A 144,179-nucleotide genomic window follows, 5' to 3' on the forward strand; every position below is an offset into this window, starting at 1 on the left:
AGTTGCATAAGCTTGCTGCTGTAACTCTGGAGAGCGACTGTTCTCTGTACAGATGCACTATGAGTGTTCGGTTAGAGGCTGAGTGGGGGCTGCCCTGAGGAAGCCGCTGGGCTGAGCAGATTTTGACTGTGAAAAACAAAGTTTCGGTTCCCGTTGCCAACCGACATTCAGAAAACAGACTTGTACAGTGTTGACATAAAACCTGAAATTACATCTAGATTGGAGTGGAAAATCAGAGAGTTCAAGGCCGAGTGAAGACCTCGCCTCTTCAGGAAGTCCCAATCCCCAGGTGGAAACTTTGCTCCATTCTGACGGAGCAAACCTCTAAACCACGCGTTTCTCAAAACAACAAGCTTCCTTTCACTCAGTTCCATAAAACGATTCGAGTCGTCCCCTTTGCCCAGAGAGATTGATCTTCTGCCTTGTGCAGCACAATCAGTATACATAGTATTACATAAAGATTACACGCCATTCGGCCCACCTGGTCTAGGCCGGTGTTTATCATCCACACGAGCCTCCTCTCACCCTTCTTTGTCTCACCCTGTCAGCTGCAGAACATAAGAAATAGGAGCAGGAGTCAGCCATTTGGCCCCTCGAGCCGGCTCCGCCATTTAATACGACCCCAACTCCACCATCCCGCACTGTCCCCATGTCCCTTAATTCATTTACTCCCCAAAATCAATCGCCCTGTATTGAATACACTCACCCACTGAGCCTCCACGGCCCTCTGGGGCAGAGAATTCTAAACATCCACGACACGTTGAGTGAATAATTTTCTCCTCATCTCAGTCCTAAATGGCCGACCCTTATTCTAAGACTGTGTGACCCCCTGGTTCGAGACTCCCCAGCCCGGGGGAAACATCTTCTCAGCATCAACCCTTAATAATTTTATATGTTTCAATGAGATCACCTCTCATTCTTCCAAACTCTAGGGAATATAAGAACATAAGAAATAGGACCAGGAGTCGGCCATTTGGCCCCTCGAGCTTGCTCCGCCATTTAATAAGATCATGGCTGATCTGATCTTTGGTTCAGCTCCACTTCCCTGCCCGCTCCCCATCACCCTTTGCTCCCTTATCGCTCAAAAATCTGTCGATCTCCGCCTTAAATATATTCAATGACCCAGCCTCCACAGCTCTCTGGGGCAGAGAATTCCACAGACTTACAACCTTCTGAGAGAAGAAATTCCTCCTCATATCAGTTTTAAATGGGCAGCCCCTTATTCTGAGACTATGTCCCCTAGTTTTAGTTCCCCCTATGAGTGGAAACATCCTCTTTGCATCCACCTTGTCAAGCCCCCTCATTATCATATAAGTTTCGATAAGATCACCTCTCATTCTTCTGAATTCCAATGTGTATACGCCCAACCTACTCAACCTATCCTCATAAGTCAACACCCTCGTCGCCGGAATCAACCTCGTGAACCTTTTCTGCATAGCCTCCAATGCAAATATATCCTTCCTTAAATACGGAGACCAAAACCGCACGCAGTACTCCAGGTGTGGCCTCACCAATACCCTGTACAGTTGTAGCAGGACTTCTCTGCTTTTATACTCTATCCCCCTTGCAATAATGGCCAACATTCCATTTGCATGCCTGATTAATTGCTGTACCTGCACACTAACTTTTTGTTAGCCCTAGTCTACTCAACCTCTCCTCATAGGACAATCCCCCCATCCCAGGAATCAGTCTGGTGAACCTTCGTTGCACTCTCTCTATGTCGAATATATCCTTCCTTAGGTAAGGAGACCAAAACTGTACACAATACTCCAGGTGTGGTCTCACCAGGGCCCTATATAATTGCAGTAAGATGTCTTTACTCTTATACTCAAATCCTCTTGTAATAAAGGCCGACATACCATTTGCTTTCTTAATTGCTTGCTGTACCTGCATGTTAACTTTCAATGATTGGTGTACAAGGGCACCCAGGTCCCTCTGAACACCAACATTTCCCAATCTCTCACCATTTAAAACATATTTTTCGTTTTTATGTTTTTTCTTATCATACCCTTGTATGTTTTTCAAAATCGAAATTCCCCTTAATTGATTTAAGCTATTCACCTCAAATAATCCATATTGTTTTACATCCTAACCACGCTCTGATTAGAGAAGTTCCTCCTCAATTCCTCAACTCATATATTAGTGCTCATCTTATATTTATGGCCCCCCAGTTTTGGTCTCCTCTCAAGAACCATACAACCATGGAAATTTACAGCAGGGAAGGAGGCCATTTCAGCCCATCGTGTCCGCACCGGCCGACCAAGAGCCATCCAGCCTATTCCCACTTTCCAGCTCTCAGTCCATAGCCCTGTAGGTTACGGCACTTCAAGGTGCACACCCAAATGTGGTGAGAGTTTCTGTCTCTAGCACCCTTTCAGGCAGTGAGTTCCAGACCCCAATCAAGGCATTTCCCCTCAAATCCCCTCTAAACCTCCCCCCAATTACTTTAAATATGCCCTCTGGTTGTTAACTTCTCTGCCAAGGGAAACAGTTCCATCCTATCCACTCTATCCAGGCCCCTCATAATTTTATACACCTCAACCACGCCTCCCCTCAGCCTCCTCTGTTCCAAAGAAAACAAACCCAGCCTATCCAATCTTTCCTCATCGCTAAAATTCTCCAGTCCGGGCAACATCTCCTCTACATCTTTTCCAGTGCAATCACATCTTTCCTATAATGCAGTGACCAGAACTGCACACACTACTCCAGCTGCAGCCTAACAGTTCAAGCATAACCTCCCCGCTCTTGTATTCTATGCCTCGACTATTAAAGGCAAGTATTCCATATGCCTTCTTAACCACCTTATCTATCTGGCCTGCTACCTTCAGGGATCTGTGGACCTGCACTCCAAGGTCCCTCTGTTCCTCTACACTTTTCAGTATCCTACCATTTAATGTGTATTCCCTTACCTTGTTAGCCCTCCCCAAATGCATTACCTCACACTTCTCCGGATTGAACACATGTGCAAACATCTTCTCTACCTCTACCCTATTGACCTCTACAACATTTTGAAGACATCTATCAGGTCACATCTCAGCCTTCCCTTTACCCCAGACTGTTCTTTACTGATGGTTATAACCTCTCACTTCTGGTACCATTATTGTAAATCTATTTTGCTCGGTGCGTCTGTCCTCCCAGGAGATTTGTAGGATCTTGCGGAGACATCGTTGGTGGTATTTCTCTAGCGATTTGAGGTGTCTGCTGTATATGGTCCATGTCTCTGAGCCATACAGGAGGGCAGGTATTACTACAGCCCTGTAGACCATGAGCTTGGTGGTAGACAACCATAGCGATGTAGAGAGATACTGATAGAGTTGCAGATACAGATAGAAATACAGATGGAACTGGATAGATATAGAGATAGAAATACAGATATAGGAGATAGAGCCATAATTTGAGGTTTAGATAGAGGTAAAGAAAGCGATAGATGGGAATAAATAGAGATGAAGATAGAGATAGATTCTGAGCTAGAAACAGCAATGGTATTTAGTTATGGAAGGTGATGATAGAGATGGAGATCGAGATAGAGGGAGTAATGTGGTTATGGGGTAGAGGTAGAGTTAGGGAGAGACTAAAGTGGGAAAATTGATAGAAAAGAAGATGGGAATGTAGACGGATGTAGAGAGTTAGAGAGAGAAATACTGAGACAGATAGCGATGGATAGATAAAGCGATAGAGAGGGACATAGATAGGGATCGAGATAGACGAGATAGTAGACAGAGAAATAGAAATATAGTTGCAGAGGTAGGTATATAGATGGAAATAGATAGCGATAAGTATATAGATGGGCATAGATATAGTGACGGAGATAGAGATAGAGACAGGGATAGAGACAGCAATTGAGATAATGGAAGACATTTAGATAAGGAAGGAGCTCGAGGTGGAGTTACAGGTAGAGACACACAACCAGATTGTGACCATCTGTTGGGATATGCCCAGCATTGTCTGGGGGATCTGCTGACCTATGTCAACACTCCTCCTGGACAAATGTACCGTGTTCCCGCTGAGATCTGCCGATCATGGAGCTATCCTGCTGCATCGAACCAACCTTCGCGGGGTGGACGCCGGCATGGAGACACTTGGGGTGCCCTGCGGCAAAGTGCTTGGGCCCGCTACCTCCGCGGTGGAGGAGGACATGGCCGCAGGAGAACTAAATGTCATCGGTGTGTTGGATCTTGAGGTTGTTATTGCAGGCTTCTCCAACTCCTCACTGTCCTCAGTGGAGAGGACAACCTGCAGCTCCACGGGCGATATTCGGGGCTCCTCACCACCAGAAGGACGATTCACCGCCAACGCCGTCGATGGATCTACACCTTACCTCGGTGCTGTTGCCTGTGACTGTGCTCTTGGCTGAGCTACAAAACATAAATGTGGTAATTAGAGGAGAAGGGGGTGCTAGGGTCACAGGGTAATTCAAACGCTACACACAGCTTATGCACGAGAACAGCACTACCGCTATTAAAATAATCACTGACATCACATTTAATGAACATAACCAAATTCTGCATTACAATGATTTTCATGAGGCCATCATTAATTACATAACACTTTCATCACGAGAAGAAGCTTGCAGGGGACATTAAGGCGGATTGCAAAAGTTTCTATAGGTATGTAAAGAGAAAAAGGTTAGTAAAGACAAACGTAGGTCCCCTGCAGTCAGAATCAGGGGAAGTCATAATGGGGAACAAAGAAATGGCAGACCAATTGAACAAGTACTTTGGTTCGGTATTCACTAAGGAGGACACCAACAACCTTCCGGATATAAAAGGGGTCAGAGGGTCTAGTAAGGAGGAGTAACTGAGGGAAATCTTTATTAGTCGGGAAATTGTGTTGGGGAAATTGATGGGATTGAAGGCCGATAAATCCCCAGGGCCTGATGGACTGCATCCCAGAGTACTTAAGATGGTGGCCTTGGAAATAGCGGATGCATTGACAGTCATTTTCCAACATTCCATTGACTCTGGATCAGTTCCTATCGAGTGGAGGGTAGCCAATGTAAACCCACTTTTTAAAAAAGGAGGGAGAGAGAAAACAGGGAATTATAGACCGGTCAGCCTGACCTCAGTAGTTGGTAAAATGATGGAATCAATTATTAAGGATGTCATAGCAGTGCATTTGGAAAATGATGACATGATAGGTCCAAGTCAGCATGGATTTGTGAAAGGGAAATCATGCTTGACAAACCTTCTGGAATTTTTTGAGGATGTTTCCAGTAAAGTGGACAAGGGAGAACCAGTTGATGTGGTATATTTGGACTTTCAGAAGGCTTTCGACAAGGTCCCACACAAGAGATTAATGTGCAAAGTTAAAGCACATGGGATTGGGGGTAGTGTGCTGACGTGGATTGAGAACTGGTTGTCAGACAGGAAGCAAAGTGTAGGAGTAAATGGGGACTTTTCAGAATGGCAGGCAGTGACTAGTGGGGTACCGCAAGGTTCTGTGCTGGTGCCCCAGCTGTTTACATTGTACATTAATGATTTAGACGAGGGGATTAAATGTAGTATCTCCAAATTTGCGGATGACACTAAGTTGGGTGGCAGTGTGAGCTGCGAGGAGGATGCTATTAGGCTGCAAGTGACTTGGATAGGTTAGGTGAGTGGGCAAATGCATGGCAGATGAAGTATAATGTGGATAAATGTGAGGTTATCCACTTTGGTGGTAAAAACAGAGAGACAGACTATTATCTGAATGGTGACAGATTAGGAAAAGGGGAGGTGCAACGAGACCTGGGTGTCATGGTACATCAGTCATTGAAGGTTGGCATGCAGGTACAGCAGGCGGTTAAGAAAGCAAATGGCATGTTGGCCTTCATAGCGAGGGGATTTCAGTACAGGGGCAGGGAGGTGTTGCTACAGTTGTACAGGGCCTTGGTGAGGCCACACCTGGAGTATTGTGTACAGTTTTGGTCTCCTAACTTGAGGAAGGACATTCTTGCTATTGAGGGAGTGCAGTCACCGGACTGATTCCCGGGATGGTGGGACTGACCTATTAAGAAAGACTGGATCAACTGGGCTTGTATTCACTGGAGTTCAGAAGAATGAGAGGGGACCTCATAGAAACGTTTAAAATTCTGACGGGTTTAGACAGGTTAGATGCAGGAAGAATGTTCCCAATGTTGGGGAAGTCCAGAACCAGTGGTCACAATCTAAGGATAAGGGGTAAGCCATTTAGGACCAAGATGAGGAGAACCTTCTTCACCCAGAGAGTGGTGAACCTGTGGAATTCTCTACCACAGAAAGTAGTTGAGGCCAATTCACTAAATATATTCAAAAGGGAGTTAGATGAAGTCCTTACTACTCGGGGGATCAAGGGGTATGGCGAGAAAGCAGGAATGGGGTACTGAAGTTGCATGTTCAGCCATGAACTCATTGAATGGTGGTGCAGGCTAGAAGGGCTGAATGGCCTACTCCTGCATCTATTTTCTATGTTTCTATCAATCATCTATCATATATTGTACAGATTTGAGTGGGTGTGGCATCTATTGACTTTACATCACGCTATGGTGTACACTTTATTCACGTGGCATAACATCAGGTTTTGCTGTTGCACGCGTGGCCGACTGGGTGTGGATCCCCACTAGTTCCAGCGCCCGCTCCTCAATGTCCGTCAGCTCACACATCACAGGTGGGCCACCACCCGTGCACCGCTGCTCGGACCTATTCTTCGAAAGCTTCTTCTGCAAAAAGTAACACCAGCACGACATGGCATAAGATCATTGCATAAGATCATTGCTAGGTACTGTCACAGATACTGATACAACACATAACTGGCAGATGTTATAATTATTATTATCATCATTATTAACCTAAACACGTACACCGTAAACGTAGGATTTGAGCAAAACATTACCGTTCTAACTGCAATACATCGGATCTGAATTTATTTACTCATTGCACTTACAATTCCAATTATATAAATATATAATAAATGTAAATAAATGTATTACTTACTCTGCCGGAGCTGACAAGGTCGTTCCAGCGCTTGCGGCACTGGTTGCCCTTGCGCACCTCATGCACCACCGACCAGACCACCTCAGCGATCTTGGCAGAAAGCTTCTGGTAAACCTTCAGGGTGGCCTTCCCATGCCACCCCAGGTCAATTGACCTCAATGCGATTCCACCTCCTGCAGGAGGGCAGCATTCGCCTCGTTCAAGAATCTCCTCTCTCTTTTTTGACCTCCCATCACCAATTCCTCTTCAACCTCATTGCCCTCACCAGCCTCCTCCAACTCCACATCATGATTTCTCGCCTCCTCCATGCCTTCCATGTTTAAAAAATTTTTGTGACAGATATTTCTGTCTCACAGAACTAAATAGTGTTATTTTTAATGAATAAAAATCCTTCCAAACTCCCACAAACACCGACACAACAAACCCACACACGCTTTCTCTTCCTCTCTGCTCTCTCTCCTCTTCTGCGCATGTATTGATGACCCCTGACCTCCTAAAACACAGGAAAAGACCGTTGCTATGGTGTTGCCATGGACGCCGACATTTTACGACTGAAGAAAAAAAAAATACCACTAACGCCCATTTCACATCGCTCCCGCTAATGCCTATTTTATAAAGTGGAAACTAGGGAATTTGAAAATGGGTGATAATCCAGCGATCTCAAAACCCATAATAAACGCCAACACTGGAAATAATGCCCATTTTTGGGCAATCTGCACAATAACGGAAAGTCTAGCCCATAGAGATAGAGACAGAGATAGAGATAGAGATAGTGATAGTGAGAGAGATAGAGGTTGAGATACAGACAGAGATAGTGATAGAGATAGGAAGAGATAGATAGGGATAGAGATAGAGATAGAGATAGACATAGAGCTAGAGATAGAGACAGAGATAGTGATAGTGATTATGGGCTCAATGTTGGCCAGGAGTTGCTCCGGTTTTTTTTGGAGTAACTTGGTTTTTCTGGCATAACTTAAAAATTTCCATTTTCCACAATCAATTTACACCAGTGTAAGTGAGTTAGTTACGATTTTTTTAGTTTAGTTTTTTTTCTCTCAAAAGGGGGCGTTATCAGCCACCTACGCCAGTTCTGCCCAGTTAGGCAACTTTGGCCAACTAATAGTTACTCCAAATTTACTTAGGCCAGCATATGTGGCCACTTTAGAAAACCCTTGCGGAGAGTTAAACAAATCGACGCAGGTAGGTACATTGGAGGCCACTTGGCCAGGGCTAGGGGCAGGCAAGAGAATGGATAGTGCTCCTGCCTGGATGATTTCCATCAGTTCTCCTGCCCGCCAGCCCCTAGCCCTGGCCAAGTGGCCTCCCGGTGCAATATCTAAATTAAAGTGATTAAAGCTTCAAACCGATGCATTTACCAAAGTAGAGTTAAGGCTTTTCAACGTGAGTATCTAAAGAAACATGCTCCTTAAACTGACAGTATAACCTGTTAATGCACACACAGCTCCCCAATAAGCAATGTATTTTCCAATTTAAGTCCATAAATAGGCATTTTCCAACCAAATGGAACTAAGTAGTCCGTGCAATTGCCACTCCACAGCCCTACTCACAACATTTGGCCGACATTGGATCCCACACAGCGGCTGCAGCAAGACAGGGAGAGGCCGGGGGCTGCGCATGTGCAGACGTCCCGGCACTGGTTTTGGCGCAGGACGCTGGCTTCACCCCCGACTCGACTGGCCATGGTGCACAACCACAGGGAGGAGGCCGGACAGCGGCCAGAGTGGGAAGGAGATTTTTCGGCACACTTCTGAACGGAGAAAAGTGGCACATCTCTGGTAAGTGCGCCGAAAAACGGGCTGGGCCAAAATTGAGCCCAGTGATAGTGATAGAGCTAAATATAGTGACCGAGATAGAGATAGAGAAGTGATAGAGCTGGAGATAGAGATAGAGATAGAAATATAGCGATTGGGATAGAGATAGTGACAGGAATAGGGATAGAGATATTGATAGGGATTGAGATAGATATAGTGGTAGGATAGAGATAGCAATAGAGCTAGAGATAAAGAAAATCATAGTGATAGAGATATGGATCAAAATAGGGATATAGAAAGGGATAGAGATAAAGATAGGGAGAGAGATAGATAGAGATAGAGATAGCAAAAGCAATTGAGATAGGGATAGAGAAAGAGATAGAGATAGAGATGGAGATAGAGATAATGTTGGGATGGGGGAACAGATAGAGATATTGGTAGAGATAGATAAAGACAGAGATAGCGATATAGGTAGAGACAGAAACAGAGTTAGAGATAGGGATATAGGGCTAGAACCTCCACTTTTTTTGCCTGCTTAATGCCCACTTAATGTCCATTTTACCACTGAAATAACGTCTAACGCCCAGATATCGGCCATTTTGACACAAAATGGAAACTGACGGGCTTTTTTAGGAGACTTATCGGCGAGCGTTATTTTCCCAATGGGCTTAACCCCGGGGAAAAATATTACCGCCCGGCCACTTTGTGGGGGTGGAATCAGCAGCATGGCCGAATTCAGCGCGCATAATATCGACCAGCGTTACTTCCCGCACGGAATTAACGCCGAGATTCAATATTAACGCCCACGCATTGTTTTTTGTCGTAAAGAGCATATTTACCCAAACTAGCGACCATAGAGATCGCCCATCGTCAATTTCACCACCTCGCACACATATCGCCCACAATACCGCTCGCTCAAAAAAACACCCACAAAACGTGGAACTAACCGGAACGAACGCCAGCGGTGTGGCTGGCATTTCTTAAATCCCACCCTTATGTGAGGACCTGATATCAGAAAGATTTGCCTGAAAGACGCTGATGTGAGTGACAACGCTGACACACTGCTGTGTGTGTGCAGCTCAGACATCAATGGTGCCCATCACCTTGGTGCCAGTTAAAGTTTACGTTGATTGGTGTTAAGTTGTATTTAACCCTTTCACAGTAAGGAATCACCAGTGTGTAATGGTCCAGCTATCTGAGACAATACGCAACAAGGTTATGTTCAATAACAAAAGTTTAATACCAACATTGGTCTGAAATCATAAGTGTACACTGTAGGTAACCTCTTGGTGTCCTCACTCTAGGAGCTGCAATAAAGGACTAAGGTCACTACAGTTCAAGTACTATATCCTTACCTCGTGGAGTCATTATTAGAGTCCTTGCATATACTACAACTGGTGACGAGGTTACGAATTTCCATGCACAATATGTCTAACCTAAGCAACTTCCAACAATTCGCTGATCGAGAAGATTGGGATGCCTTAGTGGAAAGGCTAGAACACTTTTTCATCGTGAACATTCTGGCTGGGGACTCACAGACCTCGCTGGCGGACAAGCGCAGAGCCAACCTGCTCGGCAATTGTGGGCCCAATGTCCACGGCCTCATCAGGGACCTGCTAGCCCCAGCGAAGACGACAACCAAGACCTATGCGGAGCTCGTAACTTTAATACAAGACCAACTCAAACCCAAAGAGAGCATCCTCACAGCCAGACACCGGTTCTACACCCACCGGTGGCCCGAAGGCCAAGAAATTGCTAAATATGCTGCAGATCTGAGAAGATTGGCTGCACCGTGTGATTTTGGTGACCACCTCACTGAAGCACTACGGGACATCTTCGTTATTGAAATTGGCCACGAGGGCCTCCTCCATAAACTGCTCTCTGAGGACACTACGGTCACCCTGCAGAAGGCAATCAAAGTGAGCCAGGCGTTCATGATTTCGGTCTGAGTCTCCAAACGGATGATGACTCACACCCAGGACTCTAACCCAATGAGTACCGTGAACCGAATGGCGACTTTCAGAGGCAAGACCGCTGCCCCGAATCCCGCAACCCTGAGTCCGCTACATGGGACCAACTGGCTAGCCCCATGCTGGCACTGTGGAGGGAACCACAGGGCACACCAGTGCCGATACAAAGACTATACCTGCAAAGGCTGCAACACTAAAGGTCACCTTCAGCAAACGTGTAGAAGAAGTTTTACTCACCGAGTCGCTGAAGTTCCCGGGCTCCAGCACTGATGAAGATGAAGCTGCTCAGCCCCTGGAAGAGGAGTACAGAATATATACCTGCTCCACCGAGAGTTTCCTGTGGAAAGTGGAAGTAGAAATCAACGGGGTGCCAGTCTCGATGGAGATCGACACAGGGGCGAGTCAGTCGTTGATGAATAGACGGCCTTTAAGAAACTCTGGGACATTCCCGCCAAATGACCCAAAATGTCCCTAATCCAGACAAAGCTGCTCACCTACACAAAAGGCACCATCCCAGTCATTGGCAGCGTGGACATCCAGGTGTCCCATGGTGGTGCGATGTACAAGCTCCCCTTGTGGATCATTGGCGGTGATGGTCTAACGCTGCTGGGAAGAAGGTGGATGAAGCAAGTCCAAATCTGTCAGAGCGATGAAGGTCTCCGGGCCCCAGCGGTTGACATCCTATGCGGCCCCAAACTTGGATCCATCGCAGCACCTGAAAATCCTACTGTCCGACTCGACTGCGCGGCGACGACTCAGACTGCACAACTCAACAGCGAGATGATCCAACCTGAACAACCAGACCTCACCTTCCGGGCTCCAAAGGCAGGACTCCGAGGGAAGAACATCGGCGCAGAAGGTAGATTCCCAGCCTCCGTGGCAGAACCTGGGGAGAAAAGGATCACCACAGCCTACCCCCTGGAGAGAGAGAAGATGGCGCCCGCACCACGAGGCGAAGCACCTGGAATCAAGATCGTTGTGACCAGACCACGAGGGGCAGCGTTGAGGGAGCAACACGTGTTACTGAGCGGTGAACCGGATTAGGTAAAGATTACAAGGCCCTCTTAAAGGAGACCGACACGCCAAAACAATTAAAGGGACAGTTCCACTCTTGGCACAGTGATGCAGGTGATATTAAAGATAAAAGTGTAATTAATGAATGCAGGTATATAAATGTACTGTTGAATGGTGATACAGGCACTGCTAATGGGAGAAATGTAACGAATGCTTCAAAAAGTAATGTATGTCCTGTAACACCTGACCACTGAATGTACCTTCACAATGTATTCACTATACCTGTACCACTAGAGGGTGCTACTGGTAGAGTCGTAAGGGTCACCTGCACACTGCAGGTAACTAAGTATAAAAGGGAGCTCACCTCTTGATGCCCTCACTCTAGGAGCTGCAATAAAGAACTAGGGTCACTATCGGTTCAAGTACTATACCCTCAGCATGTTGAGAGGCGTGAGTTCCGGGGTCGGCGAGAGGCCTATAAAGTCCCAACGCGGCGGCAGTCAGGAGCAGCGTCGAGGAGGTGCATGGAGAGGCCTATAAAAGTCGTACTTGTGCAGCGACAGGGAGAAGGCAAAAAAGAAGTAGAAAGAAACAGAAAGGTGACGTCACAGCCAAGGGGGTAAGTGATTGGCTGGTGATTGGTGAGTAGTTTTTCTTTTTTCTCTTCTATAACAATGAGTAAACTTTAGCATTGTTGTTGCTTATCTAAGGGTTAAGTCATGGCAGGACAGCTCGGTCACGTGTTATGCTCCTTCTGTACCATGTGGGAACTCGGGGACGACACCAGTGTTCCTGACGACTACGTGTGCGGGAAGTGTATCCGCCTCCAGCTCCTGACGGACCGCGTTGCGGAGTTGGAGCTGAGGGTGGATTCACTTTGGAGCATCCACGATGCTGAGAATGACGTGAGTAGCACGTGCAGCGAGTTGGTCGTACCGCAGGTAAAGGGTTCACAGCCAGATAGGGAATGAAAGACCAGCAGGAAGAGCAGTGCAAGGAAGGTAGTGCAGGGGTCCCCTGTGGTCATCCCCCTGCAAAACAGATACACTGCTTTGGGTACTGTTGGGGGGGATGACTCATCAGGGGAGGGCAGCAGCAGCCAAGTTCATGGCACCGTGGCTGGCTCTGCTGCACAGGAGGGCAGGAAAAAGAGTGGGAGAGCGATAGTGATAGGGGATTCAATTGTCAGGGGAATAGATAGGTGTTTCTGCGGCCGTAACCGAGACTCCAGGATGGTATGTTGCCTCCCTGGTGCAAAGGTCAAGGATGTCTCCGAGCGGGTGCAGGACATTCTAAAAAGGGAGGGAGAACAGCCAGTTGTCGTGGTGCACATTGGTACCAACGATATAGGTAAAAAAAGGATGAGGTCCTACGAAACGAATTTAAGGAGCTAGAAGCTAAATTAAAAAGTAGGACCTCAAAAGTAGTAATCTCGGGATTGCTACCAGTGCCACGTGCTAGTCAGAGTAGGAATCGCAGGATAGCGCAGATGAATACATGGCTTGAGCAGTGGTGCAGCAGGGAGGGATTCAAATTCCTGGGGCATTGGAACCGGTTCTGGGGGAGGTGGGACCAGTACAAACCGGACGGTCTGCACCTGGGCAGGTCCGGAACCAATGTCCTAGGGGGAGTGTTTGCTCGTGCTGTTGGGGAGGCGTTAAACTAATATGGCAGGGGGATGGGAACCAATGCAGGGAGACAGAGGGAAACAAAAAGGACACAAAAGCAAAGGACAGAAAGGAGATGAGTAAAAGTGGAGGGCAGAGAAACCCAAGGCAAAGAACAAAAAGGGCCACTGTACAGCAAAATTCTAAAAGGACAAAGGGTGTTAAAAAAACAAGCCTGAAGGCTTTGTGTCTTAATGCAAGGAGTATCCGTAATAAGGTGGATGAATTAACTGTGCAAATAGATGTTAACAAATATAATGTGATTGGGATTACAGAGACGTGGCTCCAGGATGATCAGGGCTGGGAACTCAACATCCAGGGGTATTCAACATTCAGGAAGGATAGAATAAAAGGAAAAGGAGGTGGGGTAGCATTGCTTGTTAAGGAGGAGATTAATGCAATAGTTAGGAAGGACATTAGCTTGGATGATGTGGAATCCATATGGGTAGAGTTGCAGAACACCAAAGGGCAAAAAACATTAGTGGGAGTTGTGTACAGACCTCCAAACAGTAGTAGTGATGTTGGGGAGGGCATCAAACAGGAAATTAGGGGTGCATGCAATAAAGGTGCAGCAGTTATAATGGGTGACTTTAATATGCACATAGATTGGGCTAACCAAACTGGAAGCAATACGGTGGAGGATTTCCTGGAGTGCATAAGGAATGGTTTTCTAGACCAATATGTCGAGGAACCAACTAGGGGGGAGGCCATCTTAGACTGGGTGTTGTGTAATGAGAGAGGATTAATTAGCAATCTCGTTGTGCGAGGCCCCTTGGGGAAGAGTGACCATAATATGGTGGAATTCTGCATTAGGATGGAGAATGAAACAGTTAATTCAGAGACCATGGTCCAGAACTTAAAGAAGGCTAACTTTGAAGGTATGAGGCGTGAATTGGCTTGGATAGATTGGCGAATGATACTTAAGGAGTTGACTGTGGATGGGCAATGGCAGACATTTAGAGACCGCACGGATGAACTACAACAATTGGACATTCCTGTCTGGCGTAAAAATAAAAAAGGGAAGGTGGCTCAACCGTGGCTATCAAGGGAAATCAGGGATAGTATTAAAGCCAAGGAAGTGGCATACAAATTGGCCAGAAATAGCAGTGAACCCGGGGACTGGGAGAAATTTAGAACTCAGCAGAGGAGGACAAAGAGTTTGATTAGGGCAGGGAAAATGGAGTACGAGAAGAAGCTTGCAGGGAACATTAAGACGGATTGCAAAAGTTTCTATAGATATGTAAAGAGAAAAAGGTTAGTAAAGACAAAAGTAGGTCCCCTGCAGTCAGAATCAGGGGAAGTCATAACGGGGAACAAAGAAATGGCGGACCAATTGAACAAGTACTTTGGTTCGGTATTCACTAAGGAGGACACAAACAACCTTCCGGATATAAAAGGGGTCAGAGGGTCTAGTAAGGAGGAGGAACTGAGGGAAATCCTTATTAGTCGGGAAATTGTGTTCGGGAAATTGATGGGATTGAAGGCCGATAAATCCCCAGGGCCTGATGGACTGCATCCCAGAGTACTTAAGGAGGTGGCCTTGGAAATAGCGGATGCATTGACAGTCATTTTCCAACATTCCATTGACTCTGGATCAGTTCCTATCGAGTGGAGGGTAGCCAATGTAAACCCACTTTTTAAAAAAGGAGGGAGAGAGAAAATAGGGAATTATAGACCGGTCAGCCTGACATCGGTAGTGGGTAAAATGATGGAATCAATTATTAAGGATGTCATAGCAGCGCATTTGGAAAGAGGTGACATGATAGGTCCAAGTCAGCATGGATTTGCGAAAGGGAAATCATGCTTGACAAATCTTCTGGAATTTTTTGAGGATGTTTCCAGTAGAGTGGACAAGGGAGAACCAGTTGATGTGGTATATTTGGACTTTCAGAAGGCTTTCGACAAGGTCCCACACAAGAGATTAATGTGCAAAGTTAAAGCACATGGGATTGGGGGTAGTGTGCTGACATGGATTGAGAACTGGTTGTCAGACAGGAAGCAAAGAGTAGGAGTAAATGGGTACTTTTCAGAATGGCAGGCAGTGACTAGTGGGGTACCGCAAGGTTCTGTGCTGGGGCCCCAGCTGTTTACACTGTACATTAATGATTTAGACAAGGGGATTAAATGTAGTATCTCCAAATTTGCGGATGACACTAAGTTGGGTGGCAGTGTGAGCTGCGAGGAGGATGCTATGAGGCTGCAGAGCGACTTGGATAGGTTAGGTGAGTGGGCAAATGCATGGCAGATGAAGTATAATGTGGATAAATGTGAGGTTATCCACTTTGGTGGTAAAAACAGAGAGACAGACTATTATCTGAATGGTGACAGATTAGGAAAAGGGAAGGTGCAACGAGACCTGGGTGTCATGGTACATCAGTCATTGAAGGTTGGCATGCAGGTACAGCAGACGGTTAAGAAAGCAAATGGCATGTTGGCCTTCATAGCGAGGGGATTTGAGTACAGGGGCAGGGAGGTGTTGCTACAGTTGTACAGGGCCTTGGTGAGGCCATACCTGGAGTATTGTGTACAGTTTTGGTCTCCTAACCTGAGGAAGGACATTCTTGCTATTGAGGGAGTGCAGCGAAGGTTCACCAGACTGATTCCCGGGATGGCAGGACTGACCTATCAAGAAAGACTGGATCAACTGGGCTTGTATTCACTGGAGTTCAGAAGAATGAGAGGGGACCTCATAGAAACGTTTAAAATTCTGACGGGTTTAGACAGGTTGGATGCAGGAAGAATGTTCCCAATGTTGGGGAAGTCCAGAACCAGGACTGATAAGGGGTAAGCCATTTAGGACCGAGATGAGGAGAACCTTCTTCACCCAGAGAGTGGTGAACCTGTGGAATTCTCTACCACAGAAAGTTGTTGAGGCCAATTCACTAAATATATTCAAAAAGGAGTTAGATGAAGTCTTTACTACTAGGGGGATCAAGGGGTATGGCGAGAAAGCAGGAATGGGGTACTGAAGTGGCATGAACTCATTGAATGGCGGTGCAGGCTAGAAGGGCTGAATGGCCTACTCCTGCACCTATTTTCTATGTTTCTATGTTACCTCGTGGAATCATTATTAGAGGGCTTGCATATACTACAATAAGTATCACTGCCAATAACACCCAACCCCTGCCCAAACCCCACTTTTTCCACCATTGACATAAATCGCATGTTCAACATGTCCAGCAACACAGAATACAAAGGCAAAGCAGGAGCATGGTCCCCAGCCCCCATACCTTGCAACAAATTGCATACACTGAGATGGAGATCTAACACAGCCATCACCTGCGCACATGCACCTCACTTTCCTTCCCCCCTCTCCTTCTCCCCACCTCTACCCCTTCACCTCCTCGCTCCACGGCGCCTGGCCGAGGAGCTCCTCAGGTGGTGCCTCATTGGGGGGGATGAAGGCAGATGCATTGTTGGACGGGTACGGGAGTGGGGGTGCCGAGGGAGCAACATTCTCTGATGCAGAAGCAGGATCGGTCCTTGCTCTCATCTGTCGTTCGCAGTGGTGGTGCGGAACCTAGGGGTGGAGTGCCGCGCTCTGGGACCACTGGGAGGCCTGTGGCAGCAGTGTTCCTGGCTATCACATCCAGGGACTCCGCCATGAGCGGAATGTACTCGGTCATGGTGGCCAGCTGTCGGGATATGCCCCCCTAATGCTTTGATGAGCTGGTCACCAATGTCGACAGTCCTCCTGGACATCATCCAAAAACACGGCATCAGTCTCCACATGTACGCTGACGACACCCAGCTCTACCTCACCATCACTTCTCCCGACCCCTCCACGGTCTCTAAATTGTCAGATTGCTTGTCCAACATCCAGTTCTGGATGAGCAGAAAATTTCTCCAATTGAATATTGGGAAGACGGAAGCCATTGTTTTCGGTCCCCGCCACTAACTCCGTTCCCTGGTCACTGACTCCATCCCTCTCCCCAACTTCTGTCTGAGGCTGAACCAGACTGTTCTTAACCTTGGTGTCATATTTGACCCTGAAATGAGCTTCCGACCACATATCAGCAGCATAACTAAGAACGTCTATTTCCACCTCCGTAACATCGCCCGTCTCCACCCTTGCCTCAGCTCATCCGCTGCTGAAATCCTCATCCATGCCTTTGTTACCTCTAGATTTGACTATTCCAATGCACTCCTGGCTGGCCTCCCACATTCTACCCTACGTAATCTAAAGATGATCCAAAACTCGGCTGCCCATGTCCTAACTCATACCAAGTCCCGCTCACCCATCATCATCATCATAGGCAGTCCCTCAGAATCGAGGAAGATTTGCTTCCACTCTTAAAATGAGTTCTTAGGTGGCTGAACAGTCCAATATGAGAACCACAGATTCTGTCACAGGTGGGACAGATAGTCGTTGAGGGAAGGGGTGGGTGGGACAGGTTTGCCGCACGCTCTTTCCGCTGCCTGCGCTTGATTTCTGCATGCTCTCGGCGATGAGACTTGAGGTGCTCAGCGCCCTCCCGGATGCACTTCCTCCACTTAGGGCGGACTTTGGCCAGGGACTCCCAGGTGTCAGTGGGGATGTCGCACTATTTCAGGGAGGCTTTGAGGGTGTCCTTGTAACATTTGCTCTGCCCGCCTTTGGCTCATTTGCCGTGAAGGAGTTCTGAGTAGAGCACTTGCTTTGGGCAGGCAGAACAATGTGGCCTGCCCAGCGGAGCTGGTCGAGTGTGGCCAGTGTTTCAATGCTGGGGATGTTGGCCTGGTCGAGGACGCTAATGTTGGTGCATCTGTCCTCCCAGGGGATTTGTAGGATCTTGCGGAAACATCATTGGTGGTATTTCTCCAGTGACTTCAGGTGTCTACTGTACATGGTCCATGTCTCTGAGCCATACAGGAGGGCGGGTATTACTACAGCCCTGTAGACCAGGAGCTTGGTGTCATATTTGAGAACCTGGTCTTCAAACACTCTTTTCCTCAGGCAGCCGAAGGCTGCACTGACGCAGTGGAGGCTCACCCATCACCCCCTGTGCTCGCTGAACTACATCGGCTCCTGGCTAAGCAACGCCTCGATTTCAAAATTCTCATCCTTGTTTTCATATCCCTCCATGGCCTCGCCCCTCACTATCTCTGTAATCTCCTCCAGCTCCACAACCCCCCGAGATGTCTGCGCTCCTCTAATTCTGTCCTCAAGAGCATCCCCGATTATAATCGCTCAACCATTGGTGGCCGTGCCTTCAGCTGCCTGGGCCCCAAGCCCTGGAACTCCCTCCCTAAACCTCTCCGCCTCTCTACCTCTCTCTCCTCCTTCAAGACGCTCCTTAAAACCTACCTCTTTGACCAAGCCTTTGGTCACCTGATGCATCTCGGTGTCTTTTTATCTGATAACACTCCTGTGAAGCACTTTGGGACGTTTCACTGCGTTAAAGGCGCTATATAAATGCGAGTTGTTGTTGCCCCTGTTGAATGGCACAAGTATACTCGCAGCATCAACACAATAGGAGGCACTACACGCTGAGGGGCTTTAGAGCGAGGGTGTGGTGTGTTCCAGAAGTGAAGCAAACAGCTGACATCCAGGTACACTTGGGCAAGAAAGTTTTCTCAACTACTTGGGTGTGACGATCCCTTAATATTATCACCGTGCCGAAACACTCGGCACAGTGTTTGTCGTGCCAACTGTTTGCCGTTCCTGTTTATCTGGCAGGGCATTAATTGCCATCTGTTGTGTTTCATGTAAAACGTCTTGGTGTTTACTACTACCGCCAGAGCTGTGGCCTATGCCAGCACGCATTGGGTGACAATCTCCTTCCTTCCTGCAACAACAGACACAAAATGCATGTTTTGTGAGCAGGCCATAAATACTTAGGTAAGGGTATAGGCGTCAGTGTCGGTGAGTAGCTTGGTGCCAAACAATGCGTTCAGAGCACATTGTACTCATGTAATAATTATGTGTAGATTTAGTACTGCACTCACAAACACTTGATTCCAGTGGATATAAGGTGTCAGCATGAATTCTGTCTGCTGCTGTCTGCTACAGGTCCTCAATTTAAAATCATGGGTCACTTACTTTTTTTTCCATGTAAAAGGTTACAATTTTTATTGTTCCCACACATGGTTTCACTTGAGAATTTATTAGGGACTGACTGATTAAGCCACCCACATTACACTCAAGTACCAGTCTTTTTTTACTTCCTCTATATCTTTGCTCCTAGGACAGAAAGCAGATGAACCCATCCCCACCCCGCGAGAAATTTGTTTAGGGCGTGCTGATTGTCGTGTCAGCCGTCGCTCAGTAACATTCAGTCAGAAGGTTGTGGATTCAGTTCCCACTCCAGGGACTTGAGCACATAAATCTAGCCCGACAGTCCAGTGCTGTGCTGAGGGAGTGCCGCACTGTCAGAGGGGCAGTACTGAGGGAGCGCCGCACTGTCGGAGGGGCAGTACTGAGGGAGTGCTGCACTGTCGGAGGGGCAGTACTGAGGGAGCACCGCACTGTCGGAGGGGCAGTACTGAGGGAGTGCCGCACTGTCGGAGGGGCAGTACTGAGGGAGCACCGCACTGTCAGAGGGGCAGTACTGAGGGAGTGCCGCACTGTCGGAGGGGCAGTACTGAGGGAGTGCTGCACTGTCGGAGGGGCAGTACTGAGGGAGTGCTGCACTGTCGGAGGGGCAGTACTGAGGGAGCACCGCACTGTCGGAGGGGCAGTACTGAGGGAGCGCCGCACTGTCGGAGGGGCAGTACTGAGGGAGCACTGCACTGTCGGAGGGGCAGTACTGAGGGAGCGCCGCACTGTCGGAGGGGCAGTACTGAGGGAGCGTTGCACTGTCGGAGTTGCCGACTTTCGGATGAGATGTCAAACCGAAGCCCCACCTGCCCTCTCAGGTGGGTGTAAAAGATCCTAAGGCACTATTTTGAAGAGCAGGGAAGTTTTCCCAGTGTCTTAGCCAATATTTATCCCTAAATCAACATCACTAAAAAAGCAGTTTATCTGGTCATTATCACATTATATAATCATAGAACGGTTACAGCACAGAAGGAGGCCATTCGGCCCTTCGAGCCCGTGCCAGCTCTCTGCAAGAGCCCTTCAGCCAGTCCCACTCCCCCGCCCTTTCCCCGTAGTCAGGCAAATCTTTGCCCTTCAGGCACTTATCCAATTCCCTCTTGAAAGCCACGATTGAGTCTGCCTCCACCACCCTCTCAGGCAGCGCATTCCAGATCCTAACCACTCGCTGCATAAAAACATTTTTTCTTACATCGCCTTTGGTTCTTTTGCCAATCGCCTTAAATCCATGCCCTCTGGTTCTCCACCCTTCCGCCAAAGGGAACAGTTTCTCTCTCTCTACTCTGTCCAGACCCCTCATGATTTTGAACACCTCGATCAAATCTCCTCTCAACCTTCTCTGCTCTAAGGAGAACAACCCCAGCTTCTCCAGTCTGTCCACATAACTGAAGTCCTTCATCCCTGGAACCATTCTTGTAAATCTTTTCTGCCCCCTCTTTAAGGTCTTCACATCCTTCCTAAAGTGCGGTGCCCAGAATCGGCCCAGTTGAGGCCGAACCAGTATTTTATACAGGATCAAAATTTCCACACTTGTACTCTATACCTCTGTTTATGAAGCCCAGGATTCCATAAGCCTTTTTAACTGCTTTGTCAATCTGCCCTGCCCCCTTCAACAATTTGTGCACACATACCGCCCCCCCGCCAGGTGTCTCTGTTCGTGCACCGCCTTCAGGATTGTACCCTTTAGTTTATATTGCCTCTCCTCATTCTTTCTACTAAACTGTATCACTTCACACTTTCCTGCATTAAATTTCATCTGCCACGTGTCCACCCATTCCACCAGCCTATCTCTATCCTCTTGAAATCTATCCCTCTCAGTTATGTCCCGAGCAAACTAATGTGATTGAGTACTGTAGACGTGAGTAAGTGTGTTCTTAGTCTCTGTATTCTAACTCCAGAGTGTTGGTACAGCATGGGTGGCCTGCTTATATACAGTGCTCCCACGGGATGCTGGGATCCCTTGGGACTCCAACAGATACGCCCTCTGGTGGCAGTAGAATGCAGGTTACATAGAGTTGCATACATAACATCACTCTCTCCCAAAGTCAATAGTACACTTATTTACAGGGTGAGACGATCTGGGGCTTTTCGCTCCCTAGTCGATCATCTTGGTACAAATGCAGGTGCAGGTGAGTTGGTTGGTTCTTCGCTGGGCAGCTGTGTAGCTGGCCTTGCTGGGCTGCTGGGGATGATGAGTTAAGCTTCGTGGTCAACTGTGATGTCGGTTGCCACTTGTGTGTGTATCGGAGAGTCGAAGTTGGTAGTGTCCTCTTCGGGTTGCTTGTGGCTGCTTGTGAATCACAGTTTGGTTTGGTCCAAATGCTTTCTGCAAGTTAGTCCATTTGCGAGTTTGACCTGAAACACCCTACTCCCTTCTTTGGCTATGACAGTGCCAGCAAGCCATTTGGGACCATGTCCATAGTTGAGTACAAATACAGGGTCATTGACTTCAATATCACGTGACAAATTTGTGCGATCATGGTACATGCTTTGTTGATGCCGCCTGCCCTCAACATGATCATGGAGATCAAGGTGGATGAGAGAGAGCCTTGTTTTGAGCGCCCTTTTCATGAGCAGCTCGACAGGGGGATCCCCAGTGAGCGAGTGGGGTCTGGTGCGGTAGCTGAGCTGGACTCGGGACAGGCGGGTCTGCTGGGAGCCTTCTGACACGCATTTCAAGCTTTGCTTGACGGTTTGGACTGCCCGTTCTGTCTGGCCGTTGGATGCGGGCTTGAAAGGGGCAGATGTGACGTGCTTGATCCCATTGCGGGTCATGAATTCCTTCAAGTGTTGGTGAAGCACGGCCCGTTGTCGCTGACAAGGACATCAGGCAGGCCGTGCGTGGCAAACATGGCTTGTAGGCTTTTGATGATGGCAGTGGACGTGCTTACAGACATTATTACACATTCAATCCACTTTGAATAAGCATTCACAACAAGCAAGAACATTTTGCCTAGAAACGGGCCAGCAAAGTCAACGTGGATCCTAGACCACGGTTTGGAGGGCCATGACCACAAACAGCGGTGCCTCCGTGGGTGCAATGTTTAGTTGAGAGCAAGTGTTGCATTGGCGCACGTAAGACTCCAAATCTGAGTCGATGCCGGGCCACAACAAATTAACGTTTGATGGCAGACTCTGGGTCATCTGAGGTCATGTAGCTACCAGCGTGTACGTTCTGCCATATGCATTCCTGCCTGAAAATGACGTTATTTTCTGTACAGTACTTGACGAAACCTCTTTATGCTGTGAGATTTGTTTGGTGTTATCGCTGGTGGAGATAAATGCCTGGGTTATCATTATGGCTTTGCTCAGGTTCGGTGTTTCAACAGTCAATAGTTTGCGAAGGATAACCTCATGGCCAATGCCAAGCACAAAAAAGTCTCTTAGCATTTGCTCAAGGAATCCATCGAATTCGCAATGTTCTGCAAGGTGCCTTAGTTTGGCGACGTAGCTCGCCACTTCCTGGACTTCAGACCGTTGACATGTGTAAAATCGGTAGCTCACCATCAGAACGCTCCCGAACCAACGTACACAGTTCTTCATATGATTTGGTTGTTGGGTTTACCGGTGCAAGGAGATTCTTCATGAGGCCATAGGTTGTTGCCCCGCAGACGGTGCGGAGGATCGCCCTTCGTTTGGCAGCGTTCACACTCCCTTCTAGCTCGTTGGCCACGAAGTATTGGTCGAGTCGCTCCACGAAGGCCTCCCAATCGTCCCCTTCTGAGAATTTATCCAGGATATCAACAGTTCTCTGCATTTTCGCATGATGGTTCGTTATCTCGTCACCAGTTATTATGTCCCGAGCAAAGTAATGTGATTGAGTACTGTAGACGTGAGTAAATGTGTCCTTAGTCTCTGTATTCTAACTCCAGAGTGTTGGTACAGCATGGGAGGCCTGCTTATATACAGTGCTCCCAAGGGATGCTGGGATCCCTTGGGACTCCAACAGATATGCCCTCTGGTGGCGGTAGAATGCTGGTTACATACGGTTGCATACATTACACTCCCCTCCTCACTGTTCACTACACTTCTAAGTTTTGTGTCATCTGTAAATTTTGAAATTGTGCCCTGTACACCCAAGTCCAAGTCATTAATATATATCAAGAAAAGCAGTGGTCCCAGTACCGCCCCCTGGAGAACACCACTGTATACCTTCCTCCAGTCCGAAAAACAACCGTTCAGCACTACTCTCTGTTTCCTGTCACTGAGCCAATTCCAAATCCAGGCTGCCACTGTCCCTTTTATTCCATGGGCTTCAACTTTACTGACAAGCCTATTATGTGGCACTTTATCAAACACCTTTTGGAAATCCATGTACACCACGTCAACTGCATTGCCCTCATCAACTCTCTCTGGTACCTCATCAAAAAACTCAATTAAGTTGGTTAAACACCATTTGCCTTTAACAAATCCATGCTGGCTTTCCTTAATTAATCCACACTTGTCCAAGTGACTGTTAATTTTGTCCCTGATCACTGTTTCCAAAAATTTCCCCATGACCCAGGTTAAACTGACTGGCCCATAGTTGCTGGGTTTATCTTTACACCCTTTTTGAACAATGGTGTAACATTTGCAATTCTCCAGCCCTCTGGCACCACCCCGGTATCTATGGAGGATTGGAATATTATGGCCAGTACCTCCGCAATTTCCTCCCGCAATTCCCTCAGCATCCAAGGATGCATCTCATCTGCTCCTGGTGATTTATCTATTTTAAGTACAGACAGTTTTTCGAATACTTATTCTCTATCAATTTTTATCCTATCAAGTGTCTCCACTATCTCCTCCTTCACTATGTCTGTGATATATTCTTTACGACATCATAAACACACGCATACAGCTCTACAGAAATGTGTCACATGATCCTTTTATTATATACATCAGTAGTTGCATTATCACAGTAGTCCACCAGGGGGAGAAATACTCCACTAGGGGGAGCTCTATATTACTATGTCTATGGCAGCATCTGCTACGTCCTTACTATAGAGTATAAATGCACATGAGGCCCATACTTGAGAGAAGGTCACTCTGTGACCAGTTACCTTTATTACAAAGACCTCAAGTGATGAAGGTGGGTGGAGCTTCCCCTTTTATACCTGAAAGTACAGGTTAGGAGTGTCTCCCACAAGTTCACCACCTGTGGTAGATCAGTTTATACATGGGTTACAATGACAGTTGAATACATGACATCACCTCCCCCCCAGGTTGGGATCACAGGTTGAGTCTCTCTGGTGGTTTACGCTCCCTTGTAGAGCGCCTGAGTTGGGGCTCTGGTTGTTGGGCGCTGACCTGAGTGTCTGCTGTTTGCGGTGCCTCAGGCCTGTCCGGACTGCCCACAGTGACTCGGCTCTCCTCCCTTTGGTTCCTGTGTTCGGTCACCTGTGGTGGAGTGAATTCTACATTGTGTTCTTCCTCTGCTTCTTCTATGGGGTTGCTGAACCTCCTTTTTGTTTGATCCACATGTTTGCGGCAGATTTGTCCATTGGTAAGTTTAACTACCAAAACCCTATTCCCCTATTTGGCAATCACAGTGCCTGCAAGCCATTTGGGCCCTGCAGCTTAATTAAGGACAAAAACAGGGTCATTGACTTCAATTCATCGCGCCCTCGCATTCCTGTCATGGTAGTCACATTGTGACTGACGCCTGCTCTCAACAATTTCTTTCATAGTAGGGTGTATAAGGGATAACCTGGTTTTGAGTGTCCTTTTCATTAGCAGCTCTGCAGGTGGAACCCCTGTGAGTGAGTGTGGTCGGGATCTATTGGCCAACAGGAGGCATGATAAGCGGCTTTGTAGGGAGCCCCCTTGGATTCTGAGCATCCCCTGTTTGACTATCTGCACTGCTCGTTCCGCCTGGCCGTTTGAGGCCGGCTTGAACGGTGCCGTTCTGACATGGTTGATTCCATTGCCTGCCATGAAGTCCTGGAATTCAGTGCTTGTGAAGCACGGGCCATTGTCGCTGATCAAGATGTCCGGTAGACCGTGGGTGGTGAACATTGCCCGTAGACTTTCTACCGTGGCAGAGGATGTGCTTGAATTTAAAATGGCACACTCAATCCATTTGGAGTAGGCGTCTACAACAACGAAAAAAATGTTCCCATGAAAGGACCTGCGTAGTCCACATGGATGCGTGACCATGGCTTGGCGGGCCAGGACCAGGGGCTAAGGGGGGCTTCCCTGGGTGCGTTGCCCAGCTGAGCACACGTGTTGCACCTACAAACACAAAGCTCCAGGTCTGCATCCATCCCTGGCCACCAAACGTGTGAACTGGCAATTGCCTTCATCATGACAATGCCCGGGTGCTCATTGTGAAGTTCTCTGATAAACACCTCTCTGCCCTTCTGGGGCATGACTACTCGGTTTCCCCACAGTAGGCAATCAGCCTGAATCGAGAGTTCATCCTTGCGCCTATGAAACGGTTTAAATTCCTCAGGGCATGCCCCGTACGTGGCTGCCCAGTCCCCATTCAGGACACGTTTCTTAACTAAAGACAGTAGCGGGTCTTTATTTGTCCAGACTTTAATCTGACAGGCTGTCACAGATGCCTTCCCTCAGCAGCCGGTCCAATTCGCCTTCTATCTTTTCCTGCATCACGTACGGCACCACTCTGGCCTTGTGGTGTACTGGTCTGGCGTCCGGGTTTATGTGAATCACTGCCTTGGCCCGCATGAAAGTGCCAATGCCGGGTTGAAATAATGAGTCAAATTTGTCCAGGACCTGTGAGCATGATACTCGCTCCACAGAAAAAATTGCATTGACATCGCCCCATTTCCAGTTCATGACAGCCAGCCAACTCTTCCCCAGTAGTGCGGGATCGTCCCCCGGGACAATCCAGAGTGGCAACCTGTTCTCCGAATCTTTGTGGGTTACGATTACCGTGGCGCTGCCTAGCACCGGAATGATCTCCTTTGTATATGTCTGTAGCAGTGCGTAAATCGGCAATAATTTTGGCCTCCTGGCCTTGGACACCCACAACCTTTCGAACTGTTTGATACTCATCAGGGACTGGGTGGCCCCTGTGTCTAGCTCCATTAATACTGGGATGCCATTGAGGAGCACTTCCATCATTATCGGTGGCGTCCTGGTATATGAACTGTATATGTGTTCCACATGAACACGCTGAACTTCAGCTTCCAGCGATTTCCCCCAGTATTCATTTGGCCTCGTAGGACTTACATCGGGCATTTCCTCCTTGTACATCAACCTGGCTACAGGCTTCCTGCACATACGTGCCAAGTGACCGCTGACGTTGCAGATTCTGATGGCCCCATTACTGGCCGCATTGTCCATTGCGATGGCATGAATCGCCGTTCAGCTAGCCATTGTCTCTGTTGAATTCCCCCTTTGGGTTCAACTACATGCTGGTGCATGTCCGATTGCCCTTGTCTGCCTAGAAAACTGTGTGCCGTGTTAACAATGTTGACTACCTGGTCGTTTTCCGCATTTGAGCCAAGATTTTTGTCATACATTATTCTGGTCTCTTCCTCCCCTGAGATAAATGTCTGGGCTATCAGAGCCGCCGCTTCCAAGGTCAAGTCTTTGGTCTCAATCAGTTTCCTGAAAACCCCAGTGTGGCCGATGCCCTCAATAAAAAAGTCTCGCAGCATCTCCGCTCTGCATGCATCTGTGAACTTACATAGGCTCGCCAGTTGCCGGAGATCTGCCATGAAGTCAGGAACGCTTTGTCCTTCTCGCCACCGGTGCGTGTAAAACCGGTGTCTCGCCATGTGCATGCTGCTCGCCAGTTTAAATTGTTCCCTGATCAACTTACTGAGCTCTTCGAACGTCTTGTCCGCCGGCTTCTCTGGCACTAGAAGGTCCTTCATCAGAGAGTACGTTCTGGATCCACAAACTGTCAAGATATGAGCCCTGCGCTTGTCGGCCGAATCCTGTCCCAACCATTCCTTAGTGACGAAATTTGCTGTAGTCTCTCAATAAAGTTGCCCCAATCATCACCAACACAGTAACTCTCTTCTGTGCTGTTAGTGACCATGCTCGCGTGGTTTAAATCCCAGTTTCTCGTCACCAATGATATGTCCTTACTATACAGTATAAATGCACACGAGGCCCATACTTGAGAGAAGGTCACTCTGTGACCAGTTACCTTTATTACCAAGACCTCAAGTGATGAAGGTGGGTAGAGCTTCCCCTTTTATACCTGAAAGTACAGGCTAGGAGTGTCTCCCACAAGTTCACCTCCCTGTGGTCAATGTTCTCAAGGTGTACAACTTAGGTCAGTTTATACATGGGTTACAATGGCAGTTGAATACATGACAGTATCCTCTTCCTTGGTGAAGACAGATGCAAAGTACTCATTGAGTACCTCAGCCATACCCTCTGCTTCCATGCGCAGGTCTCCTTTTTGGTCCCTAATCGGCGCCACCCCCTCCTCTTACTATTTATCATCATCATCATCGGCGGTCCCTCGAACGAGGATGACTTGCTTCCACGAGTTCACAGGTGTTTCGATGAAGGACCCGATGTTCCAGTCCTGAACTCCAGTTGAAGGGGTGGAAGATGCTTGTACGTGGATTTTTTTAACGTGGGGTGGTCGTTGCACACCAGCCACCACACGGGCTCGACAGAGCTAGGTCTTGGTCCAGTGGCAAGGGTTAACCAGGACTACTGAAGACCAGCTCTGCTGCACGAGCCTAGTGCGCACTCATATCGCAGTGTGGGCTGGCCCGTGCTGCCCCGGGCCCTCGGCTCTTCTGGGCCCCGTACCCTCATCTGTCCCACCTCCGCCATGATCTCTCGTTGCTCCTCCGCCATAAACATTCACCGCATCTCACCACGAACACTCGCCGCACATCCGCCCTGACCTCCTCTGTACCTGGGTCCTGCTGATGTTCCTGCCCACACTCCAAAACGGCGACCAGGGTTTTGATGAAGTCATCCAGTCGCCCATCTCAAAATCGTCGCACACTTGGAGCAGCTCGCGCTGGAGCTTGTAGTGGTACACTGCTCCAGCTCTTTTATAGCCCGACCTGCGGAGCTGTTCTCTCGCAGGATGCCTATAGAAGACTTTTGGATTCCCTTTTATGTTAGTTGCCATTCTATTCTCTTTCCCTCTCTTTGCCCCTCTTATTTTCTGTTTCACTTCCCCTCTGGCCTTTCTATATATAGCCTGATTCTCGGCTGTATTTGCAACCTGACATCTCTCATACGCACTCTTCGGCTTCTTCGTATTCTCTATCTGTTTCGTCATCCAGGGAGCTCTGACTTTAATTGCCCTACCTTTCCTCCTAGTGGGAATGTACCTCAACTGTACCCAAACTATTTCCTCTTTAAAGGCAGCCCATTGTTCCACTACAGTTTTGCCTGCCAATCTTTGATTCCAATTTACCCAGGCCAGATCCATTCTCAACAAACTGAAATTGGCCTTCCCCCAGTTAAAAACTTTTACTCTAGATTGCTCCCTGTCCTTTTCCATAGCTAATCTAGACCTTATGATACTATGATCACTGTTACCTAAATGTTCCCCTACTGACACTTGCTCCACCTGACCCACCTCATTCCCCAGAACCAGATCCAACAATGCCTCCTTCCTCGTCGGGCTGGAAACATACTGATCTAGAAAGTTCTCCTGAACACACTTCAGAAATTCTTCCCCCTCTCTGCCCTTTACACTATTACTATCCCAGTCTATATTGGGATAGTTGAAGTCCCCAATTAACACTACTATAGTTCTTGCACCACTCTGTAATTTCTTTCCCACTTTTTGGTGATTTATAGAATACACCTGGTGTAATGGCACCTCTAATATTTCTTAACTCTAGCCATATAGATTCTATCCATGACCCCTCCAGGACATTCTCCCTCTCCAGCACTGTAACATTCTCCTTAACCAACACTGCCACACCACCTCCTATATTTCCTTCCCTATCTTTCCTGAACCTCTTATAATCAGGAATATTTAATACTCCATCCTGCCCTTTTTTTGAGCCAGGTCTCAGTTATTGCCATAATATGATATTCCCATCTGGCTATTTGTGCCTGCAGCTCACTTACCTTGCTTAATATGCTTTGAGCATTCACATACTGTATATACTGTAAACCCATCTTGTGTTCTGTCTTAGTCTGACCCCACCTAAAATCTCACTATTTCTTACTCTAGTGCTCTCTGCCTCTCCCAATCCTTTGTACACCTTGTTTCTCCATTCTAATGCTGTATCCTGGCGCCCATCCCCCTGTCAAATTAGTTTCAACCCTTCCCATCAGCACTAGCAAACCTCCCTGCGAGGATATTGGTTCTGGTGTAACCGTTCCGGCCTGTACAGGTCCCAGAACCCAGTCCCAATGCCTCAGGAATCTGAAGCCCCCCTCCTGCACCATCTCTCTAGCCATGCATTCATTTGCTCTATCCTCCTATTTCTGTACTCGCTCGCATGTGGCACCGGGAGTAATCCAGAGATTGCTACCTTGAGGCCCTGTTTTTTAATCTTTTTCCTAGCTCCCTAAAATCTGCCTGCAGGACCTCATCCCTCTTTCTACTATTTCGTTGGACCATGACCTCTAGCTGTTCACCCCCCACTCCCCACTCCTCAGAATATTCTGCAGTCGCTCAGTGACATCCTTGACCCCGGCACCAGGGAGGCAACATGCCATCCAGGAGTCACGTCTGTGGCCGCAGAAACACCTGTCTGCTCCCCTAACTATTGAATCCCCTACCACTATTGCTTTCCCATTCTTCCTCCTCCCCTCCCCTGTACAGCTGAGCCACCCGTAGTGCTGTGGACTTGGCTCTGGCTGTACTCCCCAGAGGAACCATCGCCCTCACCAGTACTCAGATAAGAAAACTGGTTGGAGAGGGAGATGCACCCAGGGGACTCCTACACTACCTGCCTGGTCCTCCTCTTCTGTCTGGCGGTCACCCATTCCCTCCCTGCCTGCACACTCTTAAGCTGCGGAGTGACCACCTCCTGAAACGTGCTATCCACGAAGTTCTCAGCCTTGCGGATGCACCGCAGTGTCACCAGTTGCTGCTCAAACTCTGAAACCCGGAGCTCGAGCTCCTCCAGCCGACAACACTTCCTGCACATGTGTTTGTCCAGGACACGGGAAGCAGCCTGGAGTTCCCACATGGATGTGCATTTCACAGGACTGAGCTGCCATGCCATGCCTTTACTTACTAGACTATTAACTGGAAACCCTTACCAGCTGCTCATCTATCAGTTCCTTCCCTACCTGTGACGTCACTTTAGTTGTTTTGTAGTTGTTGCTTTTGTTGTTGTTTATCTGGAGGTACCCTGCCTCCTCACTGCCACTGCACTGCTCTGGTCTGGTCTGGTCTGTACTCTCGCCTGTTCTCCTGCTCGCTTTATCCCCTGCCTCCTCACTGCTCCAGCCAGGCTTTATAAAGAGACGGGACCAATCACACAGGCTCTATCGCACCACTGATCCCACTCCCCTCGCTGCTCATTGCTGTTTGTGGGAGCTTGCTGAGTACCAATTGGTTGCTGCGTGTCCTACATTACAAGTGATTACACTTCAAAAAATACTTGATTGGTTATAAAGAGCTTTGGGACATCCTTATGAAAGGCGCTATATAAATGCAAGTCTTTCTTTTGCGGTTTGAAACTTCCTAACTACAGGACTTCGCTCACAGAGCTTTTGCAGGACTTGTTCGGGAGTAACTGGGACCACTGGTTTCTAGCTTCGGTTGTAGGGGCTGCTCGTCTGAGATTGAGGCTGAGTGGGGACAGAGTGAAGGGGGTTCTATTCTCGATCTAACCAGAGAGGTGACCACATAGGGATGTACTGTTAAGGAAATGGGGAAATCTAAGAATATTAATTCCAATTAAGTTGTGGGGACTAGGACACAGGTTCAAATTTAGTAAAAGGTAATTTCAGGACTGATAACAGGAAATGTTTCTTTCACTGAAAGAGTGATCAATGTATGGAATAGACGTCCCATTGGATTTCACCTCCATCCCTGCCACAGGTAATCTGCTGCTGAAATCATCATCCTTGTCTTAATTACCTCGAGACTTGAATATACCAATGCTCTCCTGGCTGGCCTCCCATCTTCCACCCTCCATAAACTAGAGGTGACCAAAACTTGGCTGCCCATGTCCTAACTCGCACCAAGTCCCACTCACCCATCACCCACTGTGCTCGCTGACCTACATTCGCTCCCGGTCCAACAACGCCTCGATTTTAAAATTCTCATCCTTGTTTACAAATCCCTCAAAGGCCTCGCTCATTCCTAACTTCCTTCTGCCCTACACCCTACGAGATATCTGCGCTCCTCCAATACTGGCCTCGTGTACATATCTGAATTTAATCGCTCCACCATTGGCAGTCGTGCCTTCAGCTGCCAGAGCCCTGAGCTCTGGAATTCCCTCCCTAAATTTCTCCGTATCAAAGCCCTCCCACATCAGTTATGGCACAGGTTGGAAGCAGGGTATTGCTCCTTCTGCACTGTCAAACACATCCTACTTTAAGATACATCTTAAAACCTATCTCTTTGACCAAGCTTTTGGTCATGTGTCCTAAGATATCCTTAAGTGGCTCGGTGTCACATTTTGTTTAATAACTGTAATAGAGCTCCCCTAGTGGCCTACTGTGGTAATGCAACTACTGATGTAAATAATAAAAGGGTCATGTGGCAAAGCCACATGATGACAGTTTGTGTTGGAGTCATCTTGTGTAGTGTGTTTGTTAGTGATGTCATAAGAATATATCACATTGGCAAACGATGATAGGATTTCTGGTTGCCATAGCTGAAATTTTTATTGGTGGATAATGCTGCCTCTAGACAGAGACACTTTGAGAGATTCTTTGTTTTGCAGAACAGCTAAAAATCCGTGGCAAATTACAAGTACACATGTCTGAACTGTCAGGGTCCAGATGGTCGTACCTATGGGAATAATAGGGCGTTTGGGTGAGTTCCATCATTACTGAGAGACTTTTGTAGCATATGTGGAGTGGCTAGAAATGTTTTTCATCGCAAATAGTATCGGCGAAGTTCCCGACAACGCAAACCATAACCGAGTGGTTTTAGAAAGAAAATGGGCGATTTTATTGATTGAAGCAGGCCCCGAGGTGATTGAAACCCTAAAAAATATGCTTGTTCCCATCAAACTGAAGGACTCAAGCTGATGGAGTTAACAGCACTTCAGTCCTGAGCCCCTGGAAATTGCCGAACTTTAGCGTTTTGGAATACAAAATCAACTACGAGAGTATCAGTGAGTGCTACCCATTCACTGTCATTTCGGAAACTTTCAGGTCCGAGCATTGCGTGACCACTTAGTTTCTGGGATGAAAAATAATGCGATCAGAAGAAATTGTTGCCAACTCCTAACTTGACTTTTGTCAGACAGCTTTGTTGATGGATATGGCCAACCAATATTCCTGAGAATTTCATGCCATTTCCAGTCGTCAGACAACCGAGGTGAATTGCCTGCAGGTTAAAAGTAAAAGGCAGTTGGGCCCCAAGGTCTCAGCAACTGGCAACGATAACAGAGCATTGAAGTCGTGCTGTCAGTGCCTGGGACAACACATTGCTCAAAGTTGTCCATATATGAAGGCAGACTGTTTTATCTGCAGGAAAACTGGGCATCTTGCGAAGGCATGCCGACTGAAGAGTAAACTAACTTGCAATGCTATAAGTAGAAATCGCCAGAGACAACATAGCATGGAAGAAAAACAACAGGATGAGGCGGTTTTAGAGCTACACATCATTAGGAGCATGAGGATATCTAACAATGATTTTTGAAGTTTCGTCATCCAAGTAGACATTGCAGGAACCAGGATACCCATGGAAATCGACACTGGTGCATCCGTGAGTGTAGTACCGGAATCACAAGTTGAGTGATTTTCTGATAGAGAAATCGAAGATAGAGCTGAGAGGCTACTCAGGAGAGCAAATCCCTGTTGTAGAACATATCACCATACTGGTGAAATACAAGGATCAGTTTCAGAGCTTGCCTTGCAAAGTAGTGGCAGGAACAGGCCTGTCTTGATAGGTAGAAATTGGTTGGTATCATTGCAGCTGGATTGGAGTGAGATTTTTCGTGTGGAAATGAAATTTGCATCGAAAGAGGATGTCATCAAGCAGTATCCAAAGATGTTCTGCAAAACAGTCAGTACAATCCAAGACTTCAAGGTGAGTGTCAGAGTGTAGAAGGACGCAAGACCAGTTTATTGCAAGCCATGCCCCGTACCATAAGCACTCAAGGAGAAAGTTGTGCAATAACTCAAAACTCTAGAAATTAAGAACATTAGTTCTAAGGTAGAAGTGTTCTATTTTTCATACATTGATGAACTGCCAGTCACAGCTGAAGAGATTGGTAGAGCAACCAAACGTGACCCAATTATGTCAAAGGTGTATGATTACATAGCAAATGGCTGGCCAAACCAGGTATAATTGACAACGGATAAAGATTGTATCATGTGGGGTGCAAGAGTGGTTATTCCAAATAAATTCAGGTTCAAATTGTTAGGAGATCTTCGTTGGACCACAAACTAGCACATTTTCTGATTACTTATCATAATATTCCTCATACAACTATTGGTAGAACACTAGCAGAGTTGTTTCGCAAACAACAGCCATGAACCAGATTCTCGTTGTTAAAGCCAAACTTGGCACAGTCTGTAGAAGAGAAACAATTAAGACAGAAAGAGAATCATGATAGAGGTAGAGTAAAAGAGAGAAGTGTGATATTGAATCAGAAGGTGAGAGTGAAGAACCATCACCATAAATGGTTAAAGTGGTTACTAGGAAGAGTGGTGATATGTGGCTCTCACACATATTTGGTCAAGATGTTTGATCATGGACAGGTTAGGTTTGTTCACATTGATCATGTTTTACCTACAGATGTGGAAGGAGTTGAAAGTTGGAATGATTCGATTATTTCTGATGAGTCAGATAGTCTTATTACAAGTAAAGTATCAGTAGCAAATCCTACATCAGATGTACTAGAAACAAGACCAAGAGAAAGTTGGAATTTAAGTCTGAATCCAAGTCAAGCAAACAGTCTGAAGTTGTAGAGAGTCCAAATGTAAATCAAGGGCATCCCTTGGAGGAAAACTTTCCTCAGGATCAGCCCAGAATGAGTCTAAGTTCGACATCAAGTTTGCAAAGTTCTGTTCAAGTGTGAAGGTATCCTCTTCAAAACATGGAAAAATAAGTCCATATCTTTTGTTGTGTATAACCATGCAAGTTATGTATAATGATTATTTTGTTATGATTACTTCTTCAATAAGGAGGGAGATGTATAATAGAGCTCCCATTAGTGGACTACTGATCCACCTAGTGGCCCACTGTGGTAATGCAATTACTGCTGTAAATAATAAAAGCAATGTCACATGATGACAGTTGGAGCCACCTTGTAGGGTGTTTTTATTAGTGATGTTGTAAGAATATATCACAATAACGCTCCTGTGAAGCATCTTGGAATGTTGTACTGCATGAAAGGTGCTATATATAAATGCAGGTTGATGTTGTATGTTGCAAGAGTGGGATGTTGGGATCTTTCTGGATGGAGGAATTAAAATGGACCGAACAGTCTGCCTCATTCATACTAATCTTGCGGTCTTGTACCTTACTTGACCTGGTGGGTGCTTGATGCTGACCCTGGGTGCCCATTATGACAAAGTGCTCCATTTGCCCAACACCAACATCACTCGACAGTGAGCACAAAACTCACTGGTACGTCAGTCCACAAATAGAGGATGTGTGTCGGGGAGGGTCACTGCAGGCATGATTTGAGCGATACATTGCGCATTGTGTGGTGTGTCGTTCACCAGCTACTGAAGATGGACTGTAAGCTCCATACCACTGGTGGCCAGAGTCCCATCAAGAATGTGCTGTGTTATTTAAAGAAAGAAAGAACTTGCATTTGTATCACATTTTTCACGACTTCAGGACGTCCCACAGTCAATGAAGTACTTTTTGAAGTGTAATCACTGTTGTAATGTAGGAAACGGCAGCAGCCAATTTGCACACGGTAAACTCTCACAAACAGCAATGTGATAATGACCAGATAATCTGTTTGTAAGTCTCGGCTGAGGGATAACTATTGGCCAGGACACCGGGGATAACTCCCATGCTCTTCTTTGAAATAGTGCCATGGGTTCTTTTACGTCCACCTGAGAGAGCAGACGGGGCCTCGGTTTAACATCTCATCCGAAAGACGGCACCTCCAACAGTGCAGCACTCCCTCAGCACTGCACTGGGAGTGTCAGCCTGAATTTGTGTGCTCAACTCTCTGGAGTGGGACTTGTACCCACAACCTTCTGACTCAGAGGCGAGAGAGAGTGTTACCCACTGAGCCACAGCTAACAATCAGGTTTTTGCCTAGTACGCTCTGCGGTCACAGAAGATGTGTTATGGTGTGCTGTAGGGCCTTGAGCTGTCTGCTCATTCCTCCAAAGAAAGACATATGCGCTCTTAATGGACAACAATACCCGCAGTTACGGGGGAACTGGATAGATTCCAAGCCTGCTGATGTCAGAGGTTTATCACCCTGCATCTCACTGCAATCTGCCAACACATCCATAACCTCAACTAATGGCGTGATATAGCCTGCACTTTCTGTGAGGCTGCCACTATTTAATTTGATCACAAAATGTGTTTGAAATGGAAATGTGCCTGGACATGCGATGAGAAGTGTTTCGAGAGTCCGGCACAGGTTTGCCTGTGGGTTGTACTGAAAATATCAGCTCGGCTAGATACAAGGAGAGCGATTATAGTCCACCGGGAGTCACGTTGCCAACCCTCTGGGACTGTCCAGGAGGTCCTTGGGATTAACAATTCCCACCAACCCTGAGACAAAAATCAAAGGAAGATTGTGTGGGCTTTTAAAAAAAAATTCTTTGAACATCTTTGGTTCAAACGAACACCTAAAAACAGATGATCTGATCATTATCACATTGCTGTTTGTGGGAGCTTGCTGTGCACAAATTAGCTGCCACGTTTCTTACATTACAACAGTGACTACACTTCAAAAACTACTTCATTGGCTGTGAAGCATTTGGGACATCCTGAGGTTGTGAAAGGCGCTATAGAAATGCAGGTCTTTCTTTTTTTGATAAATATTGGCAATGGGCAGGGGGGAGAGTCAAGAATATGCCCATCCGTCTGTTCACTTTCCGAATTGGTGTGGGAAGGTGGAATTAGCAAGGATGGACATGTTGGAGGATCAATGGCACGAGTGCGGCGGTGGGGGCGGGGCAATTGGAGGTGAGAGGTCATGTGATGAACCCTCTTGGGATATGTCCAACCAGAGTTGCATTCTAACACATAGTTTAAATATTAGAGGGGCAGATCAATATTCCTGGTTACAGGATTTTTAGACAAGATAGAGGGGGGGTAAAAAGGGGGGCGGGGTTGTGGTACTGATTGAAGAAACTATTAGAGCGGTGAGGATGGATGATATGTTCGAGGGATCATCAAATGAGGCCATATGGGTTGAGTTGAAAAATAAAAAAGGGGCGATCACATTGCTGGGCGTGTATTATAGACCCCCAAACAGTGAGAGGGAGATAGAGGAGCAAATACGTAGACAAATTGCTGTGCAGTCTAAAACTCATAGGGTAGTAATAGTCGGGGATTTTAACTATCCAAATATTGATTGGGACAAATTTAGTGTGAAGGGTATAGAGGGTTCGTAATTCTTGAAATACATTCAAGAGAATTTTTTTAGTCAGTATGTAGCAAGCCCAACACGAGAGGGGGCGGTTCTGGATTTAGTTTTGGGGAATGAAGCTGGGCAGGTTGAAGGGGTATTAGTGGGAGAGCACTTGGGTGCCAGTGACCATAATTCAGTCAGATTCAAGTTGGTTATGGATAAGGACAAGAATAGGCCTGGAATAAAAGTTCCGAATTGGGGAAAAGCTAATTTTGCTAAGTTAAGGAGTGATTTGGCCACAGTGGACTGGAAACAGCTACTTGTGGGTAAATCAGTGTCGGAACAGTGGGAGGCATTCAAGGAGGAGATCCGGAAGGCTCAGGCCAAACATGTGCCCTTAAAGAAAAAGGCTGGGAAAAATAATTCTAGAGCCCCCTGGATGTCTAGGGACTTACAGGGAAGGATAAAGAAAAAAAGGGACACTTATGTCATATACCAACAGCTAAATACTTTAGAATCTTTAGAGGAATATAGAAAGTTAAAAGGCAAAATTAAAAAGGATATTAGGAATACTAAGAGAGAGCATGAGAAATTCTTGGCCAGTAAAATTAAGGAAAACCCTTAGGGAATATTAAGGCGGATTGCAAAAGTTTCTATAGGTATGTAAAGAGAAAAAGGTTAGTAAAGACAAATGTAGGTCCCCTGCAGTCAGAATCAGGGGAAGTCATAACGGGGAACAAAGAAATGGCAGACCAATTGAACAAGTACTTTGGTTCAGTATTCACTAAGGAGGACACAAACAACCTTCCGGATATAAAAGGGGTCAGAGGGTCTAGTAGGGAGGAGGAACTGAGGGAAATCTTTAATAGTCGGGAAATTGTGTTGGGGAAATTGATGGGATTGAAGGCCGATAAATCCCCAGGGCCTGATGGACTGCATCCCAGAGTACTTAAGGAGGTGGCCTTGGAAATAGCGGATGCATTGACAGTCATTTTCCAACATTCCATTGACTCTGGATCAGTTCCTATCGACTGGAGGGTAGCCAATGTAACCCCACTTTTTAAAAAAGGAGGGAGAGAGAAAACAGGGAATTATAGACCGGTCAGCCTGACCTCAGTAGTGGGTAAAGTGATGGAATCAATTATTAAGGATGTCATAGCAGCGCATTTGGAAAATGGTGACATGATAGGTCCAAGTCAGCATGGATTTGTGAAGGGGAAATCATGTTTGACAAATCTTCTGGAATTTTTTGAGGATGTTTCCAGTAAAGTGGACAAAGAAGAATCAGTTGATGTGGTATATTTGGACTTTCAGAAGGCTTTCGACAAGGTCCCACACAAGAGATTAATGTGCAAAGTTAAAGCACATGGGATTGGGGGTAGTGTGCTGACGTGGATTGAGAACTGGTTGTCAGACAGGAAGCAAAGAGTAGGAGTAAATGGGTACTTTTCATAATGGCAGGCAGTGACTAGTGGGGTACCGCAAGGTTCTGTGCTGGGGCCCCAGCTGTTTACACTGTACATTAATGATTTAGACGAGGGGATTAAATGTAGTATCTCCAAATTTGCGGATGACACTAAGTTGGGTGGCAGTGTGAGCTGCGAGGAGGATGCTATGAGGCTGCAGAGTGACTTGAATATGTTAGGTGAGTGGGCAAATGCATGGCAGATGAAGTATAATGTGGATAAATGTGAGGTTATCCACTTTGGTGGTAAAAACAGAGAGACAGACTATTATCTGAATGGTGACAGATTAGGAAAAGGGAAGGTGCAACGAGACCTGGGTGTCATGGTACATCAGTCATTGAAGGTTGGCATGCAGGTACAGCAGGCGGTTAAGAAAGCAAATGGCATGTTGGCCTTCATAGCGAGGGGATTTGAGTACAGGGGCAGGGAGGTGTTGCTACAGTTGTACAGGGCCTTGGTGAGGCCACACCTGGAGTATTGTGTACAATTTTGGTCTCCTAACTTGAGGAAGGACATTCTTGCTATTGAGGAGTGCAGCGAAGATTCACCAGACTGATTCCCGGGATGGCAGGACTGACCTATCAAGAAAGACTGGATCAACTGGGCTTGTATTCACTGGAGTTCAGAAGAATGAGAGGGGACCTCATAGAAATGTTTAAAATCCTGATGGGTTTCGACAGGTTAGATGCAGGAAGAACGTTCCCAATGTTGGGGAAGTCCAGAACCAGGGGTCACAGTCTAAGGATAAGGGGTAAGCCATTTAGGACCGAGATGAGGAGAGACTTCTTCACCCAGAGAGTGGTGAACCTGTGGAATTCTCTGCCAATTCACCAAATATATTCAAAAGGGAGTTAGATGAAGTCCTTACTACTCGGGCGATCAAGGGGTATGGCGAGAAAGCAGGAAGTGGGTACTGAAGTTTCATGTTCAGCCATGAACTCATTGAATGGCGGTGCAGGCTAGAAGGGCTGAATGGCCTACTCCTGCACCTATTTTCTATGTTTCTATGTTTCTATGTTCTATAAATATATTAAGAGTTAGAGGGTAACTAAAGAAAGGGTTTGGCCAATTAGAGACCATAAAGATAATCTTTGTGTGGAGGCGGAAGATGTTGGTAGGGTTCTTAACGAAAACTTTGCATCTGTTTTCACAAAGGAAAGGGGCAATGCAGATACTGCTATTGAGGAGAAGTGTGACATTCTGGATAAAATAAATATAGTGAGAGAGGAAGTAGTAAGGGGTTTAGCAGCTTTGAAAGTAGATAAGTCCCCAGGCCCGGATGGAATGCATCCCAGGCTGTTGAGTGAAGTAAAAGAGGAAATAGCAGAGGCTTTGACCATCATTTTCCAGTCCTCTTTGGATTTGGGCATGGTGCCGGAGGATTGGAGGACTGCTAATGTAGTACCCTTGTTTAAGAAGGGAGAAAGGGATAGGCCGTGTAATTACAGGCCTGTCAGCCTAACCTCAGTGGTGGGAAAATTATTGGACAAAATCCTGAAAGACAGAATAAATCTGCATTTGGATAGGCAAGGATTAATTCGGGACAGTCAGCACAGATTTGTTAAGGGAAGATCGTGTTTGACTAACCTGATTGAATTTTTTGAGGAGATAACCAAGAGGGTCGATGAGGGTAGTGCGTACGATGTAGTATGTATGAACTTTAGCAAAGCATTTGCTAAGGTCCCACATGGTAGACTGGTCATGAAGGTTAAAGCCCATGGGATACAGGGCAAAGTGGCAAATTGGATCCAAAATTGTTTCGGTGTTAGGAAGCAAAGGGTAATGATTGATGGGTGTTTTTGTGACTGGAAGGATGTTTCCAGTGAGGTTCCGCAGGGCTCAGTACTGGGTCCCTTGCTTTTTGGGGTATATATCACTGATTTAGATTTGAATATAGGGAGTATGATTAAGAAGTTTGCAGATGACACTAAAATTGGCTATGTGGTTGATAATGAAGAGGAAAGTCATGGACTGCAGGAAGATATCAATCTACTGGTCAGGTGGGCAGAGCAGTGGCAAATGGAATTTAATTCAGAGAAGTGTGAGGTAATGCACTTTGGGAGGGCTAATAAGGAAAAGTATACACATTAAATGGTAGGCCACTTAATAGTGTAGATGAACAAAGGGACCTTGGAGTGCTTGTCCACAGAACTCTTTTTTGGGAGAAAATTAAAACATTAAATCATTAAATCGTGTCCCCCCGATCTGGGGGGCGCACCAAACATTTCCAAGGCCCTTTTTTTGTGTTTTTTTTGTGTTTTTTTTGTGTTTTTTTAAAGTTTTTTTTGGGCATTAAAATCTTATTTTTTTCCTCCAAGTGCCCCCTATAAAAGGGGAGGGGGACACTAAAAACACCGGCAATTAAAACAAATTAAACTTTAAAACATAAAATCAAATTAAAATTTGGTTGCCGGGGGTGACCATGCACTCCAGTCCCTCCGGCGCCCACCTCTCGCGGAAGGCCGCGAGCGTACCGGTGGACACCGCGTGCTCCATCTCCAAGGACACCCTGGCGCGGATGTACGCGCGGAAGAGAGGCAGGCAGTCAGGCTGAACGACCCCCTCGACCGCCCGCTGCCTGGACCGGCTGATGGCACCCTTAGCCGTGCCCAGGAGCAGTCCTACGAGGAGGCCCTCGGACCTACCCGCTCCCCTCCGCACAGGGTGCCCAAAGATCAGGAGTGTGGGACTGAAGTGCAGCCAGAATTTCAGGAGCAGCCCTTTTAAATAATAAAACAGGGGCTGCAACCTCGTGCATTCGGTAAAAACATGGAACACGGACTCTTCCAGACCGCAGAAATTGCAGGCGGCCTGGGAGCCCGGGAACCGGCTTAAAAATTTATTGCACGGGACTGCTCCGTGCACCACCCTCCAGGCTAAGTCCCCGATAAATACTGGGAGGACTCCCGCGTAGAGTGCACTCCATCGGGGACCCCCGCCTCCTCCGGACGGCAAGATGGTACGCCATGGCGTGTCCGGACGGCAGGCGAGGATGGCAAAGTTGAGAGTGTGCAGGAGCAGCCCGTACAGGAAACCCCTCCGCGTGGAACTGAAAGGCACGGAGGGGATTTCCTCGAGGCGGCTCAAGTTGTGAGGGAGGTTCCGGGGTTTGGCGCCGATGAGGAATTCCATCCGGACGGGGGTCAGTTCGGACGGGATCTCCCCACATGCTTGAGCCTCCTCGATGCACCTAACGGAGTCAGGGCCCAGAGCTGTTTTTAGCGACTCGATGGCATCGGCCGCGCGGCGGACGTTGGCGGAATTTAAGCGCTGCGCCAGCGTGTCTGGCGCCATCCAGCCCGCTCCTCCGCCATCGAGCAGGTCCCTGACCCTGGTCACCTCACCAGCCACAGCCCTCTCGTCCAACCGCCACCTAAAACCTCGGTCGTGGAGGTACGGATTCCCGAGCAGCGGCTCCTGCAGGACAGCCGCCACTCCAGCCGGTGGAGAGCTGCGCTTGGTGGAGACTTTGTTCCAGACCCTGGTGAGTTCCTTGTAAAAGACAGGCAGCTCCTGGAAGGCGGTCCTGACGCCCCCCAAGCTCACAAACAGGAGTTGCGTGTCGTAGTTGAGGCCGTGCTGCTGGCGGAAGAAATACGTCGCCAGAGCACGCCACCTAGGAGGGGGCTCGACGTAAAGGTATCTCTGCAGGGTCTGAAGACGGAAAGTCGCGAGCTGGGTGCTGACGCACACCAACAACTGACCGCCCTCCCCAAGCGGGAGACTCAAGACCGCGGCAGAGACCCAGTGCTTCCTGTTGTTCCAGAAGAAGTCCACCAGCTTCTTCTGTATCTTGGTGACAAACGCAGGGGGAGGGGTCAAAGTGACCAGCCGGTACCACAACATGGCGGCCACCAGCTGCTTTATGACTAGCGCTCGACCCCTGTAGGACAGCACTCGGAGCAGTCCTGTCCAGCGCCCTAGGCGAGCGGCGACCTTGGCCTCCAGCTCTTGCCAGTTCGCCGGCCAGGCTCCCGCGTCGGGGCTAAGGTAGACTCCCAGATAGAGGAGATGGGTCGTGCTCCAGGCAAAAGGCCCGATCTCCTCCGGCAGGGAGTCCACCCGCCACTGACCCACCAGGAGTCCGGAACATTTCTCCCAGTTGATCCTGGCAGAGGATGCGGCCGAGTAAATCTCCTGGCACTCACGTATCCTCCGCAGGTCAGCGGGATCCTCTACCGCGAGGAGCACGTCATCGGCGTAAGCCGAGAGGACGACCTCCACGCCCGGCCCTTGCAGAGCCAGTCCTGTCAACCTCGTCCGCAGGAGGCGCAGGAAAGGCTCCACGCAGATGGCATATAACTGGCCGGACATGGGGCATCCCTGGCGCACCCCTCTCCTAAAGCGAAGGGGCGCCGTCAAGGACCCGTTAACCTTTATCAGACACTCCGCGGCGGCGTACAAAAGTCGGATCCGGGCGACGAAATGCGTCCCGAACCCGAAAGCGCGCAGAGTTCCGAACAGATAGTCGTGATCCACCCTGTCGAACGCCTTCTCTTGTTCGAGGGATAGGAAGGCGACCGACAGACCAGCCTCCTGGGAATGATGGATGAGGTCCCGGACCAGATGGATGTTATCGTGGATTGTCCGGCCCGGGACCGTGTAGGACTGGTCGGGGTGGATCATGTGGTCCAGCACGGCGCCAAGGCGAGCAGACATCGCCCTGGTGAAGATTTTGTAGTCCGTGCTGAGGAAGGAGACCGGGCGCCAGTTCTTAAGGAGGCAGAGATCGCCCTTCTTAGGCAGCAGGACGATGACTGCCCTGCGCCAAGAGAGGGGCATCTCCCCGGTCGCCAGACTTTCTCCCAGGACCCGCGCGTAGTCGACCCCAGGACGTCCCAGAACACCCTGTGGAACTCCACGGTCAGCCCGTCCAGTCCCGGGGCTTTTCCCCTCGAGAGCCGGTCGAGGGCGCTGGTCAGCTCCGCCAAGCTTAGCGGAGCTTCCAGATTTTCGGCACCCTCCGGGCCGACCTTCGGCAGGTCCTCCCACAAAACTCTACGCGCTTCCTCGCTGGACGGCTCCGGAGAGAACAGAGCCCCGTAATATTCATGGACCCTGTTGTTGACGCCCTCCAGATCCGAGACGAGAGAGCCGTCGTCGGCCAGCAGCGTCAAGAGCTACTTATGGACACTCTGTCTTTTTTCCAGCGAGTAGAAGAAGGGGGAGCCGCGGTCCAGATCCCGCAGGAATCGGATCCGCGACCTCACGAACGCGCCTCGGGACCCGACGAGCTGCAGGTCCTTCAGCGCGGCCTTCTTCGCTTCGTACACCGTCCGCAGGGCCGGGTCCTGGACGACTTGACCGAGACGGGACTCCAGGTTGAGCACCTCTTTTTCTAGGCGCCCGACCCTGGCCGCCCGCCTCTTGGTCGACCCCCTCGCGTACTCTTGACAGAAGACGCGGATGTGAGCCTTGCCCACGTCCCACCATAGCCTCAAGGAGGGGAAGCCCCCCTGCTTCCTTCTCCAGTCGGACCAGAATCGACGGAACGAGTCCTGGAACCGCACGTCCTCCAGCAGCTGGTTGTTAAAATGCCAGTACGCGGACCCCGTCCTCGCGCGGAGCGAAGCGAGCTCCGCCCACACCAGGTGGTGGTCCAAACACGGCACCGGCCGCATGGAGGCCGCCGGGACGCAGGAAACATATGCCCGAGACACGTAAAGGCGGTCGACTCTGGACCATCCAACTCCAGGCCTCACCCAAGTAAAGGCGCTGGAGTCGGGGTGGAGATTTCGCCAGACGTCCACCAAGTCGAAGGACCCGACCAGGTCCCTCAACTTCTCCATTGCCGTCATGCACTGCGGGGCACCGGAGCGGTCCCTCGCCTCGAGGGTGCAGTTAAAATCCCCCCCCGAGGACAATGCAGTCGCCGACGTTGACGGAGCCAAGAAGAGCGGACACCTCTTTGAAGAAGCGTGTTTGCTGCGGGCCGGGCTGAGGGGCGTACACGTTCACGAGATGGAGCGGCACGTCCCCCAGGCGAACCGTGACGTGCAGCAAGCGGCCTGGCACGGGCTCCTCGACCCCCAAGATCTCCGGCTGAAAATGCGGGGCCAACAAGATGGCCACCCCACAAGAAGTGGTAGTGAGGTGGCTCATGCGGACCTCTCCTTGCCATTCCAGGAGCCACGTGGCTTCGTCTCCCAGAACGGTGTGGGTTTCTTGCAGGAAGCACACCGCATATTTCCCCTCCCGCAGGAGCGAAAGATTGTTAAATCTACGGTGTGCCCCTCTGCCGCCGTTGATGTTGAGGCTGGCTATGGTTATCTTCATGGCAAAAGCATAGTGCAACCTCTACCTAACCTATTGTGGGGGAGGGAGTGGAGTCGTTTGTTGACCTCCACTCCTTCAGCAGCCCAGCGAGGAACCCTTTGAGCCGGCGCAGCTCAAGGCCTTGCGCCTTTGATAAGGGCCCGCCCGCGGCCATGGTTTTAGCGGCGGCGCGGACGGACGCGACGAGCAGCCCCGGCTCGGACCATCTTTCCCGGGCCAGATGGGCTCGGTTGCGGCGACCCTGGCTCTGGGCCAAAAAGTCCCGGAGTTCCTTTACAGGAATGAGGGGGGACTCAGCGGCGGGCACGAGGAGATCCACCGCCTCACTGGCGATGGACTCGAGATCTTCTCCCGAGTCCCCCACCGAGTCCCCATCCCCCTCCGGGAGGTCGCCGCCAGCAGCCGGCCCGTCGACCGCACGAGGTACGGCAAACGGCCCGGCCGCTCCATCCGACCCTGGCTCTGCCCCTGTAAATGTAGATTCTTTTCTCTCAATCTGGTTCAGTGAAATTACTGAGTCGAATACCGATTGTGCTTTCAACAAAGCAGTCTTTATTCACCGGCCGGCGAGACTTATCAGACAGAAGGTATACTCTCTCGATAGAGCGTACACACTTCCAACGGATAAGCGAAGTTACATCGTAAAGCGACAACAGTTATATATTTTTGAAAATAGATAACAAGATACAATTAGATTGACATTCTAATTCAGCTTATCCCTTCTGATTCTCCCTTTTCTTTGTCCACTCATTAGTCAATATCTATATGGGCTGTTTCTACGAAAGCTCAGGCATTGCCTCTAAATGTTACAACTTTACTGGCGTGACTTACTAACTGAAACCTTGCAATTCTGCTAATTGTGCTGATGTTGTATTTTCATATATCCATTTCATGTTACAATTTATATTGGCAGGATTAGTAGCTTAAAACCTTGAGAAAGCCTGTTAATTGTGCTGATGTTGTATTATTTGCAATCTGACATTCTTTTAGTTATTTTTCCATGGCTTATACATTTCCATATATCCCGTTCACATATCCACACCCCGATCCCACCCCCAGGATCGTCGGCAGAGGAGTCCCCACTGGGCTCTTTTAAAAGTGGTGCTGGGTCAGGAAGCGACAGCAGAAGGGGTTCCTCCTCCACCCCAGGAACTGGGGAACACGGAGAGACCTGGCCAAAGTAATGTCCCAGGTCCTCCAAGTACCCCAGCTCCAAAGTAGGGGGCGAGGGTTGTTGTTCTTCCCCCTCCCCGCCGCCACCCCCCGGCCCAGCGTGTACAGAATCATTAAAATTGTTCATATTTTCTGTTTCTTCCGGGCCGCGCGACTCCCGGGGGAAGTTGGTTACTAGCTGGGCAGGCTCAGGTTCGGCCTTTTCGGCCCCGCCCGCCTCAGTCCCCGTGACGCTCGACCCGGCGGCTATGCATTCCTCCGCCGGCCCCACGCCAGGCAGATCCTCCACGCCATCCCCAGGAGGCAGAGGCTGGGCAGCCTCGACTGTCTCACCCTCCCCGGGGACAGATTCCTCCTGTCTACGGCGCAGTTTGGGGGCGTTGGTGGGGGACGCGGGACACACGGCGGGCACCGACTCCTCCGCGGAGGGATGTTGTTCCCCCTCCGCCTCATTGGAGCGGCGCCTCCTTTTGTTCCTGGGGGTGCGCGGAGGCAGGGAGACCTCCATGTCTGCCGAGGCCTCCCGCTCCACTCCCCCCTTTTTCTTATCTTGCCCGCGCCCGAACCCCTCTGTGATATTGGTCAAGGGCTCGGGCACGGGCTCAGGGCACCCCGCGCTCGCCGGTGACGGGGTTGGGCTGAGCGCGGTAAACAAATTGTCTGGCGCACTGAGGGGACCCGCCTCAAGATGTTTCGCCTTCCTCCGCGCCTTCCTTCCGATCGGACGCTCTCCCTCCCCCCGCCGGAGGCCGTGAAAACAAAGGCCCCCGACGATGCCCGCGCACCCACAGCTCCCGGCACACGGACGCAACTAGGGGGAGGGGTGGCGGCGGCGCCAGCCTTGGCCGCCCTCGGTGGTTTGGCGAGCTTGGAGACGGGGCAGTTCTTGCGAACGTGCCCCACCTCCCTGCAGGCATGGCACCGCACCCCGTCCGACGTCCAGAAGACGCAGTAGGCAGTCCCCTCGTGCACCACATTAAATGACCTTCCGTCGTCTCCTCCCGCGCCAGCCGGACAAAGAGCTGGCGGCGGAAGGAGAACACGTGGCGCAGGCTGCTCTCCCTGAGGCCGAGCGGTATGGGGTTGATCCCTGACTTTACCTCCCCCAGTTAGTGTAGGTGAGGGAGGAGGAGCTCAGCGGGAACAAAGGGCGGGACATTAGAAAGGATGACCCTCGAGAGGGTCCACCGGCAGGAACGTCCCGCCCACCGTGAGCCCCTTTTCAAGGGCCAGGGACACCGCCCACTCCGACCCCAGGAAGAATACAGCCTTCCCAGACATCATGGAGGCTGCGACAATGGCCGAGGGGCCGACTACCCCAGCCATCGCCCGCACGCACTCCTCAATGCTCATTGTGGGGTGAATGTAGCTCTTGACCCCGTGTTTCTTTGTTATTAGTCTGAACAGTGGCAGGTCAGCAGGAGGCGCAGGAGGCGCCGTGGATGTGGACGCCGCCTGCGCATATGTCCTTGCTGGCCCTGCCACCGGCGTGGATGGGGTCGCCATCACGGGGTCCCTTTAAGGGCCATACCCACCCCAAAGTCACAGGCCTTAATGGTCTTAAATGGCCTCGGTGGTGTTTGAACAGAGGGAGCTCTAAAAGAGGCACACCTCTCCCCTAGTTGACAATTGGGGAGGGGCCTTGCTCCCTCTGCTCAGTTGTCTTATTTCCAAATTAGGAGGAAAGGGCTCTCAGAGAGAGAGGGGAGAGACAGAGAGAGAGAGAAAAAAATCAAAGAGCAAGTTATGATTTAAATAGAGAAAAATTGCAAAGTGCTACAGTACAGCGGGACCTAGGGGTCCTGGTGCATGAAACACAAAAGGTTAGTATGCAGGTATAGCAAATGATCAGGAAGGCCAATGGAATCTTGGCCTTTATTGCAAAGGGGATGGAGTATAAAAGCAGGGAAGTCTTGGTACAGTTATACAGGGTATTGGTGAGGCCACACCTGGAATACTGCATACAATTTGGTTTCCATATTTAAGAAAGAATATACTTGCTTTGGAGGCAGTTCAGAGAAGGTTCACTAGCTTGATTCCAGAGATGAGGGGGTTGACTTCTGTGGAAAGGTTGAGTAGGTTGGGCCTCTACTCATTGGAATTCAGAAGAATGAAAGGTGATCTTATCGAAACATATAAGATTATGAGAGGGCTTGACAAGGTGGATTCAGAGAGGGTGTTTCCACTGATGGGGGAGACTAGAATGAGGTGGCATAATCTTAGAATAAGGGGCCGCCCATTTAAAACTGAGATGAGGAAGAATTTCTTCTCTCAGAGGGTTGTAAATCTGTGGAATACGCTGCCCAGAGAGCTGTGGAGGCTGGGCCATTGAATAAATTTAAGGCGAAGATAGACAGTTTCTTAAATGATAAAGGAATAAGGGGTTATGGGGAGTGGACGGGGAAGTGGAGCTGAGTCCATGATTGGATCAGCCATGATCGTATTGAATGGCGGAGCATGCTCGAGAGGCTGTATGGCCCAATTCTGTTCCTGTTTGTTATGTTCTTATGTTCTTATGAGAGAGGAATGCTGGCCAAGAGAACTGCCTGCTCTTCAATTAAAGTCACGGGGCCGAAATTGCCCACCGCGCGAAATGAGTCGCATCTACTGTTTTCGATGTGTTCTGGCGGCCCCAATACACGGGGAGGGCTAAACCGTTGAAATTGAGCACTTCGGGGGTTTCCTGAAGTGGGGCACAAGTGGCCTCATCGTGGGGGCGGGGCTTAGTGACCGACGCTGCAAGGCATCAACGCCGCGCTGATGATGTCATCGCGCTGGTGCATCGCAATGTCCCTCCCCTGCCGCTGCGAGCTCTGCAGCCACTTTAGGTTTTGGCCGGGCGAGCGATTGTAACGTCAGCAAAAGCTGTTGGGGGCACCGACCGACGGGGAGACAATTCTGGGAAAGGGGCAATTTCCCGAGGGGGACCCCGCCGGTCGGTAAAGGGCCGGCACGTGCACGCCACGGAGGGAAAATGGGCAAAGCCGTCCCCTGCACCATTCCGACCCTGAGGAGGGGGAATTTTCAAAATGGCGGCCCCTCCACAGAGACTCGGCGGCGATTCCGCGCCGTCCGGTGACCGCCGCTTTCAGGCAGCCAGGGGCCTTACAGAAAGGGGCAATTTCAGCCCCATGAGGTCTTCAATACCCACCTGTACCTCCGGGATAGGCAGGTATGTGTCTCGGATTGACATCATCAAAAACACAGCACTGCAAGGGAGAGTGGGCCGCAGGTACGGGCTGCAATCTGGGAATGGGCCGTGAGCTCAGAGGCGGGAGTGAACCAACCAGGCTGACCCATCAGGAAACAGGCAGGCAGATAGATACTTGCGATCAACATCCGAGAGACCATTCTCTGATTTAGCTCAGTGAACTTAACCTAATTATAGTCTTTGGGTTCATTTTAACCTATCTACCCCCACACCCCTGGCAGCATAAAATCAACTGTGATGTAAAAGGGGTGCCCTCCCAAACCCTCCCAATCCCTCCCAAACCCGCCAAAAATCTCCGACACTCCCAAACTCTCCCAAACCCGCCAATCCCCCCCAATCCCACCCAAACCCTCCCAATCCTGCCCAAACTTGGCTAATCCCACCCAATGGGTTTGGTTAAAATTACATTTATTTTGATGAATAAATTCTAATGTAAACCTCTACAACAACAACAGCAACGTGCATTTATATAGTGCCTTTAATGTAGTAAAACATCCCAAGGTGTTTCACAGAAGCATTATTAAAAAAATTGCCTGAGGGCTACATAAGGAGATATTAGGACAGGTGTACAAAAGCTTGGTGATGGGTGAGCGGGACTTGGTGCGAGTTAGGACACAGGGCAGCAAGAACAGCGGGGTGATGGGTGAGCAGGACTCGGTGTGAGTTAGGATACGGGGCACAGGAGGTGATGGGTGAGCAGGACTCGGTGCGAGTTAGGACATGGTCAGCAAGCACAGGGGGTGATGGGTGAGCGGGTCTCGGTGCAAGTTATGACATGGTCAGCAAGCACAGGGGTTGATGGGTGAGCGGGTCTCGGTGCGAGTTAGGACACGGGCAGCGAGCACAGGGGGTGATGGGTGAGCAGGACTGGGTGCGAGTTAGGACACGGGCAGCGAGCACAGGGAGTGATGGGTAAGCGGGACTTGGTGCGAGTTAGGACACGGGGCAGTGAGCACAGGGAGTGATGGGTGAGCAGGACTGGGTGCGAGTTAGGACACGGGCAGCGAGCACAGGGGGCTAATGGGTGAGCGGGACATGATGCGAGTTAGGATACAGGCAGTGAGCACAGGGGGTGATAGGTGAGCAGGACTCGGTGCGAGTTAGGACATGGGCAGCGAGCACAGGGGGTGATGGCTGAGCGGGACTCGGTGCGAGTTAGGACACAGGGCAGTGAGCATAGCGTGTGATGGGTGAGCAGGACATGATGCGATTTAGGACACAGGGCAGCGAGCACAGGGGGTGATGGGTGAGCGGGACTCGGTGTGAGTTAGGATCCGGGGCACAGGAGGTGATGGGTGAGCGGGACTTGGTGCGAGTTAGGAAACGGGGCAGTGAGCACAGGGGGTGATGGGTGACGGGATTCGGTGCGAGTTAGGACACGGGGCAGTGAGCACAGGGGGTGATGGGTGAGCGCGACTCGATGCGAGTTAGGACACGGGGCACAGGAGGTGATGGGGGAGCGGGGCTCGGTGCGAGTTAGGACATGGGGCAGTGAGCACAGGGGGTGATGGGTGAGTGGGACTGGGTGCGAGTTAGGACACGGGGCAGTGAGCACAGGGGGTGATGGGTGAGCGGGACTCAGTGCGAGTTAGGACACGGGGCAGTGAGCACAGCGGGTGATGGGTGAGCGGGACTGGGTGCGAGTTAGGACACGGGGCAGTGAGCACAGCGGGTGATGGGTGAGCGGGACTGGGTGCGAGTTAGGACACGGGGCAGTGAGCACAGGGGGTGATGGGTGAGCGGGACGGTGCGAGTTAGGACACGGGTCAGTGAGCACAGTGGGTGTTGGGTGAGCGGGACTCGGTGTGAGTTAGGACACAGGTCAGTGAGCACAGGGAGTGATGGGTGAGCGGGACTCGGTGTGAGTTAGGACACGGGTCAGTGAGCACAGGGGGTGTTGGGTGAGCAGCACTCGGTGCGAGTTAGGACACGGGGCAGTGAGCACAGGGGGTGATGGGTGAGCGGGACAGGGCGCGAGTTAGGACACGGGGCAGTGAGCACAGGGGGTGATGGGTGAGCGGGACTCGGTGCGAGTTAGGACACGGGCAGTGAGCACAGGGGGTGATGGGTGAGCGGGACTCGGTGCGAGTTAGGACACGGGCAGTGAGCACAGGGGGTGACGGGTGAGCGGGACTGGGCGCGAGTTAGGACACGGGGCAGTGAGCACAGGGGGTGATGGGTGAGCGGGACTCGGTGCGAGTTAGGACACGGGCAGTGAGCACAGGGGGTGATGGGTGAGCGGGACTCGGTGCGAGTTAGGACACGGGCAGTGAGCACAGGGGGTGATGGGTGAGCGGGACTTGGTGCAAGTTAAGACACGGTCAGTGAGCACAGGGGGCTGATGGGTGAGCGGGACTCGGCGCGAGTTAGGACACGGGGCAGTGAGCACAGGGGGCTGATGGGTGAGCAGGACTGGGTGCGAGTTAGGACACGGGGCAGTGAACACAGGGGGTGATGGGTGAGCAGGACTGGGCGCGAGTTAGGACACGGGGCAGTGAGCACAGGGGGCTGATGGGTGAGCAGGACTGGGTGCGAGTTAGGACACGGGGCAGTGAACACAGGGGGTGATGGGTGAGCGGGACTCGGTGCGAGTTCGTACACGGGGCAGTGAGCACAGGGGGTGATGGGTGAGCGGGACTCGGTGTGAGTTAGCATACGGGGCACAGGAGGTGATGGGTGAGTGGGACTTGGTGCGAGTTAGGACACGGGGCAGTGAGCATAGGGGGTGATGGGTGACGGGATTCGGTGCGAGTTAGGACACGGGGCAGTGAGCACAGGGGGCTGATGGGTGAGCAGGACTGGGTGCGAGTTAGGACACAGGGCAGCGAGCACAGGGGGTGATGGGTGAGCGGGACTGGGTGCGAGTTAGGTCACGGGGCAGTGAGCACAGGGGGTGATGGGTGAGCGGGACACATTGCGAGTTAGGACACGGGGGCAGTGAGCACAGGAGGTGATGGGTGAACAGGACTGGGTGCGAGTTAGGACATGGGGCAGTGAGCACAGTGGGTGATGGGTGAGCGGGACTCGTTGTGAGTTAGGACACGGGCAGCGAGCACAGGGGGCTGATGGGTGAGCAGGACTAGGTGCGAGTTAGGACACGGGGCAGTGAGCATAGGGGATGATGGGTGAGTGGGACTCAGTGCGAGTTAGGACACGGGGCGGTGAGCAGAGCGGGTGATGGGTGAGCGGGACTCGGTGTGAGTTAGGACACGCAGCAGTGAGCACAGCGGGTGATGGGTGAGCGGGACTCGGTGCGAGTTAGGACACGGGCAGTGAGCACGGGGGTGATGGGTGAGCGGGACTGGGCGCGAGTTAGGACACGGGGCAGTGAGCACAAGGGGTGATGGGTGAGCGGGACTCGGTGCGAGTTAGGACACGGGCAGTGAGCACAGGGGGTGATGGGTGAGCGGGACTCGGTGCGAGTTAGGACACAGGGCAGTGAGCACAGGGGGTGATGGGTGAGCGGGACTTGGTGCAAGTTAAGACACGGTCAGTGAGCACAGGGGGCTGATGGGTGAGCGGGACTCGGCGCGAGTTAGGACACGGGGCAGTGAGCACAGGGGGCTGATGGGTGAGCAGGACTGGGTGCGAGTTAGGACACGGGGCAGTGAACACAGGGGGTGATGGGTGAGCAGGACTGGGCGCGAGTTAGGACACGGGGCAGTGAGCACAGGGGGTGATGGGTGAGCGGGACTAGGTGCGAGTTAGGACAAGCAGCAGTGAGCACAGCGGGTGATGGGTGAGCGGGACCCGGTGCGAGTTAGGACACGGGTCAGTGAGCACAGTGGGTGTTGGGTGAGCGGGACTCGGTGTGAGTTAGGACACAGGTCAGTGAGCACAGGGAGTGATGGGTGAGCGGGACTCGGTGCGAGTTAGGACACGGGTCAGTGAGCACAGAGGGTGTTGGGTGAGCGGCACTCGGTGCGAGTTAGGACACGGGGCAGTGAACACAGGGGGTGATGGGTGAGCGGGACTGGGCGCGAGTTAGGACACGGGGCAGTGAGCACAGCGGGTGTTGGGTGAGCGGGACGCGGTGTGAGTTCGTACACGGGGCAGTGAGCACAGGGGGTGATGGGTGAGCGGGACTGGGTGCGAGTTAGGACACGGGGGCAGCGAGCACAGGGGGTGATGGGTGAGCGGGACTGGGTGCGAGTTAGGACACGGGGGCAGCGAGCACAGGGGGTGATGGGTGAGCGGGACTGGGCGTGAGTTAGGACACGGGGCAGTGAGCACAGGGGGTGAGGGGTGAGCGGGACTGGGTACGAGTTAGGACACGGGGCAGTGAGCACAGGGGGTGATGGGTGAGCGGGACTCGGTGTGAGTTAGGACACGGGGCAGTGAGCACAGCGGGTGATGGGTGAGCGGGACTCGGTGTGAGTTAGGACAAGCAGCAGTGAGCACAGGGGGTGATGGGTGAGCGGGACTGGGTGCGAGTTAGGACACGGGGCAGTGAGCACAGTGGGTGATGGGTGAGCGGGACTCGGTGTGAGTTAGGACAAGCAGCAGTGAGCACAGGGGGTGATGGGTGAGCAGGACTGGGTGCGAGTTAGGACACGGGGCAGTGAGCACAGCGGGTGATGGGTGAGCGGGACTCGGTGCGAGTTAGGACACGTGGCAGTAGAGTTTTGGGTGAGCACAAGTTTACGGAGGGTAGTGGTGGGAGGCTGGCCGGGAGAGCGTTGGAATATAAATTGGCCAGCATTGAGAGAGAAAATGGAATCTATCTAAGTGAATCGCACATCTGTGTCCCACCACAGCGTTTGTATCTGTACAATTAGCCTTTTAAAACTTTTTATTAGTCTCACTAATGGGGCAGTAAAGACATTTTACTGCTGTTGAGTACCTTGAAGGGCTGGCCTTCCATGACATCAGACTGTTTGATTGCGCTCCTTGTAGGAGCTCTAAATGTTCACAGTCCCAGGGGCCTGCCTCAGATTAATAGGCCAGCTGAACAGTCCCAGTATTACAGCTTCACACCAGGGCCACTCCTCTCAAAAGAAATAATTGCATTTCTATAGTGCCTTTCATGACCACTTGACAGCCCACTGCGCATTGTCCAGATCATCTGTTTTGGTGATGTTGATTGAGGGATAAATATTGACCAGGACACCGGGGATAACTCCCCTGTTCTTCTTCAAACAACCTTTCGGATATAAAAGGGGTCAGAAGGTCTAGTAAGAAGGAGGAACTGAGCGAAATCCTTATTAGTCGGGAAATTGTGTTGGGGAAATTGATGGGACTGAAGGCCGATAAATCCCCAGGGCCTGATGGTCTGCATCCCAGAGTACTTAAGGAGGTGGCCTTGGAAATGGCGGATGCATTGACAGTCATATTCCAACATTCCATAGACGCTGGATCAGTTCCTATCGAGTGGAGGGTAGCCAATGTAACCCCACTTTTTAAAAAAGGAGGGAAAAAAAAAACAGGGAATTATAGACCGGTCAGCCTGACATCGGTAGTGGGTAAAATGATGGAATCAATTATTAAGGATGTCATAGCAGCGTATTTGGATAGAGGTGACATGATAGGTCCAAGTCAGCATGGATTTGTGAAAGGGAAATCATGCTTGACAAATCTTCTGGAATTTTTTTGAGGATGTTTCCAGTAGAGTGGACAAGGGAGAACCAGTTGATGTGGTATATTTGGACTTTCAGAAGGCTTTCGACAAGGTCCCACACAAGAGATTAATGTGCAAAGTTAAAGCACATGGGATTGGGGGTAGTGTGCTGACGTGGATTGAGAACTGGTTGTCAGACAGGAAGCAAAGAGTAGGAGTAAATGGGTACTTTTCAGAGTAGCAGGCAGTGACTAGTGGAGTACCGCAAGGTTCTGTGCTGGGGCCCCAGCTGTTTACATTGTACATTAATGACTTAGACGGGGGGATTAACTGTAGTATCTCCAAATTTGCGGATGACACTAAGTTGGGTGGCAGTGTGAGCTGCGAGGAGTATGCTATGAGGCTGCAGAGTGACTTGGATAGGTTAGGTGAGTGGGAAAATGCATGGCAGATGAAGTATAATGTGGATAAATGTGAGGTTATCCACTTTGGTGGTAAAAACAGAGAGACAGACTATTATCTGAATGGTGACAGATTAGGAAAAGGGAAGGTGCAATGAGGCCTGGGTGTCATGGTACATCAGTCATTGAAGGTTGGCATGCAGGTACAGCAGGCGATTAAGAAAACAAATGGCATGTTGGCCTTCATAGCGAGGGGATTTGAGTACAGGGGCAGGGAGGTGTTACTACAGTTGTACAGGGCCTTGGTGAGGCCACACCTGGAGTATTGTGTACAGTTTTGGTCTCCTAACTTGAGGAAGGACATTCTTGTTATTGAGGGAGTGCAGCGAAGGTTCACCAGACTGATTCCCGGGATGGCGGGACTGACCTATCAAGAAAGACTGGATCAACTGGGCTTGTATTCACTGGAGTTCAGAAGAATGAGAGGGGATCCCAGAGAAACGTTTAAAATTCTGACGGGTTTAGACAGGTTAGATGCAGGAAGAATGATCCCAATGTTGGGGAAGTCCAGAACCAGGGGTCACAGTCTAAGGATAAGGGGAAAGCCATTTAGGACCGAGATGAGGAGAAACTTCTTCACCCAGAGAGTGGTGAACCTGTGGAATTCTCTACCACAGAAAGTTGTTGAGGCCAATTCACTAAATATATTCAAAAAGGAGTTAGATGTAGTCCTTACTACTAGGGGGATCAAGGGGTATGGCGAGAAAGCAGGAATCGGGTACTGAAGTTGCATGTTCAGCCATGAACTCATTGAATGGCGGTGCAGGCTCGAAGGGCCGAATGGCCTACTCCTGCACCAATTTTCTATGTTTCTATGTTTCTTCAAAATAGTGCGGTGGGATCTTTTACACCCACCTGAGAGAGCAGACGGACCTCGGTCTCATCCAAAAGACAGCACCTCTGGCAGTGCAGCACTCCCTCAGCACTGCACTGGGAGTGTCAGCATAGATTATGTGCACAAGTTCTTGGAGTGGGACTTGAATCCACAACCTTCCGACTCAGAAGTGAGTGTGCTACCCACTAAGGCACATAATGGCACAACGCTCAATACTACATAAGTAACAAAAGGGTATGTTTTTACCATAATCACTGCTGCTCCAAACATCTCTGTCCCAATCCTGACCTCCCCTCACCCTGATCTTTCTTCCTGGCTGTATCCACCTGAGAGAGCAGACGGGGTTCGGTTTAACATCTCATCCAAAAAACAGCACCTCTGACAGTGCGGCACTCCCTCAGCATTGCACTGGAGTTATTTTTATTGTGGTCAAGCCTCTAGAGTGGGACTTGAACCCACAACCTTCTGCCCCAGAGACAAGAGTGCTACCCACTGAGCCACAGCTGACACTAACACTAATAGCCAAAGCCCACATTTTACATATGAGTACCTAGCCCCCATATGGCCTCACACTTAATCTGCAGAGTATTTCAATTCTGTGGTTTTATTTAATATATTTCGGTCAAAATAAAACTTCTTCCCTTCAGTTTGGGAGGATGAGTGGTGAGCAAAACGACGAGATGATTTGACAGGATAGATAACGAGAAACAATGGGCCCAAGTTTCCGCCCTCTGGAAAAACGGCACATCTCGATAAGGTGCGCTGACTTTCTTGAAAAACTTACCTTGTGATTCTCCGGTGTCCTCGGGACGTCTCCGTGCTCGGCGTGGCGGAGCCAGGTCCCAGCGCATAACCAGTGCCGAGACCTCTGCACATGCGTGCTAGAGTGTGCGCGCATGTGCAGCAGCTCCAGGCCCCCGAGGCTGCGTGGGAGGGGCCCGACCCTAGCCCTGGCTGAATGGGCTCACCGGGCGAAGATGGGACAGGACCTCCCTCCCGTTCAGCCTTCCCCCCCAATCTCTTCTCTGCCCCCCCCCCCCCGCTCTTCTCCCCCACCTCTCCTCCCTCCCTGTCATCGGCGGGCCCCACCCGAAGTATCGGCGGTGGCGGCAGCCTGGCCCAGCCCGTTCAGCCTCTCCTCCCCTCCCTCTTCTCCTCCCCCTCCCCTCCCCCCTCTTCTTCCCCCCCTCCCTCCTTCCATGTCGTCGGCGGGCCCCGCCCGGCATCTCACTGGGGCAGGCCCCACCCGAAGTGTCATTGGCAGCAGCCCGGCCCGGCTTGTTCAGCCTCTCCCCCTCCTCTCTCCCCCTCCCTCCTTCCCTCCTCTCTCTCCTCCCCCTCCTCTCTCCCCCTCCCTCTCCCCCTCTTCTCTCCCCCTCCCTCGCTCCCTCCTCTCTCCCCCTCCCTCCCTCTCTCCATCCCTCTCTCCCTCCTCCCTCTCCCTCCCTCCATCCTCTCTCACTCCCTCCCTCCCTCCTCTCTCACTCCCTTCCCCCTCCTCTCCCTCCCTCCCACTCCTCTCCCTCCCTCCCTCCCTCCTCTCTCTCTCTCTCTCCCTCCCTCCTCTCCCTCCCACCTCCTCTCCCTCCCTCCCTCCCTCCTCGCCCCTCTCCCTCCCCTCCTCTCCTCTCCCTTCCTCCCCCCTCCCTCCCCCCTCTCCTCTCCCCTTCTCTCCCCTCCCTCTCCCCTCCTCACCCCTTCCCCCTCTCTCTCCCTCTCTGCCCCCACCCCTCACTGTCAGAAACACAGAGACACTGACAGAGACAGAGAGAGAGACACTATGGGGGGCCCTGTCCCAGCACACTGTTGGAGGGCTCCCAATGCTGCAGTAGGTGAGTAGAAATAATTTGTTATTTATTGATTGATTTTTTATTATTTTTTTTACATTTTATTTTTTAATTTTTTTTGATTGATTTATTGGTTGATTTATTGATTGATTTATCATTTATTATTGATGATGGCTCTTTATTTGTAAAAGTGAAGTGTTTAATGTTTGTAAACTTTCCTCCCCCGCCGCTACCTCTCGTTCCCTACGCCTGATTTACAAGTGTAGACAAGGTTTTTCTGAGCGTACAAAAATCTACACTTACTTCAGTCTAAGTTAGTATGGAGTAAGTTTTCGCTGCTTAAACTTGCAAAACAGGCGTAAGTGGCTGGACACGCCCCCTTTTGAAAAAAAAAACTGTTCTAAAATGAAACTGTTCTAACTGACTAGAACTGGAGCAAACTAAATGCCGAGAATTGCAATTTTTAAGATGATCCATTCTAAACTTTTTTGCTCCAAAAAAATAGGAGCAACTCAGGCCGAAACTTGAGCCCAATGTCCTCTGGTGGGAGAGTCCAGAACAAACGGGACACAGACCTAACATTAGAGCTAGGCCGTTCAGGAGTGAAATCAGGAGGCACTTTCTCACATAAAGGGCAGTTGGGAATCTGGAACTCTCTCCTCCAGCCCCCTCCCCTCCCCCCACCCCCAAACAAAAAGGCAGGGGGTCAATTGGAGCTTTCAAGATGGAGATTGATAGATTGTTTTTAGATAAGTGTTATGTTCAGAATAACTCCACAAGACTGTATACTATAAGCTCAAACTGTTGTGACCTTGGTCTCTTTAATGTAACTCCAGAGTGAGGAAGCAGCATGGTAGACTGCCTTTTATACCTGCTTGCCCGGGGTGTGCAGATGACCCCTGGGTCTCCCACAGGTGCACCCCCTGGTGGCAAGTCTTACACACTAGTAAGGTCATAACATCACTCCCCCCCAAAGTCTTAGAAACAAGTTATTTACAAGTTGAGGCGATCCGGGGCTTTACGTTCCCGGGTTGATCGCCTGAGTTGAAGTCCTGGCCTGGGTGAGTTGGTCGGACCATTGCTGCACTGCGGTGTGGCTGGTCTGACTGTCGGGCATGGTGGGTTCATCCTTGTGATTGACCACGAGGTCGATTGCTGGTTGGGTGTGTGTGGGTGGATCATTGATGGTAATGTCCTCTTCAAACTGTTCTTGGTTGTCAGTGAACCGCAGTTTGGTCTGATCCAAGTGGTTTTTGCACGTCTGTCCATTCAAAAGTTTGAAAACAAACACTCTATTCCCCTCCTTGGCTAACACAGTGCCAGCAACCCATAATTAAGAACAAACACAGGGTCATTAACCTCAATGTCATGTGATACAGCCGCGCGATCGTGGTACATGTTATGCTGGTGACGCCGGGTTTCTACATGATCATTGAGATCCGGGTGGACTAAGGAGAGCCTGGTTTTGAGTGCTCTCTTCATTAGCCATTCTGCAGGGGGAACACCAGTAAGCGAGTGGGGTCGCGTGTGATAGCTGAGCAGAATCCGAGAAAACCGGGTCTGCAGGGAACCGTCCGTCACGCGTTTCAAGCCCTGCATGATGGTTTGGACTGCCCGTTCCACTTGACCATTGGATGCAGGCTTAAACGGGGCAGACCTGACATGCTTGATGCCATTGGATCTGGTCCTGTGTAACGAGACAGGAAAAATAAACGATCTCCTCGTAAAAGATCCTCTCGGAATGAGTGATCACAATATGGTTGAATTTGTAATACAGATTGAGGATGAGGAAGTTGTGTCAGAAACGAGAATACTATGCTTAAACAAAGGGGACTACAGTGGGATGAGGGCAGAGTTGGCCAAAGTAGACTGGAAACAAGGACTAAATGGTGGCACAATTGAGGAACAGTGGAGGACTTTTAAGGAGCTCTTTCATAATGCGCAACAAAAATATATTCCAGTGAAAAAGAAGGACGGCAAGAGAAGAGATAACCAGCCGTGGATAACCAAGGAAATAAAGGAAAGTATCAAATCAAAGACCAATGCGTATAAGGTGGCCAAGGTTAGTGGGAAACTAGAGGATTGGGAAGATTTTAAGCAACAGCAAAGAATGACTAAAAAAGCAATAAAGAAAGGGAAGATAGATTATGAAGGTAAACTTGCGCAAAACATAAAAACAGATAGTAAAAGCTTTTACAAATATATAAAACGGAAAAGAGTGACTAAAGTAAATGTTGGTCCCTTAGAAGATGAAAAGGGGGATTTAATAATGGAAAATGTGGAAATGGCTGAGACCTTAAACAATTATTTTGCTTCCGTCTTCACAGTGGAAGACACAAAAACCATGCCAAAAATTGCTGGTCATAGGAATGTGGGAAGGGAGGACCTTGAGACAATCACTATCACTAGGGAGGTAGTGCTGGACAGACTAATGGGATTGAAGGGAGACAAGTCCCCTGGTCCTGATGAAATGCATCCCAGAGTATTAAAAGAGATGGCGGAAGTTATAGCAGATGCATTTGTTATAATCTACCAAAATTCTCTGGACTCTGGGGAGGTACCAGCGGATTGGAGAGCAGCTAATGTAACGCCTCTGTTTAAAAAAGGGGGCAGGCAAAAGGCAGGTAACTATAGGCCGGTTAGTTTAACATCTGTAGTGGGGAAAATGCTTGAAACTATCATTAAGGAAGAAATAGCGGGACATCTGGATAGGAATAGTGCAATCAAGCAGACGCAGCATGGATTCATGAAAGGGAAATCATGTTTAACTAACTTACTGGAATTCTTTGAGGATATAACGAGCATGGTGGATAGAGGTGTACCGATGGATGTGGTGTATTTAGATTTCCAAAAGGCATTCGATAAGGTGCCACACAAAAGGTTACTGCAGAAGATAAAGGTACACGGAGTCAGAGGAAATGTATTAGCATGGATAGAGAATTGGCTGGCGAACAGAAAGCAGAGAGTCGGGATAAATGGGTCCTTTTCCGGTTGGAAATCAGTGGTTAGTGGTGTGCCACAGGGATCAATGCTGGGACCACAACTGTTTACAATATACATAGATGACCTAGAGGAGGGGACAGAGTGTAGTGTAACAAAATTTGCAGATGACACTAAGATTAGTGGAAAAGCGGGTTGTGTAGAGGACTCAGAGAGGCTACAAGGAGATTTGGATAGGTTAAGCGAATGGGCTAAGGTTTGGCAGATGGAATACAATGTCGGAAAGTGTGAGGTCATCCACCTTGGGGAAAAAAAACAGTAAAAGGGAATATTATTTGAATGGGGAGAAATTACAACATGCTGTGGTGCAGAGGGACCTGGGGGTCCTTGTGCATGAATCCCAAAAGGTTAGTTTGCAGGTGCAGCAGGTAATCAGGAAGGCAAATGGAATGTTGGCCTTCATTGCGAAAGGGATGGAGTATAAAAGCAGGGAGGTGTTGCTACAACTGTATAAGGTATTGGTAAGGCCGCACCTGGAGTACTGCGTGCAGTTTTGGTCACCTTACTTAAGGAAGGATATACTAGCTTTGGAAGGGGTACAGAGACGATTCACTAGGCTGATTCCAGAAATGAGGGGGTTAACTTATGATGATAGATTGAGTAGACTGGGTCTTTACTCCTTGGAGTTCAGAAGGATGAGGGGTGATCTTATAGAAACATTTAAAATCATGAAAGGGATAGACAAGATAGAGGCAGAGAGGTTGTTTCCATTGGTGGGGGAGACTAGAACTAGGGGGCACAGCCTCAAAATACGGGGGAGCCAATTTAAAACCGAGTTGAGAAAGAATTTCTTCTCCCAGAGGGTTGTGAATCTGTGGAATTCTCTGCCCAAGGAAGCAATTGAGGCTAGCTCATTGAATGTTTTCAAGTCAAAGATAGATAGATTTTTAACCAATAAGGGAATTAAGGGTTACGGGGAGAGGGCGGGTAAGTGGAGCTGAGTCCACGACCAGATCAGCCATGATCTTATTGAATGGCGGAGCAGGCTCGAGGGGCTAGATGGCCTACTCCTGTTCCTAATTCTTATGTTCTTATGTTCTTATGTGATCATGAACTCGTTGAATTCCGAGCTGGTGAAACATGGTCCATTGTCACTAACAAGGACGGCAGGCAAACCATGGGTGGCGAACATGGCCCTGAGGCTTTCAGTGGTGGCAGTGGACGTACATAATGACATTATTATACATTCAATCCATTTAGAGTAAGCGTCCATTGCTACTCGGAACATATTTCCTAGAAAAGGGCCAGCGAAATCTATGTGGACCCTGGACCACGGTTTGGAGGGCCATGACCACAGGCTCAGTGGGGCCTCCCTTGGTGCATTGCTCAACTGTGAGCAAGTGTTACATTTGTGTACACATGACTCCAATTCCGAGTCAATGCCGGGCCACCAAACGTGCGACCTGGCGATAGCCGTCATCATGACTATGCCTGGGTGGGTACTGTGTAGGTCACGTATAAACGTTTCCCTGCCTTTTTTTGGCAAAACTACACGATTCCCCCATAGGAGGCAATCCGAATGGATGGACATTTCATCTTTGCATCAGTGGAACGTCATTTCCCCGGGAACCACCGACCAGCTCCCATTGAGGACAAAGCTTTTTACTAGTGATAGCACAGGGTCCTGGCTAGTCCAGGTCCTGATCTGGCGAGCCGTGACAAATGACCCCTTGCTCTCAAAAGCATCCATTACAAGAAACAAGTCTGCGGGTTGCGCCATTTCCACCCCGGTGGGCAATGGTAGCCGACTGAGGGCATCAGCACAGTTCTCAGTGCCTGGTCTGTGGTGGATTATATAGTCATACGCAGATAACATCTTTGGATGTGGGACGAAGCACTGGTGTTAATACCTTTGCTTCCTGAGCACAGCTAAATGAATGGCTTGTGGTCGGTTTCGAGCTCGAACCGGAGTCCAAATAGGTACTAGTGCATTTTCTTAACCCCGTATACACATGCTAATGCTTCTTTCTCAACCATGCTGTAGGCTCTTTCAGCCTTAGATAAGCTTCTGGACGCATATACAACCTGTTATGTATATATGTTAATGTATGTACTGGAACACAAGACAACTGAATGTACCTCCACACTACATACACCATACATGTACCACTAGAGCGTGGTACTTCTGGAGACCTAAGGGTCACCTGCACACTGCAGGTAACCCAGTATAAAAGGGAGCTCATCTCTTGGTGTCCTCACTCTAGGAGCTGCAATAAATGGACTACAGTCTATACAGTTCAAATGCCATACCCCTGCCACGTGGAGTCATTATTAGAGTGCTTGCATATACTACACAACCGGTGGCAGTTTGTCTGACACATTGGCTAAGATGCATCACAAGCTAGTACTAAATGTTTACACAGGTCATACAATACAAGCTGTAAAGTCCTTACACAATATCACAAATCCACACGAGGCACATTCTATGGACAAGGTCACTCTGTGACCTGCACCTTTATTCACAGGACCAAGAAGTGATGATCCTGTGTGGGACCTCCCTTTTTATATACCTGGATGACCAGGTGAGGAGTGTCTCCCACAAGTTCACCCTCTGTGGTCAAGGTGTGCATTTCTCAAGTATATTCAGTATTGCAGTGTTGTTACATGAAGGTTACATACATGACACAAGTAACTTGTTAGAACATAGCAGGGTTTCTGGCCTTGTTAAAGGCTGTCTCTTGAGATTTACCCCAAACCAAGTCGTCATCCTTGCGTAGCAATAAATGCAAAGGTTCCAGCAAAGTGCTCAACCCCAGTAGAAAGTTACCAAAATAGTTGAGGAGTCCCAGGAACGAACGCAGCTCCGTCACATTCTGTGGTCTGGGTGCATTCTTGATGGCCTCCGATGGTATCCGCCACAATCTTTCTTCCCAGAAATTCAACCTCTGGTGCCAGGGAAACACACTTGGAGCATTTCAGCCTGAGTCCCACTCTGTCCAGTCGCTTTAGAACCTCTTCCAGATTGTGCAAGTGTTCGGTAGTGTTGCGGCCAGTGATCAAGATGTCGTCTTGAAACACCGCGGTGCGCGGAACCAATTTCAGCAGACGCTCCATGTTCCTCTGGAAGATGGCTGCAGCCGAGCGAATCCCAAAGGGGCATCTGTGGTATATAAACAGTCCTTTGTGCGTGTTGATGCACATCAATTTTTTCGAAGGTTCAGCCAGCTCCTGTGTCATATAAGCAGAGGTTAGATCCAGCTTGGTAAACGATTTCCCCCCTGCTAGTGTTGCGAACAGGTCATCCGCTTTGGGTAGTGGGTACTAGTCCTGTAACGAGACTCCGTTGATCGTTACCTTGTAGTCCCCGCAGATTCTGACCATCCCATCGCTTTTCAACACTGGAACAATTGGACTGGCGCACTCGTTGAACTCGACTGGCGATATGATTCTCTCTCGTTGAAGTCTGTCCAGCTCGATCTCGACTTTCTCTCGCATCATATACGGGACTGCTCAGGCCTTGTGATGAACGGGCCGTGCCCCAGGAACAAGATGGATCTGCACTTTGGCGCCTGTGAAGTTGCTGATGCCTGGCTCGAATAACGACAGGAATTTGTTTAGCACCTGGACGCACGAGGCGTCATCCACCGAAGATAGCGCTTCAATGTCGTCCCAGTTCCATCGGATCTTTCCTAGTCAGCTTCTGCCGAACAGCATTGGGCCATCACCTGGTACAATCCATAGAGATAAATCATGCACAGTTCCATTGTACGATACCTTCATTGCCGCACTGCCGATGACTGGTATGAGTTCTTTGGTGTAAGTGCGCAGCTTTGTGTGAAGCGGGCTTAGTTTTAGCATTTGTGCCTTGTTGCCCCACAGTTTCGCAAAAGCCTTCTGGCTCATAATTGACTGACTCACACCTGTGTCCAACTCCATGGAAACTGGAATGCCGTTTAATTTGACTTTTAACATCATTATCGGAGGGCTTTTGGTGGTGAAGGTGTGTACCCCATACACTTCCTCTTCAGCCTTGGGTTGAGTTGCCTCTCTTACTCGTTCAGCGTGATCTGCGCCGGATCGGTCATCTTCTGCCGACTCTGCCACGTGGTGAGTCGCAGCACGTTTGCACATTCGCTGGAGGTGCCCCATTGTTCCACAGCCCTTACACACATAGTGCTTGAATCAACATTGATGGGCTTGATGATTGCTCCCGCAGGGCAAACATGGTGTTAATGGATTCGCATTCACGCCCCACGGCAGACTCTGAGTCACCCTAGGTCTGGCCTCTGCAGGCGTGTAGGCCCTGCCATATACAGTTCTGCCTGCTGAAGGCATTATTTTATGCACAGTACTTGCCGGTGAGCTTCGATGCTGCAAAGATATCTGTTTAGTGTTATCGTTCATGGATATGAAAGCCTGGGCTATCGTGATGGCCTTGCTCAGCTCTGGGGATTCGGCAGACAGCAGTTTGTGAAGAATGACCTCGTGGCCGATTCCAAGCATGAAAAAGTCCTGCAACACTTCCCCCAAAAATCCAGCAAACACGCAGGGTCCGGCAAGGCGTCTTAGGTCGGCGGCATAGCTTGCCACGTCCTGGCCCTCGGAGCGATGGTGCGTATAAAAGTGATACCTGGCCATTAAGATGCTCTCCTTCGGCTTGAGGTGTTCCCGAACCAGCATGTACAACTCTTCATATGTCTATTGGTTTCGTCGGTGCTAGCAGATCTTTGATGAGGCCATATATCGTGAACCCACAAACGGTGAGGAGAATCGCCCTGCGCTTGACCGCGGTTTCTTCCTTTTCCAGCTCGTTGGCCACGATGCTCAAGAAAGCTTCCCAATCATCTCCCTCAACAAATCTCTCAAGAATACCAACGGCAGCCATAACTGCGTGAAAGTTTGTGATCTGTTACTCGTCGCCAATTGTTATGTTCAGAATAACTCCACAATACTCTATACTGTAAGCTCAGACTGTTGTGACCTTGGTCTCTTTAATATAACTCAAGAGTGAGGAAGCAACATTGTAGACTGCCTTTTATACCTGCTTGTCCAGGGTGTGCAGGTGACCCTTGGGTCTCCCACAGGTGCGCCCCCTGGTGGCAAGTCTTACACATTGGTAATATTTACATACATAACACGATGAGCATCAAGAGATATGGAGTAAATGGAGTTTAGATGCAGATCAGCCACGATCGAATTGAATGGTGGAAGAGACTCAAGGGGCTGAATGGCCTCCTTGTGTTCATACATTCTGAAGTCTTTGAATATGTTTTTAGTCAATTTTCGCCCCTTCTCTCCCCAAGACATTGCCTACGGCTGTAGCATAATGGCTGCTCTCCAGTGTCTCATGGAATTGGCCATTCTTCATCCGCATGCTGAGCAGCGGGAGGCTATTCAACCATGTAAGGCATCACAACAACAACAAAAACAACAACTTGCATTTATATAGCTCTTTTTAACAAAGAAAAACATCCCAAGGTGCTTCACAGGAGCGCTATCAGATAAAATGTGACACCAGGCAGATTTGAATACTTTTCTCATCCAATGTCCATACGCAAGGAACAGTAGGGGCCTCTGGATAGTGTGAAGCAGCAGCCTGGATAATTCCCCCTCCCAGGTTCATTATTTACTCTGGCTGACTCTGTCCGGAGGCCAGAAATCCAGCCTCAAATCCTGTTCAACAACAACAACTTGTATTTATATAGCACCGTTAGCGAAGTAAAACATCCCAAGGTGCTTCACAGGAGAGTAATCAGACACCGAGCCACAGAAGGAGATAATAGGGCGGGCGACCAAAAGCTTGGTCAGAGAGGTGTCTTTAAGCAGCGTCTTAAAGGAGGAGAGAGAGCTAGAGAGGTGGAGAGGTTTAGGGAAGGTATTCCAGAGCGTAGGGCCCAGGCAGCTGAAGGCATGGCCACCAATGATGGGGCTATTAAAATCGGGGATACGCAAGAGGCCAGAATTGGAGGAGCGCAGAGATCTTGGGGGGTTGTGGGGCTGGAGGAGATTAAAGAGATAGGAAGGGGCGAAGCCACAGAGGGACTTGAAAACAAGGATGAGAATTTTGAAATGGAGGGGCTGCCAGAGTGGAACTAACAAATATTAACCCGGGACTCTAAATGTGCCTCCTTTGGATTGCAGTCACTATATCCTTGTATAATTTATCAAGAGCTAAAATCTATTTCTGGGTAATAGTTAGCTGTGTGCGTGTGTTTTACTTTAAACTTTCAGGACATTTAACAGACTCCCATGAGCTACATAAAATAGATGAGACAGTAAATAAATGAATGTGTGTCATGGAGTAGAACTGTGCATTGGCAGTGCTCCATTACCCGAAGCCATTGTCAGTGAGAGGACGGGTAGGAATCAAGGAGCTGCAATGTTTCCAGCCCCATATATCAATGTGCGGAGTTTTGTGTGGTGTTAAAACCTAGTATTCCCATTCATCAAAACTGCCAGGGGGAAAGCAAAATCTATATTAGCTTCTAACTTTCAGCTTCTGCCCTGAGACTAGTAAATGAGATATCAAAATGTAACGGTAAGGACACACTACTGATGTTTCGTGAATACAAAGAATTGTGGGCCATGGATTGCCTTTAATTCACTGTGTATGTTAACTAACATTGTAATCCTGATGAAACGTTTGATTAATTTGTGATTGATGCCCTCTGCTTTCCGATGGAGATTCATACCAAGGAAGCAGTTACTGCACAAAGCATGAATACAATCAGGGCAATACTTTCAGGTTGGCTTCCAATCTACAGTTACGATGTTCTCCAAACCTCTCGCTCTCCCTCTCCACCTCACTCTGCCCCTCCATCTCCCCCTCCCTCTCCCTCCAATCCTATAATAGGAGCAGGAGTCGGCCATTTGGCCCATCGAGCTTGCCCTGCCAATTAATACGATCATGGCTGATCTGATCATGGACTCAGATCCACTTCCCTGCACACTCCCCATAACCCCTATCCCCTTATCATTTACGAAACTGTCTATTTCTGTCTTAAATTTATTTAATGTCCCAGCTTCCACAGCTCTCTGAGGCAGCGAATTCCACAGATTTACAACCCTCTGAGAGAAGAAATTTCTTCTCATCTCAGTTTTAAATGGGCGGCCCCTTATTCTAAGATTATGCCCCCTAGTTCTAGTCTTCCCTCTCAGTGGAAACATCCTCTCTGCATCCACCTTCTCAAGACCCCTCATAAGCTTATACATTTCGATAAGATCACCTCTCATTCTTCTGAATTCCAAGGAGTAAAGGCCCAACCTACTCAATCTTTCCTCATAAGTCAACCCCCTCATCCCCGGGATCAACCGAGTGAACCTTCTCTGAACTGCCTCCAAAGCAAGTGTATCCTTTTGTAAATATGGAAACCAAAACTGCACGCAAGATTCCATTGGCCTTCCTGATCACTTGCTGTACCTGCATACTAACCTTTTGTGTTTCATGCACAAGTACCCCCAGGTCCCGCTGTACTGCAGCACTTTGCAATCTTTCTCCATTTAAATAATAACTTGCTCTTTGATTTTTTTCTGCCAAAGTACATGACCTTACATTTTCCAACATTATACTCCATCTGCCAAATTCTTGCCCACTCACTGAGCCTGTCTATGTCCTCCTGCAGCCTCTATGTCCTCCTCACACATTGCCCTTCCTCCCATCTTTGTATCATCAGCAAACTTGGCTACGTTACACACAGTCCCCTCTTCCAAGCCGTTACTATAGATTGTAAATAGTTGGGGTCCCAGTACTGATCCCTGCAGCACCTCATTAGTTACTGGTTGCCAACCAGAGAATGAACCATTTATCCCTACTCTCTGTTCTCTGTTAGTTAGCCAATCCTCTATCCATGCTAATAAATGAGCCCCAACCCCGTGAACTTTTATCTTGTGCAGTAACCTTTTATGTGGCACCTTGTCAAATGTCTTCTGAATGTCCAAATACACCACATCCACTGGTTCCCCTTTATCCACCCTGTTCGTTACATCCTCAAAGAATTCCAGCAAATTTGTCAAACATGACTTCCCCTTCATAAATCCATGCTGACTTTGCCTGACCAAATTTTGCTTTTCCAAATGTCCTGTTACTGCTTCTTTCATAATGGACTCCAACATTTTCCCAACCACAGATGTTAGGCTAACTGGTCTATAGTTTCCTGCTTTTTGTCTGCCTCCTTTTTTGATTAGGGGCATTACATTTGCAGTTTTCCAATCTGCTGGGATCTCCCCAGAATCCAGGGAATTTTGGTAAATTACAACCAATGCATCCACAATCCCTGCCGCTACTTCTCTTAAGACCCTAGGATGCAAGCCATCAGGTCCAGGGGATTTATCTGCCTTTAGTCCCATTATCTTACTGAGTACCACCTCCTTAGTGATTGTGATTGTGTTAAGTTCCTGTCCCCCTATAGCCCCTAGACTATCCACTGTTGGAATATTGTTAGTGTCCTCTACCGTAAAGACTGATACAAAATATTTGTTCAGAGTTTCTGCCATCTCCATGTTCCCCATTACTAATTCCCCGGTCTCGTCCTTTAAGGGACCAACATTTACTTTAGCCACTCTTTTCCTTTTTATATACCTATAGAAACTCTTGCTATCTGTTTTTATATTTTGTGCTAATTTACTTTCATAGTTTATCTTCCCTTTCTTAATCATTTTTTAAGTCATTCTTTGCTGGTTTTTAAAAGCTCTCACCCTCCCTCTCCCTCCAATCCACTCCCCCTCCCTCTCCCCCTCCCTTTCCCTTCAACCCTCTCCCCCTCCCCCTCCCCCTCATTCTGCCCCTCCCTATCCTCCTCCCTCTCGCCCGCCCTCTCCCTCTCCCTCCAACCCTCTCCCTCCCTCCAACCCTCTCCCTCTCCATCTAACCCTCCCACTCTCCCCCTCTCCCTCCCTCCAACCCTCTCGCCCACACTCTCCCCCTCCCTCCCACCAACCCTTTCCTTCTCCATCTCCCCCTCCCTCTCTCCCCCATCCCTCTCCCTCCCTCCAACTCACTTGCCCACCCTCTCCCCTCCCTCTCGCAATCCCCCTCCCTTTCGCTCACGCTCTCCCCCTCCCTCTCCCTCTCCCACAGCCTTCGCTCTCCCCATCCCTCTCCCCTCACTCTTCCTCCCTCTCCCCCCATCTCTCCCTCTCCCCTCGCTCTCCCTCCCTCTTCCCCTCCCTCTCCCTCCCCCATCTCTCCCTCTCCCCCTCCCTCTCCTCTCCCTCTCCCCTCGCTCTCCCCCCCCTCTCCTCCTTCCTCTCTCCCTCCCGCCCCCTCCCTCTCCCTTCGTTCTCCCCCTCTCCCTCTCCCCTCACTCTCGCCCTCACTTTCCACTCACTCTCCCTTCCCCTCTCACTCTCCCCCCTCACTCTCCCCCTCTCGCTCTCCCCCTCTCTCTGCCCCTCCCTCTCATTCTCATTCTCCCACTCCCTCCGCCTCTCCCTTTCCTTCTCCATTCACTCTCCCTCCCTCTCCCCTCGCTCTCCCCCTTCCTCTCCCTCTCCCTCTCTCCTGAGGCCCCATCTGCCCTCTCAGGTGGACATAAAAGATTCCATGGCAGGGGAGTTATCCCTGGTGACCTGGCCAATATTGTGGTAATGCAATGTCTCAAAGCGTTTTACAGCCAAAGAGAGAGCACGAAAGAATGTTGGCAAGTAAAATTAGGGAAAACCCAAAGATGTTTTATAAATACATTAAGCGCAAGAGGATAACTAGAGAAAGTGTGGGGTCTATTAGAGACCATAAAAGAAATCTGTGCGCGGAGGCAGAAGACGTGAGTATGATTCTTAATGAATACTTTGCGTCTGTTTGCACAAAAGAGAGGGGCGATGCAGACACTGCTATCGGGGAGGAGGAGTGTGGAATATTAGATGAGATAAGCATAGTGAGAGAGGGAGTATTAAGGGGTTTAGCAACTTTGAACATGGATAAATCCCCAGGGCCGGATGAAATGTATCCCAGGCTATTAAAAGTAGCAAAAAAGGAAATAGCAGAGGCTCCGACCATCATTTTCCAATCCTCTCTGGCTACAGGTGCGGTGCCAGAGGGCTGGAGGACTGCTAATGTTCTACCTTTATTTAAAAAGGGAGAAAGGGATAGACCAAGTAATTACAGGCCAGTCAGCCTAACCTCAGTGGTGGGAAAATTATTGGAAAAATCCTGAGGGACAGGATAAATCTTCATTTGGAAAGAGATGGATTAATCAAAGACAGTCAGCACGGATTTGTTAAGGGAGGGCCGTGTCTGACTAACTTGATTGAATTTTTCGAGGAGGTAACAAGGAGGGTCGATGAGGGTAGTGCATTTGATGTAGTGTATAGGGATTTTAGCAAGGCTTTTGATAAGGTTCCACATGGCAGACCGGTCACGAAAGTAAAAGCCCATGGGATCCAGGGCAAAGTGACAAGTTGGATCCAAAATTGGCTGAGGCAGGAAGCAAAGGGTAATGGTTGATGGCTGTTTTTGTGACTGGAAGGCTGTATCCAGTGGGGTTCCGTAGGGCTCAGTACTGGTCCCTTGCTTTTTGTGGTATATATCAATACTTGGACTTGAATGTTGGGGGTATGATTAAGAAGTTTGCAGATGACTCTAAAATAGGCCGTGTGGTTGATAATGAACAAGAAAGCTGCGGACTGCAGGAATATATCAATGTACTGGTCAGGTGGGCAGAACAGGGGCAAATGGAATTTGTTATGTATGTAAACATTATAACGATGTAAGACTTGTCACCAGAGAGCGCACCTGTTGGAGGCCCAAGGGTCACCTGCACACCTCATGCAAGCGAGTATAAAAGATTGTCTGCCATGCTGCTTTGGCACTCTGGAGTTTTTTTAAAGAGACTAAAGTCACATCAGTTTAAGCTTACAGTACTCAGTCTTGTGGAGTTATTCTAAACATAACAATTGGCGACGAGTAACAGATCACGAACTTTCACATGGTTATGGCTGCCATTGGTATTCTTGAGCGATTTGTAAAGGGTGATGATTAGGATGAAGCCTTTGTTGAATGTCTCGACCAGTACTGCGTGGCCAACGAGCTGGATGTGGACGATAAAGCGATCAAGCGCTGAGCGATTCCCCTCACCGTTTGTGGGTCTACAACATACGGCCTCATCAAGCATCTGCTAGCACCGACGAAACCAACAGAAAAGACATATGCAGAGTTGTGTACGCTGGTTCGGGAACACCTCAAGCCGAAGGAGAGCATCTTAATGGCCAGGTATCGCTTCTATACGCACTATCGCTCCGAGGGTCAGGACGTGGCGAGTTATGTCACCGACCTAAGACGCCTTGCGGGACCTTGCAATTTTTCTGGATATTTGGGGGAAATGCTGCAGGAATTTTTCGTGCCACAAGGTCATTCTTCGTAAGCTGCTGTCTGCCGAATCCCCAGACCTGAAAAAGGCCATCACGATAGCCCAGGCTTTCCTGTCCATGAACGATAATACTAAACTGATATCTTCTCTGCATCGAAGCTCACCGGCAAGTACTGTGCGTAAAATAACGCCGTTAGCAGGCAGAACTGTACATGGCAGAGCCTACACGTCTGCAGCTGCAAGACCTAGGATGACTCAGAGTCCACCGTGGGGCGTGAATGCAAATCCATTAACACCATGTTGGCGCTACGGGGGTAATCATAGAGCCTATCAATGTTGATTCAAGCACTATATGTTCAAAGGCTGCGAAACAATGGGGCACCTCCAGCGAATGTGCAAACGTGCTGCGACTCACCATGTGGCAGAGTCGGCAGAAGATGGTCAATCCGAAAAGGATCATGCAGAATGAGTAAGAGAGGCAACTCAACCCAAGGCCGAGGAAGAAGTGTATGGGGTACACACCTTCACCATCAAGAGCCCTCCCATAATGCTAAAAGTCAAATTAAATGGAATTCCAGTTTCCATGGAGTTGGACACGGGGACAAGTCAGTAAATTATGAGCCAGAAGGATTTTGAGAAACTGTGGGGCAACAAGGCACAAAGGCCCAAACTGAGCCTGATTCAGACCAAGCTGTGCACTTACACCAAAGAGCTCATACCAGTCATTGGCAGTGCGGCAGTGAAGGTATCGTACGATGGAGCTGTGCATGACTTATCACTATGGATTGTACCAGGCGATGTTCGGTAGAAGCTGGCTAAGAAAGATTCGATGGAACTGGGATGACGCCAAAGCATTATCTTCAGTGGGTGACGTCTCGTGCACTCAAGTGCTGAGCAAATTTCTGTCGCTGTTTGAACCAGACAACTTCACAGGCGCCATGGTGCAGATCCACCTACTCCCCAATGCAAGGCCCGTTCATCACAAGGCTCGAGCGGTTCCATATATGATGAGGGAGAAAGTCGAGATCGACTTCAACGAGAGGGAATCATATTGCCAGTTGAGTTTAATGAGTGGGCCAGCCCAATTGTTCCGGTGTTAAAAAGCGATGGCACAGTCAGAATCTGCGGAGACTACAAGGTAACGATCAACCGAGTCTCGTTACAGGACCAGTACCCACTTCAAGGCAGATGACCTGTTCACAACGTTAGCAGGGGGGAAGTCGTTCACCAAATTGGACCTAACATCTGCCTACGTGACACAGGAGCTGGCTGAATCTTCGAAAAGATTGACGTGCATCAACACGCACAAAGGACTGTTTATATATCACAGGTGCCCTTTTGGGATTCGCTCGGCTGCTGCCATGGAGACTCTGCTGAAATCGGTTCCGCGCACCGTTGTGTTTCAAGACGACATCCTGATCACCGGTCGTGACACCATCGAACACCTGCACAACCTGGAAGAGGTTCTAAAGCGACTAGACAGAGTGGGACTCAGGCTGAAACGCTCCAAGTGTTTTTTCCTGGCACCAGAGGTCGAATTTTTGGGGAGAATGATTGCGGCGGACAGCATCAGACCCATGGACTCCAAGACGGAGGCCATCAAAAATGCACCCAGACCACAGAATGTGACAGAGCTGCGTTCATTCCTGGGACTCTTCAACTATTTTGGTAACTTTCTACCCGGGTTGAGCACTTTGCTGGAACCATTGCACATATTGCTATGTAAGGGTGACGACTGTAACGTTTAGTGTTAGCTTGTGATGCATCTTCATACGGGGTCGGGTGTGTGTTACAGCAAACCAATGTATCAGGCAAACTGTAATCGGTTGCATATGCATCTAGAAGTCAATCTAAGGTTGAAAGTAATACGTCCTTACTACACAGTATAAATGCACACGAGGCCCAAGCTTGAGAGAAGGTCAGTCTGTGACCTGTCCTTTATTCCTTAGCACTCAAGTGATGAAGGTGGGTGGAGCTTCCCCTTTTATACCTGAAGGTCCAGGTTAGGAGTGTCTCCCACCTTGTGGTCAGTGTTCTCACGGTGTACAACTTAGGTCAGTTTATACATGGGTTACAATGCTGGTTGAATACATGACATCACCTTCCCCCCCAAAGTCTTATTGGGATCACAGGTTGAGTCTCTCTGGTGGTTTACGCTCCCTTGTAGAGCGCCTGAGTTGGGGCTCCGGTTGTTGGGCGCTGGCCTGAGTGTCTGCTGTTTGCAGTGCCTCAGGCCTGTCCGGACTGCCCACAGTGACTGGGCTCTCCTCCTTTTGGTTCCGGTGTTCGGTCACCTGTGGTGGAGTGAACTCTATATCGTGTTCTTCCTCTGCTTCTTCTATGGGGTTGCTGAACCTCCTTTTTGTTTGATCCACATGTTTGCGGCAGATTTGTCCATTGGTAAGTTTAACTACCAGAATCCTATTTCCCTCTTTGGCAACCACAGTGCCTGCGAGCCATTTGGGCCCTGCAGCGTAGTTGAGGACAAAAACAGGATCATTTACATCAATACATCGCGCCCTCGCATTCCTGTCATGGTAGTGATATTGTGACTGGTGCCTGCTCTCGACAATTTCTTTCATGGTGGGGTGTATAAGGGATAATCGGGTTTTGAGCGTCCTTTTCATTAGTAGCTCTGCGGGTGGAACCCCTGCAGGAGACGTGATAAGCGGGTTTGTAGGGAACCCCCTTGGAATCTGAGCATCCCCTGTTTGATTATCTGCACTGCTCGTTCTGCCTGGCCGTTTGAGGCCGGCTTGAACGTTCTAACATGGTTAATTCCATTGCCTGCCATGAAGTCCTGGAATTCAATGCTTGTGAAGCACGGGCCATTGTCGCTGACCAAGATGTCCGGTAGACCGTGGGCGGCGAACATTGCCCGTAGACTTTCTACCGTGGCAGAGGATGTGCTTGAATTTAAAGTGTCACACTCGATCCATTTGGAGTAGGCGTCTACTACAACCAAAAACATTTTCCCCATGAAAGGACCTGCGTAGTCCACATGGATGCGTGACCAAGGCTTGGTGGGCCATGGCCAGGGGCTAAGGGGGCTTCCCTGGGCGCATGGCCCAGCTGGGCACACATGTTGCACCTGCGAACACAAAGTTCCAGATCTGCGTCTATCCCTGGCCACCAAACGTGAGACCTGGCAATTGCCTTCATCGTGACAATGCCCGGGTGCCCATTGTGAAGTTCTCAGATGAACACCTCTCTGCCCATCTGGGGCATGACTACGCGGTTTCCCCACAGTAGGCAATCGGCCTGAATCGAGAGTTCATCCTTGCGCCTGTGAAATGGTTTAAATTTCTCAGGGCATGCCCTGTACGTGGCTGCCCAGTCCCCATTCAGGACACATTTCTTGACTAGAGAAAATAGCGGGTCTCTATTTGTCCAAACTTTAATCTGACGGGCTGTCACGGGTGAGCCTTCGCTTCCGAAATCTTCAACAGCCATGACCATCTCAGCACCATGCTCGGTAGCCCCCTCAGTGGTGGCTAGTGGGAGCCTGCTGAGTGCATCGGCGCAGTTTTCGGTGCCCGGTCTGTGCCAAATTGTGTAGTCATAGGCAGCTAACGTGAGTGCCCACCTCTGTATGCGGGCCGATGCGTTTGCATTTATGGCCTTGTTGTCGGCCAAAAGGGACATTAGGGGTTTGTGATCTGTCTCCAGCTCAAATTTCCTGCCAAACAGGTACTGGTGCATTTTCTTTACCGCATATACACATGCGAGCGCCTCCTTTTCTACCATCCCGTAGCCCCTTTCTGCCTGGGACAGACTCCTGGAGGCATAAGCTACTGGCTGTAACTAACCCTTGGCATTGACATGCTGCAACACACACCCGACACCATAGGACGACGCATCGCACGTTAACACAAGTTTCTTACATGGGTCATATAGCGTTAACAGATTGTTGGAACATAACAAATTGCGTGCTCTATTAAAAGTCCTTTCCTGGCTGTCCCCCCAGACCCATTCGCGACCTTTGCGTAGGAGCACGTGTAGCGGCTCTAGCAGCGTGCTCAATTTGGGAAGAAAGTTACCAAAATAGTTCAGGAGCCCCAGGAATGAACGCAGCTCCGTCGTGTTACGGGGTCTGGGTGCTCTCTGGATCGCTTCCGTCTTGGATGCAGTAGAGCTGCTCCTGTCTGCTGCTACCCTAATCCCCAGGAATTCTACCTCTGGAGCTAGGAAGACGCACTTCGCCTTTTTCAGTCGCAGACCTACCCGGTCCAGTCTGCTTAGCACCTCCTCCAGTTTGTGGAGGTGTTCTTCAGTATCGTAACCCGTAATGAGGATGTCGTCCTGAAAAACCACCATCCCTGGAATCGACTTGAGGAGGCTTTCCATATTTCGTTGGAAGATCGCGGCGGCTGAGCGAATCCCGAACGGACATCTGTTGTACTCAAACAACCCCTTGTGTGTCGTGATGGTGGTCAGCTTCTTCGACTCACTCGCCAGCTCCTGGGTCATGTAAGCTGAGGTCAGGTCCAATTTTGAAAAAAGTTTACCACCGGATAGCGTCACAAAGAGGTCCTCCGCTCTCGGTAGCGGGTACTGGTCTTGGAGTGACACCCGATTGATGGTGGCCTTGTAATCGCCACATATCCTGACCGACCCATCCGCCTTGAGCACCGGCACAATCGGGCTCGCCCAGTCACTGAATTCGACTGGCGAGATGATGCCTTCCCTCAACAGGCGGTCCAATTCGCCTTCTATCTTTTCCCGCATCACGTACGGCACCGCTCTGGCCTTGTGGTGTACTGGTCTGGCGCCCGGGTTTATGTGAATCACTACCTTGGCCCCCATGAAAGTGCCAATGCTGGGTTGAAATAATGAGTCAAATTTGTCCAGGACCTGTGAGCATGATACTCGCTCCACAGAGGAAATTGCATTGACATCGCCCCATTTCCAGTTCATGACAGCAAGCCAACTCCTCCCCAGTAGCGGGACCGTCCCCTGGGACAATCCAGAGTGGCAACCTGTTCTCCGAATCTTTGTGGGTCACGACTACCATGGCGCTGACTAGCACCGGAATGATCTGCTTTGTGTAAGTCCGTAGCTGTGCGTCAATCGGCGATAATTTTGGCCTCCTGGCCTTGGATGCCCACAACTTTTCAAACTGTTTGATACCCATCAGGGACTGGCTGGCACCCGTGTCTAACTCCATTGATACTGGGATGCCATTGAGGAGCACTTTCATCATTATCGGTGGCGTCCTGGTGTATGAACTGTATACGTGCTCCACACGAACTCACTGAACTTCAGCTTCCAGCGATTTCCCCCAGTGTCCATTTCTGCAAATTTCTGCTGGTATTTTGCTCATCTCTGCAAACTCCGGCTGAATGTATGCCTCCACGCCTCCAGCATGAGTTGCGGATTGAAACAAAAGGTCCCTTGCCAGTCGATCGTCCCTGACTGCCCCTGTTATTGCCCTTGAGTGCACCATTTACAGGTTTTGATGGCCCCATTACTGGCCGCATTGTCCCTTGCAATGGCGTGAATCGCTGTTCAGCTTGCCATTGTCTCTGTCGAACTCCCCCTCTGGGTTCGACTACATGTTGGGGCATGCCTGACTGCCCTTGTCTGCCTGGAGAACTGTATGCTGCTTTAACAATGTTGAATCTCTGTCTCAACCATTCCTTAACACAGTACCTCTCGTCTGTTCTGCTAGTGGCCATGCTCGCGTGGTTTAAATCCCAGTTTCTTGTCGCCATTGATACGTTCTTGCTACACAGTATAAATGCACACGAGGCCCATGCTTGAGAGAAGGTCAGTCTGTGACCTGTCCTTTATTCCTTAGCACTCAAGTGATGAATGTGGGTGGAGCTTCCCCTTTTATACCTGAAGGTCCAGGTTAGGAGTGTCTCCCACCTAGTGGTCAGTGTTCTCACGGTGTACAACTTAGGTCAGTTTATACATGGGTTACAATGCTGGTTGAATACATGACAGAAAGAGCCTACAGTGTGGTTGAGAAAGAGGCGTTAGCATGCGTATACGGGGTTAAGAAAATGCACCAATACCTATTTGGACTCCGGTTCGAGCTTGAAACCGACCGCAAACCGCTCATTTCGCTGTTTTCAGGAAGCAAAGGTATAAACACCAATGCTTCGTCCCGCATCCAAAGATGGGCACTAACATTGTCCGCTTATGACTATGTAATCCGCCACAGACCAGGCACGGAGAACTGTGCTGATGCCCTCAGTCGCCTACCATTGCCCACCACCGGGGTGGAAATGGCGCAACCCGCAGACTTGCTTCTGGTCATGGGTGTTTTTGAGAGCTAGTGGTCACCCATCAGATCAGGACCTGGACTAGTCTGGACCCTGTGCTATCACTAGTAAAAGGTTGCGCCCTCAATGGGAGCTGGTCAGTTGCTCCCGGGGAAATGCAAGACGAAATTAAGCCGTTTCACCGACGTAAAGATGAAATGTCCATCCTGTCGGATTGTCTCTTATGGGGTAATCACGTGATTTTGCCAAAAAAAGGCAGGGAAACATTTATATGCGACCTATACAGTACCCATCCAGGCATAGTCATGATGAAGGCTATTGCCATGTTGCACGTTTGGTGGCCCGGCATTGACTCGGATTTGGAGTCATGCATACACCAATGTAGCACTTGCTCACAGTTGAGCAATGCACCATGGGAGGCTCCACTGAGTCTGATGTCATGGCCCTCCAAACCGTGGTCCAGGATCCACGTAGATTTCGCTGGCCCCCTTCTAGGAAAAATGTTCTTAATAATAGTGGACGCTTACTCCAAATGGATTGAATGTGTAATCATGTCATCCTGCATGTCCACTGCCACCATTGAAAGCCTCCGGGCCATGTTCGACACCCATCTCACCAGCTAGGAATTCAACGAGTTTATGACCCGCAATGGCATCAAGCATGTCAGGTCTGCCCCGTTTAAGCCCAATAATCAAGCGGAACGGGCAGTCCAAACCATGAAGCAGAACTTGAAACATGTGACGGATGGTTTCCTGCAGACCCGTTTATCTCGGGTTCTGCTCAGTTACCGGACGCGACCCCACTCACTTACCGAGGTTCCCCCGGTGGAATTGTTAATGAAGAGAGCACTCAAAACCAGGCTCTCCTTAGTCCACCCGGATCTTAATGATCATGGGGAAACCCGGCGTCACCGGCAAAACATGTACCACGATCGCGCCTCTGTATCGCGTGACATTGATGTTAACGACCCTGTGTTTATCCTTAATTATGGTCATGGTCCCAAATGGGTTGCTGGCACTGTCTGGCCAAGGAGGGGAGGAGTGTGTTTATTGTCAAACTATGTAATGGACAAACGTGCAGAAAGCATTTGGATCAGACCAAACTGCGATTCACTGACCAACCAGGAACAACTTGAAGAGGACATCACCATCATCGATCCACCAACACACACCCAACCAGCAATCGACCCCGCCATCAATCAAGAGGATGAACCCACCATTCCCAACAGTCCGGTCAGACCAGCCGCGCTGCAGTGCAGCAATAGCCTGACCAACTCATCCTTGCCAGGGTTCGAACTCAGGCGTTCAACAAGGGAGCAAAGGGCCGCGCACAGCCTCAACTTGTAAATAACGTATCAAAGACTGTGGGGGGAGGAGGGGGGGTGATGTTATGTATGTAGACATTATAACTGTGTAAGATTTGCCACCAGCGGGCGCACCTGTTGGAGGCCCAAGGGTCACGTGAGCTGTGAGGAGGACGCTAAGAGGCTGCAGGGTGACTTGGACAGGTTAGGTGAGTGGGCAAATGCATGGCAGATGCAGTATAATGTGGATAAATGTGACGTTAGCCACTTTGGGGGCAAAAACAGGAAGGCTGAATATTATCTGAATGGTGGCAGATTAGGAAAGGGGGAGGTGCAACGAGACCTGAGTGTCATGGTTCATCAGTCATTGAAAGTTGGCATGCAGGTACAGCAGGCGGTGAAGAAGGCCTTCATAGCTAGGGGATTTGAGTATAGGAGCAGGGAGGTCTTATTGCAGTTGTACAGGGCCTTGGTGAGGCCTCACCTGGAATACTGTGTTCAGTTTTGGTCTCCTAATCTGAGGAAGGATGTTCTTGCTATTGAGGGAGTGCAGCGAAGGTTCACCAGACTGATTCCCGGGATGGCAGGACTGATATATGAGAGACTGAATCAACTGGGCCTTTATACACTGGAGTTTAGAAGTATGAGAGGGATCTCATAGAAACTTATAAGATTCTGACAGGACTGGAGAGGTTAGATGCCGATGATGGGGAAGTCCAGAACCAGGGGACACAGTCTTAGGATAAAGGGTAGGCCATTTAGAACTGAAATGAGGAGAAACTTCTTCGCTCAGAGAGTTGTTAACTTGTGGAATTCCCTACCGCAGAGAGTTGTTGATGCCAGTTCATTGTATATAGTCAAGAGGAGTTAGATACGGCCCTTACGGCTAAAGGGATCAAGGGGTATGGAGAGAAAGCAGGAAAGGGATACTGAGGGAATGATCAGCCATGATCATATTGAATGGCGGTGCAGGCTCGAAGGGCTGAATAGTCTACTCCTGCACCTATTTTCTATATTTCTATGCTGCTTTGGCACTCTGGAGTTTTATTAAAGAGACTAAGGTCACATCAATTTAAGTTTACGGTGCTCAATCTTGTGGAGTTATTCTAAACATAACAGAATTCAATCCAGATAAATGTGAGGTAATGCATTTGGGGATGTCTAATAAGGCAAGGGAATACACATTAAATGGTACAATACTGAAAAGAGGAACAAAGGGACTTTGGAGTGCATGTCCACAGATCCATGAAGGTAGCAGGCCAGGTAGATAAGGTGGTTAAGAAGGCATACGGAATACTTGCCTTTATTCATCATCATCATAGGCAGTCCCTCGGAATTGAAGATGAGTTCTCAGATGACTGTTAAGTCCAATGCGGGAGCTACAGTCTCTGTTGCAGGTTGGACTGACGATGGTTGAAAGTAAGTTGGTTGAATTGCCGATTGGTTGGAATGCTTGGGTTGTCATGCACTCCTTCCACTGTATGCGCTTGGTCTCTGCTTGCTCCTGACAAAGAGACTCTAAATGTTCGACGCCCTCATGGATTATTCTCTTTCCATTTTGAGCGATCTTGCGCCAGTGATTCCCAGGTAGCGCTGAGGAGTCCTTGAAATGTTTCCTCTGCCCACCTGGGGCTCATTTGCCATCTCGAAGCTCCGAGTAGAATGTTTGTTTTGGGAGTCTCATGTCAGGCATGCGGACAATGCGGCCCGTCCAGCGGAGCTGATCGAACGTGGTCAGTGCTTCGATGCTGGGGATATTGGCCTGAGTGAGAACACTGTCATTGGTGCGGCTATCCTGCCAATGGATTGCAGGATCTTCCTGAGGCAGTGCTGGTGGTGCTTCTCCAGTGCTTTGATGTGCTTACTGTACATAGTCCATGTCTGAGAAGCATACAGGAGGGCGAGTAGCACTACTGCTCTGCAGACCATGAGCTTTGTGCCGGTTTTAGGGTTCTGGTCTTCAAACACTCTATTCCTGAGGTGACCAAAGGCTGCACTGGCACACTGAAGGCGGTGTTGGACTTCATCATCGATGTCTGCCCTTGTTGACAGTAGAATCTTGAGGTATGGAAAATGGTCCACATTGTCCAAGGCCTCATCATGGTTCTTGATAATCGGGACGCAGTGCTGTGTGGTGGGGGCAGGTTGATAGAGCACCTTTGTTTTATGGATGTTTAGTGTAAGGCCCATACTCTCGTACGCTTCAGTGAAGGTGCTGATGAGGTTTGGAGTTCGGCCTCCGAGTGTGCGCAGATGCAAGTGTCATCTGCATACTGTAATTCAATGACAGAGGATGGGACAACCTTGGATCTGGACTGGAGGCGACGGAGGTTGAACAATTTCCCATTTGTTCTGTAGATTAGTTCCACTCCAACTGGAAGCTTGCTGAGGAAGATCAAGAAGAGCATTGGTGCGATGACACAGCCCTGCTTCACCCCGGTTCGTACATGAATTGGGTCTGTGGTGGATCCATTGGTCAGGATCACGGATTGCATGTTATCATGGAGCAAGTGGAGGATGGTGAAAAATTTTTGAATTTGAAGAGTACACTCCATAATCCCTCACGGCTGACAGTATCAAAAGCCTTTGTCAGGTCAAAGAAGACCATGTGCAGAGATTGGTGTTGTTCCTGCATTTCTCTTGAATTTGTCACGCGGTGAAGATCTTGTCCATTGTGCCCCTTAGTGGGCGGAATCCACATTGCGACTCTGGGAGGAGCTCTTCAGCCATTAGGAGGATTCTTGCAATAACTTTCCCTGTGGCAGACAACAGCGAAACTCCTCTGTAATTACCGCAATCGGACTTGTCACCTTTCTTGAAGATGGTCACGATCATGGCATCTCTGAGATCCCTTGGCATGCTCTCCTCCTTCCAAATAAGAGAAATTAATTCATGGAATTGCGCCAATAGTGCTTCTTCGCCATGATTTAGTGCTTCGGTGGGGCTTCCATCTGCTCCTGAGGCCTTGTTGTTCTTCAGTTGTTGGGTGGCCTTTTCATAGAAACATAGAAACATAGAAAATAGGTGCAGGAGTAGGCCATTTGGTCCTTCGACCCTGCACCACCATTCAATATGATCATGGCTGATCATTTTTGCAACTTCAGTACCCCATTCCTGCTTTCTCTCCATATCCCTTGATTCCTTTAGCCATAAGGGCCACATCTAACTCCCTTTTGAATACATCCACAGAACTGGCCTCAACAACTTTCTGTGGTAGAGAATTCCACAGGTTCACAATTCTCTGAGTGAAGAAGTTTCTTCTCATCTCGGTCCTAAATGGCTTACCCCTTATCCTTAGACTGTGAACCCTGGTTCTGGACTTCTCCAACATCGGGAACATTCTTCCTACATCTAACCTGTCCAATCCCGTCAGAATTTTATATGTTTCTATGAGATCCCCTCTCATTTTTCTAAACTCCACTGAATATAGACTGATCCAGTCTTTCTTCATATGTCAGTCCTGCCATCCCGGGAATCAGTCTGGTGAACCTTTGCTGCACTCCCTCAATAGCAAGAACGTCCTTCCTCAGATTAGGAGACCAAAACTGAACACAATATTCAAGGTGAGGCCTCACCAAGGCCCTGTACAACTGCAGTAGGACCTACCTGCTCCTATACTCAAATCCTCTCGCTATGAAGGCCAACAAACCATTTGCCTCCTTCACCGCCTGCTGTACCTGCATGCCAACTTTCAATGACTGATATACCATGACACCCAGGTCTCATTGCACTGCCCCTTTTCCTAATCTGTCACCATTCAGATAATATTCTGCCTTCCTGTTTTTACCACCGAAGTGGATAACCTCACATTTATCTACATTATACTGCATCTGCAATGCATTTGCCCACTCAGCTAACCTGTCCAAGTCACTCTGCAGCCTCTTAACATCCTCTTCACAGCTCACCCAGCTTAGTGTCATCTGCAAACTTGGAGATATTACATTCAATTTCTTCATCTAAATCATGAATGTATATTGTAAATAGCTGGGATCCCAGCACTGAGCCCTGCGGTACCCCACCAGTCACTGCCTGCCATTCTGAAAAGGATCTGTTTATTCCTACTCTTTGCTTCCTGTCTGCCAACCGGTTAGCCTGATATCAGTAGTGGGAAAAATGTTGGAATCAATTATTAAAGATGTAATAGCAGCTCTCTATTCACGTCAATACATAACCCCCAATACCATGTGCTTTAATTTTGCACACCAATCTCTTGTATGGGACCTTGTCAAAAGCCTTTTGAAAGTCCAAATACACCACATCCACTGGTTCTCCCTTGTCCACTCGACTAGTTACATCCTCAAAAAATTCCAGAAAATTTGTCAAGCATGATTTCCCTTTCCTAAATCCATGCTGACTTGGACCGATCCGGTCACTGCTTTCCAAAGGCGCTGCTATTACATCTTTAATAATTGATTCCAACATTTTCCCCACTACTGATGTCGGGCTAACCGGTCTATAATTCCCTGTTTTCTCTCTCCCTCCTTTTTTAAAAAGTGATGTTACATTAGCTACCCTCCAGTCCATAGGAACTGATCCAGAGTCTATAGAATGTTGGAAAATGACCAACAATGTATCCACTATTTTTCGGGCCACTTCCTTAAGTACTCTGGGATGCAGACTATCAGGCCCTGGGGATTTATCGGCCTTCAGTCCATCAATTTCCCTAACACAATTTTCCACCTAATAAGGATTTCCTTCAGTTACTCCTTCTCACTAGACCCTCGGTCCCCTAGTATTTCCAGAAGGTTATTTGTGTCTTCCTTAGTGAAGACAGAACTAAAGTATTTCAACCTCATGCCAGGCTGGGGTTGTGCTGAGGTGGTGGTGGGTGGCATGCTGCGGGATGGAGTCGAGGACACTCACGTCGAAGACAGACTCTCGGTTAAGGTGATCTTCAAAGTGTTCCTTCCAGCGAGCACTGACTGCTTCTCTGTATTTGATTAAAACTTCTCCTTTATTAGTTGAGGCATAGAATACAAGAGCAAGGAGGTTATGCTTGAACTGTATAAAACACTGGTTAGGCCGCAGCTGGAGTACTGCGTGCAGTTCTGGTCACCACATTACAAGAAAGATGTGATTGTAGAGGGATTAACAACCAGGGGGCATAGATTTTAAGTAATTCGGGGGAGATATAGACGGGATTTGAGGGGAAATGTCTTCACGCAGAGGGTGGTGGGGGTCTGGAACTCACTGCCTGAAAGGGTGGTAGAGGCAGAAACCCTCACCACATTTTAAAAATACTTGGATGTGCACCTGAAGTGCAGTAACCTGCAGGGCTACCGACCTAGAGGTGCCACATAAAAGGTTACTGCACAAGATAAAAGTTCACGGGGTTGGGGGTAATATATAAGCATGGATAGAGGATTGGCTAACTAACAGAGAACAGAGAGTCAGGATAAATGGTTCATTCTCTGGTTGGCAACCAGTAACTAGTGGGATGCCGCAGGGATCAATGCTGGGACGCCCAACTATTTACAATCTATATTAACGACTTGGAAGAAGGGACCAAGTGTAATGTAGCCAAGTTTGCTGACGATAAAAAGATGGGAGGAAGGGCAATGTGTGAGGAAGACACAAAAAATGTGCAAAAGGACATAGACAGGCTAAGTGAGTGGGCAAAAATTTGGCAAATGGGGTATAATGTTGGAAAGTGTGAGGTCATGCAGTTTGGCAGAAAAAAATCAAAGGTTATTTAAATGGAGAAAGATTGCAAAGTGCTGCAGTACAGCGGGACCTGGGGATACTTGTGCATGAAACACAAAAGGATAGTGTGCAGGTACAGCAAGTGATCAGGAAGGCCAATGGTATCTTGGCCTTTATTGCAAAGGGGATGGAGTATAAAAGCAGGGAAGTCTTGCTACAGCTATACAGGCCCCGCAGGACCGAGGCCGTTCCGGATTTTGCATTTTGCCAGATTTTGGAACGTCTTTCTGACGTCACGAATCCGGAAACAGCCGAGCCCAGGTTCGGGTACTTCCGGATTTCGGAACTTCAGATGAGCTGTTTGGGTTGCCATGTGGGGCCCCACCACCATGGAAGTGTTCGGGCGGGGCTCCGCCGAGGAGATATTTGCACGGGCCCCGCCGAGCAGATGTTCGTGCAGGGCCCCGCTGCTGAGGCCCTGATCAGGCGGGGCCCCGTCGCCGTGGAGTAGTTCCTTGTCTGGCCCGAGGTAGGTGGGGTTGGGCAGCTGAGATAAAGGGGATGAGGGGGGCCAGGGCGAAGTCAGGCCGGAGCGAAGTCGGTTCGCCAAGGCGGGGGGAGTCCGGATATCGGAACATTTTCCGATTTCCGGACGACCCCGCCATGGATTGGTCCGATGTCCAGATTCCGGAACATTCTGGATTCCGGGACTCTGGATTTTGGAGGTCGAACCTGTATAAGGTATTGGTGAGGCCACATTTGGAATACTGTGTGCAGTTTTGGTTTCCATATTTACGAAAGGGTATACTTGCTTTGGAGGCAGTTGAGAGAAGGTTCACTAGGTTGATTCCGGAGATGAGGGGGTTGACTTATGAGGAAAGGTTGAGTAGGTTGGGCCTCTACTCATTGGAATTCAGAAGAATGAGAGGTGATCTTATCGAAACATATAAGATTATGAGGGGGCTTGACAAGGTGGATACAGAGAGGATGTTTCCACTGATGGGGGAGACTAGAACTAGAGGGCATGATCTTAGAATAAGAGACCGCCCATTTAAAACAGAGATGAGGAGAAATTTCTTCGTTGAGTTGTAAATCTGTGGAATTCGCTTCCTCAGAGAGCTGTGGAAGCTGGGACAGTGAATACATTTAAGACAGAAATAGACAGTTTCTTAAACGATAAGGGAATACAGGGTTATGGGGAGCGGGCAGGGAAGTGGAGCTGAGTCCATGATCAGATCAGCCATGATCTTATTGAATGGCGGAGCAGGTTCGAGGGGCCATATGGCCTACTCCTGTTCCTATTTCTTATGTTCTTATGTTCTTATGGAAAATGGGATTAGGCTGGATAGCTCTTGGTCGGCCGGCGCAGACACGGTGGGCCGAAATGGCCTCCTTCCTTGCTGTAAATTTCTATGATTCTATGATTGTACAAGTCCAACTCTCTCTCTCTCCCTCCTACCCTCTCCCTTTCCCCTATCTCCAATTCTCTCCCTCTCACCCTCCCTCCAACTCTCCCTTTCCTTCCAACCGTCTCCCTCTCTCCAAACCTCTCCCCCTCCCTCTCTCCCTCTCCCCTAACCTTCTCACTTTCACCCTCCTTACAATTCTCTCCCTCTCCCCTTCCCTCCCTCTCCTTCTCCCATCTCTCCCCCTTCTCCCTCTGCCCCTCCGTACAATATACAATGACTGTATAATCCAGAGTGTGTTGTGACTGATTCTCTGTACATTGTACAATGAGTGTAACTTCTATATAGACTGTCTCGGTAACTATCTGTGTATAATAATCTCCGTCTGATCAAGACTGTTTGCAATCACATAAATACTTGTCCACAGTGGCCATGCATCACCGTGCTAGCTAAAAGCCAGTGGAATTTAATGTAATTATCCTCTGTCCGGAGATCACATTAGTATTTTGTATTCTGGCCACTAACTTCAACCAATTATGGATTTTCGCCAGAAATCCCACCTGTCAGCCTCTATTCGAATGATTATTCAGAATGAGTCGAATTCACAATGCCGCTGACAATCTGACCATGTTTATAGCATTAGAAGTCTCCGTACATTAGCACTGGCCTGGTAAACACATCAGAGCCACTTGTGTGCTGGTATTTTTACTTTGCATTTATATTGGATAAGTGTTTGTATATTGTGTTTTTGGTTGTCAGCTTCTTGGCGACTATGTCAGCATTTTATGCGCTGTTTGACAGCTTTTATGAGTCAGTAGTGTGCCAGGTATGTAATCTGCTTTGTTCCCATTTATCTAGTCTTTCCCCACAACTAAAGCCTGTCATTCCCGGAGTTAATTTTACCTAATCTGTTCTGCACCCATGGCCTTGACATCCTCCCCCAGGGAAGTTGCCCAGAATGGACGCAGTATTGTAACTGTGACCTAAGTTTATCCTTTTCTCGTCGCTCTTGTACTCCTTGATACTATTTATTGAACCGACGATCCCCAGCGCCATTTCCTCCGTCAATTGTCTTCCCCATTTTGCAGATTTGTGAACCTGCTCCTCTCCCCTTTTACCATTTAAATTTGCTTTTGTCAATAATTGTTTACAACTCTGCTACCAGGTCTCTTCATTCGTAATCCATTTTCAATCTGTCTCCATGGCAACTGAATCCATAATCTACCAAATGCAATTATAAAACCATCATCAGAATCATGATGAAAATTGGCATACAACATGTACAAAGAAATTAAATTCATCAAAGGCAAATTTAAATGACAAATTAAAAAATCAAGTACGTATGAAAGAACCCTGACCTAAAGGTCCTCAAACCAAATGATTAACCTACCATTGCTATTCACACTTGCTGATAGACTCACTGCACGATTCCAGCTTTCCCGTTTTCACTACATGTTGGGTAAACTGGTTTCTTTTGCATAATAGTGTGTGATGCAGATCAGGATTCTCTTCTACATTAACAGGATTCAAACATTACCACATTTATACACCATCATCACACCAGTCAAAGCATGTACAGTTAGTGGTCAGTAACTCTCCTGTATGCTGTGTCCATCTGTGGGTTACAACCCATCTAGCTGGTTCCTTGGGTAGCCAGAGCAGACAGACCTCGGCGTTCCACATCAACGGCCAGGTATTACCAGGTGTCAGGGGCAGTGCCTCTCTCAACTTGCCTCTCTTCTACCTTCTACATAACGTCCTACACATCTTTCGGCTGAAACGTTAAACCGAGGTCCCGCCTGCCCCCTCAGGTGGATGTAAAAGATCCCATGGCGCTATTTCGAAGAAGAGCAGGGGAGTTACCCCGGTGTCCTGGCCAATATTTATCCCTCAATCAACATCACAAAAAAAACAGATTATCTGGTCATTATCACATTGCTGTTTGTGGAAGCGTGCTGTGCGCAAATTGGCTGCCGCGTTTCCCACATTCGAAAAGTGACCACTCCAAAAGTACTTCATTGGCTGTAAAGCGCTTTGGGAAGTCTGGTGGTTGTGAAAGGTGCAAATGTTTCTTTCTTTCTCACACGCTATCCCACTTCCATACATCCTCATTGAGTTGGAATTAGAATTTCATTGGGGCCGAAACTGATGGCCTTACCGCCCACTGCCACCGACTGCCGCCAAGATCCACCGACATTCCTCTGCAGGTTCCGCCCAGTGCAAGTTTCCATGTGGGCGGGAGTGGGCGGGAGGGGAGGGGAGAGCTGCCGGGAAACGCTCGCTGATGTCAGTGGACGGCCAAGTGGCGCAAATGACCGCCCGCCGAGATGCCAGATTGGTGCGGGCCATGAGGAGGCTGGTCTAACCCCCAAGGTAAGTTTAAAAAACTGAAAAAAAAGGTTAGTGAACTTTTTAATAATATTTTTTTCACAGCGATTTATCTTAATGGGTTCCCTTGAAGGTACTCTGGGTAAATTTTTTTTCGAATCATTTTTATTTGAACGTCTTCGACCCTCTGTGGGCTTAACTCCATTCTCGGCGGCAAGAGCCTTGTTTGCCACCGACGCAACTTTTGAATTACTTTTCATCAATTTCCCACCCAAAGTGCCGCCCGGTCTCTCGGCGGCCATCGGCGGGACTTGGGCAGGACTTGGTCTTCACCAAGTTCTGCCCCAAAGTGCCCTACTCCTTCATTCTTTCCCAGAAATGTTAATACACTTCCCTATTTCTCCTACAATGTTCATGTCATGTATGTAACCACAATGTAACACCACTGTATTACTGTATAAACTCAACCTAGATGCACACCTTGACCACAAGGGGTGAACTTGTGGGAGACACTCCTTACCTGATCTCACAGGTATAAAAAGGGAGGTCCCACGCAGAGTCATCACTTGGAGTCCTGTGAATAAAGAGTTAAGGTCACAGAGTGACCTTGTTCCCAGAATGTGCCTCGTGTGGTTTCATGTTGTAGAGTAAGGACTTTACATTGGCGACGAGAAACAGGAATTCATGACCCACGAGAATGGCCACCAGTAGCACAGAGGAATGGTACTGTGTTGGGGAAGACAGGGACAATTTTATCGAGAGGCTTCAGCAAAGCTTCATTACGAAAGAATGGCTGGGGGATGCAGCGGCCGACATGCAAAGGGCTCAACTTTTGACCAGCTGTGGACCAAAGACTTACGCACTCATGAAGTACTTACGAGCACCCGAAAAGCCGGCGGACAAAACCTTTGAAGAACTTAGCAAATTGATCGGGGAGCACTTCAAACCGGCGAGTAGCATACATATGGCCCGACAGAGATTCTACACCCACCAACGTCAGGAAGGACAGAGCATACCGGACTTCGTAGCAGACCTCCGGCGTTTGGCCAGCCTCTGTAAGTTCACAGACGCCTGCAGGGGGGAGATGATAAAGGGACTTCTTTATCGAGGGCATCGGTCATGCGGGGATTTTCCAGAAGTTAATTGAGAACAAGGATTTGACCTTGGAAGCGGCGGCGTTGATGGCTCAAACTTTCATGTCGGGGGAGAAAGAGACAAAAATAATATAGGCGCGCAATTCTGCCTCTGACGCGGCGAGGGATCAAGGAGTCAACATCATCAATGCAACTCAGAGCCCCGCAGGCATGGGCAGTTCGACACCCCCCAGGCAGCAATAGACCCCAGAGTAGGACTTCAACAGAGACAATGGCAGGCTGAACGGACATTCACGCCATCACAAAGGACAATGCGGCCCGGGATGGGGCCATTGACACCCACCAATAGGGTACTTAAGAGCAGTCAAAGGGACAGGCAGCGCGGAATGCCTGGCCATCGCCCCTTTGTTCCCAACAATGGAAACTTCAACTCATGTTGGAGGTGTGGGGGAAAACACTCAGCTAGATCTTGCAGATTTCAACAGTTTGTCTGCAGGAACTGCAATCTCAGTGGCCTCGAATGTGCAGGAAGCCTGCAATCAGACTAATATATGAGGCGGATGGACCAGAAGAGGGTTCTTTGAGGCAGGATGACTTTCGGGGCGAATCGATGGATGCCGAGGTTCAGCGGATCCATGTGGCGAATATTCACAGTTCATACACCAAAACACCACCCATGATGATGAAGGTTTTGTTAAACAGTATCCCAGTACGCATGGAGCTGGACACTGGGGCCAGCCAGTCACTCATGGGCGTTCAGCAATTTAAGAAGCTACGGCCATTTAAAGCCAGTAGACCCAAATTAGCACGTATTGAGACACAATTATGGACTTACACTAAAGAAATCATTCCGGTGCTAGGCAGTGCAATGTTGGCTGTCACACACAATGGGTTAGTGAATCGGCTGCCGCTCTGGGTTGTGCCGGGCAATGGTCCCGCACTGTTGGGAAGGAGCTGGTTAGCTGAGATGAACTGGAAATGGGGGATGTTCACGCAATGTCATCTGTGGAGCGAAGTTCATGCTCACAAGTTCTGCAACAATTCGATTCACTATTCCAACCTGGCATCGGGACTTTCAAAGGCACTAAAGTAGTGATGCACATCACCCTGGACGCCAGGCCAGTGCAGCACAAAGCGAGAGCGGTGCCGTATGTAATGCAGGAAAAGATCAAGAGCGAATTGGACCGGCTGTCCGTTCCTGGAACGATCGTATTCCAGGACGACATCCTCATCACAGGTCGAGACACCAAGGAACACCTCCACAACCTGGAGGAAGTGCTACGCCGAATGGACCGGGTAGGCCTGCGACTCAAAAAGTCTAAATGTGTGTTCTTAGCCCCTGAGGTTGAGTTTCTGGGCAGGAGGGTTGCTGCAGATGGGATTCGGCCCACCGAATCCAAAACAGAGGTGATTCGACGAGCACCCAGGCCCTGCAACACATCGGAGTTGTGTTCATTCCTGGGACTGTTGAACTATTTCGGGAACTTTCTGCTGAACTTGAGCATGTTGTTGGAGCCGTTATACGTGCTCCTGCATAAGGGTTGCGATTGGTTTTGGGGGGACTGTCAGGAACGGGCTTTTGATCGGGCGCGAAAACTACTTTGTTGAAACAAGTTGTTGATCCTGTACGACCGCAGTAAAAAATTGGTTCTGACATGTGATGCATCGTCCTATGGGGTTGGGTGCGTGTTGCAGCAGGGCAATGCTGAGGGTCAACTACAACCTGTGATTTATGCCTCCAGGTCACTCTCTGAAGCAGAACGGGGATATGGCATGGTCGAGAAGGAAGCGCTTGCATATGTCTATGGTGTAAAAAAAATGCATCAGTACCTCTGGTAGGAAGTTTGAATTAGAGACGGACCACAAGCCATTAACATCCCTGTTGTCAGACAGCAAGGCTATCAATGCCAACGCATCAGCTCGCACACAGCAATGGGCTCTCACGCTAGCTGCTTATGACTGCTCCATCCGGCACCAGCCCGGCACTGAAAACTGCGCTGACGCGCTCAGCAGACTTCCACTGGCCACCACTGAGGGGCAGCGGAGCATAGCGCCGAGATGGTCATGGCTGTCGATGCCTTTGACAGTGCAGGCTCCCCCATCACAGCCCGCCAGATCAAAATCTGGACAAACAGAGATCCTATCCCTGATTAAGAAATGTGTCCTGACTGGGGATTGGGCGCCCGCACATGGAGCATGCCCTGAGGAGGTCAGACCGTTCCACAGACGGATGGATGAGCTCTCCATCCAAGCTGACTGCCTACTATGGGCCAGCAGGGTAGTTATGCCCAAGAAGGGCAGGGAGGTATTTATCAGGGAACTCCACAGCGAGCACCCAGGCATTGTGCTTATGAAGGCCATTGCCTGGTCATACGTTTGGTGGCCTGGAATTGATTCAGACCTAGAACACTGTGTTCGCAGGTGCACGACGTGTGCCCAGCTGAGTAATGCCCCCAGGGAGGCCCCGCTCAGCCTGTGACCCTGATCCACCAGGCCATGGTCACGCATTCATGTTGACTACGCGGGCCCATTCATGGGTAAGATGTTCCGTTTGTGGTAGATGCGTACTCGAAATGGATCGAGTGCATCATTCTGAATTCATGCACGTCATCCACTTCCGTGGAAAGCCTACGTGCGATCTTTGCAACCCATGGCTTGCCGGACATCCTGGTTAGTGATAATGGCCCATGTTTCACAAGCCACGAATTCCGAAAGTTTATGTCAGGCAATGGCATCAACCACATCAGGACTGCGCCATTCAAGCCGGCCTCCAATGGCCAGGCGGAACGTGCGGTCCAAATCATTAAGCAAGGCATGCTCAGGATTCGAGGACCCTCCCTACAATGCCGCCTATCGTGCCTCCTGCTGGCCTATAGATCCCGACCGCACTCACTCACGGGGGTCCCGCCCGCAGAGCTACTAATGAAACGGACACTCAAAACACGGTTGTCCCTCATTCACCCAGACCTGACCGACATAGTTGAGGGCAAGCACAAGTCACAAAACGAGTACCATGACCATAATGCGAGGGGGAGATGTATAGAAATAAATGATCCTGCATTCGTCCTCAATCACGCCATGGGGCCCAAATGGCTTGAACATAAGAACATAAGAATTAGGAACAGGAGTAGGCCATCTAGCCCCTCGAGCCTGCTCTGCCATTCAAAAAGATCATGGCTGATCTGGCCGTGGACTCAACTCCACTTACCCGCCCGCTCCCCATAACTCTTAATTCCCTTATTGGTTAAAAATCTATCTATCTGTGATTTGAATACATTCAATGAGCTAGCCTCAACTGCTTCCTTGGGCAGAGAATTCCACAGATTCACAACCCTCGGGGAGAAGAAATTCCTTCTCAACTCGGTTTTAAATTGGCTCCCCATATTTTGAGGCTGTGCCCCCTAGTTCTAGTCTCCCCGACCAGTGGAAACAACCTCTCTGCCTCTATCTTGTCTATCCCTTTCATTATTTTAAATGTTTCTATAAGATCCCCCCTCATCCTTCTGAACTCCAATGAGTAAAGACCCAGTCTACTCAATCTATCATCATAAGGTAACCCCCTCATCTCCGGAATCAGCCTAGTGAATCGTCTCTGTACCCCGTCCAAAGCTAGTATATCCTTCCTTAAGTAAGGTGACCAAAACTGCACGCAGTACTCCAGGTGCGGCCTCACCAATACCCTATACAGTTGCAGCAGGACCTCCCTGCTTTTGTACTCCATCCCTCTCGCAATGAAGGCCAACATTCCATTCGCCTTCCTGATTACCTGCTGCACCTGCAAACTAACTTTTTGGGATTCATGCACAAGGACCCCGAGGTCCCTCTGCACCGCAGCATGTTGTAATTTCTCCCCATTCAAATAATATTCCCTCTTATTGTTTTTTTTTCCAAGGTGGATAACCTCACACTTTCCGACATTATATTCCATCTGCCAAACCTTAGCCCATTCGCTTAACCTATCTAAATCTCTTTGCAGCCTCTCTGTGTCTGCTACACAACCTGCTTTCCCACTAATCTTTGTGTCATCTGCAAATTTTGTTACACTACACTCTGTCCCCTCTTCCAGGTCATCTATGTATATTGTAAACAGTTGTGGTCCCAGCACCGATCCCTGTGGCACACCACTAACCACCGATTTCAAACCTGAAAAGGATCCATTTATCCTGACTCTCTGCTTTCTGTTAGTTAGCCAATTCTCTATCCATGCAAATACATTTCCTCTGACTCCCCGTACCTTTATCTTCTGCAGTAACCTTTGTGGGTACTGTAATTGACAAAGAGAGGAATAGGGTCATTGTGGTAAAACTCAACAATGGTCAGATATGCCATAAGCATCTGGACCAAGTAACAAAAAAAGGTTCAGCATCGACACGGAGGTACCTGAAGAAGACATGAGATGGAGCTCACAACACCGCCAGTGAACGAGCAACAAGAGCAATCAGAAGAATGCACAGTTCCTGCGGTTAGCCCGGGCAGGCCGGAATCACCACAGGTGACAGACACTCACGTCAGTGTCCAACAACCAGAGCCTCAACTGCGGCGCTCCACGAGGGAGCATAGACCACCTGAAAGACTAAACCTATGATCCCAATAAGACTTTGGGGGGGAAGGTGATGTCATGTATGTAACCACAATGTAACATCACTATATTACTGTATGTAACACCACTGTATTACTGTATACACTCAACCTAGATGCACACCTTGACCACAAGGGGTGAACTTGTGGGAGACACTCCTTACCTGATCACACAGGTATAAAAAGGGAGGTCCCACTCAAGGTCATCACTTGGAGTCCTGTGAATAAAGAGTTAAAGTCACAGAGTGACCTTTTTCCCAGAATGTGCCTCGTGTGGTTTCATGCTGTAGAGTAAGGACTTTACAGTTCAGGCTTTTTAAAAGCTAAGCTGAGCATTGACGAATCTCTACTCCCTGATTTACCTGCACTCTTTCCTGTTATCCTTTAGCCTTGCCTTGCCCGTGTCTGACACAATGGGCCTTGGGCCTTTCGCAATTAAAAAGGAAATGGTTCTCTCTCCCTCACATTTAATGTGCTTATCTCATTGTGACCACAGTTGTCCACTCCAGTCCAGTGAGACGCTGACTTCTCCAAGTGAGTCTCTGACACAGATTGATACTGATGGATTAATTGAGTTCTTGCACACGCCTGCTCATTAAAGTGACAAGTGACAATGATGGAGAAGGGAATCTTTTCCTGCTCAATTGGATCTGCAAAGGTCAAATTACATTGAAGCTCCGCTACACCCAACTGATTTAATCCAGCCAAGCTGGCTGGCCATTTCTCAGCTCACATATTGTGACACTGAAGCAAATGCTAACAGTGGATGACTCAAAAAACCCTGAACTAAAAGTACATTTTTTATAAATTCAAAATAGTGATCGGTATTCCCCCATATTTTTATTATTTGATTCTTATTTTAATCTAATCTCTAACTATTTTCCTTAATTTTCTTCTCCCTCCCTCTCAAAAAATAACCAATGAACCCCCTCCCCTTCTGACTGATGCTGGGGGTCCTTGCACAGTGTACCTGGCAATGGGTGGAGTCATGGATCCCCTGATGGTGCAGAGAGTGTCTGCACTGTCTACAATCATAGAATCAGAAATTTACAGCACGGAAGGAGGCCATTTCGGCCCATCGTGTCCGCGCCGGCCGACCAAGAGCTACCAAGCCTAATCCCACTTTCCAGCTCTAGGTCCGTAGCCCTGCAGGTTACGGCACTTCAGGTGCACATCCAGGTACTTTTTAAACATGGTGAGGGTTTCTGCCTCTACCACCCTTTCAGGCAGTGAGTTCCAGACCCCCACCACCCTCTGGGTGAAGAAATTTCCCCTCACATCCACTCTAAACCTCCGACCAATTATTTTCAATCTGTGCCCCCTGGTTGTTAACCTCTCTGCTAAGGGAAATAGGTCCTTCCTATCCACTCTATCTAGATCCCTCATAATTTTATACAGCTCAATCAGGTCCCCCCATCAGCCTCCTCTGTTCCAAAGAAAACAAACCCAGCCTATCCAATCTTTCCTCATAGTTAAAATTCTCCAGTCCAGGCAACATCCTCGTAAATCTCCTCTGTACCCTCTCTAGTGCAATCACATCTTTCTTGTAATGTGGTGACCAGAACTGTACACAGTATTCCAGCTGCAGCCTAACCAGTGTTTTATACAGTTCAAGCATAACCCCCCTGCTCTTGTACTCTATGCCTCGGCTAATAAAGGCAAGTATTCCATATACCTTCTTAACCACCTTATCTACCTGGCCTGCTACCTTCAGGGATCTGTGGACCTGCACTCCAAGATCCCTCTGTTCCTCTACACTTCTCAATGTCCTACTATTTAATGTGTATTCCCTTGCCTTGTTAGCCCTCCCCAAATGCATTACCTCACACTTCTCCATATTACGTTCCATTTGCCCCTGTTCTACCCACCTGACCAGTTCATTGATATCTTCCTGCAGTCCGCAGCTTTCTTCTTCATTATCAACCACACAGCCCATTGTTGTATCATCTGTAAAGCTCTTAATCATACTCCCTACATTCACATCTAAATCATTGATATATACCACAAAAAGCATGGGACCCAGTACTGAGCCCTGTGGAATCCCACTACATACAGCCTTCCAGTCACACAAACACCCATCAACCATTATCCTTTGCTTCCTGCCTCTGAGCCAATTTTGGATCCAACTTGCCACTTTGCCCTGGATCCCATGGGCTTTTACTTTCGTGACCAGTCTGCCATGTGGGACCTTATCAAAAGCCTTGCAAAAATCCATATATACTACATGATACGCACGCCTCTCATTGACCCTCCTGGTTACCTCCGCAAAAAATTAAATCAAGTTTGTCAGACATGATGTTCCCTGAACAAATCCATGCTGACTGGAGGAGGAGACATTTTTAAAAACACAGTTATGAATGCATGACTGGGGGGCAGCGCTGTGTGGCAGGTGGAGGACCTTGGTCTTACGGATGTTTAGCATAAGGCCTATGCTCTCGTACGCCTCAGTAAATACGTCGACTAGGTCCTGGAGTTCAGCCTCTGTATGTGCGCAGACACAGGCATCGTCCGCGTACTGTAGCTCGACGACAGAGGTTGGGGTGGTCTTGGACCTGGCCTGGAGATGGCGAAGGTTGAACAGCTTCCCACTGGTTCTGTAGTTTAGTTCCACTCCAGCGGGGAGCTTGTTGACTGTGAGGTGGAGCCTGGCAGTGAGGAAGATTGAGAAGAGGGTATTGGACTGTTCAGCCACCTAAGGACTAATTTTAAGAGTGGAAGCAAGTCTTCCTCGACTCCGAGGGGCTGTCTATGATGATGACGATGATGATGTGAATGCAAAACGCTGCCTGAAAGGGCGGTGGAAGTAAATTCATTAATAACTTTCAAAAGAGAATTGGATAAATTCTTGAAAAGGAAACATTTCAAGGGCTGTGGGGGAAGAAGGGGCGTGGGACTAATCGGACAGCTCTGTCAGAGAAACGGCACAGGCACGATGGGCCGAATGGCCTCTTTCTGTGCTGTATCATTCGATGATTCATTCTATTAAAATGAGGTCCCATTTAGACATCTTCACAATTGAGTGGATTGTGTTCTTGAGTAAGATTGCATTATATTCATAGAAGATGGACGTGCAGATCGACTAGGGGCTGCCTTGTATTACCAAGTACTTTTAAAGAGATCTATAAAAAGACTTAATTGTACTTTGAGGCTATTCTACCAGCATCACAGTTGATCTATGTCCCATTTTCTGTCCTAGGATCATCCACAATCTTGGCGGCAATGGTTAGTGCCGTGGGAATTTCTCTTTTTGATGTTTTCTTCGGAGGAGGGATAAGGACATCAGCAAGGTCAGACTGTCCCAGAGGCAGACTGCACTGAACCATAAGCACAAATACAGGTCAAAGCACAGAGCATGGCCACCTGGGCACGGGATTGGAGGGTGATGGAAACCAATGGACCCACGCCCGGAACGAGGCAGCTCGCTCAGGGGAGAGCATCGGAAGACATCTTTTTTAATTCGTCCCTGCCATAAACTGTGTGCCCTAGCTCCATCCCTCTCTCTGGTCACAGTCCGAGACTGGACCACACCGTTCACAATCTTGCCGTCTTATTGGACCCTCAGATCAGCTTCCCAGCACATTTCTGCTCCATCACCGATAATGCCTACTCCCACCTCCATAACATCGCCCGTCTCCGCCCCTGCCTCAGCTCATCTGCTGCTGAAACCCTCACCCACGCCTTTGTTACCTCGAGACTCCACTATTCCAATGCTCGCCTCACCATCCTCCCATCTTCCACATTCCAATAAATTTCAGCTCAATCAAAACTCGGCTGCCCGTGTCCCTAACTCGCACTGAGTCCCGCTCACCCATCACCCCCTGTGCTCACTGTTTCATGTCCCTAACTCGCACCGAGTCCCGCTCACCCATCACCCCCTGTGCTCACTGCCCGTGCCCTAACTTGCACTGAATCCCGTTCACCCATCACCCCCTGTGCTCACTGCCCCGTGTCCGAACTCGCAATGTGTCCCGCTCACCCATCACCTCCTGTGCTCACTGCCCCTTGTCCTAACTCGCACCGAGTCCCGCTCATCCATCACCCCCTGTGCTCGCTGACCAGTGTCCTAACTCGCATCAAATTCCGCTCACCCATCACCCCCTGTGCTCGCTGACCCGTGTCCTAACTCGCACCGAGTCCAGCTCACCCATTACCCCTGTGCTCACTGCCCCTTGTCCTAACTCGTACCAAGTCCCGCTCACCATCATCCCCTGTGCTCGCTGACCTACATTGGCTCCTGTTCCGGCAATGCTTCGATTTTAAAATTCTCATCCTTATTTTCAAATCCCTCCATGGCCTCGCCCCTCCCGATCTACGTAACCTCCTCCAGCCCCACCCCGAGATATCCGCGCTCCTCAAATTCTGCCCTCTTGAGCATCCCTGAATTCCATCGCCCCACCATTGGTGGCCGTGGCTTCGGTTGCCTGGGCCCTAAGTTCTGGAACTCCCTGCCTAAACCTCTCCGCCTCTCTCTTCTTCATTAAGGGAGCCCTTAAAACCTACCTCTTTGACCCACCTCTTCTAATATCTCCTTATGTTTCTCGATGTTTGATAAAGTTATATAAATTCAAGTTGTTGTTATATTAAACAAATTCAACTCAAACTACAGGAGGGAAGATTGTATGTTAGCGGTTAGGACATCATAGAAAGAATGAAGTTGAATTTGTTACACATTTTGCAAAGTGCTTCGTGCCAATGAAGTCCGTTTTGAAGTATAGTCGCTGTTGTGATGCAGGAATCACAGCAACCAGTTCATGCACTGCAAGCTCCCACAAACAGCAATGAGATAAATGTCCAATTAAACCATTTTTGATGGTGTTGGTTGAAGGATAAATGTTGTCCAGGACAACGCATCCTGCTCTTCTTCCAGTCGTGTTATGGATCCTCTCCATCTGCCTGAACAAATAGATGGGGTCTCTTTTGAACATTTCATCTGAAAGACCACTGACAGTGCAGTGCTCCCTCAGTACTGCCCCTCCGACAGTGCAGCACTCCCTCAGTACTGCCCCTCCGACAGTGCGGCGCTCCCTCAGTACTGTCCCTCCGACAGTGCAGCACTCCCTCAGCACTGCCCTTCCAACAGTGCGGCGCTCCCTCAGTACTGCCCCTCTGACAATGCAGCGCTCCGTCAGTACTGCTCCTCCGAAAGTGCAGCGCTCCCTCAGTACTGCCCCACCGACAGTGCGGCACTCCCTCAGTACCGCACCCCCGACAGTGCAGGGCTCTCTCAGTACTGCCCCTCCGACAGTGTGGCATTCCCTCAGTACTGCCCCTCCAACAGTGCAGTGCTCCCTCAGTTCCGCCCCTCCGACAGTGCAGGGCTCCCTCAGCACTGCCCCTCCGACAAAGCGGTGCTCCCACAGTACCACCCCTCCGACAGTGCAGCGCTCCCTCAGTACTGCCCCTCCGACAGTGCAGCACTCCCTCTGTATAGTCCCTCCGACAGTGCAGCACTTCCTCTGTACTGCCCCTCCAACAGTGCAATGCTCCCAGAGTACTGCCCCTCTGACAGTACAGCGCTCCCTTAGTACTGCTCCTCTGACAGAGCGGTGCTCCCTCAGTACTGACCCTCTAACAGTGTGGCATTCCCTCAGGACTGCCCCTCCGACAGTGCGGTGCTCCCTCAGTACCGCCCCTCCAAAAGTGCAGGGCTCCCTCAGTACTGCCCCTCCGACAGTGCAGCGCTCTGTCACTACTGCCCCTCCAACAGTGCGGTGCTCCCTCAGTACCGCCCCTCCGACAGTGCAGGGTTCCCTCAGTACTGCCTCTCCGACAAAGCGGCGCTCCCCAGTACTGCCCCTCCGACAGTGTGGCACTCCCTCAGTAATGCCCCTCCGACAGTGCAGCGTTCCCTCAGTACTGCCCCTCCGACAGTGCGACACTCCCTCAGTACTGCCCCTCTGACAGTGCGCCGCTCCCTCAGTACTGCCCCTCCGACAGTGCGGCGATCCCTCAGTACTGCCCCTCTGACAGTGCGCCGCTCCCTCAGTACTGCCCCTCCGACAGTGCGACGCTCCCTCAATACCGCCCCTCCGACAGTGCAGCGCTCCCTCAGTACTGACTCTCCAATACTGTGGCTCTCCCTCAGTACTGCCCTTCTGACAGTGTGGCAGTCTCTCAGTACTGCTCTGGAGCGGCAGCCTATATTTTCGTGCTCAAGTCTCTGGAGTGAGTTTTGAGCCCACGACCGTCTAACCCAGAGATGAGAGTGACACCACTGAGCTGAAGCCAACTGTAAAAGACAAAGACGATGTGGTAGATTTTCCTGGCCCCACACGCTGGCTGCCTGGGATCGCCTGATTGAAACGAATACTAGACTGTGGGGCATGAGGAGCTGCTTAAATTACTGGACGGAATGTAGGGTGGACTCCATCATGTGGGGGTGTCCCGTCCCTCCTGGATTTCCTCTGTACAGTACACACAGGCTCAAGTTTGGTAACGCTCCCGTGAAGCTTGGGATGCTTTACTGCGTAAAAGGTGTGATATAAATGCAAGAAGCTGTTGTAGTTCCGGCTAATTGTCAACATGTTTATTGTGCCATCAGTAATCTTTTGTTGAGTGATGCAGTAAACCATCAGGCACACAGCACATTGTCACCAGTTACATCATGGGCAGCATGAACTGATCAACTTTAACTCCATACAGTTTTCCTGACTAAGTTGGCATTAGCAAACTGCATCTCAAATAAATCTTGTCTGAGCTGGGTCCTGTCAATCTTTCCCATTCAAGCATTTTAATTTGATGTTTTCTCCATGTTGCATTTACTGATGATGTATGTGAGGTGAATTTATTGGTTCACTGAACAACTCATCAGACTGCCACACATCAAGCTGTGTTTCTTTGCTTTACAAGCAATGCTGACTGTTGGCAAATCAGCAGCCCTCTCACTGGGCTGTCTGATATTAGTAACCAACGCATTAACACATTGCTATCTTCAGCTGCAGCGTGACAACAACAACTTACATTAACGTTGTAAAGTCCTTACTCTACAGTATGAAACCACACAAGGCACATTCTGGGGACAAGGTCACTCTGTGACCTTAACTCTTTATTCACAGGACTCCAAAGACGATGGATGCAGTCTTTAGTGGGACCTCCCTTTTTATACCTGTGTGATCAGGTAAGGAGTGTCTCCCACAAGTTCACCCCTAGTGGTCAAGGTGTGCATCTAGGTTGAGTGTATACAGTAATACAGTGGTGTTACATACAGTAATACAGTGATGTTACATTGTGGTTACATACATGACATCACCTTCCCCCCCAAAGTCTTATTGGGATCATAGGTTTAGTCTTTCAGGTGGTCTACGCTCCCTCGTGGAGCGCCGCAGTTGAGGCTCTGGTTGTTGGACACTGACGTGAGTGTCTGTCACCTGTGGTGATTCCGGCCTGTCCGGGCTGACCGCAGGGACTGTGCATTCTTCTGATTGCTCTTGTTGCTCGTTCACTGGCGGTGGTGTGAGCTCCATCTCATGGTCTTCTTCAGGTTCCTCCGTGTCGATGCTGAACCTTTTTTTTACTTGGTCCAGATGCTTACAGCATATCTGACCATTGTTGAGTTTAACCACGATGACCCTATTCCCCTTTTTGTCAATTACAGTGCCCTCAAGCCATTTGGGCCCCATGGCGTGATTGAGGACAAATGCAGGATCATTTATTTCTATACATCTCCCCCTCGCATTATGGTCATGATACTCGTTTTGTGACTTGTGCTTGCCCTCAACTATGTTGGTCAGGACTGGGTGAATGAGGGACAACCGAGTTTTGAGTGTCCGTTTCATTAGTAGCTCTGCGGGCAGGACCCCCGTGAGCGAGTGTGGTCGGGATCTATAGGCCAGCAGGAGGCGCGATAGGCGGCATTGTAGGGAGGGTCCTTGAATCCTGAGCATACCTTGCTTAATGATTTGGACCGCACGTTCCGCCTGGCCATTGGAGGCCGGCTTGAATGGTGCAGTCCTGACGTGGTTGATGCCACTGCCCGACATAAACTCTCGGAATTCGTGGCTTGTGAAACATGGGCCATTATCACTAACCAGGATGTCCGGCAAGCCATGGGTTGCAAAGATCACATGGAGGCTTTCCACGGTGATGGATAACGTGCATGAATTCAGAATGATGCACTCGATCCATTTCGAGTATGCATCTACCACAATAAGGAACATCTTACCCATGAACGGCCCCGCGAGGTCAACATGAATGCGTGACCATGGCCTGGTGGGCCAGGGCCGCGGGCTGAGCGCGGCCTCCCTGGGGGCATTACCCAGCTGGGCACACGTCGTGCACCTGCGAACACAGTGTTCCAGGTCTGAATCAATTCCGGGCCACCAAACGTGTGACCGGGCAATGGCCTTCATAAGCACAATGCCTGGGTGCTCGCTGTGGAGTTCCCTGATGAAGGCCTCCCTGCTCTTCTGGGGCATAACTACCCTGCTGCCCCATAGTAGGCAGTCGGCTTGGATGGAGAGCTCATCCATCCGCCTGTGAAACGGTCTGACCTCCTCAGGGCATGCTCCGTGTGCGGGCGCCCAATCCCCAGTCAGGACACATTTCTTAATCAGGGATAGGATCTCTGTTTGTCCAGATTTTGATCTGGTGGGCTGTGATGGGGGAGCCTGAGCTGTCAAAGGCATCGACAGCCATGACCATCACGGCGCTTTGCTCCATTGCCCCCTCAGTGGTGGCCAGTGGAAGCCTGCTGAGCGCGTCAGCGCAATTTTCAGTGCCGGGCCAGTGAAGGATGGAGTAGTCATAAGCAGCCAGCGTGAGAGCCCATCGCTGTATGCGAGCTGATGCGTTGGCATTGACAGCCTTGCTGTCTGACAGCAGGGATGTTAATGGCTTGTGATCCGTCTCTAATTCAAACTTCCTACCAAAGAGGTACTGATGCATTTTTTTTACACCATAGACATATGCAAGCACTTCCTTCTCGACCATCCCATATCCCCGTTCTGCTTCAGAGAGCGACCTGGAGGCATAAACCACAGGTTGTAGTTGGCCCTCAGCATTGCCCTGCTGCAACACGCACCCAACCCCATAGGACGATGCATCACATGTCAGAACCAATTTCTTACAGGGGTCGTACAGGGTCAACAACTTGTTTCAACAAAGTAGGTTTCGCGTCCGTTCAAAAGCCCGTTCCTGATAGTCCCCCCAAAACCAATCGCAACCCTTACGCAGGAGCACGTGTAGTGGCTCCAAACTCATGGTCAAGTTCGGCAGAAAGTTCCCGAAATAGTTCAACAGTCCCAGGAATGAACGCAACTCCGATGTGTTGCAGGGCCTGGGTGCTCGACGAATCACCTCTGTTTTGGATTTGATGGGCCGAATCCCATCTGCAGCAACCCTCCTGCCCAGAAACTCAACCTCAGGAACACATTTAGACTTCTTGAGTCGCAGGCCTACCCGGTCCATTCGGCGTAGCACCTCCTCCAAATTGTGGAGGTGTTCCTCGGTGTCTCGACCCGTGATGAGGATGTCGTCTTGGAATACAATCGTTCCAGGAATGGATTGAGCACGCTTTCCATGTTTCGTTGAAAAATCGCGGCCGCTGATCGAATGCCAAACGGGCACCTGTTATAAACGAACAGTCCCTTGTGCGTGGTGATGGTGGTCAGTAGTTTAGATTCATCGGCCAGTTCCTGGGTCATATAGGCTGAAGTGAGATCCAACTTGGTGAACAGCTTGCCGCCTGCCAGCGTGGCGAAGAGGTCCTCCGCTCTCGGGAGCGGGTATTGATCTTGTAGGACACCTGATTGATGGTGGCCTTGTAGTCGCCACAGATCCTGACATCCGCTTTTAGGATGGGAACAATGGGGCTCGCCCGGTCGCTGAATTCAACAGGCGAGATGATGCCCTCTCTCAACAGCCGGTCCAATTCGCTCTCGATCTTTTCCCGCATCACATACGGCACCGCTCTCGCTTTGTGGTGCACTGGCCTGGCATCCAGGGTGATGTATATCACTACTTTAGTGCCTTTGAAAGTCCCGATGCCAGGTTGGAATAGTGAATCGAATTGTTGTAGGACTTGTGAGCATGAACTTGGCTCCACAGATGACATTGCGTGAACATCCCCCCATTTTCAGTTCATCTTGGCTAACCAGCTCCTCCCTAATAGTGTGGGACCATTGCCCGGGACAATCCAGAGCAGTAGCCGATTCACTAACCCATTGTGTGTGACAGCCAACATTGCACTGCCTAGCACCGGAATGATTTCTTTAGTGTAAGTCCATAATTGTGTCTCAATACGTGCTAATTTGGGTCTACTGGCTTTAAGTGGCCATAGCTTCTCAAATTGCTGAACGCCCATGAGTGACTTGCTGTCCCCAGTGTCCAGCTCCATGCGTACTGGGATACTGTTTAATAAAACCCTCATCATCATTGGTGGCGTTTTGATGTATGAACTGTGAATATTCACCACATGGACCCGCTGAACTTCGGCATCCATCGATTTGCCCCAAAAGTCATCCTGCCTCAGAGAACCCTCTTCCGGTCCATCCGCCTCATATATTAGTCTGATTGCAGACTTCCTGCACATTCGAGCTAAGTGGCCACTGAGATTGCAGTTCCTGCAGACAAACTGTTGAAATCTGCAAGATCTAGCTGAGTGTTTTCCCCCACACCTCCAGCATGAGTTAAAGTTTCCATTGTTGGGAACAAAGGGACTATGGCCAGGCATTCCGCGCTGCCTGTCCCATTGACTGCTCTTAAGTACCCTATTAGTGGGTGCCAATGGCCCCATCCCAGGCCGCATTGTCCACTGTGATGGCGTGAATGTCCATTCAGCCTGCCATTGCCTCTGTTAAAATCCTACTCTGGGGTCAATTGCTGCCTGGGGCATGTCGGACTGCCCCTGCCTGCCTGCGGAGCTCTGAGTCGCATTAATGATGTTGACTCCCTGATCCATCGCCGCGTTAGAGGCAGAATTGCGCGCGTATATTATTTTCGTTTCTTCCTCTCCCGCCATGAAAGTTTGAGCCATCAATGCCACCACTTCCAAGGTCAAATCCTTGGTCTCAATTAGTTTGTGGAAAATTCCCGCATGACCGATGCCCTCAATAAAGAAGTCCCTTAGCATCCCCCCACTGCAGGCATCTGTGAACTTACAGCGGCTGGCCAAAAGCCGGAGGTCCGCTACGAAGTCCGGTATGCTCTGTCCTTCACGACGTCGGTGGGTGTAGAATGTGTGTCGGGCCATATGTATGCTACTCACCGGTTTGAGATGCTCCCCGATCAATTTGCTAAGTTCTTCAAAGGTTTTGTCCGCCAGCTTTTCGGGTGTTAGTAAGTCCTTCATGAGCGCATAAGTCTTTGGTCCGCAGCTGGTCAAGAGATGAACCCTTCGCTTGGCGGCCGCTGCATCCCCCAGCCATTCTTTCGTAATGAAGCTTTGCAGAAGCCTCTCGACAAAATCGTCCCTGTATTCCCCAACGCAGTACTGTTCCTCTGTGCTACTGGTGGCCATTCTCATCGGTCGTGAATTCCTGTTTCTTGTCGCCAATGTAAAGTCCTTACTCTACAGCATGAATCCACACAAGGCACATTCTGGGGACAATGTCACTCTGTGACCTTAACTCTTTATTCACAGGATTCCAAAGACGATGATCCTGCGTGGGACCTCCCTTTTTATACCTGTGTGATCAGGTAAGGAATGTCTCCCACAAGTTCACCCCTTGTGGTCAAGGTGTGCATCTAGATTGAGAGTATGCAGTAATACAGTGGTATTACATTGTGGTTACATACATGACATCTGTAGTAAAATGTCCCAAGACGCTTCACATGACCATTATCAAACATAATTTGACACCGAACCACGTAGAATCTTCAAATGGTTACAGCACAGAAGGAGGCCATTTGGCCCTTTGAGCCCGTGCCGGCCCGTGAGCACCTCAGCTAATCCCACTCCCCCCGCCCCTTTCCCCAGAGCCCTGCAAATTTCTTTCCTTCAGGTACTTCTCCAATTCCCTTTTGAAAGCCATGATTGAGTCTGCCTCCACCACCCTTTCAGGCAGCACATTCCAGATCCTAATCACTCGCTGCGTAAAAAAGTTTTTCCTTACGTCGCCTTTGGTTATTCCACCAATCACCTTAAATCTGTGTCCTCTGGTTCTCGACCCTTCCCCAATGGGAACAGTTTCTCTCTCTGTCCAAACCCCTCATGATTTTGAACACCTCGATCAAATCTCCTCTCAACCTTCTCTGCTCCAAGGAGAACAACCCCAGCTTCTTCAGTCTATCCATGTAACTGAAGTCCCTCATCCCTGGAACCATTCTCATAAATCTTTTCTGCTCCCTCTCTAAGGCCTTCACATCCTTCCTAAAGTGCGGTGCCCAGAATTGGACACAATACTCTGGTTGAGGCCGAACCATGTTTTATACAGGTTCATAATAACTTCCTTGTTTTTGTACTCTATGTTTCTATGAAGCCCAGGATCCAGTAAGCTTTTTTTAACCATTTTCTCAACCTGCCCTGCCACCTTCAACGATTTGTGCACATATACCCCCCAGGTCTCTCTGTTCATGCACCCCCTTTAGGATTGTACCCTTTAGTTTACATTGCCTCTCCTCATTCTTCGTAACAAAATGTATCACATTTCTGCATTAAATTTCATCTGCCACGTGTCAGCCCATTCCACCAGCCTGTTTATGTCCTCATGAAGTCTATCCCTCTCCTCCTCACTGTTCACTATACTCCCAAGTTTGGTGTCATCTGCAAATTTTGAAATTGTGCCCTGTACACCCAAGTCCAAGTCATTAATATATATCAAGAAAAGTAATGTCAAGGGGCGGTGCTTAGACTCTCGCTTGTTGGAGATAGTCATTGCCTGGCACTTGTGTGGCACGAATATTACTTGCCACCTATCAGCCCAAGTCTGCCATCATCATCCTTCATAGGCAGTTCCTCGTATCGAGGATGACTTGCGTCCACGCCAAAAAAGGATGAGTTCACAGGTGTTTCAATGAAGGACCTAATATTCCAGGTCCTGAACTACATCCTGAAGGGTGGAAGATGCCTGTGCGTGATCTTGCTGCATGCGGGCATGGACTGCTTCATTATCTGAGGAGATGTGAATGGAACTGAACACTGTGCAATCATCAGCGAACATCCCCACTTCTGACCTTATGATGGAGGGAAGGTCATTGATGAAGCAGCTGAATATGGTTGGGCCTAGGACACTGCCCTGAGGAACTCCCAGTACTGACCCTTGGGGAACACCACTATATACCTTCCTCCAGTCCGAAAAACAACTGTTCACCACTACTCTCTGTTTCCTGTCACTCAGCCAATTCCGTATCCATGCTGTCACTGTCCCTTTTATTCCATGGGCTTCAACTTTGCTGGCAAGGCTGTTATGTGGCACTTTATCAAACACCTTTTGGAAATCCATGTACACCACGTCAACCACATTGATCTGATCAAACCTCTGTTACCTCATGAAAAACTCAATCAAGTTACTTAAACATGATTTGCCTTTTTTTTTAATTTGTTTATGGGATGTGAGCGTCACTGGCAAGGCTGTCATTTATTGCCCATCCCTAATTGCCCCTTGAGAAGGTGGTGGTGAGCCGCCTTCTTGAACTGCTGCAGTCCGTGTGGTGAAGGTGCTCCCACAGTGCTGTTTGGGAGGGAGTGCCAGGATTTTGACCCTGTCATGTATCCTACATGGTTACTGCTTATACTATTACAAGGTGTGCCACCAGAGGGCACTGCAGTGGGAGACTTGCAGGTTACCTGTACAGGTGTGCCTGTCCTAGTATAAAAGACAGGCCACCAGGTGTGATCCTCACTCTGGAGTTACAAATAAAGGACTAAGGTCACTACAGTTCAGATACAAAACATTGCCTCATGGAGTCATTATCAGAGCATCTAAAGACATAACAATGGGCGACGAGATTACGGACTTTCACGCGAAAATGGCTAACTTTGGTACGTTGCAGCAGTTCGCCGATGGTGATGATTGGGATGCCTTTGTGGAGAGGCTCGACCATTTCTTCACAGCAAACGACCCGGCAGGCAACAATCCGGCCACACTGGCCGATCAGCGCAGAGCTATCCTGCTAACCAGTTGTGGGCCCACCATCTATGGCCTCGTCAGGGACTTGCTGGCACCAGAGAAGACAATGACCAAGATGTACAAGGAGCTTGTAACACTAATCCATGAGCAACTCAAGCCCAAGGAGAGCATCCTCACAGCCAGACACTGATTTTAAGGCCATGAAATCGCGAAATATGCTGCAGACTTCAGGTGGCTGGCGGCACCGTGTGATTTCAGCGAACACCTCACGAAGCGCTGCGGGATATCTTTGTTATTGGAATCGGCCTTGATGGCCTTCTTCATAAACTACTGTCTGCGGATACCAGTCACTGCAGAAGGCCATCTCCGTGAGCCAGGCATTCATGACCTCGACCTGCGGCTCTAGGCGGATGACTCATCCTCAGGACTCAAACCCGGCAAGTACTGTACATAGAATGGCGCCTTTTAGAGGCTGGACTGTAGAACGTGAATCTTCTCAGGGGAGAGAGAACAGGCCCCCGAGTCCCTTAACTCTGAGTCCGCCGAGGGGAGCTAATCGGTTAGCACCATGCTGGTGTTGTGGAGGGAATCATAGGGCTCACCAGTGCCGTTTTATAGACTGAGTGTAAAGGCTGCAGCACAAAGGGCCACCTCCAGCGAATGCGTAAAAGAAATATGACTCACTATGTTGATGAAGAGTCTGAAGATGGCCAGGAATCCAGTGCGGATTACGAATAGAGAGGCAGCCCAGCCGCACGGGGAGGTATATAGCATGTTTACCTGCACCACCGAGTGTTCCCCGCTGAGGATGGAAGTAGAGATAGATGGCGTTCCAGTCTTCATGGAAGTGGACACGGGGGCGAGCCAGTCAGTAATGAATCAAGAAGTCTTTGAGAGGCTATGGGACAATCAGGCTGAATGACCCAAGTTGGTCCCGGTTCAGGCAAAGCTGTGCGTCTACACTGTCATTGGTAGTGCAGATGTAAAGGTACTCCATGATGGCGCGGTGGACAAGTTACCCCTGTGGATTGTTACTCGGAAGAAGGTGGATGGAAAAGATCCATTGGAGCTGGGAAGATTTCATCCCTCCAGCGATCGACGTCCCCCGCACTCAGAGGCAAAGCAAGCCCTCACCTGAGGTTGGATCCGGCACCAGAGAGCAGACCAGCACAGCACCCGAGGCACAGACCGCTCAGCACGGCCGTGTGGAGATGATCCAGCTGAGACGACCCGAATGCACCTTCCAGGCTCCAGTGGCAGGACTCCGGAGGAAGAAAATCGGATCCAAAGGCGACTTCCCAGGTTTGGTGGCAGAACCCGGGGAGAAGGGGATCACAGCAGTTGACATCGTGGATGGAGGAAAGATGGTGCCCGAACCACGAGGTGAGGCGCTGATGGACGTGGCAGTGCACATGGCACCAAACGGAGAAGAGGATTGGGGTAAAGATAGCAAGGATCTCTTAAAGGAGGCCAGCAACCCACCACACTTAAAGGGACAGTTCCACACTCTCAATCAATGTAAAAGCAACTGTGAGTTAGATGTAAAATGTGTAATTGATGATCTGAGTTGTGTACATGCAATAAGCAAAGAAAAGTTGCGCGATCGCGATCGGAGCTACAGTTTATTCACAATGAGTAATGAAACGTTGTGCGATGTAGGATTTCAACTGCATACAGTCAATGCAGCGGGCAGACACCCATCGGAAGCACACAGGTCCAGCGAGCTACCCGATGCTGTAGCCTGCATCCCTGGGACCAGTGTGATGCACCACGGAGTGTGGCCACAAGCAGCTAAAATAGACAAGCTGCAGAGCAAGCGATCTCAGGAGGGCAACGGCATCGGTATCAATACCCTGCCTGCCCCTGATCGGCTCCACTTCTCATGCACCTGATGGCACCAACCGCCACGAGCCTGAAAGAGCAAACTGCGCTAAGGCGCAGCCCCCAGACCTTATCACCACCAAGGCTACACCCGGGAACGAAGGGTCACCCGCAATGGTTCTCCAAAATGGGACTGGGACCAGCCAGGATCCCAAACCAAATAACACCCAGGCAAGCGAGTCAGCAGTTCCCTGTGCACTGCCAGACGACTGCTCCTCAGGGAACAGCAGCGACCCGGAGTGCAAGGAGAGGTCAGGGAGGTCACAGGCATCTGTGAACCTGCCCGACGCTAGGAGCAATGGCAAAGGCCCCGAGAGCAGGCAACTTGAGCCAACCGGGTTCCCACTGCCAGCACCGGGCACCGCACCACCACCAGCCTGCCTGAACACCATCCAGCAGTTCTGGAACTAGCTTGTCCTCAAGCACCGGTGCTGACACCAGCACTGACTCCAAGTATATTCCAAGTATGTACCTCACCATTCAAATGTACTTACCTCACCACCGTACCACGAATGCAATACTATAAATGCAAACTTTTTTTTGGACTTGAATGTATATGAATGTAATGAGCAACCGGCACAATCTATATATGGGGGGCAGGGGGGGAGAGAATGGAGTGGTCATGGATACACAAACAGAAACCACCAGCATCTCTACTGCCAACAAAACACCACCCACTCCCCCAAGATGGAATGAACCCGCCAATGGTCAACCAGATAGAGCTAAGCCCAGAGCACAGTCAATGCAGAGGCGATTTGCACTAAGGACTTGGGGGAGAGTGATGTCATGTATCCTACATGGTTACTGCTTGTACTATTACAAGGTGTGCCACCAGAGGGCACTGCAGTGGGAGATTTGTAGGTTACCTGTACAGGTGGGCCAGGCCTAGTATAAAAGGTAGGCCACCAGGTGTGATCCTCACTCTGGAGTTACAAATAAAGGACTGAGGTCACTACAGTTCAAGTACAACACTTTGCCTCGTAGAGTCATTATCAGAGCATCTAAAGACATAACAGACCCAGCAACGATGAAGGTACGCTGATATATTTCCAAGTCAGGATGGTGTGTGACATCGCGGAGAACTTGCAGCTGATGCTGTTCTGGTGCATCTGCTGCCCTTGTCCTTCTAGGTGGTAGAGGTTGCAGGTTTGGGAGGTGCTGCCGAAGAAGCCTTGGTGAGTTGCTGCAGTGCATCTTGTAGACGGTACACTTTGCAGCTACGGTGTGCTGGTGGTGGAGGGAGTGAATGTTTAAGGTGGTGGATGGGATGCCAATCAAGCGGGCTGGATGGTGTTGAGCTTCTTGAGTGTTGTTGGAGCTGCACTCACCCAGGCAAGTGGAGAGTATTCCATCACAACCCTGACTTGTATATAGTGGAAAGGCTTTGGGGAGACGGGAGGTCAGACACTTGCCGAGAATACCCAGCCTCTGACCTGCTCTTGTTGCCACAGTATTTATGTGGCTCCCAAAGCAAACGCTCTATTCGGAACTCCTTCACGACAAATGAGCCAAAGGTGGGCAGAGGAAACGTCACAGGTACACCTTCAAAGTCTCCCTGATAAAGTGCAACATTTCCACTGATGGGAGTCCCTGGCCAAAGACCGCCCTAAATGGAGGAAATGAATCTGGGAGGACGCTGAGCACCTCGAGTCTCATCGCTGAGAGCATGCAGAAATCAAGCGCAGGCAGTGGAAAGAGCGTGCGGCAAACCTGTCCCACCCACCCCTTCCCTCAACGACTATCTGTCCCACCTGTGACATGGACTTTAGTTCTCGTGTTAGACTTTTCAGCCACCTAAGGATTCATTTTAAGAGTGGAAGCAAGTCTTCCTCGATTCCGAGGGACTGCCTATGATGATATATGTAGCTACTCCTGTTAAGTTTCTGGTCAATGATGAGCCCCCAGGATGTTGATGGTGGGGGATTCGGTGATGGTAATGCCGTTAAATGTCATGGGACATTGGTTAGACTCTCGCTTGTTGGAGATGATCATTGCCTGGTGCTTGTGTGGCACGAATATTACTCGCCACTTATCAGCCCAAGCCTGAATGTTGTCCAGGTCTTGCTGCATGTGGGCATGGACTGCTCCATTATCTGAGGAGTTGTGAATGGAACTGAACACTGTGCAGTCATTAGCGAACATCCCCACTTCTGACCTTATGATGGAGGGAAGATGAAGCAGCTGTAGATGGTTGGGCCTAGGATACTGCCCTGAGGAACTCCTGCAGTGATGTCCTGGGGCTATGATGATTGACCTCCAACAACCACAACCATCTTCCTTTGTGCTGGGTATGACTCCAGCCAGTGGAGAGTTTTCCCCCTGATTCCCATTGACTTCAGTTTTATTCGGGCTCCTTGATGTCACACTCGGTCAAATGTCAAGGGCAGTCACTCTCACCTCACCTCTGGAATTCAGCTCTTTTGTCCATATTTGGACCAAGGCTGTAATGAGATCTGGGGTTGAGTGGTCCTGGTGGAATCCAAACTGAACATCAGTGAGCAGGTTATTGGTGAGTAAGTGTCGCTTGATAGCACTGTTGACGATACTTTGGTGATTGAGAGTAGACAGATGGGGCGGTAATTGGACGGAAAGTAATTGTCCTGCTTTTTGCGGACAGGACATACCTGGGCAGTTTCCCACATTGTCGGGTAGATGCCAGTGTTGTAGCTGTACTGGAACAGCTTGGCTAGAAGTGCGGCTAGTTCTGGAGCACAAGTCTTCAGCACAACAGCCGGATGTTGTCAGGGGCCATAGCCTTTAACAAATCCGTGATGGCTTTCCTTAATTAAACCATACCTATCCAAGCAACTTAATTTTGTCCCTAATTATCGTTTCCAAAAGCTTCCCCATGACTGAGGTTAAACTGACTGGCCTGTAGTTGCTGGGTTTATCCTTACACCCTTTTTTGAACAAGGGTGTAACATTTGTAATTCTCCAGTCCTCTGGCACCAGCCCCGTATCTAAGGAGGATTGGAAGGTTATGGCCAGTACCTCCACAATTTCCACCTTTACTTCCCTCAGCATCCTAGGATGCATCCCCTCCGGTCCTGGTTGTCATGTATGCAACCAGCATACTACTGTAACCCTGTACAATTGTAACCCTCAGGTAACCACTACATACTGTACATACTTACTAGAAATGCATACCTTGACCACAGGGGGTGTACTTGTGGGAGACACTCCTTACCTGGAGATTCAGGTATATAAGGGGAGGTCCCTCGCTGGGCCAGCACTCCTTGGTCCCGGTAATAAAGGTGAAGGTCACAGAGTGACTGTGTCTGCAGTACGTGCCTCGTGTGATTATGTTTAAGAGTTAAGGACTCAACACCTGGCGACGGGAAATGGGAATCACTGAACCCAGAGAATGGCCACCGGTAGCTCAGAGGAACGTTACTGTGTGGGTGAAGACTGGGACGATTTTGTGGAGAGACTCCAGCAGACCTTTGTCACGAAGGACTGGCTGGGAGAGGATGCGGCTGATAAGCGGAGGGCGCATCTACTAACAAGCTGCGGGACAAAAACGTATGCGCTGATGAAGGACCTGCTCGCACCCCACAAACCGGCCGACAAGTCTTTTGAAGAGCTCAGCCAGCTGATCAGCGAACACTTAAAACCGGCGAGCAGCATACACATGGCCCGGCACCAGTTCTACACACACCAACGTCGGGAAGGGCAAAACATCTTGGACTTCGTGGCAGACTTGCAGCGCTTGGCCAGCCTCTATAAGTTCTCAGACACCTGCAGGGGGGAGATGTTAAGGGATTTTTTCATTGAGGGCATTAGCCATGCCGGGATCTTCAGGAGCTCATCGAGACCAAGGACTTAACTCTAGAAAGGGCAGCATTGATAGCTCAAACTTTCATTGCGGGCAAAGAAGAGACCAAGCTAAGTTACGCGAGTAGTCCTGGGTCCTACGTGGCAACGGACCAAGGAATTAACGTGATAAACGCGGCTCAAGATCTCGCAGTCAGACAAAGGCATTTTGAAACTGCAGCAGTCAGACAAAGGCATTTTGAAACTGCAGCAGTCAGACAAAGGCATTTTGTAACTGCCCAAGCTGAAACCGACTCTAAGGTGGGCCACCGACAGGGACAATGAAGAGGGGAGCGGCAATTCACGCCATCAAGGGGATCATTAACACCCACCATCAGAGTGTTTAGAAACAACCAAGGGAACAATCAGAGAGGAATGCCTGCTAACAGTCCTTTTGTGAACAACGATCTCAGCCAATGCTGGAGATGTGGGGGCAGACATTATGCGAAAAGCTGAAAATTTCAGCAGTTCGTCTGTAGGAATTGTAATGCCTGAGGACATTTGGCTAAGATTTGCAAACAGCCGGTAGCGAGGCTAATCTATGAAACAGAGGAATCAGGCGAGGGGCATGCAGTGCAGGACAATGTCTGGGGTAAAGCCATGGATGCTGAAGTTCAGCGGGTTCATGTGGCTGACGTCCACAGCTCATATACCAAAACGCCACCCATGATGATGAAAGTTTTATTGAATGGCATCCCGGTGCGCATGGAACTGGACACGGGAGCTAGCCAGTCCCTCATGAGTGCACAACAATTTGAGAAACTATGGCCACACAGAGCTAGCAGGCCCAAACTGGAACAAATTAATACGCAGCTACGGGTGTACACCCAAGAGATCATTCCAGTGCTAGGCAGTGCAAACGTGGTGGTAACATACAATGGGTCACAGAACTGGCTGCCACTCTGGATTGTTCCGGGAAATGGCCCTGCGCTTTTGGGAAGGAGCTGGCTAGCTGAGATGAAATGAAAATGGGGGGATGTGCACACCATTTCATCTGTGGAGCGAAGCTCATGCCGACAGGTACTACAAAAATTCAGGTCACTGTTTCAACCCGGTGTCGGAACGTTCAAGGGCACAAAAGTAGTTTTACGCATCACCCCAGATGCCAGACCAGTGCACCACAAAGCCAGAGCGGTGCCGTACGTGATGCGTGAGAAAATTGAAAGTGAACTGGACAGGCTGCTCAGAGAGGGCATAATTTCGCCCGTTGAATTCAGTGACTGGGCAAGTCCCATTGTTCCTGTCCTTAAAGCGGACGGCTCGGTTAGGATCTGCAGTGACTACAAAGCCACCATCAATCGGGTGTCGCTGCAGAACCAATACCCGCTCCCTAGGGCGGAGGACCTTTTTGCCACGTGGGCAGGTGGCAAACTGTTCACTAAATTGGACCTCACTTCAGCCTACATGACTCAGGAACTGGCTGAAGAATCCAAGCTTCTGACCACCTTCACGACGCACAAGGGATTATTCATCTACAACAGGTGTCCTTTTGGCATCCATTCGGCGGCCGCCATCTTTCAGAGGAACATGGAAAGCTTGCTGAAATCAATTCCAGCACAATCGTATTCCAGGACGACATCCTAATAATGGGTCGAGACACCGAGGAACACCTCCACAACCTGGAGGAGGTGCTACGCCAACAGGACCGGGTAGGTCTGCGGCTGAAGAAGGCCAAGTGTGTGTTTTTGGACCCAGAGGTCGAGTTTTTGGGCAGGAGGGTTGCCGCAGACGGGATCCGGCCTACCGAATCCAAAACGGAGGTGATCCGTCGTGAGCCACGGCCCGGCAACTCATCAGAGTTGCGATCGTTCCTGGGACTTTTGAATTATTTCGGGAACTTCCTGCTGAACTTAAGCACATTGTTGGAGCCATTACACATGCTCCTGCATAAGGGTTGTGAATGGTTTTGGGGGGACTGTCAAGAACGGGCTTTCAACAGGGCACGGAACCTGCTTTGTTCTAACAAACTGTTAACGTTGCATGACCCCAGTAAAAAACTAGTTTTAACATGCAATGCATCATCATACGGGGTTGGATGTGTGTTGCAGCAGGGTAATGGAGATGGACAACTCCAACCGGTGGCTTATGCCTCCAGGTCGCTCTCCCAGGCAGAGCGTGGGTACAGCATGGTCGAAAAGGAAGCACTCGCTTGCGTTTATGGTGTGAAAAAAATGCACCAATATCTTTTTGGCAGAGCGTTCGAGTTAGAAACGGACCACAAGCCGTTAACTTCTCTATTGTCCGACAGCAAGGCGGTCAATGCAAATGCGTCAGCTCGCATACAGCGATGGGCTCTCACGCTGGCTGCGTATGACTACACCATACGGCACCAGCCAGGCATCGGAAACTGCGCTGATGCGCTCAGCAGACTTCCCCTGGCCACCACCAAGGGGGCGTCGGAGCAAAGCGCTGAGATGGTCATGGCCGTTGAGGCTTTTGACAGCGCAGGCTCCCCCATCACAGCCCGCCAGATCAAACTCTGGACCAACAGAGACCCCCTCCTATCCATGATAAAGAAATGTGTCTTGACGGGGGATTGGGTGCCCACGCACGGGTCGTGCCCCGAGGAGGTCATACTGTTTCAGAGACGGATGGATGAGCTCTCCATCCAAGCCGACTGCCTGTAGTCATGCACCAGAAGGGGAGGGAAGCATTCATCAGGGAACTCCACAGCGAGCACCCTGGCATCGTGTTAATGAAGGCCATTGCCCGGTCACATGTATGGTGGCTGGGGATTGACTCAGACCTGGAACATTGGGTTCGCAGGTGCACGATGTGTGCCCAGCTGGGCAACGCCCCCAGGAAGGCCCCACTCAGCCTGTGGCCCTGGCCCACCAAGCCTTGGTCACGCATTCATGTGGACTATGCGGGCCCGTTCATGGGAAAAATATTCTTGATAATTGTCGATGCTTACTCGAAATGGATCGAGTGCATCATATTAAACTCGTGCACGACATCCACCACCGTGGAGAGCCTACGCACAGTTTTCGCGACCCACAGCTTACCGGACATTCTGGTCAGCGACAATGGCCCATGTTTCGCCAGCCATGAATTCCAGGAGTTTATGTCGGATAGTGGCATCAAACATGTCCGGACGGCACCGTTCAAGCCGGCTTCCAATGGCCAGGCGGAACGTGCGGTCCAAGTCATAAAGCAAGGCATGCTCCGCATCGAAGGACCCTCTCTGCAGTACTGCCTATCGCGCCTCCTGCTGGCCTATAGGTCCTGGCCGCACTCGCTCATGAACTCCTCATGAAACGCACGCTAAAAATGCGCTGTCTCTCATCCACCCAACCCTGGCAGACATTGTTGAGGGCAAGCACCAGTCCCAAACCAAGTGCCACGATCGTAACTCAAGGGAGAGGTGTATAGAAATGGATGATCCGGTATTTGTACTTAACCATGCATTGGGACCCAAGTGGCTGGAGGGCACCGTAATTGGTAAAGAAGGAAACAGGGTCATAGTGGTCAGACTCAATAATGGGCAGATATGCCACAAACACTTGGACCAAGTAAAGAAAAGGTTGAGCATAGACACTGAGGAACCTGAGGAAGAGCATGAGATGTCAACCATACCACTGCCAGTGGACGAGCAACAAGGACAATCACCAGCATGCACGGTCCCTGCGGCCAGCCCAGACAGGCCGGAATCACCTCAGGTGACAGAAACGCATGCCAAGGCTCAGCCACCAGAGCTCAACTGCGGCGCTCCACGAGAGAGCATCGACCACCTGATAGACTTAACCTTTGAGTCAAAAAGACGTGCGGGGGGAGGTGATGCCATGTATGTAACCAGCATACTACTGTCACCCTGTACAATTGTAACCCTCAGGTAACCACTACATACTACTGTACATACTTACTAGAAATGCACACCTTGACCACTGGGGATGTACTTGTGGGAGACACTCCTTACCTGGAGATTCAGGTATATAAGGGGAGGTCCTTCGCTGGGCCAGCACTCCTTGGTTCCGGTAATAAAGGTGAAGGTCACAGAGTGACTGTGTCTGCAGTACGTGCCTCGTGTGATTATGTTTAAGAGTTAAGGACTCAACACCTGGTGACTTATCTACTTTAAGTACAGACAGCCTTTCTAGTACCTCCTCCTTATCAATTTCTATCCCATCCAGTATTTCCACTACCTCCGCTTTTACTATGTCTATGACAGCATCCTCTTTCTTGGTGAATACAGATACAAAACACTCATTTAGTGCCTCAGCCATATCCTCTGCCTCCATGCGTAGATCTCCATTTTGGACCTTAATTGGCCCCACTCCCCCCTCTTACTACCCATTTATTATTTATATGCCGATAGAAGACTTTTGCATTCCCTTTTATGTTAGCTGCCATTTTATTCTCATACTCTCTCTTTGCCCTTCTTATTTCCTTTTCACTTCCCCTCTGAACTTTTTATATTCCTCATTGGGCCGGAAACGTATGATCAAAAAAGTTTTCCTGAACACACTTCAGAAATTCTTCCCCCTCTCTGCCCTTTACATTATTACTATCCCAATCTATAATACAATAGTCGAAGTCCTCCATTATCACTACTCTATAGTTTCTGCACCTCTCTATAATTTCCCTTCAAATTTGCTCCTCTATATCCTTCCCACCAGTTGGTGGCCTATAGAATACACCTACCAGTGTAATGGCACCTCTATTATTTCTTAACTCTAACCAGATAGATTCTGTCCTTGACCCCTCCAGGACATCCTCCAGTCCTCCACAGAGCCAATGTGAGTCAGCGAGCACAGGGGAGCTGGGTGAGCGGGACTTGGTACGAGTTAGGACACGGGCAGCGAGCACAGGGGAGCTGGGTGAGTGGGACTCGGTACGAGTTAGGACACGGGCAGCGAGCACAGGGGAGCTGGGTGAGCGGGACTTGGTGCGAGTTAGGACACGGGCAGCGAGCAGAGGGGAGCTGGGTGAGTGGGACTTGGTGCGATTTAGGACACGGGCAGCGAGCACAGGGGAGCTGGGTGAGCGGGACTTGGTGCGAGTTAGGACACTGGCAGTAGAGTTTTGGATGACCTCAAGTTTACAGAGGGTTAAACTAGGGAGGCCAGCCAGAAGTGCATTGGGACAGTCAAGCCTAGAGGTTAGAAAGGCATGAATGAGGGTTTCAGCAGCAGATGAGCTGAGTGTGAAGTCAGGCAATGATACGGAGGTGGAAATAGGTGGTCCCAGTTATGGCCTCTACCCATCAGACTAGGAGCAATTGCTGGCCTGCATAATCGGTGTCTTTTTACCCTTCATACTATGGCCAGATCCTCGTACCTGTCTCTCTCCTTCATATTTTCTCTTTCCTTTTTATCCTGACTATTTCTCTACTTGCTTGCTATCCTTTCCAAGACCTGCCTCCCTCGCCTGTGCCTTTGTCTCTGGTTTCGAAGGTCACTACTGCACACGATGGACTGCTCAAACTGACAGCCGATTCCACAGCAGAGCACCAGTGGGCTGCTAAGATGTCTCGCTGCCAAGGTAATGTCAGAATGAAAAACCTTCTGATTCCTCTTCCTTTATAACAATAACCACATTATTCTACTCTGGTGTAGTGCCAGAGGACTGCCGGTTAACTCACGTGATACCGATATTTAAGGAGGGGCTACAACATGTCCAGGGAATTATAGACCAGTCAGCTTAACATCGGTGATAGGAAAAACAATGGAATCCCTACTAAAGGAGAAAATAGAAGAACATCTAGAAACCAAAAATATAATACTGAATAGTCAGCATGGATTTCAAAAGGGAAAGTCTTGCTTGACCAACCTCATTGAATTTTTTGAAGATGTAACAGAGAGAGTAGACAAGGGTAATGCAGTAGATGTAATTTATCTAGATTTTCAAAAGGCCTTCGATAAGGTAGCCCACAACAGACTGATGAACAAGGTCAGAGAATGTGGAGTCAGGGGACAAGTAACAGAATGGATAGCTAGCTGGCTTCAAGACAGAAAGCAGAGAGTCGGGGCAAAGAGTAGCTATTCACAGTGGCAGAAGGTGGGTAGTCGTGTTCCACAAGGATCAGTGCTGGGACTGCTGTTGTTCACAATTTATATTAACAATTTAGACTTTGGAATCAAAAACACAAGTTCTAAATTTGCGGATGACACCAAATTGGGGGGATAGTCAATACTGAGGAGGACTGCAACACATTACAGGAGGACATTAATAAACTTGTAGAATGGGCTAATAATTGGCAAATGAAGTTCAACACAGATAAATGTGAGGTATTACATTTTGGTAGGAAGAATAGGGAGGTCACTTATTACTGAGAGGGTGAGAGTCTGGGTGGGGTAGAGGAACAAAGGGATCTCGGATACAAATACACAAATCACTAAACGTTGCGACACGGGTTAGCAAGGCCATAAAAAGCAAACCAAGCATGAGGGTTTATTTCTAGAGGGATAGAGTTGAAAAGTAGGGAAGTTATGCTAAACCTGTATTGAACCTTGGTTAGGCCACACTTGGAGTACTGACATCAACATCATAGGCAGTCCCTCGGAATCATGGAAGACTTGCTTCCACTCTTAACATGAGTCCTTAGGTGGCTGAACAGTCCAATACGAGAGCCATAGTCCCTGTCATAGGTGGAGCAGATAATCGTTGAGGGAAAGGGTGGGTGGGGAGTCTGGTTTGTCGCACGTTCCTTCCGCTGCCTGCGCTTGGTTTCTGCATGCTCTCGGCGACGAGACTCGAGGTGCTCAGCATCCTCCTGGTTGCACTTCCTCCACTTAGGGCGGTCTTTGACCAGGGACTCCCAGGTGTCAGTGGAGTACGTATAGGTGGTACAATAGCATAGTGATTATGTTGCTGGTCTAGTAATCCAGAGGCCTGAATCAATAATCCAAAGATGTGAGTTCAAATCTCACCAGTTAATTAAATTAAATAAATTTGGAATTAAAAAGCTAGTATCAGTAATGGAGACCATGAAACAACTGGATTGTCAGGAAAAACCCAACTGGTTCACTATTGTCACTTTGGAAGGAAATCTGCCGCCCTTACCCAGTCTGGCCGATATGTGACTCCAGACCCACAGCAATGTGGTTGACTCTTAAATGCCCTCTGGAATGGCCCAGCGAGCCACTCAGTTGTACTAAACTTCTACGACAAATTCAGCACAGTGGGAGCACCTTCACCACACTGACTGCAGCGGTTCAAGAAGGCGGCTCACCACCACCTTCTCAAGGAGCAATTAGGGATGGGCAATAAATGCCGGCATTTCCAGTGACGCCCACATCCCAAAAACAAAAATTCTGGTCGCCATATAAAAAAGATATAGAGGCACTGGAGAGGGTGCAGAGAAGATTTACAAGGATGATACCAGAAATGCGAGGGTATACATATCAGGAAAGGATGAACAGGCTGGGTCTCTATTCTCTTCAAAAGAGAAGGCTGAGGGGTGACTTTGAAAGTTTGAAAGGTTTTGATCGAGTGGATACAGAGAGAATATTTCCACTTGCGGGGAAGAGCATAACTAGAGGCCTTCAATATAAGATAGTCACCAAGAAATCCAATGGGGAATTCAGTGCAAAGTTCTTTACCCAGAGAGCGGTGAGAATGTGGAACTCACTGCCACAGGGAAGGGTTGAAGCGAATAGTATCGATGCGTTTAAGGGGAGGCTGGACAAGCATATGAGGGAGAAGGGAATAGAGGGTTATGCTGATAGATTTAGATGGGGAAAGACGGGAGGAGGCTCGAGTGGAGCATAAACGCCGGCATGGACTGGTTGGGCCAAATGGCCTGTTTCTGTGCCGTATATCCTATGTAATCCTATGTTCGATCATGGACCAGAAATTGCACAGAGAGGCCATTGGTCAGCTGTAGGTGTCCTGGAGGCTCCGTGAATTAAAGTTCAATCTCCTGGACACTGCTGACGAGCAACTCAAGAGAAAAATACAGAGTTTGCAGATGGTTGTAGGCCTGGAGGGGGTTACAGAGACAGGGAGGGGTGTAGGGGCTGGAGGAGGTTAGAGAGATAAGGAGGCGTGTAGGGTTGGAGGAGGTTACAGAGATAGGGAGGGGTGTAGGGGCTGAAGGGGGTTACAGAGATAGGGAGGGGTGTAGGGCTGGAGGGGGTTACAGAGATAGTGAGGGGTGTAGGGCTGGAGGAGATTAAAGAGATAGGGAGTGGTGTAGGGGCTAGAGGAGGTTACAGAGATAGGGATGGGTGTAGGGCTGGAGGAGGTTACAGAGATAGGGAGGGGTGTAGGGCTGGAGGAGGTTACAGAGATAGGGAGGAATGTAGGGCTGGAGGAGGTTACAGAAATAAGGAGGGGTGTAGGGCTACGGAGGATACAGAGATGGGGGGGTGTAGTGACTGGAGGGTGTTACAGAGATAGTGAGGAGTGTACGGCTGGAGGAGGTTACAGAGATAGGGAGGGGGTGTAGAGCTGGAGGATGTTACATAGATAGGGAGGGTTGTGGGCCTGAAGGAGGTTACAGAGATAGGGAGGAATGTAGGGCTATGGAGGATAGAGATAGGGAGGGATGTAGTGACTGGAGGGGATTGCAGAGATAGAGAGGGGTGTAAGGCTGGGAGAGGTTACAGAGCTAGGGAGGGGTCCATGGGCTGGAGCAGGTTACAGAGATAAGGAGGGGTGTGTTGTGTATGCAATAACTGTTAGACTCCAAGAGGTATGACCTTGGCTCTACTTTATTAAGGCCCAAAGTGACTAATATACAAATGGCTGGCCTTTTATACTTGGGTTGCACACACGTGTGTGCAGCCCAATGGCCTCCAACAGTGACGCCATCTAGTGGCTAGAGATCCCAACAGTACATACATGACAATACCCCCCTCTGGAGATATTAACACAGTCTTTTACAAATTGAGACAGTCCAGTGTTTTACGCTCCCAGGTTGACCGTCTCACTTCAACTCCAGCCTTGGGTGAGTGTTCAGAGTCTGTTGTGACTGGTGGCTGGGTGGCTGACCTGGTGGGAGTGGCAATGGCCATGTCAGGATTGAAAGTCCATTTTCATTGAACATGTCAGTGATTGAAAGTCCCGATTCACTGATGACCAGAGTCCTCTGATGACTGGGGGTAGGTTGGTTGGTCGTCGATTGTCTCTTCCTCCGACTGTTCCGGTTCGTCTGTGTGCCGCAGCTTTGTCTGATCCATATACATTTCCTTCGTGTTTGCCCATTTTTGAGCTTGACAATAAATACTCTGTTGGCCTCCTTGGCTATTACAGTACCAACGATCCACCTGGGACCCTGACCATAATTCAGAACATATACAGGATCATTTACAGAAATATCGCGTGACACAGCTACGCGATCGTGATACTCTTGCTTACTTTGTCTTCTATATTCAACATGATTATTCAAGTCAGGGTGTACAAGAGATAGCTTGGTCTTAAGGCCTCTCTTCATCATTAGTTCAGCAGGTGAGACCCCGGTAAGCGTGTGTGGTCTTGTCCTGTAACTAAGCAGTATGCATGACAGGCGGGTCTGCAGTGACCCTTGGGTTACTCGCATCATACTCTGCTTTATGATTTGGACAACACGTTCTGCTTGACCATTGGATGCAGGTTTGAACGGTGCTGATCTTACATGTTTGATACCATTGAGTTTCATGAACTCTTGAAGCTCCTGACTGGTGAAGCACGATCCGTTGTCACTAACAACGATGTCAGGCAGACCATGTGTCGCAAACATGATACTGAGATTCTCAATGGTGGCTGTGGATGCTGGATGACATGATTATACACTCTATCCACTTCGAATATGCATCCACCACAACTAAAAACATCTTCCAAAGTCGATGTGGATCCTGGACCATGGTTTGGACGGCCAAGACCACAGACTCAGCGATGATTCCGCTGGTGTTTTGCTGAGCTGCATGTAAGTGTTGCACTGATGCACACATGATTCCAGCTCAGAATCAATTCCCAGCCACCATACATGAGACTTGGCGATGGCTTTCATCATTACAATTCCGGGATGTGTGCTATGTAGCTCACGTACAAATTTCTCTCTCCCTTTCTTGGGAATAACAACACGATTGCCCCACAGTATACAATCCGGCTGAATAGACAGTTCGTCTTTGCGACGAATGTAAGGTTTGGTCTCCTCGCACATTTGCTTGGGTATGGCAGACCAATCACCTTTGAGGATGCAACTCTTCACCACCGATAAAATCTGGTCCTGGCTGGTCGAGCTCTTAACTTGTTGAGCCGTGACAGGGGTTCCTTCACTCTCAAAAGCATCTATAACTAACAATAGATCCCCAGTTGTGGCGTTTCCACCTCCGGTGTGGGCAACGGCAGACGGCTCAAAGCATTGGCACAATTCTCGATGCCAGGTCTATGGCGAAGGATATAATCATAAGCGGATAATGTCAGCGCCCACCTCTGGATGCGGGATGAAGCATTGGTATTGATACCTTTGTTTTCAGAGAACAATGAAATGAGAGGCTTGTGATCTGTCTCCAGATCAAACCGAAGACCAAACAGGTACTGATGCATCTTTTTAACCCCATACACACAGGCTAGTGCTCCTTTCTCTACCATGCTGTAGGCTCTTTCCGCTTTTGACAAACTTTTTGAAGCATACGCGACTGGTTGAAGTTTACCCGACTCATTAGCTTGTTGGTGTACGCAACCAATTCCATATGACGAAGTATCACAGGCCAATACTAAATATTTACATGGGTCATAATGTACCAGCAGCTTGTTAGAGCAAAGCAGATTAGTGGCTTTCTCAAAAGCTCTGTCTTGAGACACACCCCACACCCAGTTGTCGCCTTATCTTAGCAGCATGTGCAGTGGTTCTAATAATGTGCTCAAGTTAAGTAGGAAGTTACCGAAGTAGTTGAGCAGACTCAGGAACAAATGCAGCTCCGTCACATTCTGCGGTTTGGGTGCATTCTTGATGGCCTTGGTTTTCGCGTCCGTGGGCCTGATGCCGTCAGCAGCAATTTTCCTCCCCAGGAGGCCTCTGGTGCCATGAAGTCGCACTTCAAGCATTTCAGTCTGAGTCCCACTTTGTCCAGACGATGTAGAACCTCTTCCAGGTTGTTCAGATGTTCCTCGGAGTCACGACCTGTGATCAGGATGTCATCTTGGAACGCGACAGTTCTGGGAACGGACTTCAGTAGACTCTCCATGTTCCTCTGAAATATTGCTGCAGCCAAGCAAATTCCAAAAGGGCACCTGTTATATATGCAGACTATAGTTATACTCTCTGTGTAGTCAGTCACTGTATAGTTGCATAAGATAAAGACTTGTTACCTGATGTACTATCAGTAAGGTTTACACTGTGTATATACTATGCTGGCACCACTAGAGGGAGACCGGGGTTTCCTGCCCCTGTGGCAGAGGCTGTCCACCAGAAGGCACTGTGGTGGGAGACCCGAGGGTCACCTGCATAGGTGTGCAGGGCCCAGTATAAAAGGCTGCCCACCATGCTTGTGCCTCACTCTGGAGTTACGAATAAAGAACCAAGGTCACTACAGTTTGAGTACAACACATTGCCTCATGGAGTCATTCATAAGTACATTGCAGACATAACAGCACCTGTGATAAATAAACAGACCTTTACGCGCGTTAATGCATGTAAGACTCTTCGACGTCTCGACCAGCTCCTGTGTCATGTAGGCCAACGTCAAGTCCAGTTTGGTGAACGACTTCCCCCCGGCTAGCATTGCAAACAAGTCATCAGCCTTCGGTAACGGGTAGTGATCCTGTTTCGAAATCCTGTTGATCGTAGCCTTGTAGTCTCCACAGATTCTGACTGTGCCATCACTTTTCAGCACAGGAACAATGGGGCTGGCCCATTCATTAAATTCAACCGGTGATATGATCCCTTCACGCTGGAGTCTGTCCAGTTCGATTTCGACCTTCTCCATCATCATATACAGAACTGCCCGAGCTTTATGATGGATGGGTCTTACATCCAAGTCCACGTGGATCTGCACCTTGGCTCCCGTGAAGTTGCCGATGCCTGGTTCGAACAGCGAGGGGAACTTGCTCAATACTTGGGCACATGTATTTTTCTCTGACGACAATGCCTTGATATCGTTCCAATCGCAACTGATTTTTTCAAGCCAGTTCCTGCCGAAGAGCATTGGGCCATAGCCTGAGACAATCCATAGCGGCAACTCGTGAACCGCACCGTCATACGACACTTTAATTGTGGCACTGCCAATCACCATTATGAGTTCTTTGGTGTATGTGCACAACTTGGCATTGACTGGACTCAGCCTGGGCCTTACAGCCTTAGTATCCCACAGCTTGTCAAATGCCCTCTGGCTCATTATCGATTGACTCGCCCCCGTGTCCAGTTCCATCAATACCAGCACCCCATTAAATTTTGCGTTGATCATTATCGATTTGCTCTTAGTTAGGAACGAGTACAGTCCATACACTTCCTCGCCTGGTATCTCGGATTACGTATCCAGATCCACGCTAGTCGGGACATATCCTCCACGTGGTGTGTCACAGCACGCTTGCTCATCTGCGGACACTTGTACTGGAGATGCCCCACTCTCAGACAGCCGTTGCAACTATATTGCTTTATTGCTGGTGCCGGTGATTTCCCCCACAACGTCAACATAGCGAAATCGGATGCATTCCCGCTGGCGGACTTTGGGCAGCCACAGGTTTCACGTACGCAGTCGGGCAGGCCCTATCATGTGCCGCTTTGCCGAGCGCCAAATCAATCATATTTACAGTACTTGCCGAGTTTCGATTTTTTTACTGATATCTGCTTTAGACTTCTATCTGTCGTCATGCATGACTGAGCGATCGTGATGGCCCTGTTCAAGCCCAACGTCGCCACCGCCAGTAATTTATGCAGGATCACCTCGTGGTTGAAGCCGATTACAAAGAAGTCCCGCAGCATGTCTGCCAACACAGCCCCGAACTTACACAGTACCGCTAAACGTCTCAGGTCGGCAACAACTTCCGTCGCATTCTGGCCCTCTGAGTGAACGTGCGTATAAAATCTGTATCTCGAGATGATGATGCCTTCGTCTGGCTTAAGATGGTCCTGTACCAGTGTACACAATTCTTCATACGTCTTCTCTGTTGGACTCACAGGCAGGAGTAGATTCTTTATCAGACCATAAATTATTGGACCGCAAGCCGTCGCCGACCTCCTCCATTTTGTTGGCCACGAAGAACTGGCTCAAACGACTCACAAAGTCTGCCCAATTTTCTCCTTCCACAACTCGCTCCAACAATCCAATTGTGCTAATTTTTGCATGCAAAGCTTCTTGTTGCCTCGTCGCCAAATGTTGTGTATGCAATAACTGTTAGACTGAGTACTGTTTAACTCCAAGAGGTAAGACCTTGGCTCTGCTTTATTAATGCCCAAAGTGACGAATATACAAAGTGGCTGGCCTTTTATACTTGGGCTACACGCACGTGCGTGCAGCCCAATGGCCTCCAACAGTGACGCCATCTAGTGACGAGTGATCCCAAAAGTACATACATGAAAGGGTGTAGGGCTGCAGCAGGTTACAGAGATAGGGAGGGTTGCAGGGCTGGAGGAGGTTACAGAGATAGGGAGGGGTGTAGGGGCTGGAGGAGGTTACAGAGATCGAGAGGGGTGTAGGGCTGGAGGAGGTTACAGAGATAAGAACATAAGAGTAGGCCATCTAGCCCTTCGAGCCTGCTCTGCCATTCAACAAGATCATGGCTGATCTGGCCGTGGACTCAGCTCCACTTACCCGCTCGCTCCCCGTAACCCTTAATTCCCTTATTGGTTAAAAATCTATCTATCTGTGATTTGAATGCATTCAATGAGCTAGCCTCAACTGCTTCCTTGGGCAGAGAATTCCACAGATTCACAACCCTCTGGGAGAAGAAATTCCTTCTCAACTCAGTTTTAAATTGGCTCCCCCATATTTTGAGGCTGTGCCCCCTAGTTCTAGTCTCCCCGACCAGTGGAAACAACCTCTCTGCTTCTATCTTGTCTATCCCTTTCATTATTTTAAATGTTTCTATAAGATCACCCCTCATCCTTCTGAACTCCAACGAGTAAAGACCCAGTCTACTCAATATATCATCATAAGGTAACCCCCTCATCTCCGGAATCAGCCTAGTGAATCGTCTCTGTACCCCCTCCAAAGCTAGTATATCCTTCCTTAAGTAAGGTGACCAAAACTGCACGCAGTACTCCAGGTGCGGCCTCATCAATACCCTGTACAGTTGCAGCAGGACCTCCCTGCTTTTGTACTCCATCCCTCTCGCAATGAAGGCCAACATTCCATTCGCCTTCCTGATTACCTGCTGCACCTGCAAACTAACTTTTTGGGATCCATGCAAAGGACCCCCAGGTCCCTCTGCACCGCAGCATGTTGTAATTTCTCCCCATTCAAATAATATTCCCTTTTACGGTTTTTTTTTCCAAGGTGGATGACCTCACATTTTCCGATATTGTATTCCATTTGCAAAACCTTAGCCCATTCGCTTATCCTATCTAAATCTCTTTGCAGCCTCTGTGTCCTCTACACAACCCGCTTTCCCACTAATATTTGGGTCATCTGCAAATTTTGTTACACTACACTCTGTCCCCTCTTCCAGGTCATCTATGTATATTGTAAACAGTGTGGTCCCAGCACCGATCCCTGTGGCACACCACTAACCACCGATTTCCAACCCGAAAAGGACCCATTTATCCCGACTCTCTGCTTTCTGTTAGCCAGCCAATTCTCGATCCATGCTGATACATTTCCTCTGACTCCGCGTACCTTTATTTTCTGCAGTAACCTTTTGTGTGGCACTTTATCGAATGCCTTTTGGAAATCTAAATACACCACATCCATCGGTACACCTCTATCCACCATGCTCGTGATATCCTGAAAGAATTACAGTAAATTAGTTAAACATGATTTCCCCTTCATGAATCCATGTTGTGTCTGCTTGATTGCACTATTCCTATCTAGATGTCCCGATATTTCTTCCTTAATGATAGCTTCAAGCATTTTCCCCACTACAGATGTTAAACTAACCGGCCTATAGTTACCTGCCTTTTGTCTGCCCCCTTTTTTAAACAGAGGCGTTACATTAGCTGCTTTCCAATCCGCTGGTACCTCCCCAGAGTCCAGAGAATTTTGGTAGATTATAACGAATGCATCTGCTATAACTTCCGCCATCTCTTTTAATACCCTGGGATGCATTTCATCCGGACCAGGGGACTTGTCTACCTTGAGTCCCATTAGCCTGTCCAGCACTACCTCCCTAGTAATAGTGATTATCTCAAGGTCCTCCCTTCCCACATTCCCGTGACCAGCAATTTTTGGCATGATTTTTGTGTCTTCCACTGTGAAGACCGAAGCAAAATAATTGTTTAAGGTCTCAGCCATTTCCACATTTCCCATTATTAAATCCCCCTTCTCATCTTCTAAGGGACCAACATTTACTTTAGGCACTCTTTTCCGTTTTATATATCGGTAAAAGCTTTTACTATCTGTTTTTATGTTTTGCGCAAGTTTACTTTCGTAATCTATCTTTCCTTTCTTTATTGCTTTCTTTGTCATTCTTTGCTGTCGTTTAAAATTTTCCCAATCTTCTAGTTTCCCACTAACCTTGGCCACCTTATATGCATTGGTTTTAATTTGATACTCTCCTTTATTTCCTTGGTTATCCACAGCTGGTTATCCCTTCTCTTACCGCCCTTCTTTTTCATTGGAATATATAAAGTCCTCCACTGTTCTCCAATTGTGCCACCGTTTAGTCTGTGTTTCCAGTCTACTTTAGCCAACTCTGCCCTCATTCCACTGTAGTCCCCTTTGTTTAAGCATAGTATGCTCGTTTGAGACACTACTTCCTCACCCTCAATCTGTATTACAAATTCAACCATACTGTGATCACTCATTCCGAGAGGATCTTTTACTAGGAGATCGTTTATTATTCCTGTCTCATTACACAGGACCAGATCTAAGATAGCTTGCTCCTTTGTAGCTTCTGTAACATACTGTTCTAAGAAACAATCCCATATGCATTCTATCAATTCCTCCTCAAGGCTACCCCGTGCGATTTGATTTGACCAATCGATATGTAGGTTAAAATCCCCCATGATTACTGCCGTTCCTTTTTCACATGCCTCCATTATTCCCTTGATTATTGTCCGTCCCACCGTGAAGTTATTATTTGGGGGCCTATAAACTACGCCCACCAGTGACTTTTTCCCCTTACTATCTCTAATCTCCACCCACAATGATTCAACATTTTGTTCATTAGAGCCAATATCATCTCTCTCAACTGCCCTGATATCATCCTTTATTAACAGAGCTACCCCACCTCCTTTCCCTTCTTGTCTATCTTTCCGCATTGTCAGATACCCCTGTATGTTTAATTCCCAGTCTTGGCCACCCTGCAACCACGTTTCTGTAATGGCCACCAAATCATACCCATTTGTAATGATTTGTGCCGTCAACTCATTTACTTTGTTTCGAATGCTGCGTGCGTTTAGGTAGAGTGTTTTAATACTGGTTTTTAAACCATGATTTTTAGTTTTGACCCCTCCTGCAGCCCCTTTATATTCATAAATATTGTCCCTTCCTATCACCTTGTGGTTTACACTCACCCCAGTGCTATTCTGCTGTTGCCTCCTGCCTTTTGCATTCTTTCTTGGGGTCCTGTTCATCTGAGCTCTCACCCACTCTAACTAGCTCAGAGCCCTCTCCTGGGTTCCGAATACTCCTCGCATTGAGGCACCGAGCTTTCATGCTTGCCTTTTTATTACACTTTGACCATTTAGAATTTTGCTTTACAGTGGCCCTTTTTGTTTTTTGCCTTGGGTTTCTCTGCCCTCCACTTTTACTCATCTCCTTTCTGTCTTTTGCTTTTGTCTCCATTTTGTTTCCCTCTGTCTCCCTTCATTGGTTCCCATCCCCATGCCATAGTAGTTTAACTCCTCCCCAACAGCACTAGAAAACACTACCCCCCTAGGGCATTGGTTCCGGTCCTGCCCAGGTGCAGACCGTCCGGTTTGTACTGGTCCCACCTCCCCCAGAACCGGTTCCAATGCCCCAGGTATTTGAATCCCTCCCTGCTGCATCACTGCTCAAGCCACGTATTCATCTGCGCTATCCTATGATTCCTACTCTGACTAGCACGTGGCACTGGTAGCAATCCCGAGATTACTACTTTTGAGGTCCTACGTTTTAATTTAGCTCCTAGCTCCTTAAATTCGTCTCGTAGGACCTCATCCCTTTTTTCACCTATATCGTTGGTACCAATGTGCACCACGACAACTGGCTGTTCACCCTCCCTTTTCAGAATGTCCTGCACCCACTCCGAGACATCCTTGACCCTTGCACCAGGGAGGCAACATACCATCCTGGAGTCTCGGTTGCGGCCGCAGAAACGCCTATCTATTCCCCTCACAATTGAATCCCCTATCACTATCGCTCTCCCACTCTTTTTCCTGCCCTCCTGTGCAGCAGAGCCAGCCACATTGCCATGGACTTGGCTGCTGCTGCCCTCCCCTGATGAGTCATCCCCCTCAACAGTACCCAAAGCAGTGTATCTGTTTTGCACGGGGATGACCGCAGGGAACCCCTGCACTACCTTCCTTGCACTGCTCTTCCTGCTGGTCTTACATTCCCTATCTGGCTGTGGACCCTTCACCTGCGGTAAGACCAACTCGCTACACGTGCTACTCACGTCATTCTCAGCATCGTGGATGCTCCAGAGTGAATCCACCCTCAGCTCCAATTCCGCAACGCGGTCCGTCAGGAGCTGGAGGTGGATACACTTTCCGCACACGTAGTCGTCAGGGACACCGGAAGTGTCCCTGAGTTCCCACATGGTACAGGAGGAGCATATCACGTGACCAAGCTCTCCTGCCATGACTTAACCCTTAGATACACTTAAATTGGCAACAATAATGCTAAAGTTTACTCACTGTTACAGAAGAGATAGGGAGGGGTGCAAGATTGGAGCAGGTTACAGAGATAGGGAGGGGTGTAGGGCTGGAGCAGGTTACAGAGCTAGGGAGGGTTGTAGGGCTGGAGAGGCTACAGAGATAGGAAGGGGTGTAGGGCTGGAGGAGGTTACAGAGATAGGGAGGGATGTAGGGTTGGAGGAGGTTACAGAGATAGGAGAGTTGTCAGGCTGGAGGAGGTTACAGAGATAGGGAGGGTGTAGGGCTGGAGGAGGTTACAGAGATAGGGAGGGGTGTAGGGCTGGAGGAGGTTACAGAGATAGGGAGGGGTGTAGGGCTAGAGGAGATTACAGAGATAAGGAGGGGCATGGCCGAGAGGGATTTGCAAACATCGAGTTGTTGTCGAACTGGAAACCAATGTAGGTCAGTGAGCACAGGGGGTGATGGGTGAGCGGGACTCGGTGCGAGTTAGGACACGAGGCAGTGAGCACAGGGGGTGATGGGTGAGCGGGACTCGGTGCAAGTTAGGACATGGGGCAGTGAGCACAGGGGGTGATAGGTGAGCGGGACTGGGTGTGAGTTAGGACATGAGGCAGTGAGCACAGGGGGTGATGGGTGAGTGGGACTCGGTGCGAGTTAGGACACGGGGCAGTGAGCACAGGGGGTGATGGGTGAGTGGGACTCGGTGCGAGTTAGGACATGGGGCAGTGAGCACAGGGGGTGATAGGTGAGCGAGACTTGGTGTGAGTTAGGACACGGGGCAGCAAGGATTTGGATGAGCTCTTGTTTTTGTAAGGTGTAAGATGGGAGGTCGACCAGGGGAGCATTGGAATCGTCGAGTCTAGAGATAACAAAGGCATGGATGAGGGCTTCAGCAGCGGATGAGCTGAGCTGGGGTGGAGATGGGCGATGTTACAGAGGTGGACGTAGGTGGACTTTGGTAATGGAGAGGATATGGGATCAGAAGTTCATCTCGGCGTTTAATATGACACCAATGTTGGAGCACGGCAAGAAATGGCAGAGCAGGGGAGGGGAATAAATCCGTGGAATTCTCTGCCCCAGAGAGCTGTGGAGGCTGGGTCATTGAATATATTTAAGGTGGAGATAGACAGATTTTTGAACAAGAAGAGAATCGAGGGTTATGGGGAGCGGACAGGGAAGTGGAGCTGAGTCCATGATCAGATCAGCGGAGCAGGCTCGAGGGGCCAGGTGGACTACTCCTGCTCCTATTTCTTCTGTTCTTATGTCGGTAAATGATTAGCAGGTTCCATGTTGTCTGTTGTATTGGATGCCATGATGTGCTGGAGGCTGGGTTATGTAGCTCATGAACTGCCCTTTCCAGATCTTTGGGGCTCGAAATTGGTCTCGGGGACTGACCCAAATCGGGCGCTATCAGATTGGCCGCCCATTATACGCAGCACCCGATATTCAGGTCCATTCCACTCACTTCAAAAGTACTTCACTGGCTGCAAAGTACTTTGGGATGTCCTGAGGTTGGTGAAACGCGCTGAAGCAATGCAAGTCTTTTCCTTTCAATCATGAACGTCAGCTGTTGTACTCAGTCTGAGTTACAATGCTTGATTAGTTTAACAATGTATCAGTCGTAGCAAGAGGAGAAATAATTTAGTGGGAGTTTGCAACATAGGAGGGTGACTGTGTGCATGATATAAGGTGAGAGAGATAGGGAGGCAGAGAGAGGCTTGACGATAGGTCCACTGCACGTGTAGTCAGCCCTTTACACCCACTGTGTCAACACTTGCAACCACCAAAAACACTGCAGCTCCTTTATATCCCTTCACTATTTCAGAAATAGCAGAAAGAAAGCATTGATTTAAAACTCGATGAGGATGTCAAGGGGGTAATTGCTCCAAAGAGAATGTGAAGTCATTAATGCACTAATAAAACGGGCAATAAAGCACTGAATGGTTGTCTTTCTTATCAAAGGATAACAGACGAAAGAATGAAAGAAAGGGAGTGACATGATTCAGAATGACAATATGTGCTGTTATCTCTCATTTGCAGAATTAATTTTTCTCACTACATTTTCAATGGATATATTTGACTCTCCACCTACCTCCTTTGGCCACTTGCCATCTGAGGATAAGGGAGGGAAGAAGAATTATGGAGCGTGACAAAGTGCTTCACGGCCAATGAATTTCTTTTGAAGTACAGTCACAGATATTCTACAGGCTAACGCGAGAGCCAATTTGCACACCGCAAGCTCCGAGGAGCAGAACACGAGATGAATGACCACATAGCCTGTATTTTGGTGCTTTCAGTTAAGCATTGAGTGCTGGCCAGGACATTGGGAGAATTCACTGCTCTTCATTGAAAAGGGTCAAGGGGTCTTCTATGCCCACTTGAACCCTAGACAGCAGTGACCCCTCACCCACCCCTTCCTTCTGCCGTCACAACAACAGCAACTTGTATTTATACAACACCTTAACCAAGTGAAACGGGGGAGTGGGGGATCAGGGGGATCGAGAGTGGGGGCCGACAGCAGCCTGCAGTATTAACGCGGTGCCAGGGGAGAACTCCCACTCCACCTGGCACTACATTCGGTTATATATAACATGTGTGGTGGCAGCCCCCAGCGGTCCCGTTAAGGACCAAGGAACTGACTGCAGCATGCGTGGTACGTGCTGTGCACAATTGTGACCCAATTTGTTATAGGAGGTTAAAACAGGCACTCAGCCCCTGATTTGCATAGGCAATGGACCCAGCACATGTTTCAGGCTAGCAGGGCCCTGAGGAAGACAGGCAGACAAAGAGAGAGAGAGAGAGAGAGAGAAATAGAGACAGACAGAGACGGAAAAGAAACAAAGAAATTAAAAGACAGACAAACAGAGGAGTTGAGGATAATTCAGGCCCAGTTGATTGCCCCGCACCGGCCATGAACAAGGTACCGGTGTCCTGCCGGTGCCTGGAGCTGTCGTGCAGTAAGTGTCACCATCCTGAGGAGAGGAGGCGACTGACAGCGACAGAGGTTTGCAGTGTTTTGGGCGATTGCTGTCGCTTCACTCCAGGAGCTGCTCATTAAACAGTAACGGTCCCAGTGACAGGCGGGTTTTAGAACCGAGTCGAGACGTAGATTGAGTGAATAAGACCTCCTTTGTAACTTATTACTTACCGCCTGCAATGTAAAATCTACGTCGGAGCTGTGATGTGTGATGATTTTACAGACTTGTCAAGCTGTATGTTGTTACAGAGCCAGCCTGCGATCTCCACATCAAGCAGCATCAACACGTTCAGCTGGAGAGAGCGAGGATCTCACAGGACTGACTGTGGCACTCCAATCTATCAGAGCCACCATTTCCTTACCTGACAGCTCTGGATTGGTCCCGACATGCAATTTGGGAGAAGGACTCGTTTGATTTGCCTTTTTAAGACGGAAGGAGCCTTGAGTGGCATGGCATGCATGTCTGGCATAGGTTCCTGGCCGAGAACCCACTGCTGCACTCACTCAACCAACCCCAGCCTGTGCTCACAAAACAAACTGCTGTTTGCACATTTGCTGGTGAACCAGAGAATGATGTTAATGCGGATGGGGGGAAATTGATTGTCACCTGCCCACTTCTTAGGCTTTGAAATTAGTGTCTGAACTGGCAGCACATTCATTTAACTTTTTCAACAAGGCGTACGTATTCAGGGTTTCAGGGATGAGGGACTTCAGTGACGTGGATAGACTGGAGAAGCTGGGGTTGTTCTCCTTAGAGCAGAGAAGGTTGAGAGGAGATTTGATGAACGGTTTAGATAGAGTAAATAAAGTTCCCAATGACGGAAGGGTCGATAACCAGGGGGCGCACATTTAAGGTGATTGGCAAAAGAACCAGAGGCGACATGAGGAGAAACCTTTTTACGCAGTGAGTGGTTAGGATTGGGAATGCCCGGCCTGATAGGGCGTGGATACAGATTCGGTAGCAGCCTTCAAAAGGGAATTGGATAACTACTCGGAAGAGAAAACATTGCAGGGATACGGGGAAAGAGCGGGGAGTGGGACTAACTGGGTTGCTCTTCAAAAGAGCCGGCGCAAACTCGATGAGCCGAATGGCCTCTTTCTGTGTTGTTTCATTCTCGGATTCTAAACTTCCTTTTTAAAAAAAATAGCCCCACTTATTGCTGCCCTGATCATCTCGACCAACACTATTTGGAGAAGAGAAAGGGAGTTCTCCCCAGTGTCCGAGCCAATATTTATCCCTCAGCCAACGGGAGTGTAAAACAGATTATCTGGGTCATTTAGCACATTGCTGTTTGTGGGAGCTTGCTGTGCACGACTTGGCTGCCGTGTTTCCCACAATACAACAGTGACTACACTTCAAAAGTACTTCATTGGCTGTGAAGCACTGTCGGATGTCCTGAAATCGGGAAAGGCGCTATATGAAAGTCTTACTGACTCTGCGCCCCGCAATTCAAATGATTCTAAATACCACTTAGTTTAAGAACATAAGAAACAGGAGCAGGAGCAGGCCACGCAGTCCCTCGAACCTGCTCCGCCATTCAATAAGATCATGGCTGATCATCAACTTCAACTCCACTTTCCCGCTCGATCTCCATATCCCTTGATTCCCCTAGACTCCAAAAATCTATATCTCAGCCTTGAATATAGTCAACAACTGAGCCTCCACAGCTTTCTGGAGCAGAGAATTCCAAAGATTCACTGCCCTCTGAATGAAGAAATTTCTCCTCATCTCAGTCCTAAATGGCCAACCCCTTATTCTGAGACTGTGCCCCCCGGTTCGAGACTCCCCAGCCCGGGAGAAACATCCTCCCTGCATCTACCCTGTCAAACCCTCTAAGAATTTTATACGTTTCTGTAATGACTCAAGAGTCTGGTTACTGTAAACTCACTCAGGTGCAACCTGATCCATCTTTATTCCAGCCCGAAAGTGCCAGCTTGAGAAAGGCACCCAGCTTATATACAGGTGACCAAGCACACATGCCACATGCGTACAGCCCGATGACCTCCGACTGCGGCGCCCTCTGGTGTGTGGTGACCCCCAAGCATTAATGCATGACAACATCCCCCTTTTAAAATCTTAACAACAGTCTTTTTACAAATTAAGACGGTCTGGGACTTTCCTCTCACGAGTTGATCGTCTCAATTCAACTTTGGCTCTGGGCGAGCGTTGAGAGTCCGTTGAGACTGAGGGCTGAGTAGCCGATCTGATGGGAGTGGTCATGACCACATCAGAGACTTGTTGTTATGTATTAATACTTGGGGGTCACCAGACACCAGAGGGCACCGCAGTCGGAGGTCATCGGGCTGTACGCATGTGGCATGTGTGCTTGGTCACCTGTATATAAGCTGGGTGCCTTTGTCACGCAGGCTCACTCAGGCTGGAATAAAGATGCATCAGGTTGCACCTGAGTGAGTTTACAGTACTTGCCGTGGAACTCCCGACTCGTTGATGATATTTCACGCATGCCTGGGCAGTTGCGATGGCCTTTTTCAAATCCAGCGTCTCTGTAGCCAACAGCTTCCTGAGGATCGCATCATGGTTGATGCCTATCACAAAGACATCACGCAGCATGTCTTCCAGCATGTTCCCAAACTTACACGGCTCAGCAAGACGTCGCAGGTCGGCGACAAATCCCGACATGACCTGGCCCTCAGCACGAACATGTGTGTAGAAACGGTAGTCTGATATGATGATCCCCTTGTGGCTTCAGATGGTTACCCACCAACGTACACAATTCCTAGTACCCTTTTTATGCCGGACATACAGGCGAGAGAAGATTCTTCATCAGGCCATAAATTTTCAGACCACAAACGGTGAGGAGAACTGCTCTGCACTTAACTGCGTAGGCCTCTGTCTCCATGTCGTTGGCCACAAAATACTGATCCAGGTGGTCGACAAAATCCACCCAATCTTCGCCCTCCACGAATCTCCCCAGGATTCCAACCGTGCCCATTGTGCATGCGAAGGTTCTTAAATTACCTTGTCGCCAATTGTAATGATTCAAGAGTCTGGTTACTGTAAACTCACTCAGGTGCAACCTGATCCATCTTTATTCCAGCCCACGAGTGCCTGCGTGACAAAGACACCCAGCTTATATACAGGTGACCAAGCACACATGCCACATGCGTACAGCCCGATGACTTCCGACCACGGCGCCCCCCAAGCATTACTACATAACAGTTTCAATAAGATTACCCCACATTCTTCTAAACTCCAGAGAATATAGGCCCAATCTACTCAACCTCTCCTCGTAGGTCAATCCTCTTAGCCCAGGCTGTTTCAGAAGCCTGCAGCTCACAAGGAACATGGATAGGCGATCCCAGCCCTAACCAGCTCCCCCTGAATCACGGGGGGGTTGAGAGCAATGTTTCTGCCAATGCAGGAAGCCAATACCGTGTGTTTCTTGCTCAGATTACCTTTTGTTTACCCCTCCACCTCTCACCAAATCTAAAACAGCACTAGCGAAACTCCTTCTGTGGAACTGCATCGTCTCCAATTACAGCCACAATTCCTGAAGCTGCCTAACCCAAAAGCAAACACTTTGATCGCTGATGTATCCCATGAAGTACGTTGCGTTTCAGACTATTTTACAGGCAGCGCAAGCTGGCGTCCTACATAAGAACATAAGAATTAGGAACAGGAGTAGGCCATCTAGCCCCTCGAGCCTGCTCCGCCATTCAACAAGATCATGGCTGATCTGGCCGTGGACTCAGCTCCACTTACCCGCCCGCTCCCCATAACCCTTAATTCCTTATTGGTTAAAAATCTATCTATCTGTGATTTGAATACATTCAATGAGCTAGCCTCAACTGCTTCCTTGGGCAGAGAATTCCACAGATTCACAACCCTCTGGGAGAAAAAATTCCTTCTCAACTCGGTTTTAAATTGTCTCCCCCGTATTTTGAGGCTGTGCCCCCTAGTTCTAGTCTCCCCGACCAGTGGAAACAACCTCTCTGCCTCTATCTTGTCTATCCCTTTCATTATTTTAAATGTTTCTATAAGATCACCCCTCATCTTTCTGAACTCCAACGAGTAAAGACCCAGTCTACTCAATCTATCATCATAAAGTCACCCCCTCATCTCTGGAATCAGCCTAGTGAACCGTCTCAGTACCCCCTCCAAAGCTAGTATATCCTTCCTTAAGTAAGGTGACCAAAACTGCACGCAGTACTCCAGGTGCGGCCTCACCAATACCCTGTACAGTTGCAGCAGGACCTCCCTGCTTTTGTACTCCATCCCTCTCGCAATGAAGGCCAACATTCCATTCGCCTTCCTGATTACCTGCTGCACCTGCAAACTAACTTTTTGGGATTCATGCACAAGGACCCCCAGGTCCCTCTGCACCGCAGCATGTTGTAATTTCTCCCCATTCAAATAATATTCCCTTTTACTGTTTTTTTTTTCCAAGGTGGATAACCTCACATTTTCCGACATTGTATTCCATCTGCCAAACCTTAGCCCATTCGCTTAACCTATCTAAATCTCTTTGCAGCCTCTCTGTGTCCTCTACACAACCCGCTTTCCCACTAATCTTTGTGTCATCTGCAAATTTTGTTACACTACACTCTGTCCCTTCTTCCAGGTCATCTATGTATATTGTAAACAGTTGTGGTCCCAGCACTGATTCCTGTGGCACACCACTAACCACCGATTTTCAACCCGAAAAGGACCCATTTATCCCGACTCTCTGCTTTCTGTTAGCCAGCCAATTCTCGATCCATGCTAATACATTTCCTCTGACTCCGCGTACCTTTATTTTCTGCAGTAACCTTTTGTGTGGCACCTTATCGAATGCCTTTTGGAAATCTAAATACACCACATCCATCGGTACACCTTTATCCACCATGCTCGTTATATCTTAACGAATTCCAGTAAATTAGTTAAACATGATTTCCCCTTCATGAATCCATGTTGCGTCTGCTTGATTGCACTATTCCTATCTCGATGTCCCGCTATTTCTTCCTTAATGATAGCTTCAAGCATTTTCCCCACTACAGATGTTAAACTAACCGGCCTATAGTTACCTGCCTTTTGTCTGCCCCCTTTTTTTAAACATGAATTACCTTCAAGAGGGCCTGGTTTCAAGTCCAATTCACCAGATTGGTCCTCTTGCAGTAATGCAGGAGAGCTGCGCACATGGTCAGTGCAGCCTGTCGAACAGAAGTGTATCCATGACTCATCAAAAGAGAGCCTTGGAAACGTTATTAAAAGTGTAACATAAGAGCCTGATTTATAAAGGCGTTCTAACAAATTGGGTTATCAATCACTTAGATTTCCAAATCTGTCCCCAGCTAAACAGTCGAGGAAGAGAGAATGTCTGGGCCAATTTTTTCATCCCCTTCCTGCTCCAGAGCCAGGGCCCAAAGTGCCACCATGTCTGTCCAGACTGAGGTACGGCTCACAGTTGGTGGTGTGACCTGGAGGGGAACGTGGAGGTGGCGATGGTCCCACACACCTGTTGCCCTTGTCCTTCTAGGCAGTGGTAACATCTCACCCAAATGATGGCCTTTCCGACAGTGCAGTGCTCCCTCAGAACTGCCCCTTCGACAGTGCAGCGCTCCCTCAGTACTGCCACTCCGACAGTACGGCGCTCCCTCAGTACTGCCCCTCCAACAGTGCGGCACTCTCTCAGTACTGCCCCTCCAACAGTGCAGCTCTACTTCAGTACTGCCCCTCCGACAGTACAGCGCTCCCTCAGTACTGCCCCTCCCACAGTACAGCGCTCCCTCAGTACTACCCCTCCGACAGTGCAGCTCTACTTCAGTACTGCCCCTCCGACAGTACGGCGCTCCCTCAGTACTGCCCCTCCCACAGTACAGCACTCCCTCAGTACTGCCCCCCCGACAGTGCAGCGCTCTCTCAGTACTGCCCCTCCGACAGTGCAGCGCTCTCTCAGTACTGCCCCCCCGACAGTGCAGCGCTCTCTCAGTACTGCCCCTCCGACAGTGCAGCGCTCTCTCAGTACTGCCCCTCCGACAGTGCAGCGCTCTCTCAGTACTGCCCCTCCCACAGTGCAGCGCTCCCTCAGTCATCATCATAGACAATCCTTTGGAATTTAGGAAGATTGCTTCCACTCCAAAAATGAATTCTTAGGTGGCTGAACAATCCAATACAAGAGCCACAGTCCCTGTCACAGGTGGGACAGACAGTCATTGAGGGAAGGGGTGGGTGGGACTGGTTTGCCGCACACTCCTTTCGCTGCCTACGCTTGATTTCTGCATGCTCTCGGCGATGAGACTCGAGGTGCTCAGCACCCTCCCGGATGCACTTCCTCCACTTAGGGCGGTCTTTGGCCAGAGACTTTCAGGTGTCAGTGGGGATGTTGCACTTTATCAGGGAGGTTTTGAGGGTGTCCTTGTAACGTTTCCTCTGCCCACCTTTGGCTCGTTTCCCGTGAAGGAGTTCAGAGTAGAGCACTTGCTTTGGGAGTCTCGTGTCTGGCATGCGAACAATGTGGCCTGCCCAGCGGAGCTGATCGAATGTGGTCAGTGATTCAATGCTAGGGATGTTGGCCTGGTTGAGGACGCAAATGTTGGTGCGTCTGTCCTCCCAGGGGATTTGCAGGATCTTGCAGAGACATCATTGGTGGTATTTCTCCAGCGATTTGAGGTGTCTACTGTACATGGTCCATGTCGCTGAGCCATACAAGAGGGCGGGTATTACTACGGCCCTGTCGATCATGAGCTTGGTGGCAGATATGAGGGCCTGGTCTTCAAACACTCTTTTCCTCAGGTGGCCGAAGTACTGCCCCTCCAACAGTGCAGTGCTCCCTCAGTACTGCCCTTCCGACTGTGCAGCACTCCCTCAGTACTGCCCCTCCAACAGTGCAGTGCTCCCTCAGTACTGCCCTTCCGACTGTGCAGCACTCCCTCAGTACTGCCCCTCCGACAGTGTGGCGCTCCCTCAGCGCTGCCCCTCCGACAGTGTGGTGCTCCCTCAGCGCTGCCCCTCCGACAGTGTGGTGCTCCCTCAGTATGTCCCTCCGACAGTGCAGCGCTCCCTCAGTACTGCCCCTCCAACAGTGCAGTGCTCCCTCAGTACTGCCCTTCCGACTGTGCAGCACTCCCTCAGTATTGCCCCTCCGACAGTGTGGCGCTCCCTCAGCGCTGCCCCTCCGACAGTGTGACGCTCCCTCAGTACTGCCCCTCCGACAGTGCAGCGCTCCCTCAGTACTGCCCCCCGACACTGCGGCACTACCTCAGTACTGTTCCTCCGACAGTGCGGCATTCCCTCAGTACCAGCATCAGGAGTGTCGGCCTGGTATATGTGCTGAAGTTTTTGGAGTGGAGACTTGAGCCCACAACCTTCTGACTGAGAGACAAGAGTGCTATCCACTGAGCCAAGAGGATTGGAAATCCGCCGTGTAAGAAATGGCAAGCACAAGACAGGGGTCACTGAACTTCAGCAGTGCAATTAAAGCAATCACGTCTGGACTTTAAACATCACGGTTCAGTTACCCTGACAGGTCTGTAGACTTTCTGAAGCCTTTGTGGTCAGCTCTGGATAGTGAACATGCAACTAATTAACAATAATGAACACTGTGAACGCAGCATCTAAAACAAAGCCCCATTAAAACCCCACAGTCGCCTACTGCTCATTCTCATTAAAGCACGGATATCAGTTGAAGTTTGCTCGGTTTGTGGGATCTGCCCCGAAGCCCTCCTCCCAAGGCTGCTGTCGAATCTAGCTGATTATTGTGCACCGTCTCCTTTACCTGTGACCTTGTATCCATCCATTTGTGCTCTAAATTGCACTTAGCATTTCCCCAAAAATCTCCAGCAGAAGGATTGATCAGCCTTTTAAGTCAATTGCGACTAATTAATTGCTCTTCTTCCAAGCGGTAGTTAGCACATTGTTTGCTGCTTTGATTGCCATTAGGATCAGCGTTGAGATCATTGGAAAGGAGCAACACATGGTCCTCAACTAGAAATTCTAATTAACAGTAGATGGAGGTGTCTGTGCAGGCTGTTCGTGTAATTACCAGGATTTATGGCACAGAGACAGGCCATTGGGCCCAACCGCTCCGTGCAGGTGTTTATGCTGCACACCAGCCTCCTCCCACCCTCTTTCACCCCATCACCCTATCCTTCTATTCCTTTCTCCCTCGTGTGTTTATTCCAGCCTCCCCTTAAATGCATCGATACTATTTGCCTCAACCCCTCCCTATGGCAACAAGTTCCACATTCTCACCACTCTCTGGGTAAAGAAGTTCCTCCTGAATTCACGATTGGATTTATTGGTACTATCTTATATTTATGACCCCTTCGTTTTGGAGTCACTTGCAAGTGGAGAAATCTTCTCTACGTCTACCCTATCGCACCCCGGCGTAATGTTAAGGACCTCTATCAGGTCACCCCTTGGCCTTCGCTTATCTGGAGAAAAGAGACCCGGCTCCATTATCGTTGTATCGTGCAATGACCAGAACGGTAAAAGGTGAACTAGATGGAGTTTGGTCATCTTTCATCGAGTAATTCTCATGTTCCCATCCAAGGGAGACCACAGGACACTGGTCACAAAGGGTGAGGGGCACTGTGAACCTGTCCGACAAGGTTCAGTGCAAGGAGAGAAATGAGGGAGATGGCAAGCTAACAAAAAGAGTGTTTCTGCATCCCAGAGATGTTGTCCTCCGCTCTCTCCGCTCTTCCCCCGATTCCCGCATACTTCCTGCCTCAGACTGGCGACTGACAGGTACTTGGCCCGTTCCCTATACGTGTTTCTCCACTGATTTGGCAAACAGCGCCTTCATTGTTTATATAATCTGTCGCTGGATAAAAGGAAAAAGTGTCCAATGAAAACAGATAGCCGATTGCTTTGTATCTTGAAGAATAAATCAGCGCTGGGAGACAGAGCAGCTCACCCTTCTCAAAACCAAATCATGACCTATTTCTGTGCACACTCACAGCTCAACTTTCTCCACAATGGCTGGCTTGTACCCATTCAGGGCCAATTCCGAGGCTGAAGGTCCTGGTGCATTGCCCAATTTTAATTCCTTCTGCTTTGCCCTGACTGAACACGATAGAATCTCCCAGCTCCCTCAGAACCTGTGGTTTTTCTGCCGCTGAAGTCTACACTTACTGATTCCCGCCAACCTTTGCTGGTGTCAGATAGAATGGTTGCAGGAAGGGGG

At 49.2% G+C, this 144,179-nt stretch overlaps 1 protein-coding gene and 1 long non-coding RNA gene across 3 annotated transcripts in view; one reads left to right on the top strand and one right to left on the bottom strand.

Moving 5' to 3' along the window:
• The window catches only part of LOC139225825 (high affinity immunoglobulin gamma Fc receptor I-like), a 56,485-nt gene extending 52,043 nt beyond the window's left edge, over positions 1–4,442 (bottom strand). The window contains exon 1 of one of the 2 annotated variants that reach the window (XM_070856673.1): positions 4,049–4,442. The gene's annotated coding sequence lies outside the window, so the exon portion shown is untranslated. Of the gene's footprint in view, positions 71–4,048 lie in introns of those variants that run through there. The other variant, XM_070856674.1, reaches the window with a different exon arrangement.
• Positions 4,443–48,626: 44,184 nt separating this feature from the next.
• LOC139280945 (uncharacterized) lies at positions 48,627–99,153 on the top strand. Its single transcript, XR_011596798.1, has 2 exons — positions 48,627–49,049; positions 97,750–99,153. It is a non-coding gene; the product is annotated as an uncharacterized lncRNA (long non-coding RNA).
• The last annotated feature ends 45,026 nt before the right edge of the window (positions 99,154–144,179 follow it).

Source organism: Pristiophorus japonicus, chromosome 15 (genome assembly GCF_044704955.1).
Source record: "Pristiophorus japonicus isolate sPriJap1 chromosome 15, sPriJap1.hap1, whole genome shotgun sequence".
NCBI classification, from domain to species: Eukaryota; Metazoa; Chordata; class Chondrichthyes; family Pristiophoridae; genus Pristiophorus; species Pristiophorus japonicus.